Raw genomic sequence first — 130,448 nt, forward strand, 5'->3', positions numbered from 1 at the left:
TCTGGGGGAAGAGAACTCTGCCAGGGCCACTGAGCCCAGAGCGTGGAGTTTCTGCAGGGCTGTTAAGTGGTGGTACTGGGCGGGGATCTTGTAAACAGGGTGTCCTGCTGTCCCCACAAGTACAGGCCACTGGCACTCACACCATCCAACGTGGTCCCCCCATCTGCCTGCACCGCCTTCCAACAGGGACTCCCTGGGTGACTCTAGGAACCTTGCCAGCCTCCCTCTACTCCAGCCTCCTTTTCACAATCTCTATGCAGAGGAGGATGAACTGAACCCTCTGTAGAGGCCCTCCCAGTATGGACAACCTGAGATTCCACGAGTCTATCATCAGGCTGCTCTTCCATCCCCCAAAGAGTGGTGTGGTGAAGGCAGAAGGCAACCAGCAGGGTGGGGGGAATGATGAATGGAAAGACAGGAAGTATTTTGAGCTCCCAAGGAAAAACTGTAACAACACCCCCAGCCTTGAAGATTCCTCTGTGCCCCTAATTCTCCAGATTTCCCTCCTCGGGGCCGGCATGTGCCAAAAATCAGACACTTCATTCATTCATCCCACAAGGATTTATTGCTTCCCTGGAATGCTCTGTGCTTCTTCTACAAATCTTAAGATGTCTAAGAGCATCTAGCCAAAGTAGGTGGGTCTCCCTGCTGCAGCCAAGTGAGACAGGCTGCCAAACAACTACTAACCTCATTGACCACTTCAATAGAGATATTGTACACAAATCCAGGGAGGTGATTTTCTCAACCTACTCCATATTGACTAGATTCCTAGAGTGGTGGTGACGAGTGTGGGAGCATAACTTTGAGTGGAGCCAGAGAGGGTGACCAGGCTCCACTCAGAGTTATACTACACACACACACATGCACACACACACACACACACACACAAACACTATCTGTGCCTACTATGTTTTCTGACACATAGCAGGCACTCTGTCTGTCTAATTAATAATATGAATGCATCAAAACTTCCAGTCCTTAACTCAACTCTCACCCACTTGGGGGAGTCTTCCCTGCCTCCTGCCTACAGGGGCTGCTGCAGGTCCCCTCCCTGCTCTCACCGTCTTCACCACCACCTGTGTCCCTACCCCATACACACCCACCAGCTGACCCTTGGCGTCTCTCCTGACATGGCCTTGGGACAGAGGAGGGACCCAAGGTGATGGTCAGAACTTCGCGGACCTAGAAGATGGCTGAAGAGGTCCAAGGACACTTGGGTGAACCCCCAAATACTCTAGAATTTTGGAGAAGTCTTTTTTTTTCTCCTTTCTGTGCCTCAGTTTCCCTTCCTGCAAAATTTCCTGGCTTCTCCCTTTAGTGGCCACATGATCTCAGTGCAGCCTCCATGTTAACCTCTCCGGGGGCTGGATGTGGGATGCAATGTCATGTTAGACCCCTAATAAAATGTTAAGCTGACTGTATCTAATCCTCTATTGTTACAAAAGAGGAAAGTGAGACCTGGAGAAGAACAGGAATCCAAGCTCTAAATCCCCAGCCTATTAGATGTCCTGACCAAAAAAAGAGAAAGGCCAGTCAGATGAAGAGGAGGCCTGTGGGGACTTAGGGCCTGAGCTGGCCATGAGGCCCCCCTCAGGTCAGCCATTCCTGTCATGGAGTTTGCAAGGCCTGCCACTGGGGCCCTGGAGGGGTGAGCCTGGGGTCAGGGGGGAGTTACTCAGACTCCTGCCTTCCTACAGAGGCCTTTTATTTTCCAGGCCAAGGGCCGGCTCCTTGCACTGGCTGGAGGAAAGGCCCAGCGGTGCTGCGTGGAAGGCTGAGGTTCAAAGGCTGCCTGTAGCAGGCGCCGGCCCTCAGCTTCCACCATAAATTTACAACCCCAAACCGCCCTGCATCCTTCAGGGAGGGGAGAGGCGGGGAAGGTGGGTTTTTCCATGGCTGGCCCCACGGCTCTACAGAGTCAATGACTTCTGGAAAGTCTGAGTGAGACCAAGTGGTTCATCCGTGCTGAGGGAAGCAGTGCGCCTGACCTGGGTGGAAAGGGTCTGCCCGAGGGGCCTCACCTGGGGCCTTCTCAGGACAGGCCTATAGCCTCCCCCGATCTGATCAGGCCATTTCCTGCTTAGCGTGGGCTCCCACACCCCATAGGATCAAGTTCAAGTCCTGGATCCAGAGTCAAAAAACAGGGGTGGGTGGGGAGGAGGAGAGGGGTTAACTCCTTACCCCAGCCTCAGGGGGCCTCTCTGGGCCCAGAGCCATGTGAGCCTGGCAGAAGCCGCCAGCCCTACAGATGGCAGCCAGGATCCCAAAGTGGAGTGTCCTGGCAGCAGCGGAAGTGGGCAGTGCAATGAGCCTGATGAATTGTAGGGGGATGGGGCCCAGCCCTGCTGCAGTGCTCAGCCTGGGACCTCCCCTGATGCCCTCCTCTGTCTTCCTCGCCTTCATGGCTCTCAGAAGCCAGCATCCACACCGGCCTCTGCTTGGTCAGGCAAGACTTCCACACCAGAAGCTGCGGAATCCCTGAGCATCAGAGGCAGGAGGGGCCTGGGGGTCCCTGACACTGCGTCTCACCTTTTGCAGAATGGGCAACAGAAGTTGACAGAAAGGAAATAACTTGTCCCAAGCCAGTAGCTCAGCTGAGTCATGAGCAAGGCACCCAGTTCTTCATCTAAGGCGACCTGTGCAGGGGAGTGATGACCCTGCCCCAGCTAAGGACTGGAGCAGAGTCACAGCAGGAGAGCTGCCGGCAACAATCAAATTATCTCACCTCCCCTGATGCCTCCTCCATGCCAGGCCTGGCCCAGCCCTGGGGCCTGGTGCTGATGGTATCTGTCCCTGCCCTCCTGGTCATTTCCTGGCAAGACAGACCACCACATTCCAAGCACTAAGTGCAGGGGTGGGGAGAGGATGGAGTGCTCTCTAGGGAAAGTGCGGAAGAGGAGGTCCTGGGCAGGGAAACAACCCAGGCAAAGGCCATGGCCAGCTGGGGAGCTGCAGGTGGATTCCGTGTCTCTAGAAGGTAGGGTAGGAGTCAGGTGGAAGGAAGAGAACCAGGAGATGAAGCTGGAGAGGTAGGTGAGTGAGGGCTTTGCAAGCCACATTAAGCGGGTGGGCTTTATCCTGAGCCTGGGAAGGATATCCTCACCGCCAGCTGCAGTAGAGCCACCTGTGGCCCAGGTGCCCAGTTGTCCCCTGCACCTGCTCGCTCAGCACAAAGCGCCACAGGTCCCCTTGCCCGGGAGAGTGAGGCACCGAGGTCGGGCCACGAGCCAAGACCACCCCAAACCATCTTGTCAAGGTGCCTCCCTGGAACCTTGGGAAGCCTGTCCTTAGCTAGACCTGCCAGATCTCACCTCGAACCAGGAATCAGCTCTTCGAGTCTATTTAATTAAGGTAATTTTCTCCCAGCCTGCACATCAGACTGAAAACAAAAACAAAGCAACAGCCTTGGTCTTTCCCTCAGCTGCCGGGGACTGGCTTTCCCACCAAGAGGGTGCAGCCTCCACATTAACCTCCCCGGGGACTGAGCCTGGCCTGGGGACCAAGGTGGGTGGGTCAGGCCGGCCCCCCCATGGCTGAGGGAAGGGCTGGAGCATAGAGTCCATATAAATTAATTTAATTGGTCCCTATTATCACTTTGCTCCAAGCCTGCAAGTCTAATCTAGCGTTGAAGTAATTCATTGGGTGTGAAGTGTCCTGGAGCCAAGACTTCCCTCTGCTCATGGAACAAACCTCTCCACGCTTGGCCCAGGCCCTGGGCCACTGCAGCCTGGCTCAGCAGAGGGGCTGTGTGGGGAGCAGGGCGGGCAGGGGAGGCCTTAAAATAGCTCTTTGCCTTGGCTACATCCCCTGACTTTCCCAGAAGGAGGCCCTAGCCCATACCCCACCCCCCAACACACACACAGCCACATGTCAGGGTGATGGTCGGACCCTCACGGACCCAGAAGATGGCCGAAGAGGTCCAAGGAGACCTGGGTGAGCCCCCAAATACTCTACAATTTTGGACAAGTCTTTTTTTCTCCCTTCTGTGCCTCAGTTTCCCTTCCTGAAAAATTTCCTGGCTTCTCCCTTTAGTAGCTACGTGACCTTAGGCAAGTTATAAGACTCAGTTTCCTCATCTATAAAACACAGAATCCAGTAAGGACCATCTTATAATGCTACTGGAAGGACTGAATACATTAATATGAATAAGGTGATCTGAACAGTGCCTGGCATACAGTAAGCACTCCATAAATGTTCGCTCATTCCTATTGCAAGACGCAGGTGGGATGGGGGCAGAGAGCCCTCTGTGCAACTGATTGCTGAGGCCAAGGTACACACTGTCGTTATAATTTCAGAAAAGTAGGAGGGTGTGGGACGGTGCGGTTCCCACGGAAGTTCTGTCCCAGGACGAGGGCCCCTGAGAGCTGAGAGAATGCAAGTTGCCTGCACAGTGTTGTTATGATTAGATTTGCATAACTTATGGTGCAATTATTTGTACCCTGAGCCAAGCTCATTAAGCAATCAGGCACCATGAACCCACTGGTTGAGGCCCAATCTGAAGGGGAGACATGGCAGGGGGCCCTGGTCTAGAGGTAGAAGCAGGACACTCAAGCGTGAATGCAAGTGTGCACACCACATACCCGCAGGGGCCCAGGCACTGCCTGGGTCTCATCAGGAACAGGTAAGGGCCACAGGCCCTAAAGCTGTTAGGGAGGCTGAGGATTGACTGGTCTGCCTGCCCATTCCTTTACCCCTCCTGAAATACCAGCCGACTTTTGCAGGGCTTTTGTGCTCCAGAGCCTGGGCCTGGGCTAGCCCCTGCCATCTGAGCCACGCAGCGTCCTAAAAGACAGCATTGATTAGCACTACTCCTAGTATTATCACCCATTTAATGGCTTTAATGCCCAGGCCAGTCTCCTGGGCAACACAGTGAGACCCCCATCTCTCCAAAAACCTTTTTAAAAATTAGGCACGAGGCTGGGTGTGGTGGCTCATGCCTGTAATCCTAGCACTTTGGGAGGCTGGGGTGGGCAGATCACAACGTTAGAAGATTGAGACTATCCTGGCTAACACGGTGAAACCCCGTCTCTACTAAAAATACAAAAAATTAGCTGGGCATGGTGGCATGTGCCTGTAATCCCAGCTACTCAGGAGGCTGAGGCAGGAGAATTGCCTCAACCCAGGAGGCGGAGGTTGCGGTGAGCCGAGATCGCGCCATTGCACTCCAGCCTGGGTAACAAGAGCGAAACTCCATCTCAAAAAAAAAAAAAAAAAAAAAAAAAAAAAATAGCCAGGCAGGGTGGTATGCGCCTGTAGTCCTAGCTACTCTAGAGGCCGAGGCAGGAGAATCGCTTGAATCCGGGAGGTGGAGGTTGCAGGGAGCTGAGATTGCCACTGCACTGCAGCCTGGGTGACAGAGCAAGACTCCATCTAAAAAAAAAAAAAGAAAGAAAAGAAATAGGCACGAAGCTGCATGCCTATAGTCCCAGCTATTCAGGAGGCTGAAGCAAGAGGATCATTTGAGCCCAGGAGTTTGAGGCTGCAGTGAGTCACAATCATGTCACTACACTCCAGCCTGGGCAACAGAGAGAGGCCCTTTCTTTAAAAAATTAACAAATAAAAAATAAATATAAATATAAAATTAATACCCATTTAATGGATGGGGAAAGTGTGGGTTGGTTGGTCCAACCAAAATTTCTCCCTCATAAGCACAAAAGTGAAAGCAAAGGCTTCTTCCCACTGTTATCTGCTCCCCAGTTCCGAGATCGTAGGTTACGGGTCCTACCATTTGGGGAAATATCTGGGAAACATCGAAGGAAGCCTGGCTGGGAGTGGGAAATCTGAGTGAGCCCTTTCACCTCTCTGGCTTCAGTCTCCCATCAGAGCAATGGGAGTGATACTGTCTCTCCCACTGGGCCACAGTGCAAATCAGATGAACTCAGAGACTAACAACCCCGTATGCGGAGCTTGGCACACGCCAGGTACACACAAGACCAAACAGCTTCTGAATTCAGCCCCAGAAACACGAAACCAGGAGAACTCTCAGGTGGCTCCTGACACACCCCAACCTCTGGAAGAAGAGGCTTCTTGGTCAGAAACCATTGCCCTCTGCATGTTGCCTATCACCTGTAAGGAGACTCCCCACATGATGCCAGGCAGGGCAGACCGCAAGCTGCCCAGCACAGTGTGAAATGAGCATCCCAGCTTTGCTCCCCAAGGTGGAACCTTCCTTGTTCTGTAGCCAGTAGTGCAATTATTTGTGACCCAGTGGCTGGGAGGCAGAGAGTGGCCCTGCTCCTCCTTCCCCTACCCTCGCTAACACCCAGGGCTCAGCAGAATCCAGGCGGGGCAGGTCAGACAAGATTCACCCAGCACACCGTGGCAGAAGCGGCTGTAATCCGCCCCATTCCAAAACACCTCCGAGTGCAGACCAGAGATGGCCTGGCTGAAACAGGGCTGAAAGGCATCCTCTCCACCCTCCCCAAGGGCTGCCAGGGCCCTGGAAAAGTGGCAGCTCACACCTCAAGTCAGGGACTCTCCCCCGACCTCACTCCCACCCTCCACTTTGAATTCTCTCCCACCTACGTTCTTCCTGTCACCACTTATCAGCTAGGTATCACTGTGCAAGTCACTAGAGCTTTTCAAGCCTCCAAGTCCTCATCTTTAAAATGGGCTAAGAAATTGTCCCTCCTGCCAGGAACAGTGGCTGACACCTGTAATCCCAGCACTTTGGGAGGCCAAGGCAGGCAGATCACCTGAGGTCAGGAGTTCAAGACCAGCCTGGCCAACATGGCAAAACCCTGTTTCTACTAAGAATGCAAAACTTAGCCAGGCGTGGCGCCTGTGATCCCAGCTACTCGGGAGACTGGGCATGAGAATCACTTGAACCTGGGAGGCAGAGGTTGCAGCGAGCCAAGATCATGCCACTGCACACTCCAGCCTGGGCGCTAGAGTGAGATTCCATCTCAAAAAAAAAAAAGTGTCCCTCCTGAGAGTTGTGAGAACCACCTGCAGTGTTCGTAACATACTTGCGGAAGCTCTTGGTACACGGCGACAGTGGTCTGGGGAGCTGGGTGTGCACAGAGACAGCGGGCTGGGGAGCCGGGTGTGCACAGAGACAGCGGGCTGGGGAGCCGGGTGTGCACAGAGACAGCGGGCTGGGGAGCCGGGTGTTCACAGAGACAGCGGGCTGGGGAGCTGGTTGTTCATAGAGACAGCGGGCTGGGGAGCCGGGTGTTCACAGAGACAGCGGGCTGGGGAGCTGGGTGCGCGCAGAGACAGCGGGCTGGGGAGCTGGGTGCGCGCAGAGACAGCGGGCTGGGGAGCCGGGTGCGCGCAGAGACAGCGGGCTGGGGAGCTGGGTGTTGTGTTTTGTTTGTTGTTCAGCCTGTCTAACCTACAGTCCTGGGAACGGCAGGCCCAGCTCTGCTCACTTGTCTTCCCCCTCAATCACACCACTTACATCACCTGCTGGCTCTCGGCCAGTACCCAGACTGTGCCTCTGAAGGGCATGGGGGCCAGGGATGCCCCATGAGGGGCCGAGTTGTGAGGACAGCTCTGATTCAGTGAGGCCTGGGAGCCCCACACTCTATACCCAGTGGTGTGGTTCCCAGAGGCAGCATCTGCAGTGCCCTTCCAAGTACCAGGTCAGGGCAAGTACCAGACCTGGCAGAGGAACCAGCTCTTGCTGCTCCTCCAATCCACCCCCACGGTGCTGGATTATTGAGTTCTCTGGAGTCCCCCTCAGCCTCTCCAGTGCTCGGCTGCCTCCAGGGCTCCCCAGGGGGAAAGCAAGTGCCAAATGAGGAGAAGTTTGGAAGCAGAGAGGCTATTAAGGCTGATGGGTGAGCCACATGACCACAGAAAAGCCTGGAACTTCTGAGAGCCTCAGTTTCCCCACATGGCCACATATGGGTGATGACATATGCCTCCCACGTGCATTGCTAGGCCTTCCAGGTCCCTCTTCAGCAATGAAGTGCTCGGAGTGCAGGAAGACAGGCCACAGCTGTCAGCACTTTGGCGAGATCAGCTCTGCCGAAGAAAGCTGCCTTGGCCAAGATCACTCCCTCTTCTAGGGGCAGCCTCCACCGATGACTGACCAGCTTGCGGGGAGGGGAGGCCCAGACCCTCACCTCAAACTAGGGCAACTCTGAGTCTCATCCCAGGCCCAGAGCTCCCCCCGGGGCCAGCTGTGGCCGTCATAGGACTCTCACAGCCTCCTGTTTCCTCCCCTCCCTTTTGCAGGGATGATTCAGGGGCACCCCTCATCAGCAGCCAGGGGCTGCTTCTCAGGGAAGCCACCCTGTGACCAAAGCCATGTGAGAAGTGGCAAATGCTCATCCCAATTTGTCTCTACTTCCTTGGCATTTCTTTGCCAACATAAGCCTTCCTCATTAGGATCCAGGCTCCCTGAGGGCCAGGAGCCTGCTTATTTTTCTTCATCACTGTGTTTCCATGCCAGGTATACAGTAGGCACTTAACAAAAAGAAGACAGGCAGGAAATGGAGACATTAGGATGATCTTTTTCTTTTCTTTTCTTTTCTTTTTTTTTTTTTTGAGATGAGATCTTGCTCTGTCCCAGGCTGGAGTGCAGTGCTGCAATCTCAGCTCACTGCAACCTCTGCCTCCCAGGTTCAAGCGATTCTCCTGCCTCAACCTCCTAAGTAGCTGGGATCACAGGCACCCACCACAATGCCTGGCTAAGTTTTGTATTTTTAGTAGAGACGGGGTTTCACTACGTTGGCCAGGCTGGTCTCGAACTCCTGACCTCATGATCCGCCTACCTTGGCCTCCCAAAGTGCTGGGATTACAGGCGTGAGCCACCTTGCCCAGCCTAGAATGACCTTAAAGGAGGGAGAAAGGCAGTCAGAAGGGACATAGGAGAACCTACTAGACTCAGGGTCAGGTGAGAACAACCCCAGGAAGGTGCTGTTCAAACTGAGAGCTGATGGGAGGGAAGACACTGGCCAGTGATGGCCGCCATGAGGAGCAGATGGAGGGGCAGAAGGACATATTCTTCCAGACATAGACAAATGCTCTGAAGCAGGAATTTGAGGAGCTGAAAGAAGGCCAGCTGTAAAGCCCAATGGGGGCACGAGATGAGGCCAAAGAGGTGGGCACAGCTGGACACTGCCCCACAGAACGTGGCTTGAGCCTCGAGGCAATGGGAGTCTGAAAGAGTTTTAAGCAGAGAGAGACGGGGTTGGGTCTGCGTTTGGAAAGGTCTCGCTGCCACTGCGGAGGAGGGGTTAGAGGAGACAGTCACGGTCCAGTGTCACTGTGCTTCCATGACATGGCGATGGTGCAGACGGGAGAATTGGCAACAGCAGCTTATTTGCAGGCAGTATGCTAAGATTTTACTGCTCGCTTGTTTGGGTGTGAAGGGAGAGTGAGGGGAGAGAGGATCTGGGAAGATGTCTAGATTTTAAGTCCTGGATGGATCACGGGGTCATTTATTGACCTGGGGAAACCTGAGAGAGAAGCAAGTAGGGGTAGCGTGGGGGACAGATCAAGTGTTCTAGTTTGAGAAGCCTGTGGGACACCCAAAGGGCAAAGTCAGGGCATCTGTGAGATGGAAGATTTGGACCTGGGAAGAAGTACCCAAGTTGGAGACTGAGCTGTGAGGGCAGCTTGGAGACAGATTGTGTCTTTGAAGAAGGACCCTGTGGGAGTCTGCTCTGCAGTTCCTCATAACCTAGGCCTGGGACAGAGACCACGCTGGGTAAATGTTTGCTGGCTAGATAGGTGGTGTGGACAGATGAATGAATGGATAGTGGGGGATGGATGGAAGGATGACGGGAAGTAGGGGGATGTGGGGATGGACAGATGGATGATTGGATGGATGGATAGATGGATGGATGGATGGATGGTTAGATGGATGGATGGTTGGATAGATGACTGATGGGTGGATGGATGAACTGAAAAATAGATGTGTTCTCCCCTGTACATTCATGGGTTCCCTAAGGGTGGAGACTGTGCCCATAGCCCAACCCAGGCCTGAGAAATAGCCAGTACACAGAATGCTCCTCTCACCACCACCCTCACTGTGAGGCTGATGGAGCAAGAGTGAGGAGGAAGTGGGAAGGAACAAGGGACAGCCAGGCCCCTCACTCTACAAACAGAGAGCTGAGGCCAGAGAGAAGCACAGCCAGGGCCTGGTTCTCAGCGGGTGCTTTGTCCACAGTGCCCAGCAGCCCCTCCACCTCTCCAGGCACCTTCAGGAGTACTGGGCAACAGCTATCACCCTGCAACAGATAAGAAACTGAGGCCCAGAGGAAATCACCCACTTGCCCAAATTCACACCTCAAGGTAACACTAGGGATTAAAATAAACCAGTTTGGAGTTTAAGACTTGATTCCAGATTCCCAGCTGTGGCACCTGTCACTGGGCACTCAGGGTCATTCCAGCCCCTCCCTCTGGGGGTCTCACTTTCCTCAGTGATGGAATGACAATGGAGAAGCCGGTCCTCTGGGGTATGGGGTAGCTGGGCTGGGTGTGGCACACGCTTGGAAACCTGCAGAGCATTGTAGACGCGTTCTGATCCTGTGGGCGGATTGCAGGGCCTGCCCGCCAGCCACCCCGGCCCCCAGCAAGCCCTGGCTGATGTCAGTGGGTCTGCTGGCCAAGCTGGCTTGCTTGGGGCAGAGAGATGAGAGCTAAGATGGAGCGTTTCTGAGATGAGGCAATGTGACGCAGCATGAAGTGAACGCAATTTGACAGGCCCATCCTCCACCCTCGGTAGGCGGGGCTCAGGCTGAGGGGACAAGCACAGGGAGGCAGCTTCAAGCCAAGCATCTGCCAGTGAGCACTTAGCCCCACCCTCATTCCCTGTTTCTCATGACCACAGAGTACAGATGGGGCATTTGAAACCAGAGTGGAATGGGGCTTTGCCAATGTCACTCAGCCAGCTGGTGGCAGAACTGAAGCCCAAGGCTTGCAGGGTAAAGATATTTGCACTGCTTGTTTTATTCATTCACTCATTCACTCACTCACTCATTCATTCATTCATTCATTCATTCAATAACCTTTCCTTCTGACCCTGTCATGGGAGCTACAGACTCAGAGAGGAATCAGACAACCCCCTGCCTTCAAGAACTCCTGGTCTGTTGGGGAAACAACCACATAACTTGTCGATGACAACATGGAACTCGTGTCACAACAATTCACAAGGGCTGGGGAACCCAGAGCGAGGCCCAATCCAGGCCCTAGTGCAGGGAAGCTTCCTGGAGGAGGCTGAGTCTGTGGGAGAAGGGGGCTCCCAGGGCTACATCCCAGCAGGGCAGGGAGCACAGAGATATGACAGGAACCCGCAGAGGGGACAGCCTCTGCCAGCTAACTCGGCCCCACCCAAATCCCCGGTTATCTTCCTGCTCCTCAGCTTTGCCTTGCCCACAGCTCAGCGGTGGTGGGGACGAGCATGCTCTGCCCACAGGCCCCCAGCGGGGCCTCCCCTCGAGTCAGCAGCTCCCTCCACACCGTGTGGTTTCCAACAGGGCCGGTGCTGAGTGCCAAGAAGGGCAGGTCGTCTCAGCAGCTCCAGCCCTAGGAACTAGTCCATTTGCTCACTCAGTTATTAAGCTAGTATTTATTGAGCCCCTACTATGTGCTAATAAAGAATCACTTTAAGAAAAAAAAAAACAATGAACGAATATTTCTTCCTTACGCATGAATAAGGACAGCTTAGGAAAAGGTGTGAAACTGGATTCTGAAAGACATTCAAGGGATGACTCCACTTTTAGTGGCTTGGCAATTCGGGGTCTCAGCTGGTCAATGGGAACGGTGACACCTACACCTCACGGAGCAGCTACGAGGACTGGTGGAGGAGGCTTTCACACCGAGCAGGGGCTCAGTAAAAGTGTGTCTCCTCTGGTGAGCAGCACCCTCCGCACACCTCCCTGGGCAGGGAGTGGGAGTTTCAGGGATGAGGCAGGATGGGAGGCAGCAGGAGACGCTCTGGGGCATGTGAAGACTCGCCTGACTTCCCCCTTCGAGCTGGGTTGATGCTTTACCCCTTATGTCCCCTGGCATGACTTGGCGGCATCATCCCAGGGGCCAGTCTGACTTTTCCCACCAGGAAACCAGCAGGGACTCTCACTGTAGCCCACAGCTGGGGACGAGTGCCAGAGGCCCAGCTGTTAAGAACTGGGTGGTGTTTGGAAGAGGCACCCTGCCCTGAGACTGATGACCCAGGGAAAAGGTTTAATCTCCAGAAGTAAACCTTTGCTGGACCCCTTGGCTGAGCCAAGGAGAAGCCCTGACCAGTACCCCAAGGGACCCCCAAAAGGTAGCCTCCCAGCAAGAGGCTGACCTCCCCAAGTGGCGCGATGCTGGCAGGGGTGGTTGATAGGTGGGCATCAGGCTGCACTGGGCATCACCACCAAGCAGGCACTCCCCAGCAACTCCCAACAATGTCCTGCCGCCAAGCACACCCCCAAGAAGGATGGCTGCAGCTAGGGCACAGGGTAGACTCAAGGAAGTTCTTCAGCATGCTCACCAGGAAGGCATTCTGAGGGCTCCCTCCTGGGAATAAAATGAAGCTTCAGGCCAGGCCTGAAGGCTCACACCTGTAATTCCAGCACTTTGGGAGGCCACGGCAGGTGGATCACGTGAGGTGAGGAGTTTAAGACCAGTCTGGTCAACATGGTGAAACCCTCTCTCTACTGAAAATACAAAAATTAGCCAGGTGTGATGGTGGGTGCCTATAATCCCAGCTACTCGGGAGACTGAGGCAGGAGAATTGCTTGAACTCAGGAGGCAAAGGTTGCCGTGGGTCAAGATCACGCCACTGCACTCCAGCCTGGGTGACAGAGCAAGGCTCTGTCTCAAAAAAAAAAAAAAAAAAAGATGAAGCTGCAGCTATCCAGCCACAGAGGCTGCACCAAACGACCACCAAAGGGATCCTCAAAGGAAGTGAGCACTTCGCTTGGAAGAACAGGAGGGAGGGTGCTTTGTGCTGTAACCAAGTCACACTGAGAATCAGGATTCTTGGTTCTGGGCCTGTGTTTGTCGTGGGATGTGGGCAGGCCCAATCCCTCTCTGAGCCTCAGACACAAAGGGCCCTTCTACCTCTGACTTCTATGTAGCATCAAGACTGGGAATCTAGATGCAGAGGCCCCTTGGGGGACTTCAGGCTAAAATTTCCCTTATAGGTGCCTAGAGAGGAACAGGGATAAGACCAAGGTCGTGCAGCAAGTTGAGGACACTCCCATCGTTGGTGCAGTGACCCAGAAGCCTCAGCCCACTCTGCTGGCCCCTGCTTTTGCCCTTCCCTGCTTCTGGGCTTTGCTGTAACAAATATTTGCAGTTTGTTACCATGGTGTTTGTTTTGTTTTGCTTTTTCTGAGACAGAGTCTTACTCCGTCACCCAAGGTGGAATGTACTAGTGCAATCTTGGCTCACTGCAGCCTCGACCTGCCAGGCTCAAGCAATCCTCCCACCTCAGTCGCTGGGACTACAGGCGCGCACCACCACTCCCAGGTAAACTTTGTATTTTTAGTAGAGATGGGGTTTTGCCATGTTGGCCAGGCTGGTCTCCAACTCCTGGGCCCAAGCAACCCGCCCACCTCAGCCTCCCAAAGTGCTGGTATTACAGGTGTGAGCCAGCGCCCCCAGCTGGTTACCACATCCTGCCCACCAGTCTTCATGGGCAGCCCATCACTGCTTACTTCTTGCTTCCAGGTGCCCAGGCTGCTGACCACAGGGCTCCTTGGAAGGCCTTGGTATTAATATTTTGGCGGGGCTTGATCCCAGACCATGTGCTGCTTGCCCCACTGGGCCTCGCCGCTCCCTGGGTCACCAGGTCAGCCTCTTTGAGGGCCTCTGGCTGCTGGTCTCTGCCTCACAGCAGCCACAGAAGTGCTTCTGGTGAGTCTGCCCAGGTCCCTGCCTGACTTGGAACAACTGGAGGCTCCCCATGCTCTAAAACAGCGGGGGAACCTGACTTCTTGAGAGCCCAGGTACCTGAGTGGCCTCCCGATTGCTCCACATTAGCTTTCCTCAGACTCTCTGGGAGATTTGGTGCCTGCTGCCTTGTAGCTCCCGGGAGCGGCCCCACCATGCTAAGCACATCCTTCTAGCTGCCTGAGGCCTTACTGTGCCAGGCAGCCAGGTGAGCCTGGTTCTAGTCACTCACCTGCTGGGTGACCTTAAGTAAGTCACCTCTCGTTTCTGTGCTTCAGTCTCCTCTTCCGCAAAACAGAGATAATAATTCCAATGTGACCTCACCAAGCTGTTGTCAGGATTGTGAGACAGGGCCTGGCCCATGGTGGTGTACTGTGATCTGGTAAGGATCCTCCCAGAGTGCACCTGTTATTCATTCATTCATCCAACAGACAGCACGAAGCTCCAATGGGGGTCAAGCCCCGAGCCACAGGAGCAACGTGAATCAGGTGCCAGGGTCCCCACCCTGCAGACGCTCTGAGTGATTCAGCAGAGGAGATGGATACAAGGACCCTCAGTCACACAGTGTGGTCACAGCTATGGCAGCCCAGAAGGGGCACCTAAGCCCCCACACCTTGGAGGCCCCCACTAAATCATAGAGGATAAGAGTGCGGCAGGGCCAGGGTGAGCAGGGGCCTGGGAGCCCAGAGCAGATCCACATCTGCTAAGCAGGAGAAGCAGCCTTTGGGGGTGAAGAGGGGCAGGGAAGGGTTTCATTGGAGAGGGTGACCATTGGATCTGTGTGTGAGGGAAATCCCTGGGCTGGGTGGGGGATGGATGGGGTGGGGAGAGACTTGGAAGAGACAGCACAGCCATCTGTGAGGAGGCTGAGACAGTGGCCCAGGCCAGGTAGATGGTGGGAACTGAGATGGGAGGGGCCAATGGGAAGGGCAAGAGGAGGCAAATGGGAGGGACGCAGGACGGGGAAGGGACGGGATGACCTCCCACATCAGGCACTGGAACCATCCCAGACCACCCATTCAGTGACTCAGGCAAGCCCCTCCTCCTTGGGGGCCTCAGTTTACCCACACATGAAATAGAACATGGGCCAGAAGAGCCCTGGAGGCCCTCTCTGCTCACACATCCTGTGGCTATGTAAAGCAAGGCCTTCCCTGCTTCTGGAGTAGGAGCAACGACCATCCCCACACCACCCCTCCAAGCCTCATCACTGGAGATGGGGTCCAAGCCCCAGGGCCAAGCAGGACAAGTGTCTGACCCACCCAGGTAAGGGCAGGTAGCCCTGGAGGCTGTATACACAGAGCTGCAACGCCACCTACTGTTCATCTTGGAAGAGGCCACCAGTCCCAGGAGCCCGGCTCTGACCTAAATAAATCCCAGTGGACTGAAGCATAGCTAAGAGTTCCGCCACCCCCAGGTCTCCCCAGATGACTTGAAGAATGCAAGATGTTTCCTTCTCTAATGGATTCTGACCACATCATTCTCTTGCTCAGAAACCTTTCACGGTTCCTTACTGCCCTTGCAGTCCATGCTTGCTCCTTAGCTGGCATTCAAAGTCCTTCCCATCCAGGCCTCTGCTGACGTCTGATGCCCCATTTCCTATACAGCAAAATACTCACCAGCTCCTAAACGTTCCATACTTTCCCCAGTGCTGTGGCTTTGTATTAGGTTGATGCAAAATTGTGATTTTTGCCATTACATTCAATGGCAAAAACCGCAATTACTTTTGCACCAACCAATATATATTCTTGCCTCTGCTTGCAATAACATTCTCTGCCTCCTTGGCTTAAAAACCAGTGCAGGTTGGGCATGGTGGCTCACGCCTATAATCCCATCACTTTGAGAAGTCAAAGCGGGTGGATCACTTGAGGCCAGGAGTTCGGGACCAGCCTGGTCAACATGGTGAAACCCTGTCTCTACTAAAATCAAAAAAATTGCCAGGCGTGGTGGTACATGTCCGTAGTCCCAGCTACTCAGGAGGCTGAGGCAGGAGAATCACTCAAACCAGGAAGTGGAGATTGCAGTGAGCCAAGATGGTGCCACTGCACTCCAGACTGGAAAACAGAGCAAGACTTCATCTTAAACAAAACAAAAAAACAAAAAAACAGTGCCAGTGCAAAGTCACCTACTCCATGAAGGCTTCCTAATATACCCTTCTCCCCAAGTTCACTACTGAGCACAGAGCCTGTTCTCGATAAACGTTCAATCCCATCTTCCTCTGGGTCCCCATAGTCCCTGTGCTGTCCTTTATCTCTGCATAGGCCAGGAATGTTTCTGTACCCATCTCTTTCTCTCCCCAGGCTCTGAGCTCAAGGGAAGAGACTGTGTGTGACCCATTGCTTCTCAGCATAAGGTCTGATGCTCAATAAATTTTATTAAACATCTACTATATGCCATTGGACTAGATGTTTTCCCATGCTTTACCTCATTGCAGACTCAGGTCACCTGCGTTGAACATGGGAGTCTTGACCACTATGTTCCTGCCCTTCCTGTCAGCCAAAATGCCTTGCCATGAGCTTGCTGCATAAACACAGGTGGCTCACTGGACTTTCATCTGGGCAAAGAGAAGGGTGTGATGACACCACTCATGGCTCCTTCATCTGGGGCCTACTGGAATCCCACAGCTTTGCTCACATGCATCTGATCCTGTTGTCCCAAGATGCCTGCCTGCTCCCATGCCTGGATACCTGCTGCAGCTGCTCCGAGCCAGGACACTGCCAATCTGTCATCTTAGATCTTCAGCTCTGGGCTGGTCTTCCGGGTGCCTCTGCCTCCCAGGGAAACCCAAGCAACTCTGCCAGAAAGGCAATGCCTAAAGAGCAGCAGTGGGGCTATAGGGGTCCTCCTGCCTGCCCCCTTGTTATCCAGAGCACACAGAGGAGCCCTGACTTGCCTGAAGCCACACAGGGACTCAGGTATTCCAATCCTTGGCCTTAAAATCACTGCTATCCACTGTTACTTCTATCTAAAGGCCCTAGAGAAGAAGTTTCAGGAGACACTCAAAGGGCCCTTGTTTGTTTTCCAGGCTGACCAACTCTAGTGGAGAAAAAGCTCACTCACTGAGCCATACACTATATGCCAGGCATACAGGATCCTTCAACGGAGGGACCATTCTCCCCATTTTACAGAGGAGGAAAGTGAGGCTCCGAGCCAATGAAAGGCTTTCCCAGGTCATATGTCTGCAGTAGAACTGGGGCTCTCAAGTGGTCTTGATCACCATGCCCAGCTCCCTTGACGGCTGATGCCAGAAGACAAGGCAGCAAATAACCAAATACAGGCTTTGGCATTCTGAGACCCGTGAGAGAGCAAGGAAGGTTTCCTGGAGGTGGTGGGTGGGACACTGAGTGAGACCTTGGAAGAGGGTCCAAGCTGGACCGATGGGGAAGGAGGAGGGTTTGGCAGGAGGGAGACATGGTTGGAGCGGCGCCACCTGCCTATTGCTTCCTACTTGGGAAAGGCCCCTCCTCCTTCCATGGCCCTCCTTCTGAGCCAACACCCAGCCTATCACCAAGTCCCACCCACCCACCTCGGAAATTGCCTAGTTCATCCGCCTTTCTCCCTTCCCACTGCTGTCACCTGGGCCCAGGCACTGTGACCTCTACCTGCAGCCTCCTCAGCCATCCGCTGCCACTCCCCCAGGCCCCCTCCCACTCCAGCCAGAGTGGACTTCCCGGAAAGCAAATGACTGGCCGGTCAGGGTCCTGCTTACAAAATCCCTCAGTGTAGCCCATCCTCCAGGACGATTTTCCAAGGACCTGCTCGGGACTGGCTCTCCCCACTCTCTCAGTCCCATCTTGAGCCACTACACCTCGAACTCAGTGTTTCAACAACACACAATATTTGGAATTTCCCCAACTGCCACCTTGTTGGTCTTTGCATATTCTGTTCCCTCTGTCCATCATATCCGTTCATCTTTCAGAGCTTAGCTGAAATGCCTCCAGGACACCTTCCCTGAGCCCGGGATTGACTGGGGCACCCTCCCGTAGCCCCTACCCTGGGTCTGTGTCCGCCTTCCCTGCCGCGCCCACCCCCAGAAGCCCACGCTTGCGCCCTCGGGCTGCGCAGGGCGAGGGTTGGGGGTCGCGATGGTGACCGGTTTCCAGGCCTCTCCTCTCAGGATTCCACGCGGGGAAAGGTGGGCCGGGGCCAAAAGCCGCGCTGGAAAGGTGTTTTCCGCCCCCTCTGGCCCTCGGGAATATTTATGGACTGTCGGAGGGGCAGGCGGGGGCGAGGCTGCCAGGCGAGCGGGAAGCGCCGCGCACTCGGGTCCCCTGCGGTCCCCGGCGGGGGTCGGCGCGTGCGGAAAGCGACCCCGAGCCCCCAGCCCCTGCCAGTCCGCAGCCGAGGAGGAGGCGACCGCAGCCTGGAAGCGAAGAGCCCCCAGCTGTTTCCTTCCACCCCGGCGGGACGGAGGAGGGGAGGGGGCCTGGGAGAGAGGCAGGTGTGGCGCTCGGCTGTGCTGTCGGGGCAGCAGCCAGGGCGCGGCACCCTCGGAGTCTCGACTCTGCCCACTTCACAGGCAGGAATCAGGCGGTCCCACAGCCAGAGAGCCAAGAAAGGCGGTGCGGATTCCTGGGCCCCAGCTGCTCACGGCGCCCTTCGGCATCACCCAAGGCCGAGGGCAGCTCACCCTTAGGAGACCACAAGAATCAGCGGGACAGTTGTTAAAATGCAGATTCCAGGGCCCCGTCTCCCGGAGACGCAGTAGGTCTGAGATGAGACCCAGTAATCAGCTCTTTAAAACAAGTAGAGAGTTCACATGTTGGGAAGCACTGGTGAAGAGAGATTTTTGAATAGGAAGCTTCCCCTCGGCCTGGTTAAAGCAGAGAGCCGGGACTTGGAAGGGAGGGACTTGGACCCTGAAGCCCAGGCTTTCCTGCTGGGTGACTAACTCCTCTGTGCCTTGATTTTCTCTTGCCTACAGTGAAGATAACATTCAGCCCACTAGGCTCTGTAAAATCAAAGAGATCTGGGGCCGGGTTCGGTGGCTCAGCCTGTAATCCCAGCACTTTGGGAGGCCGAGGCGGGTGGATCACGAGGTCAGGAGATTGAGACCATCCTAGTCAACATGGTGAAACCCCATCTCTGCTAAAATACTACCTGGGTGTGGTAGCACCAGCCTGTAGTCATACATAGCAACATAGCAAGACTCTGTCTCAAAAAAATAGAAAAAGAAAAGAAAATCAAAGAGATCTGTGTAAAAGTGCTTTACTTACTTCACCTGATTCACATTGCTCCTGTGGGTTGGGGCTTGGCCCCCACTGGAGCTTTGTGCTGTCTGTTGGATGAATGACTGAATGACAGGTGCACTCTGGGAGGATCCTTACCAGATCACTTCACCACCACCATCATTATTATTCACTGCAAGGAATAATGTGAATAATATTATTTTGTGAATATAATATTATTATTTTCACATATAATAATATGTTCACATAATATTATTATGTGAATATATTATAATATGAATAATATTATTATATTATATAATAATGTGATTAATATTATTCACTGCAAGGAATAATGTGAATATTATTATTCACATTATTATTCACTGCATATCCTGAACCTGTGGGGTGATGAGCTCAGCTGTCACCACCTCTGGAAAGGCAGGCCTGGGTCCCTTATCTGGGAGGAAGCCCTCCTTCCTTTGAACAGCACAGCACTCCTTCACCCTCATCTGCTGCTCCTTTTGTGTGCCCAAGGCTGAATCTGCAGAATGGGTGCCATTCTTTCACCAAAATGTGAGCTCCGCCCTTGGGGCTCCTCAAAGTCAGCAGTTCCATCAGAGGAGCTGCATGGTAGAGACAGACCTGAGTTCAAGTCTCAGGTCTGTCATTTACTGAGAGATCTTGAAACCACTTTTTTAAAATTATGACAGACGGTGAAAGAGATCTAACTTAACTGACTCCATTTTGCTTCTAACCTACAAGCTGTCCTTGTTCATTCCTGAGCGTAGGCTGAATGAACTTTGGGAGAAATTTAGTTTATCGTTTAAACAAAGACGTAACTGACCTTTCCCAAAGCAACCCCCTTCTTGCCTGGGGACTAGATTGCTTTCATAAGACTAACATTAGCCACAACATTAGGAATTATGGTTTAGGAGTCATGCAGCTGAAGGCTACAAGATTCTGACCCTCCCTAACCTGCTCCTAACATCAGTGCTTGAGATATTTTGCAGACCCTGCACTTGATGGATCAGCTGACACCACCCAGATCAATAAACTGGCTCAACTGATCTTGTGGCCTGTACCCAGGAACTGACTCAGCTCAAGAAGACAGCTTCAACTGCCTATGATTTCATCTCTGACCAATCAGCACTCCTGGCTCACTGGCTTCCCCCCACCCACCAAGTTATCCTTCAAAACTCTGCTCCCCAGTGCTCAGGGAGACTGATTTGAGTAATAATAAAACTCTGGTCTCTCGCACAGCCGGCTCTGCGTGAATTACTCTTTCTCTATTGCAATTTCCCTGTCTTGATGAATTGGCTCTGTGTGGGCAGCAGTGAACCCTTTGGGCAGTTACAATCTCAGTAAATGTAAACTGTCAGTTTACTGAGAGAGGTCAATGCATCTACCTCTCCAAATGCTATCCTCCAAAACTCTATTACTTTAGAGCGAAAAGGTTTAAATGGAATACTGTCTATAAAGTACAGTGATGCCTACCACTCAGTTGGCCTAACTTGAATAAAACAAAATACAAGCTGGGGAGACTGAGGAAGGCATCACGAGGAGCAGCTTCTGACCTGGGCTTTAAAGTCCCTCCAGGTCCTTTTCCATCTTCTGGTTACAGTCTCTCTTAATGTCTATAACTTTAAACAGAGACTTCCTGCTCTGAAACGTGTTGTTGCTGCCCTTTTAAAAATTGAACTAGAATAAATATAGCAAGTTAAACTCACACTATGGTCTTCCTGAAACCAACTAAAACAACAGCGAAGGGATTTATCATAATATTGGAAACCAGACACAGCCAACACAGAATGGTAACTGATTAAATCCTAAAAAGCAATAAAGAAAGTTGAAAATCAGCCCAATTTACACGTTAAACCCCCAAATGGTTGAGGAATTGGTTGTACCAGGTACTTCTGGAAAGTGGGTGGGTTGGGGAGGCTAAAAACAGAAAGATTGCTTGGAAACAATCTGACTCCCAGTTACTCTCTCCTGGCAAAATACTAACACTCCAAGAGGCAGGATACATAGAACACTTCAGGCAGGAGACTGGAGGAGCTTTTCTTTGGACTAGCTCAAAAGAAAAGACATGGAATGGCCCAGCTAGATCCCTGTGCACAGCCCCAGTCATATTCAGAGGGTATCAAATCTGTTTTAGTGTCTCAGTCTTAAATACAAGCAGACAGCAAAGGATGAGTAAACATTTGAGAAAAGTCTCTAATTAAAAAAAGAAGTCAGGCCGGGCGCAGTGGTTCACGCCTGTAATCCCAGCACTTTGGGAGGCCGAGGTGGGTGGATCATGAGGTCTGGAGTTTGAGACCAGCCTGGCCAAGATGGTTAAACCCCGTCTCTGTTAAAAATACAAGAAGAAGAAGAAGAAGAAAAAGAAGAAGAAGAAGAAGGAGAAGGAGAAGGAGGAGAAGGAGAAGGAGAAGGTGAAGAGGAAGAAGAAGAAGGAAGAAGAAGAAGAAGAGGAAGAAGAAGAAGTCATTGTCAAAACAATGGAGGAAACAGTAAAGGAACTTAGAGATAGCAACTATGCAAAAAGCTGAAGACTTAAAACTATAATCAACGTCCTAAGAAATCAGATATTGTTGTAAAAAGCTGAAGACTTTAAAGAAAACTATAATTAATGTCCTAAGAGATAAGATACTGCATCCCATCCATAAACAAGAATGGGATGCTACAAAAAAATAATTCTTGGAAATTAAAAATACAATAGGCAAGATGAAAAACCTCAAAAGTATGGTTGGAAGATAAATTTAAGAAAATAGAAGAAAAAGGAAGAGACAGAAAACAGAAAAGGCCTGTCAAGATGATGAAACACCTAAATGACAAGAATTCTAGAAAGAGGGATTAGAGAAAATGTCTCAGACTGAAATACATGAGGTTCAGATTGAAATGACCCATTGAGGGCTCAGCACAATGTATAAGAACTGATTTACACCAAGACATAAAAATTTTAGAATCTTGATAACAAAGAGAAAATCACAAAAGTTTCCAGATAAAAGAATAAATAAGCAGGTGTCATACAAAGTGTTAAGAATCAGAATATCATTGGATTTCTCAACAGCAAGACGGGAATTAGGAGTCAATGGGAAAATGCCTCCAAAATTTTGAAGCAAGTTATATTTCAATCCCAGAAAGCTATATTTCCACCCAGCCAACTGATGATCAACGGTGAAGGTAGAATACATTTCTAGTCATGTAAATTATCTTTGCATGTTTCCTGAGGGAGCTTCTGCAGGATGTGCTTCAGCAGAAATGAGGGAGGTAACCAAGAAAGAGGAAAACATGGCAGCCAAGGAAGAGAAAATCTAACGAAGGAGAGGGGCAAAGGAATCCCCAGGCCATTCTAATCTATTGTGCAATAGAAGACAATTCATCCTAACTGGGACAGGGTGGAAGGCTCTGGGAAGGACCTCTTCAGGAAGATGAAATTGGTAGACTATCCAATGCATTTAAAGATATTGAAAGGAGATTTGCATAACCACAATTGTTACACAGGGAAGGAAAAGTAATTATAGAATACTACACGGCCCAGTTGTCAACAGCATTTACATAGCCTAATAATGCAAACATGATACTGTTCCAATCAAACTTGTGGAGGAGGTAGGTGTAAGGTCTGTTCTCGCCGAGGATAAAATGAAGAAACTGAGGCCAGCACGAAAATAATCCAATGCAGGGGAATTTATTCAGGGTCCCAGACGAGGTCCTGCGGTCCGACAGGAGGGGTAGGATAAGTCGCGGGGACTCCTCTCAGGCACGGGGTTTTATAGGGAGTGGAGGCGTTTGATTGGCTGTGCCCAAGGTGAGTGAGACAAAATGGTGGGGAGTGGGGCCTGGATGAAACAAAATGGCAGGGAGTGGGGCCCAGATAGGACAAAATGGCAGGCACGGAGTGGGGCCTGGATAGGACAAAATGGTAGGTAGGGAGTGGGGCCTGGATGGGACAAAATGCTATCAGGTAGGTCCTGATAGCATTTGCTAAGGGGGGGTGGGGAGCTTCCGAGCTCCCGGCAAGGGAAGGAGGTGTGTCCGAGGTCCCCGAGAGGGAGGGGGGCGTGTCCAAGCTCCCCGCGAGGGGAGGGGTTGTGTCCGAGGTCTTGGCGACACGACCAGCCTTACAGTAGGGAGACTCAAAATGTACATGTGAGTGTGGAGGAGAGAGAGGGAAAGAGAAAGAAACTGAAAAATCAAGAAGTGACAGCATAAGCAAATAATTTAGAGTCAAAAGCAGTAGCCTGTGTCAAGCAGAAAGAGTGTGTGTGTGTGTGTGTGTGTGTGTGTGTGTGTGTGTGTTGCAGGAGGGGGTACAGGGGGACTTCTGCTTTCCATTACAAGCCTTGTAGACTTTCTAAACTGTACACATGTACAACAAAAAAAATTTTTTTTGTATGCAGAGTTTCGCTTTTCTTGCCCAGGCTGGAGTGCAATGGTGTGATCTCAGCCTTCCGCAACCTCCACCTCCTGGGTTCAGCGAGTCTTCTGCCTCAGCCTCCCGAGTAGTTGGGATTATAGGCATGCACCACCATGGACAACTAATTTTGTATTTTTAGTAGAGATGGGGTTTCTCCATGTTGGTCAGGCTGGTCTCAAACTCCAGACCTCAGGTGATCCGCCCGCCTCAGCCTCCCAAAGTGCTGGGATTACAGGCATGAGCCACCGAGCCTAGCCAACTAAATTTTTTAAATTGCATAACAACAGGCCCCTACATCAGGGCTACTCTTGGCAGGAGGGCAGTTATTTTCAGCAGAAGGCCCAGCTGGACACTGGCCAACTCAGCAAGGTTAGCAGGAGAGGAACATTCTGGGGACGCTGGATGCTAAGTTAGTTGAGTAGGTGGACACGATTCATCCATGGAGGGCAAATTCAAATGCCACGCCTTTGAGGAGCCTTCCATGCTTCCTGCAGCCTCACATGATGCTCTCTTCCCCTTCTCCTGTATCCACTCTCATTCCTGTGATCACTGTCTAGCTTTGACTGTAGATATTTTGTTTGGTCTCATCTCTCCAACCAGGCCGTGAACTCCCCAAAGATAATGACTTCAGCCTAGTGACACAGAGAGTCTGCTCAATAAATATTTGCTGAATGCACGAATGGTCAACACCTAGTGAGGTCCAGGCACATATTTATTGAGCATAATAATACTTAAGACTTACTGAACAGAAAGGGTCTTCTTCCTTAGAATCACCTTAACCTATGTTTGGGTACAAAGCAAATCCTTGACAAAATGTGCATTGCCTTGTTTGAGTGGATGTGGCCTCCTGGAATTTCATAGTCTTTCAGAAAGGTGCCAGGATTTCTCCATATATCAACAGAGAAGAAAGGGTCAGAGAATGCTTCCTGGGTCTCGGAGCCGTGACCTGAGAACTGAAGAGGGGATGGCAACGGTGATACAAAACGTGCACCTGAGGATTCCTAGGTGTCCAGAAGACTTGCCTCTGGGGTAGGCAGGTGGAAGGGAAAAGTAATGGCTGATGAAATGAGGCTATAAGAGAGGCCTGGGTGGGAGGGATGATTCATCCCCCAGCACCTCCAGTCCAAAGCCACTCCTCCTCACGACCCCTTGGCCTTGGCTTCCAGCAGCCAACACTGCTGAATCTGGAGGGGATGTTTTGGCCAGATTCTCCCTATCTCCTGAGACGGGGTGGAGTGGGCCCCTGGCCCACATCTGCTTCTCTTTGGCTGGTGTGTCACAGAAGATAATAGCTCTGAGGGCTCCAGCAGTACTGCATTGGACGTTATTAGATCATCTAGCCCAGAACGTCTCCAAATTCTAGATTTTACCAACTGGTAACATTTAAATGAAGAGGAGGTGACCAGCATAAAGTTACCAGCTTTCTATGTTTGCTAAAAAAACAAAACAAAAATTAAAAAAAGAACTATCATAATGTTCTGTTTTTCGACCTGGGAGGTGGTTCCATGGTGTGTTCACTTAGTGGTAAGGCATCAAGCTGTACAGTTAGGTTTGTGATTATTCTGAATACGTTAGACTTTGTGAAAAGTTTACTCGAAAAACTATCATGTACTAGGCTGGGCGTGGTGGCTTATGCCTGTACTCCCAGCACTTTGGGAGGCCGAGGCAGGATCACCTGATGTCAGGAGTTTGAGACTAGCCTGGCCAATATATGGTGAAACCCCGTCTCTAAGAAAAATACAAAAATTAGCCAGGGGTGGTGGTGGTTGCCTGTAATCCCAGCTACCCGGGAGGCTGAGGCAGGAGAATTGCTTGAGCCCAGGAGGTGGAAGTTGCAGTGAGCTGAGATCGAGCCACCGTACTCCGGCCTGGGAGACAGAGCAAGACTCTGTCCTCTATCTCAAAAAAATTTAAAAAAAGAAAAACCGTCATGTACTATTGCACCATTATTTCATCTAAAAAAATGTTTTGATGCCCAAAATGGGAAAAGCATAATCTCAATAAAGTCTAGTCGATCCTTGTGAAAAGGCAGTGAATGGTAGGTGAAATTACAATAGTATGCTTTACACGTATAATAGTACAATTCTAGGGGAGAAAAAAGCTTCATTTCACCATATTACTCACACATTGGTTTTTGTCAATTGAGGGATTCAGATACAAAGTGGAATCCTGTATCTAGCTTGTTCTTAAGCTTTATTATCGTTGTTAGAAAAATCCAATTTCACTTGGCTATCTTTTTTTTTTTTTTTTTTTTTTAATAGAGACAGGGTTTTGCCATGTTGGCCAGGCTGGTCTCAAACTCCTGACCTCAGGTGATCCACCCGCCTCGGCCTCCCAAAGTGCTGGGATTACAGGCGTGAGCCACCGATCGGCTCCTTGGTTATCTTAAGGGAAGTGGAAGCCACACCCAATGTAGTTCCATTGAATTTCTAATGTTCTCTGACTCCTGAGAAAGGCTGAGAACCAAGACAGCAGCTGCCAGCCCCTGCTCTCCCTCCACTGGAAAGGCCAGAGGTCAGGTGAGGGGGACTTACAGCCATTGGGCACCTTGATCACCAGCCACAGAGTAGTCAGGTCTTTATTTGAAAAGGATGCTGCAGACCAAGAAGACCCTGGCCAGTCAGTCCATCTGTAAGTACTTGGGGACCTTCTGTCAGCCCCCATACATGAGAACTGCGGTCCAGAGTGAGGAGGTGATATATTCAAAGACACACAGCAAGTTAGTGAAGAGCTGGAGCTAGAACCTGGCCCGCCAGCCCTGTGTTCTCCCCATGCACCCTGGCTCTGGAGCTCCTGGTGGCCACCTTGCTTGACCTTGAAAACTGCTCACTGCCATGTTGGAGGTAAACTCTTCAGAGCTCCGGCTCTGATGGCCAGAGCTGGGCTGGTGCTAGGCTGCAGGGAATCGAGTTACCTGCTTGGAGAGGGTCCCTCCAGAGCCAGCCGCTCTCCATTTGGCAGGGGGACAACTTGGCGAGGCTGGGCTCGGAGAAGATGCCAGAGCTGCTACAATGGAGGGCTTCAGCCATCCAACACCTCCTTCAGGGCTGCTGTCACCAAACCCAAGCTGACACCCTGGCTCTGGGCAGAGGCTAACGGGTGTGGGTGGAGGTGGGAAGGTTGTTAGGAAGGCTCTGCCAGGTGGAGGGAGGGGCTTGGCCTCTGCAAAATGGGCCTCTTTCCCGCCTGGAGGGCTGTGCTCAGCCATGCCTCCTCCCTGCTTCTCACTCCTCATGGACATGCCCAGTCTCCACCGACTGCACAAAACCTCTTTGATTAATGATGCCATAAAGAGGCTGCTTCAGGAGACCCAGGGCTTGGCCCACTCTTAGGGCCTTCCCCACCCAATATGTGAAATTGCCAATTGTGAGTATATGAATATGCTCAGCTCTGACAGGGAACCTTTCAGCAGAGCACCACAGTGAAGGAGCTCCCAAATGAGGGCATGGGCCCATAGCAGCCCAGGTGGCCCATTCCTACCCTGAGTGGAGGGGTAGGGACCCTTAATTTCTGTAACACATGTCAGAGACACTCAAAGCAGGAAATAGATCTGGTCAGCCACATGTTTCAGGCACCTTGAAAGTCTTAATATTTGCTGAGTGGGTGAATGAATAAAGCTCAGCTTAAGACTTTTTTTTTTTTTTTCATTGAGACGGAGTCTCGCTCCATCTCCCAGGCTGGAGTGCAGTGGCGCAATCTCGGCTCACTGCAACCTCCGCCTCCCGGGTTCAAGTGATTCTCCTGCCTCAGCCTCCTGAGTAGCTGGAATTATAGGTGCACGCCACCACGCCTGGCTAATTTTTGTATTTTTAGTAGAGAAGGGGGTTTCACCATCTTGGCCAGGCTGGTCTCAAACTCCTGACCTCAGGTGATTCACCCACCTCAGCCTCCCAATGTGCTGGGATTACAGCTGTGAGCCACCACACCCAGCCAAGACTATTATATTATATTATTTATTTATTTTTGAGAACAGAGTCTCACCTTGTCACCCAGGCTGGAGTGCAATGGCGTGATCTCAGCTCACTGCAACCTCCACCTCCCAGGTTCAAGTGATTCTCCTGCCTAAGACTCTCAAGTAGCTGGGATTACAGGCCCCTGCCACTATGCTCAGCTAATTTTTGTATTTTTAGTAGAGATGGGGTTTCACCACATTGATCAGGCTGGTGTCGAACTTCTGACCTCAGGTGTTCCACCAGCCTCAGCTTCCCAAAGTGCTGGGATTACAGGCATGAGCCACTGTGCCCAGCCAAAACTATTTTAAAGAAAGATGCCACTGCTGAACAATAAAATCAAATACCTCATTAAAGCTGCCCTCATCTAACAAGAGAAACATGCCCGGTGAAGGGCCCTTCTTGCTGACGTTCCCAAGTATCACTGGGGACCAGGCAGGCATCCGGAGCCCAGGTGTCTGGCGGCTGCTCCTCTGCTGGGTGAGAGTCCCCCACACCCCGCCCCAGGGCCTGGGTCACTACCCCATGCTTGCCATCAGACCTGCAGCTTCCGAAGACTCTCCCAGCTTTCAGTTCCTTGAGCATTCCTGTCATTCACTGGGCAAGCCCACTCTACCCCACCTTTCTTTGAACTTCCCCGACTTCCCTGACCCTCTGCGACTAGCTGTGTGACCTTGGGCAAGCTGCTCAACTTTTTTAAGCTTGAGCCTCCACATCATGAAAGTGAGAGAAGCATTACTGATCCTGAAGGGTTGCTGTGAGGACCACAGCTCCAACTGAGAAAGTGCATGATAAAGTCAACATGATGGGACCTTCACTCTGTGCCAGACACATGCAAGACAGGGTTATGTCCTGCACAAAGCAGGGTAGGGGTTAAGCACAGATTAGATTAACACGTGGGGCCAGCATGAGTTACAATTCTAGCCCTACCACTGACTCACTGTGTAACCCCGAGTGATTCCCTTAGCCTTTCTAGGACCCTCTTTTCTTGTCTGTAAAATGAAGACAATAAAACCTACCATTGCTTAAAGCATGCGAAGGGAACCCCATAAATGAAGTGCTCTGCCCAATGTTCAGCATACAGCAGGTGCTCAGTGAAGGGCTGCCTCCACACACCTCCTTCTCCATGAAGTGCCCACCAGGCTGGTCCTGCAGGTCCCCCAGTGACCTAGGGCCCCAAGTGTGAGCACTGGCTCCTGCTGCTTCCTAAGTCCTCCACCCAAAGCTGTGGAGTCCTATTTGGATCTAACTGGGAACACCAAAGTAAAGAGAAATGAGGAGGCCCCAGGATGGAGAGCTTGGAGTGGGGCTGCTGTGTGGGATGGCAGCCAGCAGGCCTGGCCCTGAGCCCCAGGGCCACCACCTTTTAAAATCAGATCCTTTCCTCCAAGCAAGCAAGCAAGCTGGCTCTGGTGGAGGCCCTGACCAAGCACAGCAGAACCTTTGTGAGCTCTTGGCTCTCCCCCTGGCTCCCCCCTCATCCTTGTCATCGCCTGCAGGGAGCCCTAGGGGTGGGGATCCAAGCAGGAGAGCAGTCCCCAGGTCCCCAGGCTGCTGGTGTTCCAGGCCTGAGGGGCTGGTCTCACTCTCCAGCTGCATCTCCCTCCAGCCCCCTCCTCCCCTCCCAAGCAGCCAACCGCTTGGTCTTTGCAGGTGTAATTGTCTCTCCCTTTGATTCTCTGGAGAGGTGGAACTGAAGTGAAGGTTAGGGCTGTGGAAGGGCAGAGAGAGGTCTTCGTTCCAGGAGAGGCCAGCCTTGTCCTTACCACTTTGTCACTCCTGGAGCAGAGCAGTGTTTCACCTCTGCCCCAGGCCAATTCTAACCCCTGAGACCTGAGTCTAAGTCTCTGCTGGCAGGGTAGCTTCAGCTCTGAGAGGTACAGCCTTCCTCCATACAAACAGGTGAAACTCTCTAGCCCCTCACAGGGCAGCTTTCTGTGCCCCTCAGAGAGACGAGACTCCTGGGACTCCTGTCCTTGCCTTTCATGTGTGGCCATACCAGGTGCTTCATCACCACTCAGGACAGCTTAGGCTCCAAGAACCTGCACTCAGAAACCTCTGTCTCTCCGAGGTCTAGCCATGTGCTCAGAACCCTCCCCCGGCAGCCTGGACCCCTGGGTAGTCCCTCTTCATTCCTCAGGTCCAGCTGGGGAGGTGTCCCTATAACACCTGCGCTGAGTACTGCCCCGCTCACTCATCACTGCCAAGATGGTGGAGCCTCCACCCGCCTCACTCACTACTGGACCCAGTGCCTGGGCCAGGGCTGGGAACAAGGTAGGGGATCCAGAAACAAGTATTGCCTGCCTGGCCCAGGTCCCCATCCCCTTCACTGTCAGCACCTGAACCTGTCTTCCCCTCACTGATAAGGTGAGGATTACCACATTAAAAAAAAGTCATTCAAATAACAAATGGAGAAAACATTTGGACACAAGATGGACAAAATGCTAATTCCCCCTTGTTTTTGTAAAGCAACAAGAAAAATACTTTTGTTTGTATTCTTTTTTGTTTTTTTGGAGACAGGGCCTCACTCTGTCGGTCAGACAGGAGAGCAGTGGAATAATCACAGTTCACTGCAGCCTCAACCTCCCAGGCTCAGGTGATCCTCCTACCTCAGCCTCCCAAGCAGCTGAGACTACAGGCACGCACCATCACACCTGGCTAATTTTTAAACTTTTTGTAGAGACAGGATCTCACTATGTTGCCCAGGCTTGTCTTGCACTTCTGGGCTCAAGTGATTCACCCACCTTGGCCTCCCAAAGTGCTGGGTTTACAGGCATGAGCCACCACACCTGGCCCATATTCTTTATCAAATTGAAAAAATATATACAAAGTAAAAACACACACATTATATATATACACACACGCGTATACATATATATATATATATATATATATATAATTTTTTTTGGAGACAAGGTTTCACTTTGTCACCCAGGCTGGAGTGCAGTGTCACAATCACATCTAACTGAAGCTTTGACTTTCCAGACTCAAGTGCTCCTCCTGCCTCAGCCTCCCTAATAGCTGGGACTATAGGCATGTGCTACCACACCAGGTAGTAGTTTTCTTTTACTTATTTTATTTATTTTTGAGACGGAGTTTCGCTCTTGTTGCCCAGGCTGGAGTGCTATGGCGCAATCTCGGCTCACTGCAACCTCCGCCTCCCAGGTTCAAGTGATTCTCCTGCTTTAGCCTCCTGAGTAGCTGGGATTATAGGTATGCATCACCAGACCCAGCTAATTTTGTATTTTTAGTAGAGATGGGGTTTCTCCATGTTGTTCAGGCTGGTCTCGAACTCCCAACCTCAGGTGATCCACCTGCCTCAGCCTCCCAAAGTGCTGGGATTACAGGTATGAGCCACTGCACCCAGCCTTTTTATTTTTTGAGACAGGTCTCATTGTCACCCAGGCTGGAGAGTGGTGGCACAATCATGGCTCACTGCAACCTGGACCTCCTGGGCTGAGGTGATCCTCCCACCTCAGCTTTCTGGTAGCTGAGACCACACGAGTGCACCACCATGTCCAGGTAATTTTTTCAAAAATTTTGATGGAGACGAGGTCTCACTATGTTGCCCAGGCTGGTCTCAAACTGCTGGGCTCAAGTGATCAGCCTACCTCAGCCTCCCAAAGTTCTGGGGTCACAGGCATGAGCCACCACACCTGGCCTGACCCCCAGGCTGGAGTACAGTGGCACAATCTTGGCTCACTGCAGCCTTCGCCTCCCAGGTTCCAGCAATTCTCCTGCCTTCTGAGTAGCTGGGACTACAGGGGTGCCCCACCACACCCAGCTAATTTTTGTATTTTTAGTAGAGACAGGGTTTCACCATGTTGCCAGGCTGGTCTTGATTTCCTGACCTCGTGATCCTCCTGCCTCAGCCTCCTAAAGTGCTGGGATTACAGGCGTAAGCCACTGTGCCTGGCCCCTACTTATCCTTATAAGCAATTTCCTCTGGAACCATCATCAAATTGCCTAAACTCTTTGAACCTCATTTCCTCTAACTCTACAATAGGTATATCTATCTCACCGGCTACCTATAAGTTAAAGCAGATTAAAATGCCTGTCATATAGTAGGTCCCTAGCAGCTGTTACTTTCCTCCTTTTCCCCAGTTCTGATTCTGAGCTGCTAGACAGATATTGTTTCTTAGTTTCCATCATGTGGTGTCAGGACACTGAATGTAGGGTAAGTTGGGATGATGGGGGGTGGGGGGCAGCTGTGGCCCAGTCCATGTCTACTACAGGTGTGCAAATTTTAAAAGAATCCTTACTGTCCCACCTCTGCCCCCGCCCCACTGCCATCCACCCCAGGGAAGACTTTCTTGAGCCTTTCCCCCTTCAACGATTGCTTTTATCATGCTATCTTGTAACTAGCCGGTTTTCTCATCAGTCTCCCACTCTCTGCCTCCCACCTCCCACAGATGTGAACTTCCCTCAGATCAAGTGTGTGGGATGACTCAGGTCTGTGTCCTCAACCCCAAGAGTCTGCACAGACGTCTTGTCATTTCAGTCCTCATAACAGCCTGTAAGATGGCAGTGTCATCCCCAAGTGGCTTGCCAAAATGCAGCACTGCTGGGATGGACTTTATGTCTCTTTTCCTCTAGCTCTGTGGCTTTTTTGTTTTGTTTTGTTTGTTTGTTTCTTGTTTTTGAGACAGAGTCTCGCTCTGTTACCCAGGCTGGAGTGCAGTGGTATGATCACGGCTTACTACAGCTTCCACCACCTGGGCTCAAACGACCATCCCATCTCAGCCTCTCTAGTAGCTGGGACAAAAGATGTACACAATTATGCCCTGCTAATTTTTGCATTTTTTGTAGAGATGAGGTTTTGCCATGTTGCCCAGGCTGGTCTTGAACTCCTGAGCTCAAGGTATCCACCTGCCTTGGCCTCCCTAAGTGCTGGGATTACAGACATGAGATACCGTGCCTGGCCAGCTCTGTGGCTTTCTGATTCAGAGTCTGGAGCACAGGGTCCTGTGCATGTCACTGTGCTGGATAGAGGGATTTGAATCTGGTTCTTGAAGAGTTAGAGCATTGATGGGAGATGCTGGAGGAGCCACAGCCCCTGTGATGTCAATAAGAGCAGAGATGTGGGCCTAGAAGAGGCTGCTGTCCCTTTCCTGCTGGAGGAAGTGGAGACAAGTGTGGCTGGGACCTGGAAGCATCAGAGTGAGAAAAGGGTCAGAGTTGGACAAAACAGCAGCAAGGAACTGGAGAAAGTAGGAGTTGGGTGTGGGGAGACCCCATCTAAATGCCGTCACTTTGAAGTGATGGGGCCTTGGGTAGACCACTTCACCTCTCTGAGCTCATATATTACAGTTCTTATTGCAGAGTCTATTGGCAAACCTTACCACATCCTGGAATGCTACTTTCTCCAAGGAAAGGTCTGGGTAACCTGACTGCTCACCAGCTGATTGTGGTTAACTATCCCACAACAAGCATGAATTATTGGTGTGAAGAACCCAGAGAGTCACTTATCTTCCCCACCCTTCCACTGACCTTGAGAGAGATGTTGGGCAAGTTGCTACCCTTCTCTAAGCCTGTCTCCTCATCTGTAAAGCAAGGATGCTAAAATATCCCATGATGAAGGAGAAAGCATTTAATCAGCTGTTTACAATATTGTTACTAGAATGCTCTGGCAGAAAAAAGCTTCTAGATGAAATTAGAAAAGGGTGAGGTACGTGCCGAGGGACCTGGAAAGGCCTCTTGGAGGAGTGTGATGTGAACTAGGTCACAAAGGCTGGATAGGTCAGCAGGTAAGGTTGCAGAACTGGTGTGGATGGCTAGGGCGGAGGCCAGGTGTCCTATCAGAACAGGGGCCACTGCTCTCTTTCCTTCCATCTGACCCCATCTATCTGCATCTTCCACTCACAGCTCAAGTCCATGAGTCTCAATTCTAAGAGGCTACTGGTGGAGACACATTTTTAATTACATAATAGCTTTCAGAATGAAAAAATATTTCTACTATAAACATACACTAGTTTTATGTTGCATCTCAATTTCAAAATCACTAAACTGCGGAAATAAAATGTATCTTAGAACTGAAAAAAAAAACCAGTTACGTCACTTCATGTGAAGCAACGCAACTACCGAAAAAAGTCATGTAGACTTTGGAACCAATGTTCAAGTTTCTGTTCTGCCACATACTAGCTTTGTTATTCTGGGCAAGTCACTTGATTTCTCTAGGCATCAATGCATTTTTAAAATGGTCTGTAAGTTGCCTGGGCATAGGAGGTGAGCAGTTAAGGTTGTTTGAGTTTTAATGTTGATTCATTTTGGGAAGAGGTCTCCAGGAACATATTTTGTCAAATTATGGGTTGCCATTGAATAACTATATGTTGTCATTTTTTTGTGTTGCTCAGGTTGGCCTCAAACGCGTATCCTCGCCTACTCATGCGCCAGGACACTGGCCTGAGCCACAGCGGCTCCCTATGTTGTCATTTTTAGAATAGCGTAACACAGAGCAACAGTTCTCAACTGGGGGCTATTTTGCCCCACCCTCACCCCCACCCTCAGTGATATTTGGCAGTATCTGGAGGCATTTTTGATTGTCACAACCATGGCGCAAGGAATTGGTACTGGCCTCTCATAAGTGAGTGGAGGCCAGGGATGCTGCCGAACGTTTCACAGACAGCTCCACAACAAAGGATCATCTGGCCCAAAATTCCCATTAAGGTCAGGAAACCCTGACATCGAGGTGTAGAACATAGATTGTGGAGCCTAACTGCCATGATTTGAAGCCTAGTTCTGCCATCTCTAGCTGTGTGTCCTTGGGTCGGTTGCTTCACTTCTATCCTTTAGTGTCTTCATCTGAGAAAGAAATAATAACCATGCCTGCCACATACAATGGCTGGGTGGATTACTAGGACCTACTGCAGGTGGAGCATTTCAAGCAGAGATGGGCATCAAGGAGGCAGTCAGTGTCAACTCTTATTTCAAGTACTCGATGAGCACTAGACTTGGAGAAACTACCAAGACTTTAGATAAGCTACTTAACTCCGTGAGCCAAAGTTTCTCTAGCTGTAAAAAAACAACAACAATAAAAAACACGTTTTGGGATCAAATGAAATCAAGAATATGATAGCACTATGGAAACAGTGGAAAACCTTACAGATACACTTGTATTATTATTATTGTCTCAAACTCTGTCCAGTAAGAGAATGTTCTGGGGTGAAGCAATAAACTCTCCCGGGCCAGGCTGTAACTCAGCAGAAGGGACAGCCGGAGAGAGGAGGTGCTCAGAGCAGCACGTTGCAGGCCCAGTCCTTAAGTACATCCTCAGCTGTGAGTCCAGGAAGTCGCCTTTATTGCTCTGTTATGTTCAAACTGCGCCCCAGCTTCACATACCACTTTCCCCAAAGGAGCGCTTGGCAAACCAGCGTACACGCCTCCTCTGCAGACTCTAAACTCTGAGAAAAACAACAGCATAGATGGAAAGAGAGTGCCCTATAAGCCTTTGGCCAGGGATCTCTTTCTGCTCGACCTCTATCTTTTCTGGCCCCAATTTTCTGAGCTCTCAGATGTTCCAAGGAACAGTCTGAACTCCAAGGCCTGCTGGAGCCCTCACTCTAACCACACAGAACTGATTAAGATTATTATTATCTTTAACCAAACAATTATCTAGCAGGGATTGTGTCCATCAATTTACATAAATAAAATTGTGTTGGCGGGGTGTGGTGGCTCATGCCTGTAATCCCAGCACTTAGGGAGGCTGAGGTGAGAGGATTGTTTGAGGCCAGGAGTTCGAGACCAGCCTGGCTAACAAAGTGGGACCTTGTCTCTTAAAAAAAAAATGTTTCAAGTTGTGTCTCGGAAGCACCTCATGAAACACTAGGTATTATGGCCATGTTGGTGATGAGATCACTGAGGCTTAGAGATGCTGAGCAACTTGCCCAGAATGCATATAGCCAGATCCACATCACTCTTAACCAACACACTGCAGTACCCCAAGCCAGAATGTGCTAAGATTTTGGCAAACACTAGGCACTTAATACTTGTTAATTGAGTTTAATGAATGAGTGCCAAGGGGAAATCATAAAGTAGTTTGTTCCTCATAGAGCTCTGTCCATTGCGTCTCTCACCATGTCATCTCCTCTCCTTGCCTTGGCTCCCAGCACCCACTCACTCTTGCCAAGAGCTCTGCACCCTCTCAGCAGCAAGTAAAACTTTTTTAAGGGACCTTCAGTGACAACTGTAGAGAACAGTCCTCACTATTCTAGTTGCTGAGCCTGCTCTGTGCCCAATGTGTAAAACAGGACCTGTGTAAAATATAACCTTCGAGTGCTGTGGGATTGAGACTGGCTGTGTGGTGCAGTGCAAAGAGCACCACCTCTGGCTTTGGGCAGACCTGGACCTCAGGCAAATGATCCTGAAATTCAGTTATCTCGTGGGAATAATACATCAGCCTCATCAAATTGTGGGTCCACAGTGCCTGGCATACAGAAGGCACACAATAAATATTATATTCCTTCCTAAGTGTAAGCATCATTATATCAAGCACAGCAGAATCAATCCTTTAATTCTATTATTTAAGCACATGGATAAATCTCATGCTGTGGGTAAGGAATTTAACCTCAAATGAGCACTAAGATTGCTAATGATTTTAAGGTACAAGCAGCCACCTTTGCATTTAGTCATCTATCTTTCAAGGAGACTGTAAGCTGGAAAAGGAATTGCAGTCCAGAGGAAGATGCCACTAAGTATCGAGGGTGATTTAAAAATGCACATCTCTTCATCCATACTGTTTCAGGTCAGCTCCCCTTCTCTATAAAAAGGCGGGAGCTGAGATACAAGCAGGTTCTAAAGAGGGCAATGAAAATTATATGGGTTGTGGTTTGAGAAGGGAAGGAAGAGAAGAAAAAAATAAGGCAGAAATTATTTCATTTGGAAAGGAAGGGGTAAGACAGGTGATAAATAGGAGGGTATTATACGGCAGCAGAGGGTAGTGAGTCGCATGCCAAGGTTGTTACTGCGGCAGGGGGTCTGGGGGACCAAAGGGATCATGTCTCAAGACTTGGAACACATTGGAAGAAAGGCTATACAAATCACAGACGTTATTAATTATGATTAACAGTGGCCAATGTGAGGTTTGCTTTTTGATTGTGTTCTCTCACTTTTTTTTTTTTTGAGAGAGAGTTTTGCTCGTCTCCCAGGCTAGAGTGCAGTGGCACGATCTTAGCTCACCGCAACCTCCACCTTTTGGGTTCAAGCAATTCCCCTGCCTCAGCCTCTTGAGTAGCTGGGATTACAGGCACACGCCACAATGCCCAGCTAATTTTTCTATTTTTAGTAGAGACGAGGTTTTACCATGTTGGCCAGGCTGAACTCAAACTCCTGACCTCAGGTATCCACCCACCTCAGCCTCCCAAAGTGCTGGGATTACAGGTATGAGCCACCACACCAGGCCTCTTCTTTCTAAACATGCCCAGAAACTGCAGGCTATACTCTGCCACATGCATCTCATCTGTGAAGGACTGTTTCTATAACCAGGTCAGATGAGCAGAGCCGACTCCTAAGCAGGGCTTCCTAGGTTTTCATGGATTGGCCCCTAAATCACTTCCTATCCTCACTTTGGTTGCTTTCCTCTCCTCCAATCCTCTAGCCACTCTGAATTTCCCATTGGCTCTAGAACACATTATTTGTTCAACAAGTATAAAGCAATTACTACATGCCAGGTCCTGTTTTACACATTGGGGATGCAAGGACAAGGACAAGGTCCCAGTCCTTGTAGAACTTATATACTAGTGTGAGAAGACCAATCATTTCCAGGAAGGGTAGGCTAGGTTTGAAAAGGTAGTCTGAGAAGGCTGCTCTGTGGAGATAATATTTAAGCAAAGACCTGAATGGTACAAAAAGTGAGCTATGAGTTAAGTGGTCAACGGCTTTTAAGGCATATCAAATGTAAAGGCCTTGGACGGGCTTCTTTCAATGAGCTTTGTGAACAGATGAAACCAAAAGGCCACCATAAATAGCTGGGCAGAATAAAGAAGGTCCAAAAGTTGGTATAGACCAGCTCACATAGGCCCTTAAGAAGTCATGGTCAGGCTGGGTGCACTGGCTCATGCCTGTAATTCCAGCACTTTGGGAGGCTGAGGCGGGCGGATTACCTGAGGTCAGGAGTTTGAGACCAGCCTAACGTGGTGAAACCCCGTTTCTACTAAAAATATAAAAAATTAGCCTGGCGCCTGTAATGCCAGCTACTCGGGAGGCTGAGACAGGACAATCACCTGAACCCGGGAGGCAGAGGTTGTAGTGAGCTGAGATAGTGCCATTGCACTCCAACTTGGGCAACAAGGGTGAAACTCCATCTCAAAAAAAAAAAAAGTATCACGGTCAGGAGCCTGGATTCTGGTCTAAGTGTGGGGGTCTGAGAAAAAAAGGTCCACGTGATCACTCTGCCTTTTGGGTGGAAAATAACCTTGTAGGGAACGATAAAGTGAGAGATTATGAGGTTTGGACTAGGAGGGTAACAGGAGAGGGAGTGAGCTAACTGGGGGCAAGACATAGGGGTGCACTGGTGATAGGACACTTGAGCTGGGCCTTGAAGAATTAGCAGCCTAAGTTTGCCAACAGGGTCAATGTCTCATCTTTGCAGCCAAAACACCTAGCACAGTACCTGGCATGACATGTGTTAAATGGAACTGGAAAAGTAGTAACAAATATTCGGCAAGAAAAATGTTTTCATCTAAGTATCCTTAACCTTTCTATTTCAGAATGCTACTTAATCTTTTCCAAGATGGCTATGGCTATGTATATGTATATGTATATGTATATGTATATGTATATGTATATGTGTGTGTGTGTGTGTGTGTATATATATGTGTATATATAAAGAGAGAATTTTAAAAACTGAAATGTCAAATAAGGAAAATTATAATTCCTCATAGTCCCACCATCTGGAGACAAACTGGTATTTTGGTGTACTTTCCCTCTAGTTTTTCCAAGCTCATGTGTAAAAAGGTGGGTATTTCCTCTTTGAGGAAGCCTAGTCTACCAGAATCAGTTGGTTAGGGTCTGAATACCACTCCACCACTGAGTAGTCTTGGACAAGTCATTTGCTGTCTGGTCCATAAAATGGGGATAGCAACATCCAATTATTGTGAACCTATATGAAATGACTGATACAAAGTACCTAAAATGATGCTTGGTACATAGTAAGTGCTCAATATATAGCAGCTGCTATTAACAAAAGGAAGTCCAAATTCCACAAGACCCAATTATAAATAAAGTTTTCAATATCTAATTTTTTAGGAAATAAAGGCTTTGCAAATCTACAATCTAATCACATGTACTCTTGTAAAGAAAAATAATCAAACCAAGAATAGGAATTTGCCAAAAAAGATGTAAGCAATACCAAATATTTTTAAAACCAAATTTTATGTTAACACAAAATGGAAATACGCCAAGAACCCCAGACCCTGGGTCTGTTTAATAACTCTCTCTCCTATAAAGCTGACATACTTATGGGATTACCATTTACACTAATAACAGTTTAAAGGGCAGACACTGCTTACCTGCCAAAAAATAATTCTTTCAGGTTTTCCATCTTGAGTTACGTCTGTGTGGTGTGACAGAGCACAGCACTGAATGAGGACACTTCTGCTCACCCCCAGCCTCTACCATCACCAAGCAGTGATCCTGAGCAAGCCATCCTCTCTGGTCCTCTGTCAAATGCGTTGTCTACAAAGTTTCCATGATTCCTTCCAGCTCTAAAACTCTACCACCATGAAGAATATACAGTTCCATGTGTGTAATACTGGTGTGAGGAAGAAGTATTACTTACGTATCAGGTACCTTAAAAACCTGAAATGGCATGCTAAATATCAGTTTTTTTTTTTTTTTTCAGTGGAGGGAGAATGAATCACACATTATATGGTATACTTCTAATACTAAAAACCACATTTTCACTGAGAAGGAAGTGAGAGACTAATTTAACATTTGGGGTCATGAAGTTGCACAGTACACACCATTTTCAAAGGTCCAACTACTGTTAGCAAATGCCAATTTCTCAGTGGCTTCAAGTGTATTTCAACTGGACCTATACTGGCAATGATGGTGGTGAATTTGGCTTAGTTTTATATACCATCATCACTCATTAATTTAATGAGGTAATATATGGGGAAACAAATATAGCTGTTTTTATAGGTTTCTGCAAAGGCTGTTGCCTAGCTCTTTGATCTCCTATATTCAATGCTGTCTACTACTCTGAACTGCAAACTGGGAGACATCTCAGAGCCAGAGCCACACAGATTCTCACACAGCTTACATCCAGTGGCAGATATAAAGTACCTAAAACAGGAAAACTGGAAATACATGTAAGGGACCCCGACCCAGATTTCAGGGATGAGGAAGCCCCAGGGGAACTGACATCTAGAGAGTACAGTGAGGGTGACAACACACTGCACGGCCTGCAATCTGTTGATCCAGGGCATTGCTTCTGGTCAGTCAGGGCACTATCCTCTGTACTCCCCTCACACTGAGTTTACCTCTAGCTATGGTGAACAAAAGTCCTGGTGCGCTCTAGACAGTCTATTTTATCTGTTGTCTGGAATAACTATTAATAGTGCCCCCTTACATGCTCAAAAGTGCTTTGGTTAGGACTATCAATTACAGGGTTATCCCACCTTTAGCCCTGATCCTGGCAGACTCCAGCTTGCATGTTTGGCTCTCCCATGTGACTCAGCTCACTGGGGGCCTGGGCTCAATCTTATTCTCCTATGTATCCATGGCATGGGCTCTATGTCAATTACGTCTGTATCCATGACAGCTTTGTGCCTGATGCCAAACAGACTGAACAACATGTATTCAATATGATATTCAAAATTAGAATGAGAAGCAAATACAACTGACAACAAATTAAATTTGCAAATCTTTATATCATGTTGGGATTCTGGATTTACCTCTCACTAGCTGTGAGACCTTCTGATTCTTAGGTTTTCACCTGAAAAAATGGGGGTAATAGTACCTTCTTTGTAAGGTAGAAAAGTTTAAATGAGACAGTATAGGTAAAGTGCTTTTGCACATAGCTGGCATATACTGAGTACCGTTAGCAGCAGCTGCTGCTGTAGACCATGATGACTACTGCTGCCACAACCCTGTTTTGGCGTGAGAAAACTGACACCTAAGAAGCATCCAGTAGAAACTCAGTAAGTGTGCACTAAAGGAATGCTTGGTCTCATGCTAGGTGCTGGCTTCACACCAGAATCTTGGATTACAAGATGCATTAATCAAAATTACAATTTAGAAGTCAAAAGTTTTGACGACTCTAAGCAGTTTTATAATTCAGAAAAAACCTCATATCCCTAAGAAGCATAGAACACAACCTATCTGGCTGCATCCTTAGATGTGCTAATTACCAACATTTAAACCTCACCCTTGTATAACTCTTTTAAAATTTTTCAAATATGCATGCCAAGCTGGATATTTGGGTCCATCTCTTCTCTTTTTGAACTGTCAGCTTCTTGAGTTGTATGCGATTAATGCATATAGAGAAAAGTAGAAAGGCCTCAGATTGAGTCAACAGTAGTTTTCTTGATCCCTCAATTACAATATCCTCTTTACAGTACATCCTTCTTGGAACATTTGGAATGAATTAAGACTTTAAACTTCCAGATGTTGAAACTACTACTGTAAATTCAAACTCATTAAAAAGGGGCAGATTTACTACCTCTACATAGTTTTGAAGTCTGTTGTTCACCCTGTCCAAATAATTTATGAAACTAGATACAGTGGCAGGTAGTGTATTCTATTTATATAGCATTCATGGTGAGAAATAAGGGCATTTAAAAAAGGTCAGGAAATTAATTGCCATTTAGTCAACCTATAGATCACACTTATTTTTGTTTCTAAGCTAGTAATTGTTTCCTGAAACTGATCTTGTAGATATTTTTATGCTAATCTGTACTAAAAATTACTTTACTTCTTCTGGCCACAAAAAGCTGGCTACAGAAAGCATTTGACTACGGCAAGACAGCTGCATCCACTCTCATTAAAAAAATGGAGCTGGATCTAGTCCTTTGTGGTAGTGTCTTGGCAGCCAAACAAAGGTGGCAACATTTCTACAGAGTTTGTAAAGTCTCAGAAGTTTCAGGCTCCGTTTTCTTTTTTCTTTGCAAGAAACCCATGTCGACTATAATGAGTGCATTTTAGAGATGCTGTGCTGAAAGTTGGCAAGGGATAAAGCAAGAACATAAAAGGAACCTATTCCTAAAGCAAATATTTCTTTTACAAACCTTAAGAATGAAGTGGTTTTCACAATCAATTTCAATATCGAAATACTGGACTGAAGTACCTGCCTCTGGCACTTACTTGCCATGTAATCTGAGGCAATTAATCTAACTCTGTGAGCATGCTTTCTCAACTGAAAAAGGGGGGCTAATACCTGCCTGAGTTTTTCTGAGAACTTGAATGAGATCATTCAAAGTGCTTTGTAGGTTCTAAAGTAATATATAAGTATTAATAAACACTGCAAGTACAATTTTCCTGTTTTATGACTTACTTGCTTAAAATAGCACTCAGAAGTGGCTGCTTCTAATATCAAACAGAAATAAACCTGATCCAACTACGTTACTGCAGAGGAACTGGTCCGGCTCTTTCAACCCAACCAACTATTACTTACCTCAAAGCAATTATTCTAAGAATTAACTGAAAATTACATAGAATTATTAATAAAGCATTGGTCCTGCTTATTTCACAGGTCACACATCCTACGTCAGGCTTCAACTGTGTAACCTTTTTTTTCCAAAAATGGGAGTAGACATGTCAAAAGCAAACATTGCTCTAATTAGATATGCTAAATCTTGAATGTCTTTTGTAGTACTGCAAACTATTTAGATATGATACAGACCTTATTTTTAAAAAATTGTACAAGGCTTTTGTGGATACTCTATTTTCCTTTCCTTTAATTTCAATAAATCTATGAAGTTTGTGTATGTGTAGTTATAAGTACTTACGATTGTAGTCCTGTGGGCCAACTCTAGGATGTAAGCTTGGTGAGTCAGAAAGTCACTGGGTATTGTCAGCACTTAGCTGAGAAGCCTGGCACACAGTAAGCATTCAACTTACATTTGTGGATTAAATGGTCATGACACCTACCACTTTCTAATTATCTAATCCTGCAAAAGACAATCTGTTTCATCAGTGAAATTACTACCGATATAACCTACCATCCAAGATCAGTTTGTTGAAAACACCTTTTAATAAATTAGGGTTTTTAAGCTTTCAATAGACTCCCAAATTAGAGAATATACATACATTATAAAAACAAATCATGGGCTTCTCAAAAGCTTAACTAATGCTTGTTGCATGAATGTTTTTGGATACATTATTGTGGCAGCCTGAAAAGGGGGCCATTATTTTACAACTCCTCCCAATAAAAAGAGTCTATTTCCTCATTCTTCGAATCTAGACTGGCCAAGTGACTTACTTTGACCAAAAGAATGTGGTGAAAGTGATGCTCTGAATTACTGAGTCCAAGCTTTGAAGCCACTGCCTTTGCTTTCCTGGTACTCTGAGACCATCATTACTTAGCCTGAGATAAAAGACCACATGAAGAGGCCCAGTCACATATCCCCAGCCACCCTGCCAGCTGAATGCAGAGTCCAGATGAGACTAGAAGAACCACTCAACAAACCCACAGAACTGTGAGAAATGGTAAATTGTTTCTTTAAGCCATTAAATTTGGGGGTAATGTTAAGCAGCAATAGGTCCCTGATGATAAATTACCTAATCCTCATAGCACAACCCTAAGGTAGATTTTATAGTTTAGGAAACAGACCCAGGTTAAGTAATCCGCCAAGGTCACACCACTTTTCCCCCTCAACCCCACCACTGCTCTAAGAACAGGATGAAGGTATTGAAACACCAGCTTTGTGTCGCCTTCACTGTCATCCTGCCATCATGAATTTGATTAGTTCCTTCTATCAAAAACAGAGGCATCTCTTAGAGCCCTGGCTACAAGATAAACTCTTGTTATCTTCTTGATAAGCTGCATGCATAATGTGTCCTGATTTGACACATGCTAGGCTTTCCTAGGACAGAGAAATGGACTGTGGGCTATCATGAAGACTCAGCAGTCCAGCAAATACGTACCACTCTGGTTTCTGAAGCTCAAGGGACACTTAATCCCAACATAAAACAACTCATTAACACCTCTGCATTCATTTACATTTTAGCCAGCAACAATAACACAAACTGACAATTTATATCAGGACCCATACAGTACATAATTAAAAAAAAAAAAAAAAAAAACTAGTTGGGTGAACCTTACATTTAGTACTTTGTTTTTTTCTATAACCCAAGTAGTAAACCACATGCAAAGGACTCACCTTGAATTATGAAGCTGTTTATAAAATGTTTTTTAAGAGATTTTACACAACAATGTTTTGACCCCACCAAAAACAATGTGCCCGAACTTTAAACAAAATTCACATTTTATTTAGATTGAAATAAACTATACAAAATTGATTTTCTTCACCAAAAATAACAGCAATATATTCCATATTTTTCTAGATAAACCACAACACTTACTTTTGTAGATTTTCCAGGTTTTGCTTATAAATCAAGATGAGGCAGTAGATAAGAGTCATGGAAAAAGACAGGAAAAAAAAAAAACAGATAAATCGGTTGTCAGTATCCATGGCCTCTGATTCTGTCTTAACAGAAGTGTTCAACATATACCTGCTAAAAAGCTTAGGAAGATGTAGGCTCCACAAAGGAATGTAAACAGCCAACAACAAAATGTGGAACAATGGCAGCCTCCTCCATTCAAACTTTTACTGTCATTTATTCCTTAAGTTCATTTCAGAAAGACAGAATCTACACTGAAATCCTTTTTTGGCGAGCTCACAAGCTTTTCTCTGGTAATTTCTTGTAACTGCCCAGTACAGATTTTTAACATACTTAAAACTCCTATTCGTCACCCAAAGGTCAACTGCAGGCTTCACTACAACATTTTATAAAATGTATTTCTTCCTCCCACACCTCTTCAAAATATATTTCTTCAAAGAATTCATAACACCCAATGAGTAGACATCCACAGTGATAATAAATGCTATGTCTAAAATGACTTAACTAAAACAATTCCAGAGTGCCACCAGCAGAGATCACACAGAAGGAAACATGGCACTTTCAATGTTCTCTTCTGGAAGAACAGAGAAGCCTTCAAAGCAGGAGAGTTGAAATAGGGGCCATTTAAACAGGTAGATTAACAATGGCTAATGTGTTCAATGAAGTCCTATAGGCAAAGGTATTTAGTGATTAAGTGGCCTACATACACCTTACAGCTTTTCTTCCAAATATAAAATATAAGAAAATCTATTTTTAAAAGTCTCTTAGGTATTTTCCATGGTTTCTGAATTCTCTGTGGGAAGCTCTGACTTACTTGTATAAAGTTTAATATATGTGTCCACCATTAAATCCAGGTCATGTTTTATATCAAAATTTATGTTAAGCAAAGCCAAGTTACTCGACCTTTGGTCTGTCAAAGTGTTCCTCAAATATGCTTTAAGACGTTTTCGTCCATTTTCATACCGCTCATTTTCAACCTTCATCACAGGAAGAATACACAGGACCTTTAGCAATGCATACACATTAGGAAAAAACTTGATGTCAGGCAGGTGGAGGGCTTCATAGATAGTGGATGGAAGCTCTATATCTTTCCCCCTGTGTTTCCATTTGATTCTCCAACAATGAAGCTCTGCTGAGAGCGTGTCAGGATTGGGTAAGTCACTTCTATACATATCAGCATGGTGTTCCTCTGATGTATTGAATTTGAGTTGTCCCATGACTGAAGGTACCAGAGATAAGCATTTTAGAGCTTTCAGGTGCTGTTCTGAGAATATATCTTTAAGTTCCTGAATAATGTGCTCCACTGTTGGGACACTTAGGGTTTCCTTATAGTAACTCTCAGAGGTTAACTGAGATTCCAAGTTACCCTGGTGAGCTCTGCGGAATTTCCCAGGGAGTTTCATTTGAATATCAAGCTTGGTTGCCAAATTTGTGGCTTCCTCAAACCAAAATTCGTGATAAACTTCAATATTTTCCATCACTTCATTAAGTGAATGCAGTACTGCAGTCAAGCTACCGGCTGCAAAGAAGACATCCGAGGTTTGCCCCTGGAGATTTTTCCCAAAGGCTCTTGTAAAAGATAGGACGTTTTTAAGAACAACAATAGTAACAATGAAATCAAAATCTGTTACTGCACTGCAGAGTACAAATGCTCGGCCAGCTATACAGTTATTCCATCTAATATTTGTGTCACTATTTATACCATCTAAACATAAAACAAGCGCTTGCAGGAGTTCTACTAAAATTTCAAAAGCATCATGCCTGCCTGTCCACTGAGAGTGGCAGATTTCCTTCAGTTCTTTACCCCTTTCTTTACTGTTCTGAAAAAGAACAGAAATTACATTGTCAAGTTCTAAAAGCAGTTGTGGTGATCGATGGAAAAAAGAGCAAACTTCCTCAATTGTTCCTAATGCAACAGATACTCCCATAACAGGTACTGATTTTGCCAACCACATATTTAAGGCACAGGAAGAGCAAAGTGTGTAGATAGCCTGGGGATATTTCTCTAAAAGTCTAGAAGCAACAACTTTCATTTTGGAAGAAAATCCACTAGACACAATGTAAGCCTGGCCACGACAATACTCCATATTTAATCCCCATTTCTCAGTTATCATAGTGTGAAATTTCACAGCCAAAATTTCTGCATCAGCTTCATAAGGCAGGAAGCCTACAAATTCCTCTCTTAGGTTATGAGATTCATCAACAAACCTCACCAGCACAGGTAGGTGCTCTTCCCCTGCTATGTCCACTACATCGTCAGTGATAATGGAAAAGAAGTGTGAGTCTCTCACTTCCCTGAGAGTTTCTTCTCGAATACAGCTCTCACAGATCTCTAGCATCTGCCTCTGCTGTGTTTTTGAACAAAACAATGTGTTAACTGCTGTTGTCTCAAAGCGTTTTCTCAGGACCTCTTCACCAGAATTTATCCGGCACTCCAGCAGTGCTTGAAAGTTATCTGGAGTAAAGAGACCTTCTGGGATTTCATCAGCCTCATGTCCATCCAGAGGTATATTTTGCTTTCCCATAAGAATCAAGATTTCAAATAGAGATTTTAGATATTCTTTGTTTTCCTTCTCTTCAAGGGTTAGAGGTAAAATGTCCTCATCTTGCCCTTCACCTCCTTCTTCACTGGGATTCTGAGCATTGCTATTGTTGGTTTCTTTATGTTTTTGTTCCTGTTCAGAAATTTCATCAACTGGAAAACAAAGAATTAATTTTACAAACAGGCTCATGAAAAACCAAACCAAACAAAAAATATTACATCTTCAGTTAAATATTTAAAATACACAAACTCATTCATTCAATATTCATAGGGCATTTACTAGACCACAAACTAGGATAGAGACTAAAATAAGAGACATTCTAGTGGGAGAGACAAACACTGTAAATAGATATATTTTATTCCTAGATGTAAATGCTGTTATAAGATAGGAATGATTTTTCTTTTTTTTCTTTTCAAGAAATGGGGAGTCTCACTACGTTGCCCAGGCTGGTCTTGAACTCTTGGCCTCAAGTGATCTTCCCACCTCAGCTCCAAAGTACTAGGATTAAAGGTGTGAGATACCACATCCAGCCTAATTTTAAAAATAAACTTAAGACATTCCACATATGTAATGAATGACAGACAGTCCATGCCCTCAGAAAAACAAAGTGGGACAGAACTAATTACTAAGGTACTGTGCTTAGCATTTTTTATATGCATCACATTACTCTCTCTTCAGGCAGGTGGTATCAGCCCCACTTGACAAATGAGAACACTAAGAAACTTGCCCAAGATCACAGATACAGTTAGAAGAATGGAAGTAAAGTTGAAATCCAAGTGTCTGGCTCCAAGGTCCATGCTGATGCTGTTTTTATCAAACCATTATGCCACACATTTATATGTGAGATGGGACAACTGTACAAATCAGTGTAACATAAAGGAGATTAATGTAATTCTTAGGGCTAGTATTAGAATATCACAAATTTTAGCCTAATCTCTTCATAGGGGATAGGAAAACTGAGGCCCTATAAGGTAAATGTCCTGCCCATAGTCATACAGGTCAGTGGTGTCTACAGGAAAAGAATCCAAATCTAAAGAGTCACAGTTAAAACCTAGTTCTTAGAATATAAAACTATGGAGAGCAGCAGGGAGAAACAAAAACTCAGAAGTTGCATTTGATGACAAGGATAAATAAGGGGGACATGAACAAGGAGGGCATTTCAGTTGATGAGAATTATTCTAGCAAAAGCACTAAGGTAGAAGAGGGAAGCAGGCTGTCCAAGTACAAAGGGAAATCTAGTCTGACTGGAGCCTGTGTGAGCCATGCTTCAGAGCTTCATCAGGGTTCAGCAAAATGCAGAAAGCATCCTTCCTTAACCCCTCCTCAAATCAGATGGCACTGCTAATCATCATACGTGACACAGCAGTGGTTCTATACTAGGTAGGTTTCCCGAGCCAGAAAGAGGTTATCCTGGACTCCTGTCTGCCTGGCTCCCGCCTCCCCTCCTCCATTACTTTTCCACTTCCAATTACAAGTACTAATTCTCTTGCTTTTATTTTTTTCAAAAAGCAGTTCATTAAAGAGCAAAGAGTACAAAGTAAAAAGTCAAGTCCCTCTTCTTTTAGGTATCTTTTCATATGCAAGTCATAGGTATACAAAGTTCTTAAGTTCCTTGAACCTATTCCCTTTACTCTCTCTACTACTGCCTAATTCAAGGCCTTTCAACTTTTATTTGGTCAGCTGACAGCCCAACTGGCCTCCCTGCCTCCAGTGTTACCTTTTCTAATCCAACAGAGTGCTCTATGTAACATGAAAATCAAGTCACTGTTATCACCTACTTACAAACCCCTCAATGGTTCCCCATTGCTAACAGCCCACAAGTCTGCAAGTTCTGGCCTCCTGGGTCCCTTCTAGGTTCATTTTCTAACCATAATAGGTGGTCACAAACTTTAACAACACTAAAATGAGTGTAGTTCCCCAAATCTAGCACCCTGTACCTTTCCCTCTCTTTGCCCAAGTCCATATCTCCTCATCTATAAAGAGGGAAATAACAGTACTTATCTCAGGGCTGTTGTGAGAATTAAATGAATTAATACAAGTAAAGCACTTAGAACAAAGATTTGGCATTAGTGAGTACTCAATAAAATGCTATGTTAATAATAACAGCTATAGAAGGAAGAAATAGAGGAGGAGTGACTAATAACTGACAAGAAGAAAAACAGCTTCTAGCCCTCACTTTGGTGAAACAATTAGGGCATCAACACCTACAGAAAGGCTGTTGTGACCACTACCCTCAATGGCACTATGTGCCCCCCCACCATTGATTCCTTAAAAATTTACCAAGAACTTACTACCCACCACAACTGGGTGGACAGAAAAGAAATTCAGTGCATGCCTCTACCGTTGCCCTTCCTTCCCTACAATGGAGCACTGTGTGCCTGCCACCCCTGCCACAGTAAGAAGTGGCATCACCTCTGCGAGGCCTGCATATAGCATAGTGTGTGGCATACCAGCACTCAATAAAGACAAACTAAACCAAGACTTTAGCCTCATAAATAATTCCAGAACACAGGACAAAGCTAAGCACACTCTTACATCCATTCTCAAGGTAGGTTTTCAACACAAAACATATTTATTTGTCCTTACCAGGTCAAGGCCTTTTTAAAAGGCATTCAGAAGTTGAGTCATTAACACTATCACTTACTTTTTTTCTGTTTCAATGTCCTGATTTCGTCTTCACTCTAAATGGCAAGAAACAAAGAAAAAAAGAATCATCTTTTAAAAACTGACCTCTAGTGTATCATCTTAGACTCACAAATACAAATGCCTATTCTGAAGTCAAATTTAATTTTTCGAGAGCATAAATTATTTATATAACATACATTCTTCAAACAGACAGACAATGAAAAAACCAGAATAAGTTGTTAATAACTCCAAGGTTAAACTGGTTATTCTAGTTAGAAAAAGAAAGAAAAAATAATAATATAAATAACTCCAAGGTTACAACAAAGTCCTAGAGGGGAAAAAACACATCATTTTACTTATTTTCTACCTAAATCATCCTAACTTTGGGTTACAAGTATTTATTGGCTAACGAAGGGCATGAAAGTACACCATGGCACTTGGGGTCAAATTCAAGAGGACACAAATCATCTTACTTCCCAATTTAACCCTGGAGATGCCCCATAAGAAGGAGGTTGCTGAATCTCAGAATCCAACACAAAAGTGATGAGAAATCCCTGAGCAGCAGAAGATGAAAGAGTACTAGCATGGAAGAGATACACAGAGCACAGTAGGCCAAGTGGCATCAATAGGGTTAGACAAAGGAAGAACTTTCCAGCTGCATCCTTTACTCTCCTTCCAACCCTCTACAATGCTAAAATCATGAGCCACTCTGTTACTTTCTGTGGCAGAAAAGCAGCTATGCCAGTGACAGCTGAAGACAGCAGGATGCCTGTTGGGCACCACTGGACATGGCGCTCATAGCGAGAAACATCAGCAGGCTGGTCAACCTGGGACATCCCCTCCTTATCCTATGGACCGCACGTTTATAAGGATGGTGGCTCAGGAAGAGTATAGTGGCTGTGAAGTATGTGAGGCTCTCTGAGGGACAGACTACAGGGAAATGATAGCAATAGGACAGCAAGTGGTTGAGCTCCTCATCCTGATACATATTACACTTCGTATCTATGGATTCAACCAATCATGCATTGAAAATACTGGGGAAAAAAATGGAGAGTTGTACCTATCTTGAATATATATAGACTTTTTTCTCATTATTCCCCTAAATAACGTAGCATAACTATTTACACAGCATTTACACTGTATTCAGTGTTACAAACACATAAATATATTAAGTATCATAAATAATCTTGGTATTGTTTAGAAATGGATGGTTGTGTCTATACTGAATACAGACTTTTGTTCTTGTCATTATTCCCTAAACAATGTAATGTAACAACTATTTATATAGAACTACATTGTATTAGGCATTATACATGATTGAAAGAACACAGGAAGATGTGTCTAAGTTATATACAAATACTACACCATTTTATAAGGGAATCGAGCATCTGTGGATTTTGCTATCCGAGGGAGGGTCCTGGAACCAGTCCTCCATGGACACCAAGAAAAAAGGCGATATGGAGGACTATCACGTAAGTGTCAATATTCATCTAAGAGAAGTCCCAGGAAAACAGAAATAAACAAATAGAGGGGAAAATGCATAAAGAAAAATAAAAACTAAGGATTTAATTTAAGATGTAAGTCCTCAGTTGTAAGATGACAAATTAAGGTACATAAGAAAAAACCTCACATCTAGATATAGTTTAGCAAAATTTAAAACGTCAAATATGAGGAAAACTAAAAAGCTTTGAGGGAGAAAAAGAAGATTACCTAAAAAGGAACCAGGCTGGCACAGACTTTCATAGCAATAATGGATGCAAAAAAATCAGAAACAATCAACATCACATAGACTATGTGTATCCTTTATGTATCTCTTAATAACATTTAAAATAAAAAAAATCAAATCATTTTAAAAAATAATTCCACATCTGGAAACTAAGAAAAACAATCCTATGTTAACAAAATAGAGAAATTACAAAATACCTACACCAGACATGACAGCACTATATGTCTAAAGTTGTAAGGTATAGCTAAAAAGGACTTAAGGAGACATTTTTAGCTTTGAATACACACATATATGAGCTAAACATTAAGAATCTAGAAAAAGAGTCAAAAAGTAAATCACCCCAATCAAGGAAAAACCAATCAAATAGTTCACAAGTACAGCAATCACTGACAAAACTATTGGCTCTTTGAAAAGATTATTAAAGTTTCATAAACTTTTGGAACATAACAAAACACAAGAAGAAAGAGAAACCAATAAACATATTAGAATGGCAATCAAAACTTTCTCTCACCTACCCCTAGTCCTCTAATGGTTTTACCAAGTTCTACGTGACTTTCAAGAGCAGATATCTACCTATACAAGTTTTTCTACAAAAAAAAAAAAGGATACCGAATTTATTTTATGAGGTTACTAGAACCTTGATATTCTAACTGGATAATGAGAGTACATGAAAAGAAAATTACAGGCCAAGATTCACAAATACAAAATCCTAAATAAAATATTGACCAATTGAATCCAATGGTATATAAAAGCAAACAGACATACTGCAATTAACTAGGGTTCATTACAGAAATGCAGATGGTTCAAAGAAAATCCATTAGTATTACTCATTGAATTAAAGAATGAAAAAAAAATAAACTTTTCTATTAAATAGATTCAATGAAAGCATGTGATAAGCTAAATATAAAAACTGAATATAGGTCAGGTGTGGTGGCTCACTACTATAATCCCAGCACTTTGGGAGGCTGAGGTGGAAGGACTGCTTTAGCCCAGGAGTTTGAGACCAAACTGGGCAACATGGCATGACCCATCTATACAAAAAATATAAACAAATAAGCCAGGTGTGGTGGCACACACCTGTGGTCCCAGCTACTTGGGAAACTGAGGTAAGAGGATTGCTTCAATCCAGGAGGTGGAGGCTGCAGTGAGCCGTGTCGTCTGCACTGTACTCTGGTCTGGGTGACAGAGTGAGACCATTTTGGAAAAAAAAAAACAAAACCAAACAAAAAACTCTGAATATAAGACTAGAAGGGAGTTTCCTTAACTTGATGTAAACTATTTAACAATACCAACAGCAAACATTATACTTAATGGGGCAAGGCAAGTATGCCAGCTATGACATTACCACAATTATTCAACATAGTGCTAGGGATCTTGACTAAACAAGAAAGGCAACAGAAAAAATTAAAATCATACAAACTGAAAGAGACAAATTTCTCCTTATTTACAGGTGATACAAAGGAAAAACTCAGAAGACTTATTAAGATTAACTTAAAAAGTTGTTCTTTAAAAGCACTGGAAACAATTTCAACCAGAATACATAATCTATACCAGTAAGAACCATAATGTGAAGATAAGAAGTGACCTAAGGAAGAATGTATACATTCTTTTTTAAAGAACTACAACAAAAGCTCTTAACATTTTTCATTTTCTGTACTCCTAAAAGTATTCTAATATTCTTTTCAAAAAACTAGTATTTAGTTTTGTCAGTGATGGCTGTTACCTGATAGGTATTTTATGGAACTTTTTTTTCCTATTCATGGATGGGTCTAGTTAATATTTTACAATAGTTCATACTGTAATAGCAAACTAGTAATATTCGTTTACTAACATCAATAATACTAAACTAGTAACAAACTAGTAATACATTTATAATAGCTAATATAGTAAAGATGTCAATTCAAAACAATTATAATGAAAATCCCAAAAGAATTTCTAGGAGAACTTGACAAAAGGACTTTCAAATTCATATGGAGGAGGCTGGGCACGGTGGCTCACGTCTATAATCCCAGCACTTTGGGAGGCCGAGGTGGGCAGATCACTTTAGGTCAGGAGTTCGGACCAGCCTGGCCAACATAATCAAACCCCATCTCTACTAAAATTACCAAGTTAGTCAGACATGGTGGCAAGCGCCTGTAGTCTCAGCTGCTCGGGAGGCTAAGGCAGGAGAACTGCTGGAAACTGGGAGGCAGAGGTTGAAGCAAGCTGAGATTGTGCCACTGCACTCCAGCCTGGGCAACAGAGTGAGACTCTCTCAAAAAAAAAAAAAAATCATATGGAGGAATAAAGGTCCACAAATAGCTAAGAAAAAGAAGAGTTAAACAATCACACTATTTGAAAGTAAGATATATTGCAAATTCATGGTAGTAAAAGTGTGATATAGTTGCAAACAAATAATACAGTGAAATGAAATAGAACTCCCCAAAACAGCCTTATGTAAATTTGTTATATGACAGAAGTGGCATTTTATACCAGTGGAGGAAAGGAAGAATTAACAGACCATGTTGGGAAAACAGGCTCTCTATAAGGAGTAAAAGTTATTATAGATCCCTACTGTACATCATTCATACTAACTCCAAATGGATAAAATTTCTAAATATGAAAGGTAAGCACAGAATAAGGAAAATTAGATAAAACACTAGTACAGATACCAACTGGTAGGGAAGAAATGGTAATGGTAATAGTGGATGAAGAAGGAAAAATAATAAAGCAAAATAAGGGCCTTCTTAGTGGCAATGATGACAGAAAGCCACGGACTGAGGAGTTACTGTAATTCTGTTCACCTAAAGTCAACAAAATACAGATAGGTGTCAATCCTCAGAACTGAAGGATATCCAAGGAATATAAGAATATGTGTAAATTATGCCATATACAGAGATTTCAACATTTTTTTCTAAACCCTGCTCATATTTAGTAGTGACAGAAGCCTTATCTTTAAAACATTCCATGTCTCCACTTTTAGACTTTCCCTTTCTTTATCCCTTTGTGCTGACTTCTGGTAACACCTCAATTCTATTTTCCTTACTACAAAAGAAAAGGTAGCTTTTTCCTTCTCCCGAAGGGTATGAGATAGTGGCCTATAATTAACAGCACACTCTGGACCAAGTCAATGAGTATCAACTGGCTAAATTTAAGGGAGAATTTCCAATTTAAATACTAAAACTCACCATCTCACATCTAGGCTATTATTTAATAATCATAACATTTATTTCCTGTTACATTACATCTGAAATAGTGAGTAACTTGGATTGATTTTAACATAAATGCATCTGTATTTGATTTCATAGTACTATGAGGGAAGGTGGAAAAGCTAAAAGTACATAGACTTACCAGTTCTTTTATTCGTTTTCTGTGTCTACTATGTGGGTTGTTCAAATGACTGGTAAGATCAAATATTGTTGGTATTGCATTGTCTCGAAGAACTGTCCTATAAGGACTCTGAAAAAGAAAAATGTGTTAATTCAGAGATGGTCCTTATAAATATATTAGACATAAATAAAATTAGATGTTAATGACTTCCACAATATTCCTTCAACTCCAGCTCTAAATTATAGACTTACAGAATTTGATGTCAGTTCAAGTCAGTCTACTATTTCCAATTGTACCTGCATTTGCCCTTCTGGCAATCTATTATAAATTAAGAAACTGAATTGAAGGTAGGCATAAAACATAATATTTACTTGCATTTTGCATATCTGTTTCTAATTCAGTATTCTAGCTACTTTATCTGTTCTTTCTTTGAGTCCACCAAATCTATATGAGGTACAAGTCTCCCAAAATAATTTACACTCTTGCATGTTCTATAATAACGCATCCCTCTTTTACCTGCTGTTTACTCCACTTTTGCTAATATTACCAGGAAGCATCAAGGCACAGTGAAAATATTGGACTGAGACCCAAGAGACCTAGGAACTAGTCCAAACTCTACCAGTGAGGGGACTCACTAAGACACCCTGGCTAAATTACTTTCCCTTTTTGGGCCCCAGTTTCTTCTTCTGAATAAAATTCTGGTATTGAACTAGATCAACATTTCCCAAAATGAAAGTATTCACATACTAATGATTAAAATGCTTGCCATTTCAGTTATTTATATTACTATCTAATATACTCAATTTTTTAATTAACACTGTCTTAAGTAATAAAAACCATAGGAAGAATGATCTGATGTTTTATCTTATGTTTTTTTAAAAATTTTGTTTTTAACACATACTACAAAACTTCTAAAATAAAAATTGATTCATGTGGCACATGAAACCATCTCTCATACCACAAGTGATACTGACATACATAATCACATTTTTGCAAATGCTAAACTAGGTATTTCTATATTTCTTTCAAGTTCTAATCATTCTCTACCCTACTTCCTGCTTATTTCATCTAACCTGGCTAGAAGCCGGATGCATACTTAAATAGTAACAGTTCTCCTGCCAGTCCTGAGGCGGCTGGGTAAGAGATAAGAAGTTTATTAAGAGGGAGAGTAATAAATAACTGCTATTACACTCCCCTCAGACAGTCCAAAGAAACAGTGCCTTTAATTTCTTCCTGAATTTGCGATGATAAAGATAAAACATACTTCATTTAAACAAGCTTTCTTGGAAGCAGTGATTAGTTCAAAATATCAAAGCATGTTCAAAGAATATGCCAAACAAAAAGAACAACTTCTAAATTTGTTCACCCAAGGAGGGGTGGTTGGGAAGATATGAAGGGAAAACATATATCTAAATGAAACACACTATCTTGGGTTGTACCCAAAGAGTTACTAAACACCTTTGGGATGAATTTCTATTCAGAGTCAATATTTTCTAGTTCAATTTCATGTCGTAATAGAAAACACAAAGATGATTCTCTGACTTCCTAGTAACACTCAACTTCTAGTGCTGGGTTCATGATCTTGAGTCTACTAGAAAGGCTAAATGAGAAATTGGTTAGGGACACAATCACTGAAGGGAGTACAAGTTATCATACTCAAAGCTCCCCCATCTGTCACACTGAGCAAATGTCCCTAAAATAAGCAAATATACAGTCAACTCTCGATATCTTACCAATTACTAAATAAAGAGGGGAGGAATAAAACATTTTAATAAATTTTTAAAAGTCAAATCAAATTGATTTTCTATTGGCAAATAAAGCAAAGATATTATAAATCAGAAAGCAGGATATATGAATGAAAAAAATGACATTTTATAAATATTTATTTTGGCCAGGCATGTTGGCTCACACCTGTAATTCCAACACTTTGGGAGGCCATAGCTGGGTAGACAGCTTGACCCCAGGAGTTCAAGACCAACTTAGGAAACATGGCAAAACTCCATCTCTACAAAAAATACAAAAATTAGCCAGGTATGGTGGCACATGCCTGTAGTCCCAGCTACGTGGGAGGCTGAGGGGAGAAGACTGCTTGAGCATGGGAGGTCGAGGCTGCAGTGAGCCATGATCACGCCACTGCACTCCAGCTTAGGCAACAGAGTGGACCTTGTCTCAAAAAATAGTAACAGAAATAAGAAAAATATAAATATTTATAAGGACACATGCCAAAAAGACAATATTCAATTCCTACGCATGATATCAAGTATCTCAGTATTAGGATTTACTCTTTAACTGCTGAATTAACGTTTGAGCATGAAACAATAATCTTACTCTAACATCAAAATAATAAAATATTTGCCTCTGGCCAAATTCAGTAGTCATGAATGTTTACTGATGAGATCTGTTTTTGTTGTTGTTGTTGTTGTTTTTAAAAGACAGGGTCTCACCACCATGCTGGCTTTGAACTCCTGGGCTCAAGCAATCCTTCAACCTCAGACTCCTGAGTAGCTTGGGACTATAGATACATGCCACTCTGCCCGGCTACTGATGAGATCTTCAATGCTAAACTAATAAAGCCAAAACTCTTAAACATTTAGATACAGGTATCAGAAAATCCAGGTTTTGTTTTTCCGAGACAGAGTCTCACTCAGTCACCCAGGCTGGAGTGCAGTGGTGCAATCTCAGCTCACTGCAACCTCCACCTCCCGGGTTCAAGCGATTCTCCTGTTTCAGGGTCCCCCACCCCACGGCACAGCAGCTGGAATTACAGGCATGCACCATCACACTCAGCAAATTTTTTGTTGTTGTTGTTGTTATTTTTAGTAGAGAAGGGGTTTCCCCATGTTGGCCAGGCTGGTCTCGAACTCCTAACTGCAAATGATCCACCCAGCTCAACCTACCAAAGTGCTGGGATTACAGGTGTGAGCTACTGCGCCCAGCCCAGAAATCCAGTTTTTAATAAAATCCCCTACACATATAGAAAGAACATTTTCTCACATTTGGATTCATTTATTCAAGATTTAAGAATCATTTGGAAATTTAAAAAGCAAACCTGGCTCATCTTTCTGTTCTATTCTCTAACTAAAGAATGTGAGAATTGAACTTTATTTTAAATTTCTCACAATCTGGTTGGAATTATCTAATTAAGAAACCATATTTATTACTAAAATAAAAATGCAAAAATGCATATGGCTTATATATTTAAAATAATTTGGGTATTTTTACTTAATGTCAAGAACATAAAAGTAGTTTGCCTTTTAAACATATGAAACCTTTTATTCTGGTTGATCATTATTACCCTCTTAACAAATCAAGGCAAAAATATTCCTCAAATATTTGTGATTAAACTGTTGAACCGGAATTGGCTCACCTCCCAATGACTTCACAAGTATCTGCTTCAATTAATTTTGAGAAATAAAATAACCCAATCATTCTTTAGTTTTCTGATGACTCTGCAAAATGTATCTGAAAAAAATATCAAAATAAATCGCTGTATAACAACATATAGTGTAAGTGTACCTTCTAATCAAGTTTATGTCTATCCTAATATCTGAGGTGTTACATTGAAACAAGTCTGCTTCATTTCAATCAAATTTGCCTTATTTGTGCCTTTTATAAATCACAGCAAGAGAAGCACAGAGAGTTAAAAATCTTAGAACTCAGGAATTACCTGGTCTAATCTCCTTATTAGGAACTGGGGCCCAGAGAGGGGAAGTGATTTGGCCAAGCTCATAAAGTTAACAGCAGGTCTTGACATGAAATGACAGGTAACTAATGGAAACATTTTTCCACAATATCTGTATAATTTGTTTACTATTATGTCTAGCACAAAAAAATTAAGAGTTGGTTCTAACAGTACATACAAAAACATGAAAACAAGAGCTCCATTCCAAGATGAAAATTTTACTCATAAAAAAGCTCTAGATAAACAGCTCCAAATAAAAACACGAACTTTACCTTAAATAAATGTATACTTTTATAATCATCTAAAATTTTTCTGAAGACTAAATAAGTTTAAAAGTGGTTACCTTGGCTGGGCATGGTGGCTCATACCTGTGATCCCAGCACCTTGGGAGGCTGAGGTGGGCGGATAACTTGAGGTCAGGAGTTTGAGACCAGCCTGGCCAACATGCTGAAATCACATCTCTACTAAAAATACAAAAATTAGCTGGGTGTAGTGGTACATGCTTGTAATCCCAGCTACTAGGGAGGCTGAGGAGACAAAATCGCTTGAGCCTGGGGGATGGCGGAAGTTGTAGTGAGCTGAGATAGTGCCACTGCACTCCAGCTTGGGTGACAGAGCAAGGCTGTCTCAAATAAATAAATAAATAAACAATTAAAATAAGCGGTTACCTCAGGTGAGGAGAAATGGGGCATCAGGAACAGAGGAGCTAAAAAAAATCAATCAGTTTTGTTATTTTTCCAGACAAGCTCTTGCTCTGTGGTCGACGCTGGAGTGTAGTGGCATGAACACAACTCACTGTAACCCTGACTGCCTGGGCTCCTCCGATCTCAGCTTCCCAAGTAGCTGGGACTACAGGTATAGGCCACCACAGCTGGCTAGGTTTTTTTAGTATTTTCTACAGAGACAGGGTCGGGCCAAGTTGCCCAGGCTGGTCTCAAACTCCTGAGCTCCAGTGGTCCTCCTGCCTCAGTCTCCCGAAGTGCTAGGATTATAGGCACCTAGCAAAATCAGGATTTTAAGACAAAACAGATACTATTCAGCTCCAACTTTGTCTTCATCTTAAAGTAGCGGATATTAGAGACTCAGAGAGTCTTTAAGTATTAGAGAATTAAAGGACTCAGTCCTCTCACAGAGGGAAGGACTGTCATTAGAATTTTCCAAAATTCTAATTTTCAACTTGAATGCTCAAATTATCAGCTGTTTTCTCTGAAGTGGCAGCCTTGTTTATTTCTGACAAAATGTCTACCGAACACCCAGATGTGAATATTTAGAAAATTCTAGAAGACACAATACACAATTTAACAAAGCAATAATCCATCATGTTATGTAGCACCCCCAAAATTCCACTGTCCACTCCTGAGAGACTGAATATGAAAAGTGCAAATAATATCAGTGTTATTATGAAAAGTTTTGACATTGTGGACTCCCTGAAAGGTGTCGGGGAATGCTATGTCCTGAATGTCTGTGTCCCCTCAAAATTCACGTTGAAACAATCCCAGCACAGTGCTGTTGGGAGGTGGGCATCTGGGAGGTGACTTAGGTCATGTGGGGGAAGCCTTGTTTGCCCCTTCCATCACGTGAGAACACAGTAAGGCACCATCTAAGAAGCTGAGAGTGAGCCCTCATCAGATGCCAAATTTGCTGGTGACTTTATCTTGGACTTCCCAGCTTCCAGAACTATGAGAAATAAATTTCTGTTGTTTAAAAATCACCCAGTCTAAGGTATTTTGTTATAGCAGCCCAAAGGCACTAATACAGGCACCCTCATGAGTCCCACCCCCGTTTTACATTTCACAAAGTAGAGTACATCAACTCTCAATCAGCCTTGATTAAATTGCCAGAAGAACCTTGGAAGTAAGTCCTCACCCATCTTGGGTGAGCGAGTACTAGCTAGCTGCCTGAGGAGGAGGGAGAGAGCAACTATCTCTAATCAGAGCAATTCATTACCTCTACCTGTACCTTCTGGTTTAGGGAAGAGCTCCACTGCGAGCTGCCTCACGTGGCAAGCCTTGGCCTGGGGGCAATCAAGATTTAGGCAGTATAGGCAGTGTTTCTTTTTTCTTGAGATGGAGTCCCACTCTCTCGGAGTGCAGTGGTTTGATCTCGGCTCACTGCAACCTCAGGCAGTGTTTTGTTTTGTTTTGTTTTGTTTTTTTTATTTGAACCCTGTCACTGACCTAAGCTGGGTTGATAATTTCACCTTTTTAAAAAAGAAGCATATTAATGCCACTTTTTCTAAAACAATAAAAACTATTATGCTATGTAAACACCACACCATACACTTCATTAACTACACTCTAGAACATTAGTAGATAAATACTTACATTTCCAACCAGACAGAGTGAGAGAGAGAATAAAAAGACAAACAGAGACACCAAGTTCTTCTATTACTCACAGTTCTACAGATCATAGAGGTCTCAAAATGTTTGGCACATAATCGATAATGTTTATTTAGCTGATCAGGTGTTTTATCTTCCAAGTCTGCTCTCCTACAATTCTCCACCCACTTCTGGCATCTATAAATAAAACCAAAATACAATTATGAACATGAGCTCAACATTTAAATTTCAGCCTTCAGTTTTTAGGCAAACACACATAAATAACAACAGTTCCCTGCTCCCCTCCCTGAAAACATAATTTGGAGAATTTGACTAATAACAAAATAATAGTTGGAAAAAATCTTAGAAATCATTTAGTACCAACACTTCAATTAGACAAGGTTAAGAAGTAACTTGCTTGGAGTTATGTACAAAATCAGCAGCAGAACTAGAACTGAAACCTGCATCTTCCAACTCCCAAGACATCAGAGAGGATTCAATCATCAGTAGTACAAGCAGAAAAGCTGCACAACCACAAGGCTAACAGCCTAACACTCCCTTCAGGATTTCAACTTCAACAAGCAAACAAAACAACACTGTCATTGTAGAAAATTAGCAGTTAGATGTTCTTTAAATAACTAGTTTCTAAGGGAAGCATAAAAGCTTTATTCATTTACCTTATTATGAACACAATTTATTATCTACAATTATATATGTTGACTAGATTGCAAGCTCCATGAATGCAGGGACTATGTCTACACAATCTGGTACACAGAAAGTGTTGAAGACAGGGAACAAGACAAAGTCCGTGCCCTCTTGGTGCTTAAATACTTTCAGAAAAACTAATAATAATGCTTACTAAGCAGTTATTATGAGCCAGACACTGTTCTAAGTCCTTTCCAAAGATGGGTACTATTATTATCCCCTTTATGCAGATGAAGAAACCAAGGCACAGAAGTATTAAGCAACTTGCTAAAGTTACATCTAGATCTTTCCCTCATCCCTCAAGTTTCTAAGAATAAAAGTTCTGCTGTGGATGAACCGTGTCACAAACTTTTTTTTTTTTTTTGAGACTGAGTCTTGCTCTGTTGCCCAGGGTAGAGTGCAGCCTGATCTCCACTCGCTGTAACTTCTGCCTCCCAGGTTCAAGCAATTCTCCTGCCTAAGCCCCCAGAAGAGCTGGGATTACAGGTGCGCACCACCACGCCAGGCTAATTTTGGTATTTTTAGTAGAGACAGGGTTTTACCACATTGGCCAGGCTGGTCTTGAACAGTGGATCTCAGGTGATCCGCCCACCCTGGCATCCCAAAGTGCTGGAATTACAGGTGTGAGCCACCAGGCCCTGCCCAACATATTCCTTTGTAATTACATCACAGTATTTTCTTTTTATGTTTTAACACTATTGTCCACCACCCCGCAACATACATGCCCCTGACACTTCTCTCTACTCTAAAAATGTAAAATCATGGTAAAATGTTATGATTTTTTTAAAAACTACACCTAAATTATACAGCATTTCATTTGACCAACAAGTGTTACTGCTCACAGTAATGATGCCTAAGATGTTCACATTTTAATCACACTTTTACAGTTATACATTATGATTATAAACGTCATGTTTCAAAATCCAAATATTAAGTATAAAAACTATCTCACTATAAAATAATTTGCCAAACTGATACAGGTTGTTAAATTCTTAAATCTCTGGAGACCTTCCACATAGAGCAATACTGTACATATTACCTCTGAACTAAGTTGAAGCAGCTTTCTGATATCAACAGCAACTCTACTTCATCAAGAACAGAATAGGCATCAGGCAGTGAGCCTAATTAAATACACCTGTGTTTCCATAAAAACTATTTAAGAATAAATCTAGTGAAAGATGTGCAAGACCTCTAATAATCTTTTTTTTTTTTTTTTTGAGATGTAGTCTTGCTCTGTCACCAGGCTGGAGTGCAGTGGCGCAATCTCAGCTCACTGCAGCCTCCACCTCCTGGATTCAAGCGATTCTTCCGCCTCAGCCTCCCGAGTAGCTAGGACCACAGGTGCGTGCCACAATGCCCAGCTAATTTTTTTGTATTTTTAGTAGAGACGGGGTTTCAACGTGTTGGCCAGGATGGTCTCGATCTCTTGACCTCATGATCTGCACGCCTTGGCCTCCCAAAGTGCTGGGATTATAGGCGTTAGCCACCGTGCCTGGCCTCTAATAATCTTTTTAAAGCAAACTTAAATGGAGGAATACACAAGTTTATGAATTGGCACACTGAATTATAGATATCAATTATCCCCAAACCCATTTACTAATTCAATAAAATCGCAAGCCCACTAAGTTTGTGAGAGCAAGAGAAAGAAATGACAAATTATTCTAAAACTTTTTATACATAAAGAACCAGGAACAGCCAAGATAATCTTGAGAGAGAGGAAGAAAAAAAAGGAGGTTAAAAGAATTACACTACCAGATATTAAGACTTATTGTAAAGCTTACCATGACAGTGAAGTATTGGCACAAGGACAGAACAATGAAACAAAATAAAGCATTATGGATACTTAAAGGTAGCTCTAAACAGCAGCAAATACGGATTTTTCTTTTTCAATAAATAGGGCTGAGTCAGTTGAATATCCACATTAAAAAAATAAATCTTAACTCCTACTTGTACACCATAAACAAAAATAAATTCCAAGTGACTGTAAATCTAAATATAAAAGGTAAAACAATAAAGCTTCTAAAAGATAACACAGGAGATTATCTTCATGACCTTGGAGTAGATAAACAACTCTTAAGGCAACAGACAGCACAAACTCAGAGGAAAAATTTATAAATTAGGCTACTTTAAAGTTAATAACTTTTCTTCATTAAAAGAATCAATTTAAGAGTGAAATGGCAGACCACAAAATGTAAGATATTTGCAACACATATATCTAATAATGGACTCACATTCAAAATATATATGAAGAACTCCTACAAATAAATAACCCAACATAAAAACAGGCAAGGGGCCTTGAACAGGCACTTTATAATAAAAATGTTATACAAATAGCCAATTATATAGACAAAGTGATGCTCAATCTTATTTGCCATCAGGGAAGAACCAAAACAAAATATTACTACATACCCACAAGAATCATTGCAATGTAAAAGAGGTAATACCAAATATTGAGGAGAAGATGAAATAATTTTGCTCATCAACAGCAAGATGGATAAATTGTGGTCTATTCATTCAATGGAATACTACTTGGCTATGGAATAAGCAAACTACCTACAATCTCACAAACATAATGTTAAGCAGAAGTCAGGAGTATATACTACATGATTCCTTTGATATGAAATCAAAAACAGGCAAAACTCATTTATAGTGATTGTTCAGAAAGAGTTAACACAGCAGATCTGAGGCTGTTGTCCTTAGAAAGGCCTGTTTGTTAAAGACCTTGGGCTGGTATTTGGGAATTTGGTTGGTAAACAGTTCCGTACACACAAATAAAACTTTTCCTAACTGATAAGGCAGCACACTGTGCCTAGACTGTCTGTGCAAACAATATGATTTATGCTGAACACCTGCCATCCCTTCTGGGAATCTGGAATTTTATTATATGCCAGGTACGGACTGCCTATATGATCAGGCCCCAGTAAAAGCCTTGGACACTAGGTCTCTAATGCTCTTCCCACCACAGAAACATGGCACATGTGGTGCTGCATTTCCACCGCTGGGGAAAAATGGACTCTGGGTGACCCCTCATGGGAAGGAAAGAGCATAGAGAAGTCTATACATGGATTCCTTCAGACCGTGCCTGTGTCTTTTTCCCCCATGATCCAGATGTGTATCCTTACTACAATGCTGCAATAAAATCTTCCCTGTGAGTACAACCATACACTGAATCCTGTAAGCCCTTTTAGTGAATCCTTGAATATGGGGTGGTCTGGTTCTGCCTCAATGCAGTGATGGAACAGTAGATACATTTGGGGAGGGGTAACAACTGGGAATGGGCACAAAAGAGGCTTCTGAGGTGCTCCTGATATTCTATATCTCAAACAATAATAAAGCTACATTCATTCTCCCTGTTCCCCCCAAAACTCAACTAATCCAAGGTATGTGAAGTCACAGTGGCTACCACTGGAGAGAATGGGATAATGGCTGGGAGGGCCATGGAGCAGAGGGAGTTTGGGATGCTATTAATACTCTGTTTTTTTAAAACTCCCGGTGAAATTATCATGGGCATGTTACTCTGAAAATCCAACATGATGTACAGTTATTTGTGATCTGTGCATATATTTTTTGGGTTTTTTTGAGACAGGATCTCACTCTGTTGCCCAGGCTGGAGTGTAGTGGTGCAATCTTGGCTCACTGCAGCCTCGACCTCCTGGATTCATGCAATTCTCCCACCTCAGTCTCCCAAGTAGCTGGGACTACAGGTGTGCACCACTACGCCCAGCTAATTTTTTGTACTTTTTGTAGAGATGGGGTTTCATAATGCTGCCCAGGCCAGTCTCAAACTCCTGGGTCAAGTGATTGTCCTGCCTCAGCCTGCTAAGGTGCTAGGATTACAGGCATGAGCCACCACATGTAGCCCTTCTATGTATATGTTTTTACATGAATAAAATTATAAAAATTATATAGGACCACAATGTCTTTTCACATACGTATGTGTATCATGAACATGTATATATACTTATATACATATATACCCACTTACACCATTGTCTAAAATTTTTACCAATGCCTACCCTTTCTCAGCTCTGCCTGTCATTGTTCTGTTCCCTATACTCTAGATTCTGTGGACTTTTCCCTCAGCACAGTGCAGTGACTCCCCAAATCCATCTGCTTCTCTCCATCAGTAACACTCTGGTCCAAGCTACCATAATTTACCTGGTCTACTAGTAATCTCTTCCAAACTGTTCATCTGCCCTTCTCTAACCCCTTCTCCATGCGGCAGAGTATTTTTTAAAGCCAATTTGAGAATGTCTCTCCCGTGCTTAAGCTTCTAGTGGCTTCTCATTACTCTCAGGATAAACAATTGTGTTCACTTCTATACTAAGGCCTTCCCCATGCTGTTTATTCAGCCTAGTATACTCTTCTTACTGCTTTTTATATACTTCCTATGCACAGTTAACTATGACTCAGCCTTGAGATCTTAGCTCAAATGTCATTTCTTGAGGGAAACTTTTCCAGATTCACGTGTACATATATGTGGGTGTATGTGTATGAACATGTATCCACACAGAAAACTCCAGGTATTTAAGACTTTCCACCTTTCCATATATAATATCTGAACTTTCTACATTTAGTCTACTGTATCATTCCCACGGTGTAAACATGCCCTAATGTCTCCCATCTTAAAAACTCTCTTAACCCTGATCCTCTTTATAGCAAAACTTGTTAAAGCATCCATTTGTACTGTATCCACTTATCTTGTTGTGCTGTCTCCTTAATCAATGCCAAGGAGGCTTCTGCTCTATCCCTTTTCCACTAAAACTGCTCAAGAAAATTAATACTGACCCATCCTGCCAAATCCAATGGTCCCTTTCTGTACACATCTTATTTCATTTTTTAACTTTTCTTTCATTCTTTTTTTCCCCCCGAAATAGAGTCTCGTTCTTGTTTCCCAGGCTGGAGTCTAGTGGTGCGATCTCAGCTCACTGCATCCTCCGCCACCCAGGTTCACAAGCAATTCTCCTGCCTCAGCTTCCTTAGTAGCTGAGATTACAGGTGCTCGCCACCATGCCCAGCTAATTTCTGTACTTTTAGTAGAGACAAGGTTTTGCCATCTTGGCCAGGCTGGTCTTGAACTCCTGGCCTCAGGTGATCCACCCACCTCAGCCTCCCAAAGTCTTGGGATTACAGGTGTGAGCCACCTCAGCCTATCTTTTATTTCATTTTTAAAGTAAGGAGAAGAGGTGCCATTATGTTGCCCAGGCGGGTCTCAAACTCCCAGGCTCAAGCGATCCACTCGTCTCAACTCTTAAAATGCTTGGGATTATAGACATGAGCCACTGCGCCCAGCCACCTTCTGTAAACACCTGAACACCTTCAGCACTAGTCAACCATCACTGATGGTTGTTTTCTTCTTTGTTTTGTTTTTAACGTTTTTCTTCTGTTTTGTTATGTTTTTCCCTCAATGGTTTCCTACTAATGCAGCATTTCTAAAAGTGTATTCCAAGGAATCCTAGTCAAAAAATTGTTCCTTAAAAAAAAAGAGAGAGACAGGGTCTCAATCTGTTGCTCAGGCTGTAGCACACTAGTGCAATCATAGCTCATTCTAAGTTCAAACTCCTGGGTTTAAGCCATCCTCCTGCCTTGGCCTCTGAAAGTGCTAAAATTACAGGCACAAGTGACCATGCCCAATCAGAATTGTTCCATAAAAGAAAGTTGGTAGGGGGGAGTGGGTGTGGTGGCTTACATCTGTAATCCAGCACTCTGGGAGGCCGAGGCGGGTGGATCACCTGAGGTCAGGAGTTCGAGACCAGCCTGACCAACATGGAAAAACCCCATCTCTACTAAAAATACAAAATTAGCCAGGGGTGGTGCACATGCCTGTAATCCCAGCTACTCAGGAGGCTGAAACAGGAAAATTGCTTGACGGGAGGCGGAGGTTGGAGTGAATGGAGGCTGCAATGAGCCAAGATTGTGCCACTGCACTCCAGCTTGGACAACAAGAGTGAAACTCTGTCTCAAAAACAAAAAAAAGTTTGAAATTTGCTGCTCACATTTTAGAGCAGCAATTCTCAAACTTCATGACCCAGGATTCATTTGCACTATTACATTACTGAGGACCCGAAAGAGAGCTTTTGTTTATGTGAATTTTATCTAACAACATTTATCATTATAGAAATTAAAACTGAGAAATTAAAAAAATATTAATTCATTAAAATACCATCCTTATAATATGCTAACATAAATAACATTTTTTTGTTTTGTTTTGTTTGAGATAGTCTTGGTCTGTTGCCAGGCTGGAGTGCAGTGGCACGATCTCAGCTCATTGTAACCTCTGCTTCATGGGTTGAAGCAATTCTCCCGCCTCAGCCTACCGAGTAGCTGACTACAGATGTGCACCACCACGTCCACTTAATTTTTGTATTTTTAGTAGAGACAGGATTTCACCATATTGGTGAGGATGGTCTTGATCTCTTGACCTTGGGATTCTCCCGCCTCGGTCTCCCAAAGTGCTGGGATTACAGGCATGAGTCACGGCGCCCAGCCTTGAATAACGTCTTAATAAAAAATTACATTTTCCAAAACAAAAACATTTAGTGAGAAAAATGACACTTCTTCATCTTCACAAATCTCTTTAATGTCCAACTTAACAGAGGACAGCTAATTTAATTTATTGCTATATGTTGCTTTGGCTGAAATATATAAGAAAATCTAGCCTCACAATGATATACAGTTAAAAAGGTTATTACAATACTCCTCCCTTTTCCATGCAGTTATGAATTCTCCACAAGTGGTAGTTTCTTCAAGATTGGTTGCAACGTGAAATATGAAACCAGACCAATGAGCTTTTTCATGCCCTAGTACACAAAAAAAATCCCATAGTCTATCTTGCACTTTGAATAGATCTTTTATCCATGCATGTTCCTGTAAAACCATAAATTGGTCATTCGGAAAATATTAGTTCAGTGAGTTATACATACCGTATAAATATTAATGCAATTCATTATACAATATAAAAAAAGATCACATCAGTATCATTGGTGATCTCACCAGAAAAGTCTTTAAATATTAGAGACTGAGAGAGTCTTTAAGTATTAGAGACTTAGAGGACTCAGGTGTCCTCTCACAGAAGGAAGGACTGTCATCAGCTGTTTATTTCTGACAAAATGTCTACCGAACACCCAGAAGTGAATAATCATATTTAGAAAATTCTAGAAGACACAATACACAATTTAACAAAGCAATAATCCATGTTATGTAGCACCCCCAAAATTCCACTGTCCACTCCTGAGAGACTGAATATGAAAAGTGCAAATAATATCAGTGTTATTATGAAAAGTTTTGACATTGTGGACTCCCTGAAAGGTGTCGGGGAATGCTATGTCCTGAATGTCTGTGTCCCCTCAAATTTCACGTTGAAACAATCCCAGCACAGTGCTGTTGGGAGGTGGGCATCTGGGAGGTGACTTAGGTCATGTGGGGGAAGCCTTGTTTGCCCCTTCCATCACGTGAGAACACAGCAAGGCACCATCTAAGAAGCTGAGAGTGAGCCCTCATCAGATGCCAAATTTGCTGGTGACTTCATCTTGGACTTCCCAGCTTCCAGAACTATGAGAAATAAATTTCTGTTGTTTAAAAATCACCCAGTCTAAGGTATTTTGTTATAGCAGCCCAAAGGCACTAATACAGGCACCCTCATGAGTCCCACCCCCGTTTTACATTTCACAAAGTAGAGTACATCAACTCTCAATCAGCCTTGATTAAATTGCCAGAAGAACCTTGGAAGTAAGTCCTCACCCATCTTGGGTAAGCGAGTACTAGCTAGCTGCCTGAGGAGGAGGGAGAGAGCAACTATCTCTAATCAGAGCAATTCATTACCTCTACCTGTACCTTCTGGTTTAGGGAAGAGCTCCACTGCGAGCTGCCTCACGTGGCAAGCCTTGGCCTGGGGGCAATCAAGATTTAGGCAGTATAGGCAGTGTTTCTTTTTTCTTGAGATGGAGTCCCACTCTCTCGGAGTGCAGTGGTTTGATCTCGGCTCACTGCAACCTCAGGCAGTGTTTTGTTTTGTTTTGTTTTGTTTTTTTATTTGAACCCTGTCACTGACCTAAGCTGGGTTGATAATTTCACCTTTTTAAAAAAGAAGCATATTAATGCCACTTTTTCTAAAACAATAAAAACTATTATGCTATGTAAACACCACACCATACACTTCATTAACTACACTCTAGAAGTTTAAACTATTTCTAAATAGCTGTTTCTAAAAGGGTGCATGGAATTTATAACTGATGACTGGGAAATGTACTGTTTTTTATTTATTTATTTATTTATTTTTTCTTTTTATTTTTAATGTACTGTTTTAATAGCATTAAATATATTCATCTTTATTGTTAGTTAACAATGCTAGCTAGTATTTGAAGACTAGACTGGCAATATCCCCTTTTATCAACCTTCCCTACAACCTGTTTACAGAAGAAATGGGAGGGGTTAAAACTAATAACCCTAAAAATACTGTTATTAATTCAGTAACACCTCTGGAAACTACTTCTTTGTTATAACTAACTCTGGGAACAGTGAAAAGGAAACTATCAAATACAGTAGAACTTGAAATCATGTGGTACGAGCAGATTTGAGTTGGATAAAAAGACCTTGAACATATTATGTAAACAAGCCAGAAATAAAAGGAAAAATATTATATGATTCAACTTACATGAACCTAGAACAGGCAAATTTATAAAGACTAAAAGTGGATTTGAGGTTATCAAAGGCTGGGAGGGCAGGGGAATGGGAGGTTATTGTCTAATGGTTACAGTTTTTGTTTGGGATAATGAAAAGGTTTTGGAAATAGTGGAGATGGTTGTACAACACTGTGACCGTAACGAATGCCACTGAATTGTACACTTAATAGTTAATAAAGCAAATTTTGTTGTATGTATTGAACCAAAATTTTAAATTAATGTACATATCCCAAATCATATATTTTAAATGGGTGAATTATATGGTATGTGAATTGCATCTCAATAAATATCCTTTTAAAAAAGAAATTCATGGCCAGGCGAGGTGGCTCACTCCTGTAATCCCAGCACTTTGGGAGGCCGAGGCAGGCGGATTCCAAGGTCAAGAGATCAAGACCATCCTGGCCAAAATGGTGAAAGCACGTCTCCACTAAAAAATACAAAATTAGCTGGGCATGGTGGCGCGAACCTATAGTCCCAGCTACTCGAGAGGCTGAGGCAAGAGAATTGCTTCATCTTTCATGTGCTTGTTAGCCATCTGTATCTTTCCTTTAAGGAAAGAAGTCCTTTGCCTATTTTTAAGTTGGGTTGTCTTTTTGTTGCTGAATTGTAAGAGTTCTTTTTTTTTTTTTTAATTTTATTTTAAAGACAACCAAGGCAGCCAGTAAGAGTTCTTTATATACTCTGGATACTAGGCCCTCATCAGTTGAATTACTTGCAAGTACTTTCTTCCATTCTTTTCACTTTCTTGGTAATGTCCTTTGATACACAAAAGTTTAATTTTGATGAAGTCCAAATAGTCTTTCTTTTTATTTCATGTAATTTGATCATATCTAAGAATGTGCTGCCAGATGGGCATGATGGCTCACACCTGTAATCCCAGCACTTCTGGAGGCCAAGGCGGGCAGATCACCTGAGGACAGGAGTTAGAGACTAGCCTGGCCAACATGGTGAAACCCCATCTCTACTAAAGCAATACAAAAATTAGCAAGGCGTGGTGGTGGGCGTCTGTAATCCCAGCTACTTGGGAGGCTGAGTCAGTAAAATCTCTTGAATCCAGGCGGCAGAGGTTGCAGTAAGCCGACATTGTGCCACTGCACACCAGCCTGAGCAACAGTGAGACTCTCTCAAAAAACAAAACACAAACTAGAACGTGCTATCTAAAGTCATGAAGATTTATCTGTATTTTTTTTTCTAAAAGTTTAATGGTATAGTTCTTATAGTTAGGCCTTGATCTAAATAAAAGTATAGGTCATTTGGAGTTCATTTCTGTATATGGTATGTTGAAAGGCTTCCTTTTTTTCTTTTTTAAGACAGAATCTCACTGTGTCCCCCAGGCCGGAGTACAGTGGCACAATCCCAGCTCACTGCAACCTCCGCCTCCTGGGTTAAAGCAATTCTCATGTCTCAGCCTCCTGAGCAGCTGGGACTACAGGCGTGCACCACCATGTCTGGCTTTTTTTTTTTTTTGGAGACAGTTTCGCTCTTGTTGCCCAGGCTGGAGTGCAGTGGCATGATCCCGGCTCACCACAACCTCCGCCTTCCGGGTTCAAGCGATTCTCCTGCCTCAGCCTCCCAAGTTGCATGTGCCATGCATATGCTACCACATCCGGCGAATTTTGTATTTTTAGTAGAAACGGGGTTTCTCCATGTTGGTTAGTCTGGTCTCGAACTCCTGACCTCAAGTGATCTGGCCGCCTGGGCCTCCCAAAGTGCTAGGATTGCAGGCATGAGCCACTGCACCCGGCTAATTTTTGGTCGAGACAGGGTTTCACTACGTTGGCCAGGCTGATCTTGAACTCCTGACCTCAAGTGATCTACCTGCTTCAGCCTTCCAAAGTACTGGGATTACAGGCGTGAACCACCATGTGCCGGCCTAGACATCTATTCTGGAATATCTATCAGGCCTCTCAAACCCAAACCTGCTCTTTCCAGTCTTCCCTATCTCAGCAAATGCTCACGTTAAAATTCTTGAAATCGGCTGGGTGCGGTGGCTCAAACCTGTTGTAGCACTTTGGGAGACAGAGGCAGGAGGTTTGCTTGAAGCCAGGAAAAGAGTTCAAACCAACCCTGCCAGCATAGATTTTTAAAATCTTGAAGTCGTCCTTGACTTCTCTTTTTCTTGTACAAGCCACCTCCAAACCATTGGCAAAACCTGTTGACCTCTTCAAACCGTATCTCAAATTTGCCATCTCCTCCTCTACTAATCTGAATTACTGCAACAGCCTTTTAACTAGTCTTCCGGCTTCACCTTTGCCTCCCTACAATCTATTTAACGAGCAGCAACTGAGCCTGCTAAAATTTAAGTCTCTTCTCTAAACCCTTCAATGACTTGCTATTTCACTCACAATAAAAACCATAGTACCTTCCAAGACCTACAATGTCCTACCTTACAGAATTTGCCCCTACCATACACACACCTTTCTGGTTTCATCTTACCTCTCTCCCAGTCCCTCCCCCTGGACTCCTGGCTGCCCCGTCTTTGCACTTACTGTTTCCACAGTCTGGAATGCTGCTGCCCAAGGTTATCTCCATAGCTGGCCCCTTCACCTGGTGTTTGCTCAAATTCACCTTCTTAGTGAGGCCTTCTCTAATCACTCTATTTAAAATAGCAATTGTGCGTCCCTTGGTACTATTTATTCCCCTACCCTCTAACCTTTGCTTATTTTTCTCCACAGTATTTATCATCATCCGACACACTTTGTATTTTACTTATTTATTCTCCGACCCCCACCCCCAACGCCAATAGAATGTAATCTTCATGAGAATGGACTTCGATGTGTTCATCTATAACCCTCATTGCTCACAATAATGCCAAGCATAGAGTAGACCTTCAATAATTATTGAAATAATTAATAAATAACATACTACATTATAATCCCCTGTTGCTGTACCTGTTCCCTTAATGGACTGAGAGCTTTCTGCAAGCAGTGACACGCTTATTTGTCCATGAATTCCGAGCACCTAACATCTGAGCTCGGCACATAGCAGGCATTGATTTTTGAAGAATGAACCAACAAGACAGGCCTATGAAACATCTCGGCCTTTCAAACATGGTCCCTACGCTACCACTCCCTAAATATAAGTCAGTGTGTGTGGGTTATCTCAAGGAAGAACTTTCAATACCAATTCCACGCCCTCACACGTACACCCTGTTATACCTACAATAACCAAGTGAGAAAATGAGTAACGGTAACAGCCAGAAAATGAACCTTGAACCGTGCAATGACAAGTCCGAAGGAGAGAGTAGTTGTGACAAAAAAAGGCAGTGGGAATCAAAACAGAAACACCGTCCCGGGGGTGGTGGCAAGGAGAGGGAAGGGCCCTAGTGGCCACAACCATAGAGTCCTCCTCTCTTTTGACAGCTAAGGAAACTAAAGCCCAGAAAGGAAAACGACTCGCCCGAGGTCATACAGCAAGTGAGCCACGGCAAGAACCCACGGCATCCCGCGTCCGCGGGCAGCCCCAGCTCCCTCACGTTTGGGATGGTGCCCTCTGCGCCGAGCCCCCGCCAGAGCACGTGCTCCGAGGTCCCCGGACGCCCGCCCGCCCACGGCTGGCGGACACCTCCCCATCTCGGTCCAAAGCTGGGGTCGACGGCAGTGCGCTGCGCCCCCCTCCCACGCCCGTCTCAGCCCGGGATCCCGCCTGGGGCCGGCGGCTGGCAGCGCTCACCGTCAAGGTGGGCCCGGGCCGCCCGCTCCGCGCCCGCCGCTTACCTGGCCGGGTCCCGCGGGAACCTGAAGAAGGCCAGGTCGGACTGCGTGCTCTTCCGCGTGCAGTTGGGGGCAGCGCAGAAGTTCGGCATCGTCGCCCGCCTGCCGGCCGGCCCAGCCCTCCCCTCCCCGCCTCCTCAGGGCAGTCCGCCCGCCCGTCGGGGCCGGGGAGGGGAGCCAGGCCGGCCGGCCGACTCTGTAGGGCCGGCGCGCGGGGGAGGGGCTGGCGGGCGGAAAGCCGCGAGGGCCAGGAGGGGTGCCGCGGTCCGAGGCCGGGCTGGGGACGCGGCTCCACAGTGCTGTGAGCGGCCGGGAGGATTTACCGCCGCCGCCGCCGCTGGTGCACCTCCCGCCCGCCCGAGACGCTGCCGCCTCCTTCCCACAATGCACTCTGACGCCCGGGGGTGCCCTCTCTTCCCTCAGCCTTCCTCCCCCGCCCTTCCTTTCCGCCTTCTCCGCAGGCGGGCACGCGCAAGGAAGCGCGCCTGCCGGGGTGTGACGAGGCAGAGGCGGGACTTGGCGCGCGCTGCCTCAGTGCGACTGCGCACAGTCTAATCCGCGGGGGAAGGGAATTGCGCATGCGCACCTGTCTCCCGGGACCCTAGAGTAGGCGAGCCCCGGGCTGTTCCGGTAGGTTTGCTGTGCGCGGGTTTCTGCAGATCTGGGGCGAGCTTGCACGTTATATGACCTATGCACCTCTCCTTGCTTGCTTAAGTTGCCACCGCTTAGGCCTTTCTTGCAGAAATCGCCGTATACCCTTTAAGGGCCGCGGAATCGGGGCGACCTTGGTGACTGATTGGCAAACTCTCGGCAGATGTGCTGCACTGGTTGGATGCAGACGTGGTTGTAGGAGATTTAATTTTTCCAGCTTTGCAGCGACTGTTGGTCCTGTTAGCTTCCCAGAACGGATCTCCCTAGTCTCGACTGGAAGCTGAGGGACAAAATCTCAGAAAAGCAATTACTCTTTCCTCGCCAGGCTTCTAGAAAAGCAAGAATAGCGATATGATTACACCTACAGCCCTATAGAGATTGAAGTGTTTTTCCCTCACAGTCGTAGCCTGTTAACGCTCCTGTGTTGTTCAGTGCCAGAATGAGTGACCGCTATTTAGAACAAAGGATTAGTATCAAATTTTGCGTGAAATTGAATAAGTCTGCAAGTGAGACCCACCATCTTTTAAAAGAAGCTTATGGGGATGAAGTCATGTCAAGGGCCAGAGTTTTTGACTGGCACAAAAGGTTTAAAGAAGGACGGGAAGATGTTCGAGATGATGCCCGAAGTGGGCGTCCAGTCACCCACAGGACAGATGAAAATATCCAGAAGGTCAAGGACTTGGTTTGTTCAAACAGGCAGTTAACTGTGAGGATGATGGCTGAAGAGTTAAATTTAGACAAAGAAACTGTTAGGCTCATTTTGAAAGAAAACTTGAACATGAGGAAGATTTCTGCAAAAGTTATTTCAGGTGTTTTGAAGGGTGAGCCTACACCACGAAAACTTGACTTTCAGACCGATCTTTCAAAGGAAACTAGGAAAAATAGCTCATGTTTGAGGAAAAAGGTAACAGGTTCTGAAACATGGAGTCATCTCCAGGGTGAAGCTGGTGGGGAAATGCCCCTACCCGTATCCCATCCCAGAGTCCACTACCCTGCCAGCCAGCTTCTTCAGGCCTCATCTTCAACAAGCCTTCCCCCCAGGGTAGCTGAGAATTGGTTCACCCCATGGTGAGAGGAACGTGAGTTAGCCGAACCAGAACTAGGAAGCTGCCTCACTGTTAGGCACCTTCTTTGGCTGCTCACCTATTTTCAGTTTTTGCCACTCCTCCCTATATGTCATGGCCCTCCTCATTACTCTTTGCTCGACTGTTTTACCATCTTCCTTGCTGTTCTCCACGACTTTGAAGAACTTCTGGCCGTTGCCTTCTGGTACTTGCTTGTTCTTGATTTTTTTTTTTTTTTTTTTTTGCTCAACAAGTTTGGATTTCTTCTCTGCCCAGACCTTAGCTTGTTGTGGCAGTCCTGTTCCTTTGTTCTCAACATTCTGCCTCAGAGGATCATGCCACTGAGAAGTGAGGAACAGGATCTCCTGGAATCTGTATCTTTGTGCCCAGGGAGACATGCTGTTTTGGGAGGACCCCAAAAGAAGGCTTACAGTTTCATCCTGCTTCGCAGTCAGGGCCTGAGGTATGGTACAGAAGGCAGTGGGTTGCTGGTACTACTGAGCAGTGCTGGCCCAAGGGGCTGATCTGTCCCAGATGACTCAGTGGGAGCGCCTTAGGAATCAGGGGTTGACCACCAATACTGATCTTCTCACAGGCCTACACCTCACAGAAGAGCTGGGTTTGCTTCATTCTAGTCCTGTGCTTTGGACCCCCATTCATTTGGGTATCTCCTCTGCTGGAAGAGGAGGATCTGATCCTAGAAAATATAAACCTGGGGACCCAGGCCTAAGCTGTGATGTGTGGGGAGGAAGACCAGGTGGTTCTGTAGACCCTGAATTAAGGGAGCCTGCTGCCTATGTGTGGATTCCCATACAGCAGCCTGTTTTTAGTAACTAATGCCTATAGTTTTGAGAACTTGCTGTTTTTAGAACACTGCCGGACATTGACAATGTGGAAGTTATAAACAAGATCTCCAAGGGCTGATGGGCTTCGTGGATGAGATGGTTCTTGAACTGGATCCATGAGGATGGATATGACAGGGGACTGTGAAATTAGGGAAAGCAGGTCAAACCTGCATCAGTAGAAAATGATGATGCAGTGGCTAAAATAGCAAAGTTTAAAGAGGAAGATAATAGTATTGCAGTGGATGAACAATTTGGGATAATTTGCTTCCTCTCCTGTGCCTCCAACTCTATGCCAGTTGTTGATAAATTGCTTCTCCTGAGTCTGTGAATTGGTTTGTAACAACCAATTTGATATCTGATTTTCCAGTGGGAATCCTCAACAAGCAGATTCTGCAAGTTCAAACTTGTTCGTTTCTTCTCTTCCTGCCTCTGCCAGGATTTATGGAATGGAACTTTTCTCAAGTGGGTTCCAAGTGATACCGCATAGACTAGAAACATTCAGCAGGCAGGGGTTTGGTAACAGCATTTCACAGAATTGGCCAGTGTCTTTGTTTTACTCAAGGATTTTTACGTACAGCAGCTCCTATTAAACAATTTTGCTTGAGAGTAGAGGCGCAACACTTATTTATTCATCACAGTTACTTTTAGTTCTGTTCTATCACTTTCTTTACTCACCTGCAAAAATTACAAGTTCCTCATTAACACCTGTTCTTGTTGTGGTTGTTGTTGTTTTGTTTTTTGAGATGGAATCTGCTCTACTGCCCAGGCTGGAGTGCAGTGGTACAATCTCAGCTCACTGCAACCTCCACCTCCTGGGTTCAAGTGATTCTCCTGCCTCAGCTTCCCGAGCAGCTGGGATTACAGGCATGCACCACTGCACCCGGTTAATTTTTGTATTTTTAGTAGAGATGAGGTTTCACCATGTTGGCCAGGCTGATCTTGAACTCCTGACCTCAGGTGATCCACCCACCTCAGCCTCCCAAAGTACTGGGATTACAGGTGTGAGCCACCACCCCCGGCCAACACCTGTTAATTCTGAGGCACCTTGAAAGCTAGACCTTGTCCCACAAAGAGAAGATACTATATAAGAACTCAAACCAAGCAACAGCTTGTAGACCTTCAGCTCCTTAACAGTTTTCTAGACATTCCATTTCAGGACCGTTAAGTCTTCCTACATCAGATGTGGCTCTGGGTTGCCCACAAGCACTTGGCACCACGGACACTGCACTTTAGGAACAAAGTCCCCGCCACTAGTTCTTGCAGATTTGTTGCTGAACGTTATATTAATCCTTGCTGAGGCCCACCCAGTGGTAATTGTTGCAGATTTATATGCTTCTGGACCGAGGCCAGGATCCCACAACCCTGCCTGCAGGCATTGCTTCTAACCTGTTACAACCCAGAGGTCCTGAGATAGCTTACTTCTGGGTTTGATTCCAGTCCTATGAACAGTGCTGGTGTGTCCCTGCCAATGATGCTGGACCAAGACCCTTGCTGGAGTATAGAGTACCAGAGCTATGCTGGTTCAGACATGGTTTAGACACAGCAACCAGAAGCAGGTAATCAGGAGTGTGAATTCAAATGCTTCCAGGTGGCTGTAATGAAAAGGACTTATCCAGAGCAAGCCATTCACATTTGGCTGCTCAGAATCTGTAAACCCAAAGGTAGAGCATGATCTAGGCATCCCCAAACAGGAAAGTTCTTATATGAGTACTCCTAATGTGCTCACCTACCAAATCCATTTCATTGCTGATCCACGTTTTGCCCTGGCCTGCACCTTGCTACCTAGGCCTCTTGAGCTCCTGGTCCCATAGTCTCACACATCCAGCTGTGTGTCTGTCACACTCCAGGCTCTTCCCCTTGGCTGTTTTAAGACACCTCTCAATTTATTATCCACCAGTTTGCTCTTACTCCTCTATTTCCTTGTTGCTTTGTTTTCTGGTCCCGGGTCACACCTTCATTAGCTGCTTTTGGTCACTTTGGTGTGCTGATACTTCAATAGACCTTTGGGTCATGGTTTGCCACTTAACTTACAACTCTTCTCTCTGATTTTTTGGATCCTTCTTCCAGCTCCCCACTTCAGCTGCTGAGTAAAGAAATTGTCTGCTCTAGCCCTGGCCCCAGGCTGCCTTCTTATCCTCAAGAAGCATGGTGGGGCAACATGGGGGGATGATATGTTGATTTGTTTTTTGTAAGGGGCATGGGCAGGGAAAGCTCCCTCTCACCTGTAGCCACCATCAGTTGCACTCCCCAGAGGCATCCAGTGTCAGCAGTTTCTCAAGGAGGCAATTTGGTTACCTCTGATACCAAGAGTTATGAAACTTTTTCAGAGCGATAACATCCAAAGCCCATTATCCTAGCAACTGTATTTTCCCTGGCAAGAGAAGCTCCACCTAACCACAGGAGATCAAGCCTGGCTTTCTGTGGGATGTCAGGAAGAGAGCTGGCCATCTGCAAACTTTCTCAAGCTTAACACAATTGGTCAATGACTCTGTTTGACTTTTAGGTTGATCTTTGTCCCCACACCCACACCCATCCTAATTCAGAGTTCACATGGAATGTTTTATGCCACTGCTGAGAAAGAAATACATGCCATCTGGGGCAGGTCATCCTATCACTGATTTTATGCAATTCTCCCCTTCCATCACCCCAGCCTACCTTGCTCCATTTGCCCCACTAGTATTGATCAAAAAGAGAAAGAATAAAATGTTCACCGAATCTGTAACTTAGAAAAACATGTGGATGGTTCTGCTGTCTTCTGAATTCTGACCCTGACTGAGTCTTCAATGAAATGTTATCATTTGGGAAAAATGTTTACCTGGGGCCTCCTTCCCAGAACCTTTCTCTCAGATCCATGTTTTAGTCAAAGTCTATACTTGCCTTTGGAAATGCCTGGATAAATCTGGGTGCTAAATGACTTGAGGACACCTAATAAAGGAATGGGGTACTATTGGGGAATTGTCTGTCATTACATTACAAACGCTGTTCAGCTTGCCTGCTATTTGCAGACATCATCACCAGAAAGTTTTACTAGGCTCTTTGGGATTGGGTCTCAGCAGGGTCCCACGTGACTCAATAAGAGCCTACCTTTGCTGCTAAACTATATGATATCCTGCCTTCTCCAATTGCTTCTTCTTCAATCAGCCCACCCAGATTTTACCAGACGTTTATATCTTTTCTGAGACAGCCATCATGTATTTATGTTCTTCAGTGTCTCTCTTATCAGATCCTTGCAAACGCCATCCTAGTTGTATCACCCCTCTCCCTGTATTAATATCCAGAAACAAAAAAATCTGTATTGGGGAGCTGTAGTACCTCCAGGGACTCACTTGGGTATAGCCCAAGGGTCAACAGACTTCTGTAAAGGAGTCTTTATGGGCCGTATGGTCTCTTTTGCCAGTACTCAGTATTTTAATGTAAAAGCAGACATAGCTGATACAGAAACGGATGAGCATGGCTGTTTCCAATAAAACTTGGATTTGGCCCATAGGCCATAGTTTGATACAAACCCTGGTCTAGTGTATACATAAAAATGACAGATGATTGATTATTTTCCATCAATAACATTATTAATGCCACATTGATCTGGCAGTGTCTAACAATTTATTATGTAGAAATTGTGGCCTAGGCACAAGAGTTCACGTCTATAATCCTAGCACTCTGGGAGGCTGAGGCAGGCAGATTACTTGAGGCCTGAAGTTCAAGACCAACCTGGGCAGCATGGTGAAACCCCCGTCTCTACAAAAAAAAATACAATAATTAGCCTGGCATGGTGGCACTTACCTATAGTCCCAGCTACTTGTGGGGCTGAGGCAGGAGGATCGCTTGAGCCCTGGAGGTCCAGGCTGCAGTGAGCCATAATCATGCTACTGCACTACAGCCTGGGCGACAGAGTGAGACCCTGTCTCAAACAAACAAAAAAAGGAAATTATGGAATATTGGAGGGAATCTATAGAGCCAGGAGAGTAAACTAGAGCTGAATGATTGGCTATGTTACCTTGAACATAATCTGGTTCACAAAATAAATTTTGTGCTTGTTTTTGACTGAAAATGATATTATAAAATCACCTATATTATTCCCACATAAAATACCAAAACCAGTGTTGGCAACACTGAAACTGATGCCAAATTGCAACCAACAATAATAGAATGAACTGAAGGTAGTCCCAAAAATGCTTTGCCCATGGGCAGCATGTGAACAACCTTATGTTACTGCCTATTAAAGGGTGTACTATGGAGATGACAAAACTCACTGAAGTGTATTTTTTGCATGCTTGCAAATATACATATGTATTACAGATACATATGTGTATTTGCACCTTGCAACTGGTGCTGAGATGCGTCCTTTTAGGTAAGTATATTTGTTTTTCTCCTAGAGAGCTGTTTATTGTGTCACCTTTATTTAAACTGATTTTCCAAAGTTGTAATACGATCTCAGCATTGAACAGACCTTTACAAGAGTGTCTGATCCAGCCAGTCATGCTTCCTATAAATTCAGGAGTAACTAAACCCTACAGCTGGTGAAAGATTACATCTGAAAGAAGATTCTGTGTTAATTCACTCAACAAATTTTTATTGAGTGGCTGTATGTGCCAGACGCTATCTTGTGTGCCGGGATACAGCAGTGAACAAAATAGACACAGGCCTTGGATTAGACGGTCTGAAATCTAATTATATTACTCTTCACTCTTGCAAAATTTCTGTTCTGTGTGCACACAGTAACCCATTGTTAACTGCATACCTGGAAATAGGTAGGACCGTTGCCACATGCCTTTGTGCTCTGGTCTTGATGCCTCTCCATGCATTAATAATTTGAGGACTGCATGTTTCATTTAAATTTTATTATCCTTTAGACAGATCTCTATTGGTAGAAAAACGCATTGGCAATGTTGGAAGTGTAGACTGGCAACGGTTTTCTGAAAAGCAATTTGGCAGTATCTATCGGGAGCTTTAAAAATGTTTATATCCTCTGATCCTCTAATTCCACTTCTGGGAATCTGTCCTAAAGAAATAGTCTAAAATATGGGCAAAATCGATGCTTAACAATCTTAAAGTCCAACAGTAGAAAACTGGTTGAGTAAATTACAGTATGACTATCCAGTAGAGTGTTGTGCCATCATTATAATTTATGTTTCTGAAGAGTATTTAACAGCATGGAAAAATGTTTATAGTGTTAAGTGAAAAGAGTGATATATAAAATTGTATGTGTAAATTTAAAAAAATGTCTTTTAAAAAGACAGAAAGGCTATGCAAACTCTGGATAGTTGTATTATGGGTTTTCCTGGTTTTATGCTTTAAAAAAAATTATCCAGAATATTGTTACTTGTATTATCAGTAAAAAAAAAAAAACAATAGCACCTAGAGCTGGCAGTGGAGAGATTGAGGCCAGATCACTAGGTTGGTCCATGAACAATTAACTGGCTGGGTGGACACAGAGGCTGTATGATCTTGTGTTGGCAGCAAGGCTGAGACAGAAGGGAAAAGGACCTGCCCAGGAGGAGAAGGGCATGTAACCATAATCACTACAAAAAAACACAAAGTGTTTAGGGAAGACACCAAGGGTGGTGTGCTCTTGTGATGTATTCCTAGGTAGGTAAAAGAGCACTTACGAATCAAGTCCATTCTGACAAGTGGAAAAGGATATGAATGCTCTCCTGGGTAAAATTAACCTCCTTTGCATTTCATTCTCACATTCTCACACAAAATGAATTCTCAAGACAGATTTTGTAATAGCTGATTCTCTGAAGAATCCTTGAGCTTCATATGATTTCGATGTGGCTTTCGATGTGCCAAGTACCTCCTCCCATACTGGGACATTCAAGCCACACAGATGTACGCTGGAATACTGGGTATTCTATACTGAGAATACCGCACACATATCATTAGTCATCTTAATGTTGTAACTTACCAAACACTTAAGGTTTGCAAATGTGATTTTGTTGGCATCCAGAACCACTGTATTTTTTATTTATGTCTGAAAAATAATCACATTGTGGAGTTTTAAAATGAAAAATCATGTAGCTAATGCCTATCCATATATGAAATTGTTATGCTGGGAAAATGTGTACTTAATCGTTGCTTTAGTAAAATGATTATTATAAAAATGTTAATGTCTCCTCAGTGAAATTTGAAACCTCCAAATGAGTACACAAGGTAAATACGTATTTTATAGGCCTATAGATCATATAATTGCCAAGCTGAAAGAGTTCTTTAAGATCTAAGTGTAAGTCCCTTGGTCTATAGAATGAATGAGTGAGGCTCGGGTTTCAGTTCTGCCTTTTTATTAGCTATGTGACTTTGGGCAGTTCATTTGTACCCTCTAAAGTCTTCAGTTAATTCATCTGTGAAAGGGAAATAATACCACCTATGTCATGGAGTTGTTCATTTTGTTAATTTCGACAATGTTTATTGAGTCCTTATCTGTGTATGATGCTGTTCTAGACATAATAAACAAGACCCCAAAAAATGTTCCTCCTCATGAGCACACATTTCAATGAGGGAGACAGACAAGAAATAAGATAAATGAGTAAAAATATCTCCGTTAGATAGTGATTATTAGATGTGAGGCTTACATTAAACAGTGTATATGAGGCACACAGCACAACACTTGGCATGGAGTAAGCACTCAATAGAGAATAATTTCCTCTGTTTCCTGAGGCTTCCCTAACAGCTCTGGAATTACTCTACAAACGTGGTGGTAGTCAGCAAGAAGCCTGACTCATTGCTATCTCTTGCCAGTTAAGGCCTAAACCTGTTTTTGCTTAAGAAGACAAAAGAATTCTTACATTGGTGTTTTGTACTTCCTGCATGGCAGAAGTATCAAGGTGGTGCCTAAACACTGTTGATAAATGACCCTTTCTGAAGTCAGTTGGCAGGAGTCCTTGCCTGGGGCAGGATGGCAGGGTTAACTCCACAAAGACAAATGCATGGTGTCATTGCTATTTAAGCAAAACAGACTAGAAGACCAAAATGGCTGTTTCTCTTAAAGAAAAGATGTGTGTCCTATGTCCTGGGCCAAACATGAGAGCACTGAGCAAAGTTTGCAGTATTAGAAGGAAACTGGCTACTGCATTATTTATGGGAGACCAGAGCATTGACAGAAAGCCAGGAAAAGGAGAGTTTAATGCTTTGTGGTTTTGATATTTTTGCCCATTGTAGAAAATTTGGAAAGTTTGGAAATGTTTAAAGAAGCAGCCAGGAGTCCACTCCTAGGGTTTGGGTCATTCATCAGACCCATATCCTTGCCTCAGCTTCCTCCTTCAAAAACATCCATCCAGGCGGGGCGCTATGGCTCACACCTGTAATCTCAGCACTTTGGGAGGCTGAGGCGGGTGGATCACCTGAGGTCAGGGATTTGAAACCAGCCCGGCCAACATGACAAAACCCCTTCTCTACTGAAAATACAAAATTAGCTGGGTGTGGTGGTTCATGCCTGTAATCCCAGTTACTTGGGAGGCAGAGGTTACAGTGAGCTGAGATTTTGCCAGTGTACTCCAGCCTGGGCAACAAGAGCAAAACTCCGCCTCAAAAAAAAAAAAAAAAAAAATCCAGCAGCCAGGCCAGGCACAGTGGCTCACGCCTATAATCCCAGCACTTTGGGAGGCTGAGGCAGGCGGATGACTTGAGGTTAGGAGTTTAGGACCAGCCTGGCCAACATAGTAAAACCCCGTCTCTACTAGAAATATGATAATTAGTCGAGCATGGTGGTGCATGCCTATAATCCCAGCTACTCAGGAGGCTGAGGCGGGAGAATCGCTTGAGCCCAGGAGGTGGAGGCTGCAGTAAGCCGAGATCGCACCACTGCATTCCAGCCTAGGTGACAGAGTGAGACTCTGTCTAAAAAAAAAAAAAAAAGAACAAATCCAGTAAACGTCATTTACTGAATTCCTTCTTCAAGCCTGGGCCTGCACTAGGCACAGAGAGTACAGCCCTTGTCCTTGGGCAGTGACCAGCTTTGTGGGTTAGGGAAAGAGCTGGAGGTGGAGAGGAGCACCAAGAAGGGGTTCCTACCTTAGACTGTCAGTTTTTCCCAGAGAACAGAGCTAAGGAACACACTTTTGTAAAGAATTTGGAACAAAAAGTTGGAATCATCACCCTGAGGGTGATTGTGAAAATAAGACAGTGGACCGTAAAGAAGCAAAACACAGAACGATGGTAACTGCAGCTCCTCTTCTGTAAGAGAGCCTGGAGCTCTGTCCACAAGGATTCAGTTTGTAATGTTACCTCTCAGGAGAAACTGGACTTGAGTTTGTGGGCCAGTACCCCTGTACCTTGCATTAAGAACCTAATAAGTGAAAATTCAGAATTACAACCCAAACTCAAAGAGGGAATTGGCCCAGCAAGGTTGAGTGGTTTTCTTGAATCACGCATTTAGTTGGTGGCAGAACCAGGATAATAATGAAGGACCTTGAACTTCACTTAATCCGTGAGTTTTTTCTATTACTCCATCGATAATTATTTCCTTTACTAAAATGTACATTCTTATGATATCTTTAAAATCATGCTCACCTTTGCATTAAATGATTTACCAACAGTTGGTTTACATACAATTTTTAAGGAACATATTTATAGCCTGAAAAGTGGTGCAGAGGGTTTTACCAAATTTCTCTGGGGTGTCCAGGTCCCCTGTCCTTCCAGAGGTGTGTATTCATAAGTAAATTGGCATTCTGTCATCCATTTTTTCCAGATGTTCTTCCCAAGTCATGTGTTATGTTTTGTGTTTTTAATATTTCTCATACTCGTTTTTAAAAATCTGGGCACATAAATCCTAATAAAGCTCTCAACTATCTCCTCTGTGCTGTCTCAGATTTCTGAGTATGCTTATATTCATGACACGGTGTCTGAAGTCATGAATGCTATCACATAATTAGGACTTAGATCCCTAAACCCCAGTCTTGTGTTTCTAGATGTTCTGAAAATTCTTTGCACTTCACTTATAAATGCCATCATACTGTGCCATGACATTTCCATAGTAACATATATTTCAAACATGAAAACAGGAAGCCCAAGGAAAAGAGAAGTTGGTTTCCAATGCATAAATAAAAAAAATTAAGAATTGTAGAATACGTAAAATGGGATGATGGGTGTAGTACAAGAGCATACAATTAGGGGATTGTATATTCTATTCTACTTTGACCTCTCCTGAACATAATGTTCCTGCAGGGTCACCTTAGGGATGAGCAGTATCTATCACCCACCCAGTGGCCCAGTCTTGGAATCCTGCTTTCTTTGACCCTCACATCCTGGCAGGTCCATGTGATTTCCCTGACATCTCTTTTTTTTTTTTCTTTTGAGACGGAGTCTTGCTGTGTCGCCCAGGCTGGAGTGCAATGGCTCAATCTCGGCTCACTGTAACCTCTGCCTCCTAGGTTCAAGTGATTCTCCTGCCTCAGCCTCCCAAGTAGCTGGGACTACAGGTGTGTGCCATCATGCCCAGCTAATTTTTGTATTTTAGTAGAGCTGGGATTTCACCATGTTGGCCAGGATGGTCTTGATCTCTCGACCTCATGATCTGCCTGCCTCAGCCTCCCAAAGTGCTGGGATTACAGGCGTGAGTCACCACAGCCGGCCTCCCTAACATCTTTTACTGTCACCTACAGCAGCTGGACAGGGGTAGTCACCCACCCCTCACCTCACCGTCTGAAAGATCATCCCCTATACTGCTCATGTGCTATTTGGTTGGAGTTTGCTGAAAACTGGAGCCTTTTGGATACCAACTTTTTGAGCTTGCTCAATCATGCCCCACCCTGTGCCTGGAATTCCTCTCTGCTGCCATCTACTTGGCAAACTCCCCTTTTGGACTGAAGCCTCAGCCTCACCATTGCTGTTCTCCCCCAACACCCACCACCCCACTCAGTGAAGCAGCCACCCTCCCCCACCACAATGTGTAAGGCACATTCTTTAATTTTTTTTTTTTAGCTTTTGCTTTTGTGGGTACATGGTAGGTGTATGAGTATATGGGATATTTTGATACAGGCATACAATGCATAATCATCACATCAGGGTAAATGGGGTATCCATCACCTCAAGCATTCATCCTTTGTATTACAAAGAATCCAATTATACTCTTTTAGTTATTACTATTTTGAAAGGAGTCTTGCTCTGTCACCCTGGCTGGAGTGCAGTGGTGCAATCGCAGCTCACTGCAGTCTCCCCCTCCCAGATTCAAGTGATTTTCGTGCTTCAGCCTCCCAAGTAGCTGGGATTACAGGTGCCTGCCACCATGCCCAGCTGATTTTTGTATTTTTAGTAGAGACAGGGTTTCACCATGTTGACCAGGTTGGTCTTGAACTCCTGACCTCAGATGATCCGCTTGCCTCAGCTTCCCAAAGTGCTGGGATTACACATATGAACCACCATGCCCGGCCTTCCTGTAGTCATTTTTAAATACACAATTACATTATTATGACTGTAGTCACCCTGCTGGGCTATCAACTGTTAGATCTTATTCATTCTTTCTAACTATTTTTTGGCACCCATTAACTATGTCCTCTTCCCCCAACCGGAACCTCCACTATCCTTCCCAGCCTCTGGTAACTATCTTTCTATTCTCTATCTCCATAAGTTCATTTATTTTAATTTTAACTCCCACAAATAAGTGAGAACATGTGAAGTTTGTCTTTCTGTACTTGGCTTATTTCACTTAACATAATGACCTCCAGTTCTATTCATGTTGTTGCAAATGACAGGATCTCATTCTTTTTTTATGGTTGAATAGCACTCCATTGTGTATACATACCACATTTTCTTTTTCTTTCTTTCTTTTTTTTTTTTTTTGAGACAGAGTTTTGCTGTTGTTACCCAGACTGGAGTGCAATGGCGTGATCTCGGCTCACTGCAACCTCCGCCTCCTGGGTTCAAGCAATTCTCCTGCCTCAGCCTCCCGAGTAGCTGGGACTACAGGCGCGTGCCACCATGCCCAGCTAATTTTTGTATTTTTAGTAGAGATGGGGTTTCACCATGTTGACCAGGATGATCTCGATCTCCTGACCTCGTGATCCACCCGCCTCGGCCTCCCAAAGTGCTGGGATTATAGGCGTGAGCCACTGCGCCCGGCCCACATTTTCTTTATTTGTCTGTTGACAGACACTTGGGTGGCTTCCAAATCTTGTCTATTGTGAACAGTGCTGCAATAAACATGGGAGTGCAGCTATCTCTTTGATAAACTGATTTGCTTGCTTTTGGGTATATATCAATGGGATTGCCAGATTATCTGGTAGCTCTATTTTTAGTTTTTTGCAGAACCTTCAAACTGTTCTTCATAATGGATGTGCTAATTTACATTCCCATCAAAAGTGTATGAGGGTTCCCTTTTCTCCACATCCTTGCCAGCATTCATTATTGCCTGTCTTTTGGATAAAAGCAATTTTACCTGAGGTAAGATGGTATCTCATTGTAGCAATGCACATTCTGACGTCAAGAAAACTGTAATACTTAACTGAACTTAGTTGTTTGCAGGATGTTTTTCTTGTCTTTCTTTCTTTTTTTTTTTTTTTTTTGAGACAGAGTCTTGCTCCGTCGCCAGGCGCCAGGGTGGAGTGCAGTGGCGCTATCTCAGCTCACTGCAACCTCCGCCTCCGGGGTTCAAGCAATTCTCCTGCCTCAGCCTCCTGAGTAGCTGGGACTACAGGCGCGCACCACCACACCCAGCTAATTTTTTTTTTTTGTATTTTTAGTAGAGACGGGGTTTCACCATGTTGGCCAGGATGGTCTTGATCTCTTGACCTCGTGATCTGCCCACCTCGGCCTCCCAAAGTGCTGGGATTACAGGCGTGAGCCACCGCCCCCGGCACTGCAGGATGTTTTTCTTCCCTACCAGCCCGTGACCTAAAAGCCAAGCCCACATCTGATTCTTCCTTGTGTTCCCTGCATCTAGAATAAACCTTGCCTGTAACAGTTCCCTGAATCCAGAATAGACCTTGCCTGGAACTGTTTGATAGATGAATGAAAGAAGGGATTTTTATAATTTTTTTTGCTGTGTTAAAATTCACATGACAAAATTCACCATTTTAACCAATTTAAAGTGTACATTTCAGTTGCATTTAGTATCACAATGCTGTGCAACCATCACCACTATCTAGTTCAGAACATTTTCATCACACTAAAAGGAATCCCTATACTCATTAAGCAGTCACTCTCCATTCTCTCTTATCCCTGGCCCCGGCAACCTGCAATCAACTTTCTATCTCTAGGGATATGTTCGGACTCATGTATGTTTGTTTTATATTTTGAGTAATAATCCAATGCTGTGATATTTATTTTGATGCTCAAATTGTTCCATCTTTGGCCATTGGATGCTCTTTCAGGTTGGCTTCTGTGTCTCTGTTTATTTATTTATTGAGACAGAGTTTTGCTCTTGTTGCCCAGGCTAGAGTGCAATGACACAATCTTGGCTCACCGAAATCTCCACCTCCCGGGTTCAAGTGATTCTCCTGCCTCAGCCTCCCAAGTAGCTGGGATTACAGGCATGCACCACCACACCCAGCTAATTTTGTATTTTTAGTAGAGACAGAAGTTTCGCTATGTTGGTCAGGCTTGTCTCGAATCCTGACCTCAGGTGATCTGCCCCCGCAATCGGCCTCCCAAAGTGCTGGGATTATAGGCGTGAGCCACTGAGCCCGGCCTGCTCCTGTGTCTCTTTGATGTGCTCCTAACCTTTTTTTTTCTTAGCAGGTCCTTACCTTCTGGTACTACAATATACCCCAAGATTATCTTGTTTGCCTCTCCACACTTGTGACCAATCATTTCTCTATTCTCGATTTCTCCCTGGCCTTGGTTCCTTTTATTGGAGAATGGTGTTTAGAAACCAAGATACGGGCAATGAGTGTATTGCTACTGGAAATTGGGTCTTTTTGATATCTTCCATGTCTACTTAACAAGCTCAGTTTTTTCTCTAGGTTATTGATCACATGGAATACAGTTATAATTGTTTTAATGACCTTATCTACCAATTTTACCTATCTCCTTCAGTTTCAGTTGACTGATTTTTTGGAAATAGCTTTTGGCTATTACTTTTAAGTTTTGTTAGATGAGGACAGAGTAATATTAGTCTAGGGCTAATTTTCCCCCAGTGTTGAGGACACCTGAAACCTTATGAAATATGTCTTGCTACTCTAGATGTTAGAATATGAAGTGAGCCTGTGTGATCTCCAAAAATGGTTCCTTCTAATCCTTTTGGGTATTTCTTTCTCTGACCTCTGGTAGTTTCCTTCCATGCATGCTGAAGACTTGAGGGGGCTTCATATATTTGGAAGCAATGTTGCCAGGTGGTACACAGAGGTTCTGGGCCATATCTTCCTGGTGAACTTTTCCTTTTATCATTATCATTATCATGTGATTCTTTAGTAATTATTTTTGGCTTAAAATCTGTCGATATTGCATTATTTTGCTTAGCATTTGCCTATTATATGTTCCCATCCTTTTAACATTTCTGTGCTATTATTATTATTATTATTATTATTTTTGAGACAGAGTCTCACTCCTATTGCCCAGGCTGGAGTACAGTGGCACAGTCTCAGCTCACTGCAACTTATGCTTCCGTGGCTCAAGAGGTCCTCCCACCACAGCTCCCAGGTAGCAGGGACTGCAGGCACATGCCACCACAGCAAGCTAATTTTGTATTTTTTTGTAGGGTTGGAGTTTCATCACATTGCCCAGGCTGGTCTCGAACCTCTGGGTCAAGCAGTCATCCCACCTTGGCCTCTCAAAGTGCTGGGATTACAGGCATGAGCCACCATGCCAGGCCATGAGTTAACCTTTGAATCAGTAGACTGAGTAAAGCAGACTGCCCTTTCTAATGCCAGTGAGCCTCATTCAATTGTTGAAGGCCTGAATGGAACAAAAAGGCTGACTCTCCTGAAAGTAAGAGGAAACTCCTCCTGCCTGGCTGCTCGAGCTGGGACATCAGGCTTTTCCTGCCTCTAGACTCAAAGTGAAACATCAGCTCTTTTTTTGGGTCTCAAGACTGCAGGGTTTTGAACTGAAACTTACACCACTGCCTCTCCTTTTCCTCAGGCCTCTGGACTCAGGCTGGAAAGTCACTGTTGGCTCTCCTGGGTCTACAGCTTGCCGGGTACAGATCTTGGAACTTCTCAGTCTCCATAATTACATCCTTATAATAAATCTCTTGCTCTCTGTCCATACACACACACAACACACACACACACACACACACATCTTGTTGGTTCTGTTTCATGTTTTGCTGAAGAACTCCGATGAATATACCCTTAATAGTTTAAATAATGATTTTCCACCATTCCCTCTGTTAAGTCTTTCTTTTTTTGTTTTTGAAATGGAGTCTCGCTCTTGTCGCCCAGGCTGGAGTGCAATGGCTCCACTCACTGCAACCTCCACCTTCTGGGTTCAAGCGATTCTCTTGCCTCAGCCTCCCGAGTAGCTGGGACTACAGGTGCGCACCACCACACCTGGCTAATTTTTGTATTTTTAGTAGAGACGATGTTTCACCATTTGGCCAGACTGGTCTCAAACTCCTGACCTCAGGTGATCTGCCCACCTCGGCCTTACAAAGTGCTGAGATTAACAGGCATGAGCCACTGTGCCGAGCCCCTCTGTTAAATCTTTCTGGAACTCCTATGAGACATCTGTTTGACTCTCTCTTTTTATTCTTCATTTCTCTTAAATTCTTGTTCGGGTTTTCTCTCTTTATCTCCATTTTGGGTCATGTCCTTAAAATGTCTCTTCAAATTCCCTTTTCAGCTAGCTTGAATATGTAGGTTAACTCATCTTTGAGTCTTTAATTTTAGTAGCTATGTTCTTATTTCTGGAAGTTTTATATGGTTCTTTTTCAAATTTTCCAACTCTTTCTCCTCCATACTATTCTGTTCCTTTATAATGGCTTCTATTTTTTTTTTTTTTTTTTTTAATATTTTTTCTTGCTGGGTACAGTGGCTCACACCTGTAGTCCCAGCACTTTGGGAAGCCAAGACGGATAGATCAAAAGGTCAGGAGTTCGAGACCAAACTGGCCAACATAGTGAGACCAACATAGTCTCTACTAAAAATACACAAAATTAGCTGGTTATGGTAGTGGATACCTGTAATCCCAGCTACTTGGGAAGCTGAGGCAGGAGAATCATTTGAACCCAGGCAGTGGAGGTTGCAGTGAGTTGAGATCACATCATTGCACTCCAGCCTGGGCGACAGTGCAAGACTTTGCCTTTAAAAAAAAAAAAAGAAAGAAAGAAAAAAAAAATTTTTTTTTGGAGACCGAATTTCACTATGTTGCCCAGGCTGCTCTTGAACTCCTAGGATCAAGCAATCTGCCCGCCTCAGCCTCCCAAAGTACTAGGATTACAGGAGTGAGTCACCGCGCCCAGCCAGGATTCTACACTTTCTTTTCTCTCTATTTTAATCATCCTTACTTCATAGTCTCTTTCAGGTGGTTCCATTTTTACCCTTCATATCTCTAGTTTGTTTTGTTTGTTAACTCTCTATTTTGATCATTTCTTTCCTCATGTGATTTGTTACTTTTTGAGAATATTTTTTCTGCATATTTGTCAAGCATCCCTATTGAGCTATTTTGATTTGCTTCAGCCCCAACTTAAGAGTTTTAATGGATCTTGCCTCAGCCTAACCTATGAATTGTAATGATCTGGACCAATTTTTCTGTTAATTTATCTTGCTGGGTGCGGTGGCTCATGCCTGTAATCCCAGCACTTTGGGAGGCCTAAGTGGGAGGATCACCTGAGGTCACAAGTTCGAGAACAGCCTGGCCAAATGGTGAAACTCTGTCTCTACTAAAAACACAACAATTAGCCAGGTGTGGTGGTGCACTCTTGTAATTCCAGCTACTCGGGAGGCTGAGACAGGACAATCACTTGAACCCAGGAGGCGGAGTTTGCAGTGAGCTGAGATCACGCCATTGCACTCCAGCCGGGGCGACAAGATGAAACTACATCAAAAAAAAAAAGAAAGAAAGAAAGGAAAGGAAAAGAAGAGAAAGGAAAGGAAAGGAAGAAAGGAAGAAAGAGAAAGGGAGGGAGGAAGGAAGGGAGGGAGGGAGGGAGGGAGGAAGGAAGGAAGGAAGGAAGGAAGGAAGGAAAGAAAGAAAGAATTTATCTCAGTGGGTGCCTGCATATAAAGGTAGAGTAAATTCAAACTCCCTATCTTGCATGTGGCAGAGACTGGCATTTCTGTTTCTTGTAAATGCTATTTATTACCCCACTCACAGCCTCTTCAAAGGTCAATCTTTCTTGCAACTTCTTTAAAGCCAGGGTACAACTTTTCCAGTCTCCTTTTCATGGAAGAAGCCCAGCTTCTAATCTCAGGGTTTTATCTCAGTTCCAACTTGCTCAGCTGGCAGAAACTTAAGCCCCATCTCCTATTCCTTAGTGTGCAGTGAAACCCTAGCCCACAGCCCTCAGGATCTGCGTCTAAGTCTGAGGTCCCTATGTATTCCTTGGCACTGGCTGTACCCTATCCTGCCTTTGAGCTCCTTTTTCATTTCTGATGTCTAGAAATTTCTCTTTATATTTTTCAAATTCAGCAATAAAAAATAACGTGTAGGCTGGGCGTGGTGGCTCATACCTGTAATCCCAGCACTTTGGGAGACTGAAGTGGTGGATCACTTGTGGTCAGGAGTTCAAGACCAGCCTGAGCAACATCCAGGCATCTGAAAGCCCCGTCTCTACTAAAAATACAAAAATCAGCCAGACGTGGTGGTATGTACCTGTAATCCCAGCTTCTCGGCAGGCTGAGGCAGTAGAATCACTTGAACCCAGGAGACAGAGGTTGCAGTGAGTCGGGATTGTGCTCCTGCACTCCAGCCTGGGCAACAGAGTGAGTCTCTGTCTCAAAAAAAGAAAGAAAGAAAGAAAGAAAGAAATTTGTGTTATAATTCATCCAGCACCTCCATGTGTCTATAGTAAGGAGTGGGATATGACACTCATTTTCATTAGTGTAGCTGATTATGTTTCTGGAAGTTGCCAGATGAAAAACAACAATTCTGTCAAGTAGACACTTATTTTTCTTAATATAATTTATTTATTTATTTTGGGAAATGTATCATTCTGTCACCCCAGCTGGCGTGCAGTGGTGTGATCACCCAGGCTCAACTGATCCTCCAGCCTCAACCTCCCCAGTAATTGGGACTACAGGCACGCACCACCACACCTAATATCTGCATTTTTTGTAGAGATAGGGTTTTGCCATGTTGCCCAGGCTGGAAGTAGACATTTATTATCTCCTGTATTGTCAAGGTTTTCCAGAGAAACAGGACCAATAGGAGATATATGTCAATAGATTTATTCTTTCATATGATTTGTTGTGATTATGGAGGCTGAGAAGTCCTAGGAACTGCCGTTTGCAAGCTGGAGCCCAGGAAAGCCAATGGTGTTGTTCTATAACAAGCCCTAAGATGAAGACCTGAGAACTAGAGTTTGGTGGGTTTTGTTGTTTGTTTAGAAACAAGATATTGTTCTGGCACCCAGGCTGGAGTATGGTGGCGCAATTTTAGCTCATTGTAGCCTTGCACTCCTGGACTCAAGCAATCCTCCTGCCTTAGCCTCCTGAGTAACTGGGACTACAGTCATGTGCCACCATGCCCAAGTAAATTTATTTTCGTTTTTTGTAGAGATGTAACCTCACTATGTTGCCCAGGCTGGTCTCGAACTTCTTGTCTCAAGGGATCCTCCCGCCTTGGCCTCCCAAAGCTCTGGAATTATGAGCATGAGCCACCATGTCCAGCCAAAAACAGGAGTTTGATGGCATAAATTCCAGTCCGAGCCCAAAGGCTGAAGAGCAAGGAGTTGCTGATGTATGAGGGCAGGAGAAGATGGGTTTCACAGCTCAAGAAGTGAGAACAAATCTGCTCTTCCTCTACCTTTTTGTTTTATTCAGGTCCTCAATGAATTGGATGATGTCCACGTACATCAGGGAGGGGTGGGTCTTCATTACTCAGTCTATCAATTCCAATACCAATCTGTTCCAGAAACATCCCCACAGACACACCCAGAAATAATGTTTTACCATCTATCTGAGTACCCCATGACCCAGTCAAGTGAACACATAAAATTGGCTGTCACATCTCCCTTTTATTTATTTACTTATTTATTTTAGACCAGTTAAGTTCAGTAGTGAAAAAGAGGGAAGGAATAGAACAAGAAGTTCAATCTGTGACTGACTATGAACAATCAATTGAGATAACTCGCTACCTTTGGGCCAGCCGTCTCCATTTTATAAATAAGAAAACTGAAGCTCAGAAAGGTTGTCTAAACTGCCAAAGCCATGAAACTTTAAGTGGGAAATAGGTTTTGCATTCAGTCTGTTTGTCTATAAAATCCCATACAGGACATCCAGGCATCTAAAAGACAGCTCGGTACCTCTGCCTTCTCTCCATTGTTAGCCTTAATGGACAATTTTGCTGGCATTTTGCTGGAGCAAATATTCTGAAAAAGATTCCTCCTGTTTCCTATGAGGGGAGATAGCAAGCAGGCGAAGCCGGGCTCTCTTGAGCCTGGGAGCCCTTGGTAGGAGCATTTAGCTGGAAAGATGTGGAAGCCAATAAGCATTTCCTCCACCACCCAGAAGCATCTCCAAGCTCATGCATGAGGTGGGCAGTGAAGGGGACATACCAAGGGTCTTGCACATCATCTTCTACCTGCCTCAAGTACAAGGAGAAAGTCCAGGCTGCAGCAGGACTTACCTGTTGAGTCCTGCTGGGTTTGGGCAATGTCTCAGCAGAGACTGGCATACTCTGAGGCTTTTCACTTCCCTCCTTAGATTGGGGGCACCTCTTGCCTATGCCTCTTGCACAAAGCCTGGCCCTGAGTAGGTGCCCTGCAAAGCTGCAGGGGCTCAATAGGGATGACTGAGGTCCCGCTGAGGAAAAAGAAGGCATTTCAAGTCTTCACAGTACGGGGACTTTAATGAGTGTAAATAGTTACCCTTATTGCACATTGATTATGTGTGGACACATTTTATGCATGTATATTGGAATATTTTTAGCTGCAAGTAGTGATAACTAACAGTGACTTAAATAGGTAGTTATTTTCTGGCATAACAAGAATTCCAAAGGTGCTCCTTAGTCTTTCTGTCTCGGTTACAAGATGTCTGTGACACTCAGCCATCACCTCCAAGTTCAAGGCAGGCAAAGGTTGGGAGGTGCAGACAGTTCAGACTTAGCAGTCGTGTTTCATCAGGAAAGCAAAAGCCCTCCCAGTAACTTCTGAACAGTTCTTGGAAGTAGCATTCTCCTTTACTAATGGGACCTAACCCAGAGCTGGCAAAAGGCAAAGGCAGAGCCAGGCATCAGACTCATTTCTTTCTGACTGAAGTCTGAGGGCTCTTTCCATTGCTGTGCCATGTTTCACCCTCCACTTAAACTGCCCTTCTAAAGTCTTGGTCTTGAAGTCACATCAGGTCCGAGTGGACTTGATGAAGAAAGAAGAGGGAAGGTGATCCAATCAGTACTGTTGTCCAGCCTGGTGTAAGCTCACTACAGCTTCCAACTCCGTGGCTCAAGTGATTCCCCTGCCTCAGCCTTCTGAGTAGCTAGGACAACAGGTGCATGCTACCATGCCTGGCTAATTTATTTAAAAAAAATTTTTTTTTTTGTAAAGACAGGGTCTCACTATGTTGTCCAGGCTGGTTTTGAACTCCTGGGCTCCAGTTATCCTCCCCGCCTTGGCCTCCCAAAGTGCCAGAATTACAGGTGTTAGCCACCTTGCTTGGCCTGGAGATCAGTTCTTTTTTACTTTTTTTGAGACAGGCTCTCCCCCTGTCACTGAGCTACAGTGTGGTGGTTCAATCACAGCTCACTATAGCCTCAACCTCTTGGGCTCAAGTGATCCTCCCACCTCAGCCTCCAGAATAGCTGGGACTACAGGCATGTATCACCATGCCCAGCCAATTTTTGCATTTTTTGTAGAGTCAGGGTTTCATTATGTTGCCCAGTCTGGTCTCGAACTCTTGGGCTCAAGCAATCCACCCATCTAGGCCTCCCAAAATGTGGGGACTACAGGTGTGAGCCACCACACCTGACCTGGAGTTCAGTTCTGAAATAAGTTGACACCTGTCCCTGAGGCTATCCACAGAGTAACGATGAAGTCGCGAGAGGAGGTTCCATAACTGTGTGCTAGAGTCATGCCTCCACCTGAGTGTAGCCACTTTGGAATGGTCATGCTGGAAGGCTCAGCCCTTATTCTGATGATGCCACTCCTGCCCAGAACTCCTATGGGACTCTCTTTACAAGTTGCAAAAAGACCTCAGTCTCACTACTGTAACATTACACCTCATTTCTGACCCCAAACCCAGCTGCAGCTTCTCATCTCACGAGTGACTTTTGAACTATTGCCAAAAATCAAAAATCATTCCCTGAAGACAAAGATGTATTGTAATTTAGATGCAAAAGAATGTGTTGTCTGCAAGGGCTGATATCCAGAATTTACAAAGAACTAAAACAGACTTACAAGAAAAAAATAAACAAGCCCATTCAAAAGTGGACAAAGGATATGAACAGACACTTTACAAAAGAAGACATACATGAGGCCAACAAACATATGAAAAAATGCTCATCATCACTGGTCATTAGAGAAATGCAAATCAAAACTACATTGAGATACCATCTCACACCAGTTAGAATGGTGATCATTAAAAAATCTGGAGACAACAGATGCTGGAGAGGATGTGGAGAAATAGGAACACTTTTACACTGTTGGTGGGAGTGTCAATTAGTTCAACCATTGTGGAAGACAGTGTGGCGATTCCTCAAGGACCTAGAAATAGAAATTCTATTTGACCCAGCAATCCCATTACTGGGTATATATCCAAACAATTATAAATCGTTCTACTATAAGGACACATGCACATGAATGTTCATTGCAGCACAGTTTACAATAGCAAAGACCTGGAACCAACCCAAATGCCCATCAATGATAGATTGAACAGGGAAAATGTGGCATATATACACCATGGAATACTATGCAGCCATCAAAAACGATGAGTTCGTGTCCTTTGTAGGGACATGGATGAACCTGGAAACCATCATTCTCAGCAAACTGACACAAGAACACAAAATCAAACACCGCATGTTCTCACTCATAGGCGGGTGTTGAACAATGAGAACACATGGACACAGGGAGGGAAGCACTACACACTGGGGTCTGTTGGGGGGAAATAGGGGAGGGACAGCAGGGGGTGGGGAGTTGGGGAGAGATAGCATGGGGAGAAATGCCAGATATAGGTGAAGGGGAGGAAGGCAGCAAATCACACTGCCACGTGTGTACCTATGCAACAATCTTGCATGTTCTTCACATGTACCCCAAAACCTAAAATGCAATAATAAAAAAAAGAATGTGTTGTCTGCTTTGCAGCCAATTTTTAAATAAAAATTAAAGAAATATTTAAAACAGTGGAAGCACTTTTTAAGTAAATATGCCCTCCCAGGTTGACATCTTGGAAGAGGATAACTCTAAGTTTGGTTGTATGATTTCTGCTGTGTTTAAGAAAAATTACTTAACTCGAGAGACACTGTGAAAAGGACACTGACTTGGTAAAGATATAAATGGGATTATAATGTTGGTCAGGTGAGATGGACATGTTCTTGCATTCGTGAAATTATAAATTGGTATTGTTTTCTCAGAGCAATTTGGCAATGAGCATCACAAAGCTTTAAAGAGTTTAAACCAGGCTAGACGCAGTGGCTCATGCCTATAATCTCAGCCCTTTGGGAGGCTGAGGTGGGCGAATCACAAGGTCAGGAGTTCAAGACCAGCCTGGCCAACATGGTGAAACACCGTCTCCACTAAAAATACAAAAATTAGCCAGGTGTGGTGGTGGGTGCCTGTAATCCCAGCTACTCAGGAGGCTGAGGCAGGAGAATTGCTTGAACCCAGGAGGCAGAGGTTGCAGTGAGCCAAGATCGCGCCACTGCACTCCGGCCTGGGTGATGAAGCAAGGCTCTCTCTCAAGAAAAAAAAAAAAAAAAGAGTTTAAACCAGTTAGCCTAGACATTCCACTCCTAGGAATCATTCTTAGGAAAACTGTCAGAGATACAGACAAAGATTTATGTAACAGCTATTCATTGCAGACTAATTTGTAAAAAATAGTAAAAAAAAAAAAAAGGAATAACCCAAATGTCCCACAATGGAGAAATTGTTAGGAAAATTATGGCATATTCATTAAGTGAAATAATGCAGCTATTTAAAATGATGTTTTTGAAGAACTGTCAATAATGTTTGAAGATGTTCATGATAAGATAGGTGATAAAATCAGACTATAAAACCACATGCGTTCTATCGTCCCATTTTTACTTTCTGTATGCTAAAAAAAACCCCAAGATATATCCAAAACGTTAACAGTAGTTTTATCTGGGTGATGAAATTATAGGTGATTTTAAATTTGTTTCATTATGCTTTTATATAAAAAATTTTTATTATTATAAATATAAATATTACCTTTGTGGTTACAAAATATGTATAATGAACATTACTTTGTAAGAAAGGAAGAAGTGTGTTTTACTGGGAGAAAAGAGATCTGCCCCCAGGGTTCTGATGGTTTAGTGGAGGAAATGAGACACGGACACAGATACGTTTATTACAAGGCAATAAGGGCTATCATGGAGGGTTTATCAAGTGTGGAGGAAAGGATTAGCTCTGCCTGAAGAGTTGACGGTTGGTGAAAAGAGGTAACATTTGTTCAGGGCCTTGAAGGATGAATAGGGATCCTCTTGGGCTTTGTAAACTGTGAAGCACTATCTAAGTTTAAGTTAGTCTTTGACTTTTATGATTACTGTCAAGGCTTACCTCATATAAAGCTCTCTTTCTTGTCTCTTTCTCATGCTCCCTGAAGCCCAGGATCCCTGGGACAGGAAGCAGCAGCAGTTAAACAGTCACACATCAGTGCTCCAGCAAGTGAACTGAGGTGCATCCAACTAAGGAGCAGATCCAGGACCAGAGGACATAAAATTATCTGGGAGCAGGGCCAGGAAGGTGCTGGTGGGTAAACAGTTCCCCCTTATTTGCCACCCTGTGGTAAGGCTGGTTTTGCCTGGGGCCTCCACCCTGAGATTTGGGGCCATCTCCACCTGGGGGATGGGAAAACCTGCAAACGTGCATCACACATCAGTCTGTGATTTACATTGGCAGGAAATGGTGCGTCAGATGTCCTTACAGCCTCCAGACAGGGTGGAGTGGAATGCAGGGGTGTAAGTGAGGGGATCAGGAAGGGTGACAAGAGATGATTTGTTCGGGAGAAATTCTTAGAAGCTCCAGATTGGAAGGGACTTAAAAGTTCTGTGATTTAATACTCCTGATCTCCTTCCCGACATCCCTATCACATTGTCATTCTTCCCGGGTGCAGCTCTGAGGCCACCTCTTCTATTATCTCCCACCTCAGTTCCTCTGGCCTATGCTTCAGGCATTTCCCATTATTTAATTTTATGAAAAAAAAATTCAGTGTCCGCTGTGTGCCAGGCACTGTGCTTAGAATAGTTCCTCAATTGCAGTATACCCTCCTGTGCCTCCTGTTGGTTATTTATTGATTTATTTATGCAATGAACGTATATTGAATGCCTACTATATGCCAGGCAATGTTCCAGATGTTGTAACAGAGTGGAGGAAAATACAGTCAGTCAGGTTCTCACGGACCTGTCATTCTAGTAGGGGAGATATACAATAAACAAATGAAAAAATAAAATATCAGGTTATAAATGTCAAGAAGGAGCCAGCTTCAGGAAAATTTAGGGGAAGAACTTTCTATTACAAAGAGAACAGCTGATTCCAAGATCCTATGGGGATAACCTCTGTTTGCTCTAGGAACAAAAGGAAGGAAACTGTGGCCTTGTGCATAGAAAATGCTTCCTTCTTTATCTGTAAATGAAAATCTTCTTATGTGTCGGGATGGGGTTCAAGCATTGCCTCTTTAGGCGAATCTATCCTGATTTTTTGGTATAAGTGACCACTATCTCCTTTCCTCCTCACTGCCTCTGAGTAGATTTCTGTGAGCATACCTGTGACGTTTTGCCATTCTTACCATATTAAATCATTGTGACTCCCTAGCAGACCTCAGTCTCATCAAGGGCAGGACTGAGCTTCCTATTGAAATCCCTAATGTCCAGTTTAGACCCTGGCACAGAATCTGTGATCAGTAATGGTTTATTCCTGGAATACTGAACTATCACACAGCACCCTATCCGAGCCTCACTAGTGATGCTTATTTGGAATTGGCAACAATTTATTGCTCAGTGCCAGACCCTGTGCTGGGTACTTTCCACTCTGCTCATTCTTACAAGTCTCACAGTCAACATGTGCAGTAAGTATCTTTATTCTATAATTAAAACTCAGGTCAGACTCAGTGGCTTATGCCTATAATCCCAGCACTTTGGGAGGCTGAGGCAGGAGGATCGCTTCCAGGAGTTCAAGACCAGCCTGCGCAACAGAGTAAGACCCCATCTCTATGAAAAAATAAGAAAAAGCTGGGTGTGGTAGTGCACACCTGTAGCCCTAGCTACTTAGGAGGCTGAGATGGGAGTATCACTTGAGCCCAGGAATTGGAGGCTACAGTGAGCTGTGATTACACCACTGCACTCCAGCCTCTCAAAGAGGGAGAACTTAGAGAATTAAAGTGATTATCTGAGGTGGCTCAGTAAGAAGAAACAGAACTGAGATTTGAACCCAAGTCTTCTTGATGTAAAATCCCGATGGTTCCTCTTCTATGTGATGTCACTCATCATGCATTAATTCTTCTATGGCCCTGTCCTCTCTTTTCTCCTATATAATCATTTTCCGGGAAAAGGGTCTTTTTTTTTTTTAACTTCATTCTATATTCATTATGACACTACAACAGTGCTTTGTATTTAGGACACAGTCAATACATATGTCTTAAATCTCCAAGAGGTAGAAAAGAATGAATGTGCGAATGAATGTTTCACCCAAAGTGAATTAGCCTCTGATAACAGTTCATAGTATGGTGATGGGCTGGAGAGAGGCATTTCTGAGGGGAGGCACCTTCCCAAATACCTCCAGGCGTCGATTCCAGGAGGGCCTGGGGAGAGCTGAGGATGCTGTCTCTGTGCTAAAGCACTTGCTTCTTAGAAATCACACCTTTTTCTCAGCTGCACATCTCGGCAGGCAGGCAGGGCAGAGGGGAACATGCATGGCTTCCAGTGAGTTGGGAAAATGAGGTTAGGTTTCAATTCAGATACTTATTTGTGTTTTCTAGGTCTGCATGGTCGATAAATTTTCAACGAGCAGTGATTCTGTTCCTCATCTTTCATTGCTTTATGGGACTTCAGGGAATGAAAGCATAACATCCTGCTTTCCCATAAGTTCTCTGGCTGCTACACTGGCACCAATTAAAGACATTTCTATGCAATTAATCAAAACCAATTTGGAAGCACTCTGGCGCTGCTCCTCTGATGTACTGCCTGCTCCACATACAGTAGTTCCTCAGCTGTGGTGATGGAGCCAGGCACATAGGAGCTTTTGATGAACTGGCTGTGCCGGCCCCAAGTGTTAACTATGTCATCTGACATGACTAATGAGGCTCCGGACTTGATCTGCGTGAGCGGAGCAGCCCTGCTGTCTGGAGGAGGCTCAGTTTCCACAGCCTGCCTGGGAAGAGGCTGCAACGTGCAGGGTACACACTCCATCATGTCAGCTGGAGTCCCAGAGACCTCCAGTGTTGGAGCTGGGAGTCATCCGTGGAGAGGGTGATGGAAACTGTGGGCCAGGCTCTGTACTGGGCACCGGTGTGAATGTGACCCAATTTAAACTTCTAGCTCAACCTCCTCATTTTAGACCTGAAAATCAAGACCCAACAAAAGTGTGAGGCTTCCCAAAGACCAGAACTTTGGAGAGGGAAATGATGGAGAAAGCATGGTCTCTGCTCTAGATGAGAGGTAAACATGTGTTGAGGGTAACAGCTGGGGCCTGGTGCAAGTACACTTCATCAGGGTTTAATCATGGGCTTCCTTCCTTCTGCAAACCTTTATCAAGGGGAAGGGTTGCTTGTGCCCTTGTCACCTCAGCAATTCCAAGAGCACAGAATTTGGAGTCAGCAGATCTGGGTTTGAGTCCCAGCCCTACTTTGAGTTGACGTAATCTTGCAAATCACTTCATTTTTCTGAGCCTTGGTTTTCTCAGCTATAACACTGGAACAGGCCAAATAATGCCCACCCAGCCTACTTCCGTGAGTTCTTGTGAGACTTATCCAAGTTAATGGGTGTGGAAGTGTAAGGAAGAGCCTCTGCACGTGTTAGTTATTATTCCAGTTATCATCCCCCTAAGGACCACTGGCTGAAATCTCTGGAATATGGATCCACAGATAGCTTTAACTCTCTTCCTCTTCCTGCCTCTTTCAAATGGACATAAAAACCAATTGGTCATCTGCCTATAATCTCAACAGCTTTCCCAGAGAGTCCAAGCACAGAAAGAGGAAGAATTCAACTATTGTATATTAATGTCATTTCATACATTGATTGAGAATCTACCATATGGCAGACATTGTGTGGGGATCAGAGTTGGATAAGACATGTTTCTTGGCCACCTTGAGAAACTCACCATTTAGTAGGAGAAACAGACTGGGCATAAATAACTATAATATACTGCAGAAAAAAATGCAATTGCCATAGGAAAGATACAAATCAAGTGTTTTGGGAGCCAGAGAATGGAATGATTCATTCCCCAAAAGGAGATTTGAAAAAGGTTCATCAACGAAGTGGTATTGAAGGATGGGCAGGGCTTAGCTCTGTCAGGAAGAATGAGACAGGGCACTCCAGACAGAGAGACTAGCACAGGCAAATGTATGAAATCTGGAAAGGAATGGCAATCTAAAGGATAAAATAAGATCAAGTGAGCATGAGCCAAAGAAAAATCACTGCGCCCCAGCTCTGAAACCCCGGCATAAATGCTACTGTTTCACTGTTCTCTTTGCTGGCTGAGGTCACCTTGTCCTCTGTCCCTCAGTCAGAGAGAATCCCACACTGGCCCTTCCTTCGGCAAAGCCAAACCCAAGCCCCAGCCGGCAGAGGTGACAACAAATGAACAGGGATCCACAATACCATTAGATGCACAAATTCTTGAGCTGGGAAATGTCAGGTCACAGTCATACCTCCTCAGCTAGGGTAAGAGCTTCATCAGATGTGGCAATGACACAACCCTGGAGCATGATGGCAAGGAACTTAAGCCTCTTGGCATGGGTCACTCACTACATTTTTCTCCTTCTCGCTTCATCCAAAAGAAGCTAGCTTCTTCTTTACCAGTGCTGCTGTCAGAATGGCTTTGGAAAGCCTAGAGCTGCAGCTGGACTCAAGGCATGGCCATGGGCCACCCCAGGGACTTGTATTTTCTCAGCCTTTCTATCTTTCATTGTGAATTGTTTTTTATTGTGCAAATAATACAGTGTTAAGAACGGAAACCCCAGGAAGAGAAAGAGGGAAGTGAGCGCCCACTCACACATTATCTGTTTCCATTTCTCCTTGCCCCTTCCTGCTGTTGTCCATGAGCATACTTTTTTTAATGGTCGTTTTTATTATGGATACAACTGTATATTCCATTTTTATTGCTTAGCCTCGTATCATCTAGCTGTTTCTATTTTGCCACTTATTGCCAGCCCCTGGTGTTTACACAGACTTGGCATTGTTCTCCCAAGACTGAAGAAAGATGCCAGTGGTCATGTAAAGGGACTTTCGACAGATAACACGATCGTCATTGACAACTGGCATCATGTGACAGAGGAAAAGCACCAACTGCTCTGCCATCATGTTGACTTGGGCTGGAATCTCAGCTTCTCTATTGCAAAGCTAGATGGCCCTGGGCATATCACTCCAACTCTTCGAGCCCGAGGTCCTCATCTATGAGATGGGATGGTAGTAGTACCACCCTTATGGGATCACAGTGAGAGTTAAGTGAGGTACCAAAAGGGGAATGTTCAACAAAGAGCAGCTTTCCTACCAACCCTTGTGGGGGCCGACCTAGAATCCACTCTGCTTTTTCCTCTCTTGCCCACATTTGATCACCTCCCCTCCCTGGACCCAGCAGGCCTCCTGGGTGAGCCCACCTAAATTCTGACAGGCATACTAGTCTGCATATTTATTATTCATTGAGTGAATTTGCTATCTTTTGCTAAGTATTTTCTTCTGATGAAAATTTTGTTTTTGTCCAGTTTTTCACTATTTCCAATAATGATGCAAAAACCAACCAACCAACCAGTGTATGCTGCTCACAGTGTGCTTTAAAAACTATATTTTCTCGGGAACAATCCCCAGGAGTAGGATCACTGAGACAGAGGATAGAAACATTTTCAAGGTTTCTGATGTGTATTTCCAAATTGCTTTTCAGATCTGTATCTCTTAACGCTGGCACCAGTTTGAGGGAGGGGCCCACCTGGGCTACATTGGAGGCTGCTGGGCTCTGGTCACAAACTCCTGTCTCTGCTTTATTTCTGCCATTGTCTTCTCCCAACATGGCTCCTGAACTTTCTCACTCCATGGGACAACTAGCTCACTGTTTGTCCACAAAACGATGCTCCATGCTTTTGTGCCTTTGTACTTCCTACTATTCTTCACCACCGTTGCCCAAGAATGTTCTTCCCTTAAGATTCCCTCTCACCTTAGAACTCAACCTTTGTGGAACTGGAAACTTCTCTACTCTCTTCAAGACCCAGCTCAAATACCCCCTTTCTCTGTGAACCAGTTCCAATCCTCCCAAGCAGAGTTAGTCACTTTTGTTATAAGTGGCACCTGGAGGAACCCTTGACATCCAAATGCTCACCAAGAGTCAGCCATCACCTAGCCCCAGCTACAGGCCCCAGTTTTTGTGACTCTCTCTCCTCTTCTCTCTCTCTGCACCAGGCAATCTCACTAGGTTATCCCAACTCATGTCCTAACTATTCTTAGATTCACTTATCTTTTTTTTTTTTTTTTGAGATGGAGTTTTGCTCTTGCTGCCCAGGCTGGAGTAGTGCAATGGCACAGTCTTGGCTCCTGGGTTCACAACCTCTGCCTCCCGGGTTCAAGCAATTCTCCTGCCTCAGCCTCCTGAGTAGCTGGGATTATAGGCGTGTACCACCATGCCCAGCTAATTTTGTATTTTTACTAGAGACAGGGTTTCACCGTGTTGGTCAGGCTGGTCTCAAACTCCCAACCTCAGGTGATCCACCCGCCTGGGCCTCCCAAAATGCTGGGATTACAGGTATGAGAGACTGCACTTGGCCAGATCCACCTGTCTTTGCCTCATGGTCATTGCCATGGCCATCACCTCTCATCAGGATTCCTGCAATGGTCTCCATTTAAAAAATAAATAAAATAAAATAGAGTAATATGCACATGATTCAAAAGCCAAAGTTGTCTCCAAGGCTTATAATAAGAAACAGTAGATTCCTGCCCTAAGCCCCGCTACCTCAAGCGTTTCTCCTCAGAGACAGCTAGCCACTTTCAGCTATTTCTTTGGAATTTACTTCCATTTGCCAAATAAAATACTTATACTGCAGTTTCTTGATTTTTAAGTTTTCAGGCATTATCTTTTTAAACTTTTAAAAAATTTTATTAGTTTTATTACAAACCTAGTCCTTTTTTTTTTCTTTTAAGGGTATTCCTGAAACACCAAGGTTCAGACATTGTCTACTGACTGAACAATGGAAGACATCTCTAATAGCACTTCCTTTCCCCATTCTCTAATATAATTGTATCTAAAATTATTTCAATTTTTGGTTGTTTTTCAGTATTTACACATTATGACCAGGGAAGCCATTAAAAATATTTGTCCTCTGAGATGCTAACATCTCTTTCAGGGCTGCTGTTTGTCCTGGTGAGGTTTGAGCCTACTGGGGGCAGGTGGAGCACTCAGAGACAGGAGTTGCTATGTGGGAGGTGAGACTGGCTGGCTACTGGCAGCCAGGTGGCACCAGAACAGTCTCAGGACAGTTCCCATGCAGGGCTCCCTGGGCCACGTAGGTGTAGCAAGCAAGCCTCAGGTCAGCCTTCTGGGGGAGCCAAAGGCAGTGTCCAGGAGGGAATGGAGGCTGCTGACTGGCACAGGAACTGGCTGATCTGAACAACTGCTGGCATCTTGAACAGGGTTCTGGGGCCCCTGGCTATGCCAGGTACTGTCTTTTTAGTAGCTGGATCCTGGGAAGTTCCAGGGAGTTCTGAGATGAGGGTAGTGGGATGGCTGGGGCAGTGGCAACAGGGTACCCAGGGAAATTGCGGGTGGCTACTATTTACTAGCCAGTATAGAAAAATATTTCAACACTTTAATAACAAATATGGTCGAATGTAACTAATGCAGTTCTGTTGGGCCTGGTTATGAATATGTAAATGTTATTCATAGTCAAACCATGTAGGTCTCTGTGATTATATTTCCATTCTTGTTAAGATTTCAGTTTCTCCTCTGTTAATAATTGCCTTGCTGTTTCCTTTTGCTTAATTTCTGTATCTCCATCACAAAGTCTTCTCTCAAACTCTTTGAAGGAACAGTATGATGACCAAATCTGTCAGGTAAATTACCACTTCCCGCTATATCCCAGGCACTGTGATAGGCACCGGGGACTCAGCTGGGAAAAGACAGATGTGGTCCCTGCTTTCACCACTGAGTTTATAGTCTAGCATGGGATCAGATATAAGTAATTATAGTTGTTTTCAGTGTTACAATGAGAGAAGTGTGGGGTCTCTGGGAACACATAGCAGAAATCCCTCACCCAGCTAGGGAGACAGGAAAGATTTCAGAGCTGAAGAATGGATGGAAACTACTCAAACAATATGTAGTTACTGAGTGCTACTTACATGCCAGGCACTGTTCTGAATGCTGAGAACACAGCACTGAACAACACAGACAGGGGCCCTGCCTTCCTGGAGCTTACACCCTAGTGAAGGGAGACAGAACATAAACGCAGAAGATAATTTTCAATAGAAACAAGGACTATAAGCTGGACATGGTGGCTCACACCTATAATCCCAGCACTTTGGGAGGCCGAGGCAGGTAGATCACCTGAGGTCAGAGGTTTGAGACCAGCTTGGCCAACATGGTGAAACCCTGTCTCTACTAAAATACAAAAATTAGCAAGGCATGGTGGCACACGCCTGTAATCCCAGCTACTTGGGAGGCTGAGGCAGGAGAATCATTTGAACCTGGGAGGCAGAGGTTGCAGTGAGCTGAAACCATGCCACTGCACTCCAGCCTGAGTGACAGAGTAAGACTCCATCCAAAGAAAAGGAAGGAAGGAAGGAAGGAAGGAAAGAAGGAAGGAAGACTATAAAATAAACACAATGGCAAGATGGGGAGTGACTAGAGTGGGAGTAGGGGGATGAGAATATTTTAGGCAGGTTGACAAGTCACAGAAGGTCTCTGAGGAGGTGATATCTGACCAGCTACCTACCTGAATGATGAGATTAGTCAGCCATGTGAAGAGAGGGAACAGGATATGCAAGATCTGAGGAGGAATGAGGTCATGAGATCCTAGAGCAGAATTAAAAGCAAGTCAACATGGCTGGAACGTGAAGGGCAGGGGCAGTTGCTTGAGTTCCCTCAGCTAGAGCTGAGGGATATAGATTGGAGGCCCTGGCACCTGCAGTGCCAATAATATTATTATTGATAAAAATCCTTATTCTCTGCCAGGCATGGTGGCTCATGCCTGTAATGCCAGCACTTTGGGAGGCTGAGGCAGGCAGATCAATTAAGGCCAGGAGTGTGAGACCAGCCTGGTCAACATGGTGAAAACCTGTCTCTACTAAAAATACAAAAATTAGTCAGGTGTGGTTGCAGGCGCCTGTAATCCCAGCTATTTGGGAGGCTGAAGCAGGAGAATCGCTCAAGCCGGGGAGATGGAGATCACATCACTGCACTCCAGCCTGGGTGACAGTAAGACTCCATCTCAAACAAACAAACAAACTTACTCTGCAGTTATTTGTCTATTTGTTATAAGATACATTCTTACCCTCTTTTGCCCTTCTCAGTATTACAAGAAGCGTAGAAACTTGAAAATTACATTATTTAGACTCCTTTGCCACGTGGAAGGTGTTGGCAGGAGACTGACAGGTGTGGAGGGAAAAAGCCCTTATCCTGCCTTTTGGTGGCACCTCCAGCAGCAACAGCAAGTACAGCTCCTGGGTTCCTCCTCAGCCTTGGTCCTCCTCAGCAGTGGCGCCTCTATGAGCCCAGTCCCTACCATGGGCCAGCATCACCCAGGCAGGCAGCACCTTCCTGGTCTCCCTTTTTCTCTTCTAACCTTTCTCAGCCCTTTCTTCCTTGGGCTACTCCCATGTGCCCAACATCTTTATAAATAACTTCTTGTATTAAATGTCTTCCTGCTTGAAATAATCTAGTGTACCACTGTCCAATAAGATGTTCTGTGATGACAGAAAAGTCCTAACTGCTGACCAACACAGTGTCACCTAGCCCTGTGTGGGTCTTAAGCTCTTGAGGTGCAGCTAGTGTGACTAAGGAACTGAATTTTTAATTTCATTTAATTTTAATACTTAAATGGTAACAGCCACATGTGGTTAATGGCTACCATGTTGGACAGCACAGATCTAGAATGATGTGTTTTCCTGATAGGACGCTGCTAATACAATACTTGATATGAAAGCAGTCATGCGAAACTGACCCTCCATGATAGGAATCTGGGATTGTAGTATGACCTGAGTGGACTTGAATTCAATGATGACTTCATTGCCAGTGGAAAATGGGATACTGTGTCAGGGGAGAGCTCCAATCTCACGGGAGATGGCAAGGAGTAACAGGACTGTAAATTGGCTCGCCACAACTCTATAGGTGCTGAAAGTAGGCAAGACCCAGTGGATGAGAAAAAGATAGCACAGCAAACAAAAGGGCCAAGACTATGGTAGAGCGAGTTTCCTTGCCCTGAAGTCCTAACGGTCAATACAGTGGCCCAGATGGCAGCTATGCATGCATTGGGGCTGTGATGTCACTGAGGACCCCTGAGCTAAGGGCAGAACCTTTTATAGCAAGCAGTTAACAAGCCAGCCTCCTTCCCCTGGAGAGTGAATTGCTGGATGTTGTGGTCACCTTCACCTACCTACCTAACTGCTTTTGTGACTAATTATATAAATGATCCAGGGTCAGAAAATGGTTAGTCCTTGCAGTTTGGCACAAACAAGAATATACAAGGACATTTGGAGGTCGGCGGACTGCACCTCCCAACAACTGTCCATGGTAGTCCATGGTAATCCATGGCATGCAATAGCAAAAGTTACTTAAACTATCACCTTGTGAATAACTGGATGAAGTGTGTTCAAAGGCAAGTCTTTGGAAGACCGAATGGCCACTGAAATGCACTACTAAGGTGAGAATTGTGACTAATGATTTTAAGATAGATTAGTTGCTTTCTGATGACAAAAAGAGAAAAAAATTCAAGCTCAGGATTCTAAACTCTCAGTTCTAGGCATGTTCAGAGAATCAGAAAGCTTCCATTATAGCTTTAAAATATATATGTATTTATAATTAATATATATAATTATATTAATATATATTAATGTTATTAATATTAACATTAATTGTATTTATATATAACCTGTTATAGCTACAGGGCTAAGATAATTGAAAGTCAGACCCAAATTTTAATCCTGTGGGTGCAGAATTACAGTGTTCATAGAAATCACAGGTGCCCCAGGTTTCTTACAGGAAAGTTAGAGCATTAAATGGGAAGAAAAGGGACCCTGAAATATGAAATGGAAACATTTGGTTCACTTTGGAGAAATATAAGAATCTGGAATGCCTAAATCCTCCTGAGCTCCAGAAAAAAAAAGAAAAGAAGCTTAAGGGCCTCTTTTTTATCTAATTTCTTGGAGAAGCATGAGAATGTGATCTTTTTTAAAAAAATCAATCTCTGCCTATCAAAGTGTGTGTGCATATGTGTGTGTGTTGTGAGAGAGAAACAAAAATCTAGGGTACACATGTGCATAAGTGCACACACATCCCCCTAAGACCATTGGAAAACTCTATGTTTGAAGACAGAATGTAAAATTTCAAAGCTCTTTCCAAGTCAAATGAATTTAGGTGTCCTACTTCCTCCAAATCACTCTGGCTTTATGTCCCACCCTGTGTGCTATTATACTGGAGGCAGTCAAAGTCCATGAGGAAAAACAAACTTCTCAATCATAAATCTATCAGCTTTGGATGTATTCACAGCCTCTTGCCAAGTCTCATTCCAATCTTCCTCTTGGGGTCCCACATTTCCCTTTTCCATTTGTTCCATACTTATTATTTGTTTATTGAAATGCTCCACTTGCTGGGATAGGCTCCCAAGAAAGGAAATCATCTTGCTATTTGTTGTAGCTTGGATTCCAGGAGTAAGAAGAAGGGAGGGTGAATGATTCCATGATGCTATTGGGGCTCCAGGCAACACCTATAGAACTTCATTGGAAACTGTGGAGCTCCCCTTCACTGACAATGCTTCAGTGCAGTGATGACTCCTCAACACTTTTTACTTTTCTAAGGGTAAAGCAATGAGTAAGTCTGGGGACCTTCCTCTTAATATGCGGTCTCACAACCTAGTAGTAAAGAAAGACAAGTGAAAGTTCCCATCCTGGGAGAGCAATGCAATGATAGCAATATGTGCAAGGTATCCCCGTTAAATGGCTTTTGTAGGCTGGGGATGGTGGCTCCCACCTATAATCCCAGAACTTTGGGAAGCCAAGGCAGGTGGATCACTTGAGCCCAGAAGTTTGAGACCAGCATGGGCAACATGGTGAAACTCCATCTCTACAAAATACACAAAAAAATTTAGCTGGGCATAGTGGTGGATGCCTGTAGTTGCAGCTACTTAATACGCTGAGGTAGGAGGATTGCTTGAGCCTGGAAAGTTGAGACTTCAGTGAGCCATGATTGTGCCACTGAATTCCAGCATGGGTGACAGAGTAAGACTCTGTCTAAACAAACAAATAAAAAAAGGCCTATATCAAAAAGACAGGGATAGCAATAATGGATGCTGGAAATAATGTGGACAAAGGGAAACCCTTATGCACCGTTGGTGAAAATGTAAATTAGTACAGCCACTAGGGAAAACTTTATGGAGGTTCCTCAAAAAACTAAATATAGAACCGCCATATGATCCAGCAATTCCAGGAGTAGGCATTTACCCAAAAGAAAGGAAATCAATATATCAAAGAGATACCTACATTCCCATGTTTATTGCAACACTATTCACAGTGGTCAAAATACAGAATCAATTTAAGTGCCCATCAGCAGATGAATGGATAAAGAATATGTGGTACATATACACAGCGGAATATTATTCAGCCATTAAAAAAAATCAAATCCTGTCATTTGCCGCAAAATGGATGGAACTGGAGGTCACTATGTTAAGTGAAATAAGTCAAGTACAGAAAGACAAATGTCATATGTGGGAGCTTAAAAACCGGATCTCATAAAGATAGAGAGCAGATTGGTGGTTACCAGAGGACAGGAAGAGTAGGAGGGCAGGGAGATGTAGAGAGGTTAATTAATGGGTACAAATACAGTTTGATGGAAGAAATAAAACCATGTGTGTCAGCTAGGATGTCTTTAGCTCCAAGTAACAAACCAAAATTCAAAATGGCTGAAACACGGCAAAGTATATGAGGAAAATGTATCATCTCATATAACAGGAAGTCTAGAAGTAAGGAAGTTTCAGGATTGGTTAATTCAACTGTCACCCAGGCTGGAGTGCAGTGGCACAATCTCGGCTCACTGCAACCTCTGCCTCCCAGGTTCAGGTGATTCTCCTGCCACAGCCTCCTGAGTAGCTGGGATTACAGGCCCATGCCACCACACCCAGCTAATTTTTGTTTTTTTAGTAGAGACAGATTTCGCCATGTTGCCCAGGCTGGTCTCAAACTCCTGACCTCAGGTGATCCACCCGTCTCGGCCTCCCAAAATGCTGGGATTACAGGCATGAGCTACCATGCCTGGCAGCATTTGTTATTTATAGTGGGAGATAAGCCTAGAAAATAGCATTTTGGGGTCAGCCTGGGACACGTCCAACCAGCCAGGGCAGATAATTTGGTTTGAATTTGGTAGGAAATGAGGAGCTGCTCAAGACTTTTGATGAGAAACATGACATATTTAGCATTATGTTTTAATATATAGTAATTCCACAGGTACAAGCAGAATTGAGGTGGGAAAAGATGGAGGAGGAGAGAGATCACTATGAAGGCTTAGGGGATCCCTTCTCTCTGACCATATAGTGAAAGCACTTTTTCTAAGACCAGCAGAGATTACTGCAGAAAGGCAACTTCAATGGCTTGGGAGGAAACTCACACCTCACTAGGGTTCCCACCCAGCTGGGAGCTCACACATGTCATAGTGTATACAGCAGAGGCGCTGACAGAACCAGAGGACTGGGATCAGTTACATGGGGAGAGGAGGTAAGACTGCCAGAGCTAAGCTGCAGAGAATCATCACTGAAGACAGGAGGCCCCCAAGGAGGCCAAGGCAGCCTCCTTTCACCAGCTACACGGAGCTCAGAAGCAGCAGTTCAAGACTCTGGGAGGCCAGGAGGGTTCAGATTAGTGGAAGTGCAGTGCAGTCCCAGGATGTGAGGGTGGGGCGGGGGGAAGCAGGAACGAGTCTGAAGGACCCAGCAACTCTCTTACTGAGAAGCTGGGCGAGTTCTGCATGAGTACAGGGAGTGGCTCTGGTCTTTAGGCCCCAGAACCTGGACTTGGGGGTTGTGCTGCATTTCCTCTATGCTGTCACTGGTTGCAGAGAACTCCTACCATTAACTGCCTGTGGCCCCTGACAAGCTCTTTTGTGTGTCCTCCCAATTTCTTTCTACTTGATTCATCACTTACTTGAGGCTCTGAGAGTCAGTGTTGGCCTCTCTTTGACAATCTCTGGCCAGACACATACATGTCTCCTACACCTTCTTTAAGACTAGCACACCCAGCACATTCCTGCTTGACGGTCTGTGAGCATCACAAGGTTTTACGAAAGTCAGGTGGCCCAGTGAAGTCATCATTCTTTATACAGCAAATCCTGTAGGTAACATAAACAAGTGAAGAGAACTGGGTTTAAGAGAAAGTTGCGGTGTTTTAATGGATATACTTTGTTTCTTTATTTCCACAAAGAAACATGCTGTTTCTCATTTTCTGAAATGCCTGGCTCTAACCTTCATCTCCTTACTTTTCACAGAGATACTGGTAGTAAGAAATATTTCTCCCTCTAAACAAAGTCAAGAGTGCAAGTATGAGGACAAAAAGGTGTGGTGGAGACTAGTGAGTTACAAAACACATATGGCACCTACGAAGGACAAGCAATAAATGACACCCTGATGTGGCCAGATCACCTGATTTTTCCACAGAGGCTGGAAACCCAGAATTTTATGTGAAATCTCCCAGTTCTGGCTGGGCGCAGTGGCTCACGCCTGTAATCCCAACACTTTGGGAGGCCGGGGTGGGTGGATCACCTGAGGTCAGGAGTTCAAGACCAGCCTGGCCAACATGGTGAAACTCCGTCTCTACTAAAAATACACACACACACACAAATTGGCTGGGCATGGTGGTGGGCGCCTGCAATCCCAGCTACTTGAGAGGCTGGGACAGGAGAATTGCTTGAACCTGGGAGGCAGAGGTTGCAGTGAGCCGAGATAGCACATTGCACTTCAGCATGGGCGACAGAGTAAGACTCCGTCTCCAAAAAAAAAAAAGAAAAGAAAAGAAATCACCCAGTTTTAAAACACTGGCAAAGCAAATGTAAAAGAATTATGTGGGATGAACAAAGCACATCTGTGGGCCAAATCCTGGTAATTTACAACCTCTGTCCTACAGGGTCAGGTCTAAGCTCCTTAGCTTGGAACTCAAGCCATCCATCCCCTGATATTTGTTCATTTCCCTCCACTTCTCAACTGCACTTTCACCCTCTTCTTACCACACCAACCCACCTGTGGTGCCCATACCCCAGTCTCTCCTGTCTTCATTGCTCTGCATTGCTGGTCTCTGTCTATAATGCACATTCTCCCTTTCTCTGCCTAGGACTCTCCTATGCAATTTCTCATTACTGAGATCAATCCACACTTCTTTTGAAAACTATCCTTCTCTTTCTAAATTTAGGTGATCTTCATTCCTTTTATTTTTGACAGAGTTTCACTCTGTCGCCAGGCTGGAGGGCAATGGCATGATCTCAGCTCACTGCAACCTCTGCCTCCTGGGTTAAAGCTATTTTCCTGCCTCAGCCTCCTGAGTAGCCGGGACTACAAGCACACGCCATCATGCCCAGCTAATTTTTTGTATTTCAGTAAAGACAGGGTTTCACCAGGATAGTCTCGATCTCCTGACCCTGTGATCTGCCACCTCGACCTCCCAAAGTTCTGGGATTACAGGTGTGAGCCACTGCGCCTGGCCCACTCTTCATTCTTTCTATGCTTCTGTGGTACCCTAAACTTATTTCAACCAGATGTCTCATTACACCATCCTGGAATTGCTGGTTGTCTTGTCTGTTGTTCACTAGCTTGAGAACACCCTGAGGACAGGGACTTTCATAGTCTCTGACCTGAGAACCTAGGGTATGGGGTGAGAAATATGCCAAGAAAGTGAAAGTTGTTTAATCAGAAGGTAAAATGAAAATTCAAGTAAGATAGCCAGAAGCCTGAACATTTGAGGGTCTAAGAGGTGATAGCAGGTCATAAGCAGAGGTCAAGGCCAGGAGTCAATAATGAGGATAATCAAAACAGGTTTGAAAGTGAAATGTGGTGAATGGTTTACGATATAAGCTGTGGATGAGGTGAGGGTGTCTGGGGCCTGATTTTACAGGGTGCTGAGAGTGTGACAGGCAAAGAGATGGGTCTCACTGCCTTAATATGTTATTACTGAGTTCTACTACCAGCTTGATAGTCTGATGAGTTTCTCTGTTTCAAGGACTTATTTTCTCAGCAAACATCTACTGGGTATCTACTCTGTGCCAGGCATTGTTAGGCATCATAAATATAGAGAGGAATCAGATATGACCCCTGTCCTGGAGCTGAAGGCCTAATGGAGGAAATGGACATGTAAATAGATAATGAGAATAAAATGCAATCTATACACAACAGAAAGAAGCACATGGGGACTATGATAGCACAGAGGAAGGGCTCCAGATTCACTAAGGCACAGAAATGGTAATTTCCCTGAGGTCAGACAGCTACAGAGGTGCAGACTCAGAATTAGAGCCCAGTATTGTCAGACTTACAAGTCCAATTTTTTTCCACTGTAGGAAACTGGGAGAAGACAGAAATTACTTTATGGAGGAAATTTATGTGTGTCAGCTTGGTTAAGCTGCAACTGTATGGTTCTAGGTTAAAGTCAGTTAAGCGTGACAGTTGCTTGAGATCTGGGAGGCAGAAGTGAATCGGCAGCCATTGCTCTCCGAAGGTCATGGGGGTTCGTTACAGCAACAGTTGAGGAGGCACCAGCAGGTTCACTCTCCTCCACTCCATATCCAGCTCTTGACCTTGCTGACTAATAGTAGTCCAAACCCAGCACCAGACATTTGCAGTGGATCCACAGCCTTCTGTAGATGTCTCCATCAGCTCCTCCTCTGCAGCCGCTTTACAGCCTCTGAGTGTGCTTGGCTGCTAGGATTGGCTTCAGTGGGAAGAAAGAAAAGGAAGACAGAAAAAAAAAAAAAAAGAAAGAAAGAAAACCAAAAGAAAAGTAATGGAATAGACAGAACAATGGACTAAGGTTAGAAGTTTAGCTTCACCAACATATCCATAACTCCAGTACCCTGCATTTACTAGTTCAGAAAATATTTGTTCAGGTGGATTGAATGTTTAGCTTGCTTTAGGTTCTTTACTGGTACAGGTATCAGTGCAAACAACAGCTTCTAGGAAACTTTTGTTTTTGCTTCTGTTTTTTTTTTTTTTCCTACGGTCAGTTCAAGAATGTAGAGTCATTTATGGCTCACATTTTGAAGTTTCAACCCAGGACAATATCTGTTGTGTTGGCTTTATGTGCTTTTCATCTCCTGGGGTATGACAGATCTTCCTCTGGCTTCAATTTTTCTCTCACTCCCTCATCTTCTGTCCCTTGCAAAAACCGAGAAAAACCTCACGCTTGTGCATTTACTCCAAAGAAAGTATTTCACACTCTAATCAGATAATCACAAAAGACATATTGGGTAACCCTTATGGGAATGCTCCTCTGGCTTGGCTAGGCTGAAGTGGGAGAAACAAAAACATCTGGAAATTGAGGCTCTGCTTACTTGGGTTGGATGGACAGCAATCAACTCTGAAACACTTAATTGCATGGAAATTTCCTCTTTGCTGCTTAGACCATTCAGCTTTTGTTGGGAGAAGACATGGTACATGCTCACTTATCTTCTGGAAAGCTGGATTAAATGTTATATTTCAATTAGAAAGCCATTCACGGAATGTCTGTCCTAAACTAGTTCCTCTACGAGTTGCTGGAGATAGCGCCTTGAGGTGTTTTCAGCTTATGGGGGAGGGTAACACAATGAGTTATAGCACAAGTCAGCATATAAGTGCTAGAAAAGAGGCGGAAACAAGGCATTCTGGAACAGAGAATGGGGCAATAGCTGATAAAGGGGTGGCGGAGTAGGGGGAAGAAACCTAAGAGAGAGATATTAAAGAATGTATAAGCAGAGGAAACTAACACTTATTAAGCACTGAGGTTTTACAGAGGAAGGTGAACAAGACTAACAATCCTGCATTGATAATCTATCCTCTGCCATTCATTGAGCTAGGTGGTTTACATATTTTATCACATGAAATCTTCCCTAAAACTGGTCGGGTGCAATGACTCACACCTGTCATCCCAGCACTTTGGGAGGCCAAGGTGGGCGGATTACTTGAGCTCAGTGTTTGAGACCAGGCTGGGCAATACATCAAAACCCCATCTTTTAAATAAATAAATAAATCTTCCCCATAACCCACCTGGAAGAAACTGAGGCACAAAGAGGTACTGTAATTTGTTTAAGAACTTGAAAGAGGTAGAATTGGGATTCAAATCTAGATTTCCCTGACTTCCAAGAACATTCTCTGCTCCCCCTTGTGCTTGGATAATTATTTTCAAAAGACAGTGAGGGCCGGGTGTGGTGGCTCATTCCTGTAGTCCCAGCACTTTGGAAGGCCAAGGTGGGCAGAATACCTGAGGTCAGGAGTTCAAGACCAGCCTGACCAATATGGAGAAACCCTGTCTCTACTAAAAATACAAAATTAGCCAGACATGGTGGCACATGAGTGTAATTCCAGCTACCCGGGAGGCTGAGGCAGGAGAATCATTTGAACCTGGGAGGTGGAGGTTGTGGTGAGCCGAGATCGTGTCATTGCACTCCATCCTGGACAACAAGAGTGAAACTGTCTTGAAATAAAAAAAAAAAAAGGACAAAAAGTGAGATAGATTATGAAGAACAAGAAGGATTTTGACAGACTGAAACGCTAGAAGGTGCAAGGGATGAGGTAACAGATTTCTAGGCAAAGGAATAATCAGAGGGGTAGAGCCACAGGGCAGGGTGTGAAGGTGCAAGGCCTGTTTGAGGCACTGTAGGCAGTCTAGTGTGACTGCGGGAAGACACTGCCACATGCCCATACTACTTACTGTCTTCTCAAATTCAACAGGCCAGTCAATTCAACACTGCTGGAGATTCAGAGCTCAAAAGCCTCAGTCCTTGCTCCCAGGGAGTCTCCAATCAATTAATGATCTGATGAGATAACTGCCATTATCAATGATTGGTTTGTATGTTTCAGCACAGGATATGTGTGTGCATGTGTGTGTGTGTGTGTGTGTGTGTGTATGCACATACTCATACAAGCATTATTTGGACCATTTCCTTTCCATAATTATTTCTTGACACATATACTCCCTGGGCTCTCTGTAAGCGTCTGTTCCTTTATTACCTCTGCCTTCAGCAAGGCTTGAATTTGAACTACTGGCCTTACAGCGGTAAATTTAAAGCCCATAGCATCTCAACAAGTGCCCTTTCAACCCGAGAAAGACCTGACTTGATCTTCCATTAGCTCACTTAGAAAATAATGATCAACTCTGGGGTTACAAAGAAAAGCTCTTGATTGGAACTGACAAGAAAGTGGACACCTTCTACCATTTCTCTGCAGACTTCACAAGTGTTCAACACTTCTTGAAAGAGAGTATGGCTCCAAGCCTCTCATTTAGCTGGCTGGAGCAGAGTTTTAAAAATGCACTTCATCTCTGGCAAATCACAGCAGAACGTCATCAACAGCTGGAAACTCTCTGAGGTGAAGACAAGTTGGATATTATGTTTGGATTTATAGCCCCCTACCCTATGATAGCTGATTTCCATTTCTGACAGGGTTATTATTTCCATCTTTATAAAACATCTTGGATTTCACCTTGGATAATTACTGATTATCATCAGCTCCAAACCTGAGGCATCTTAGCACTTGAGTGAACCTTTAAAAAAAGGGCTTTCTCCCCTCCCCCAAAAATGAACTGGGGAAAAGTCAGTGTGTGAGACTATGTCTTTATTTCTATTTTCATTTGCAATCCCCTTTGGTTTTCTAATGATCAAGCCATTCATCAGTGTCAATTCACCATCCAGAGTACAGGCAGTGTTTTTGCCAGTTGGGTTCTAACATGGATTAAATGGTAATAACTTGTGTTACTAAGTCTGGTGGTACTATGGTAAACATAGATCCAGAAACTTTTAGGGCATAGACAAGATCTCAGTGGCCATCTAAGGTTTTTATTCAAGGAGGTACATCACAATCTTCTATAATTTGATAGAGCTCTGCAAGTTATTCTGACAAGTACTCCCAGCTGAGGACCACTAAGAGTCTAACATCCCTCATCTTGCTTTTCGAGGTTGCCATTCTATGTGTACATGTTTCATGTCTTCACATCTTTGCTTTTCCTATTTCCTCTGCCTTGCTATCTTTGATACTCTCTCCTCACTACTCTGCCTGGTAAAATGCTATGTACTTTATGAGGTCTAGCCCAAAGGCCACCTCTTCTATGAAGCCTTCTGTGATGGAAAGAATCCTTTTTTCCCTACTCTCATAGCACAGCACCTTTATGAATATCCTCTGTTATTACCTTCTTCTATAATGTATACAGCTATCTGCATGTCTATCTTCATCCTGTGTTATTACCTTCTTCTGTAATATACACAGCTATCTGCATGTCTATCTTTCCATCCCATCTTCCCCACTCAACCATGAGCTCCAGGAGGATAAAGGTTGTAACTTTTTTTTTTTTTTGAGACCGAGTTTCGCACTTGTTACCCAGGCTGGAGTGCAATGGACGCGATCTCAGCTCACCACAACCTCCGCCTCCTGAGTTCAGGCAATTCTCCTGCCTCAGCCTCTTGAGTAGCTGGGATTACAGGCATGCGCCACCATGCACAGCTAATTTTTTGTATTTTTAGTAGAGACGGGGTTTCACCATGTTGACCAGGATGGTCTCGATCTCTTGACCTCGTGGTCTACCCGCCTCAGCCCCTCAAAGTGCTGGGATTACAGGTGTGAGCCACCGCACCTGGCCAAGGTTGTAACTTTTTAGTCTTTTTTTAGTGACAGGATCTTGCTCTGGCACCCAGGCTGGAATGCAGTGGTACAATCACAGCTCACTGCAGCCTTGATCTTCCAGACTCAAGTGATCCTCCTGCCTCAGCCTCCTGGGTAGCTAGGAATGCAGGTGTGTGCCACCATGCCCAGATAATTTTTGATTTTTTTATTTTTTAGATGGAATCTCACTTTGTTGCCCAGGCTGGAGTGCAGTGGTGCTATCTTGGCTCACTGCAACCTCCGCCTCCCAAGTTCCAGAGACTCTCTTGCCTCATCCTCCCGAGTAGCTGGGAGCACAGGCATGTGCCCCTATTCCTGGCTAGTTTTTTTTTTAATTAGTAGAGATGGGGTTTCATCATGTTGGCCAGGCTGGTCTCGAACTCCTGCCCTCAGGTGATCCACCCGCCTCGGCCTCCCAAAGTGCTGGGATTACAAGCATGAGCCACCGTGCCTGGCCTCGATTTTTGATTTTTTTGTAGAGACAGGGTCTTACTATGTTGCCCAGGCTGGTCTTGGAACTTCTGAGCTCAAGCAATCCTCCTGTCTCAGCCAGCCAAAGTGTTGGGATTACAGGTGTGAACCACCATGCCTGGCGTAAAGGTTGTTCCTTACTCATCTTCATATCTCCAGGGCCTGGCTTGGGATGGGGCCTGGTGCTCATTCTTTGAATAAATGAGGAAGCTGATACTCCAAAAAGTGAAGAGACTTTACATCCACTTAATTTAGTCAGATGTAGGCTTTCTCTGCATTTATTCAGTAAATTGCTTATAAAGAAAGATGTACAAGCATGCTAAGAAGAAGGACCTAAAAGGTCATGCTATTAGTTTTAAATATTATTTCTAAAACATCACTTTCCCAACAAAAGCAATAATAGCTGGTTTAATCTGAATTAGTAATGAAAGAATGGATATCAGCCAGTCGTGATGGCTCACACCTGTAATCCCAGCACTTTGGGAGGCTGAGGCAGGCAGATCACAAGGTCAAGAGATCAAGACCATCCTGGCCAACATGGTGAAAACCCATCACAACTAAAAATACAAAAATTAGCTGGGCGTGGTGGCGCAAGCCTGTAGTCCCAGCTACTCAAGAGGCTGAGGCAGGAGAATCGCTTGAATCTGGGAGTTGGAGGTTACAGTGAGCTGAGATCGAATCACTGCACTCCAGCCTGATGACAGAGTGAGACTCTGTCTCAAAAAAAACAAAAAAAAAAGGAAGAATGAAAGCAATCTCACAAGATTCCAAGTCTTAATTGGCTGGCTCAATCAGTGGAAGAAATATTAGCCTGAAAATCAGGAGACCTGCTTCTTAGTTCCTGTATGACTTTGAACAAATGACTTCATCTTTCTAGGTCTCAGATGTCTCTTAGGTAAGATGAGGCCATTAACGTGGAGTATCTCTGAGGTTTCTTCTAGCTCTGAGGTTATATAACCTTAGCCAGTATCACAGTTTCTTTAGTTTGGCTCTACTCCACATTTAAGAGAATGAAATATTCTTAATAAAATAGTTTTACAAAATACATTATGGCATTATAACGACAATATAAATACCTAAAAGGAAACCTGCAAATAGAGAAAAAAATAATCCATAGCTCCACCACCGAAATATGTTCATGTTTGGACATGTTTTTTTCCATTTTGTTTATATTCACATTCATATGCTTTTCCACTTATCATAAGCATTTTCCTTATGTCAATTATTTGTAACGTTCATTTAAAATGACTACATACTGAGTAGATGCTTGATATAGGTAAACACTCTTCTGTTGCAAGGTAATTAGGTTGTCTTCAAGTTTTTGATAGCATTGAAATTAAAATACCTGTAAATATAACTCTTTCCATCTTTGAGATTATTCCCATAAACAGGAATACCTATAATAACAGTACAGCAGAGGAAAAATATCTTTTCCTTATACCCTTCTCAGTTCCAAAGTCCTGATAACAAAAGACAGATTAACAAAAGAAAAGCATCCAAATCTATTTAAAGTAAGTTTTACATGATATAGTAACCATCATAAGGAATAAAGACCCAAATAAATTGTTAAACCTAAGGATTTTCCTGCTAGGTTTGATGAAGAGTGGAAAGTTATGGAAAAATATGATAGGACAAGTGGGACACAAGCTAAGGGTAATAAACTGGGGGAAACTTAGCAAGGCCTGTTTGTTCAGATTCTTCTTGGTGTCCCTCCATCTTGGAGAAAAGGATGTTAGGGATAGCACCTCTCACAAGTGCTAAGACGGTCTTAGGACCTACTTCAGGGGGAAGGGTGGGAGGTCAGAGAGATCTTCCTGCATCAGTCATTTTCTCAAATTCCTTCAGCTTAAATATTCAATATGCCAAGATGCCATATTTTGGGGTAGTGTGTTCTGAGCCCCATAGAAGAGTATGAACATTTGAGTGACTCTTATTACACATTGCCATGGTGTATTTCAGTGAGTGACTGTGATTCTGCTCTGCAGCATTTTCACCTTCCTCTGATAGCAGTACCCCAGTTTTCCTAAGGGAAACCAAGCCCACCTTCACACACACTCCATGTCCTTTGGGAATAACTGACTTTACCCACATCGCTTCCCCTTTCCCCAAAGTAATATGTGGTTCAGACCTGGCAAATCAGGGCATTACAGGCCCCTGTCTACAGTTCAAGGGTGGGCATACGACCCAGATAGAGCCCACAGCAACAGAGAAAGGAGATTTTGGTAAGAGTGTTCATGAGATGGCAGGTGCTGCAGGTGCTCTTTTCTGCTGAGGCTGTCAGCAGGGTGAATGATGTAAACCTGGGGCCGCTGGAAGCCAATGGACGGAACCCGAGTATGAAGCAAAACGCAGAAGACAGAGCTCAGAGATGAGGAGGTAATAAGACTGGCTCTGTTTGAATCCCTAGATTCAGTAATGCCTGAAGACTAAACTACCTCAGAACTTTTCAGTAAAGTGAAGAATAAACCGACATTTTCCTTTTTTTTTTTTTAAGAGACAGGGTCTCACTCTGTCATCCAAACACAACACAGCTCACTGTAAGCTCAAACTCCTGGGCTCAGGCGATCCTCCTGCTGTAGTCTCCTGAGTAGCTAGAAGTAGAGGTGAGTATCACCACGTCCAGCTAATCCATTGTTTCTTAAGCCATTTCATTCATTCATTCAACATCTGTTACGTAAAGAAAAGCAAAGCCTAATTGGTACAGGTGGGCTTTTTGTTTTCTTTTTCTTTCTTTCTTTTTTTTTTTTTTTTTGAGGCTGGAGTGCAGTGGCACAAACACGGATGTCTCATTTTAGCCTCCACCTCCTGGGCTCAAGTGATCCTTCTGTCTCAGCTTCCTAAGTAGCTGGGACCATGGGTGTATGCCACCAAACTTGGGTAATTTTTAAGATTTTTTTTTTTTTTTTTTGGTAGAGACAGGGCTTTGTCATGTTGCCCAGGCTGGTTTCTAATTCCTGGGCTCAGGTGATCCTACTGCCTCAGCCTCCCAAAGTGCTGGGATTACAGGCATGAGCAACCATGCCTCACTTGTTTTAATTTTTACTTTTTAAAAAATTAATCAATCTTATATTTTAGAGAAATTTTAAGCTCACAGCAAAATTGAGGAGGTCATGTATATGCCATCCCCATATATGTACAACCTCTCTCACTATCAATATCCTGCACCAAAGTGGTATGTTTGCTACAATCAATAAAAGTTTATTGACATATCATCAGTCACTGAAAGTCCATCACTTACATTAGGGTTCACTCTTGGTGTTGTCCATTCTATGGGTTATGATAAATGTATAATGCTATGAATCCACCATTATAGCACTTTTTACTTTTATTGAGGTATAATCTATATAAAGCACATACATCTTTTAGGTACAACCTGATAAACTTATACATATGCAGCATATCTATATATATAACCCCTACCCAAATCAAAACACAGAACATTTATAGCATCCTTGTAGGCTACCATATGCTCTAGTGGTCACTCCCCAAAGATATTTACTATTCAGACCTCTATCTCTATAGATTATTTTCAACTGCTTTTGAATTTTATATAATATAAATAAAATCTCACCCTTTGATATGAAATTATTGTTTTATTTTTGTTTTTTAAGCCATATGCATGAATATGTTCTATAGTCATTAGGGCATATTTATTAGTAGCTAAATCTTCTACATTGTATCTCCAGGATTGGACCATGGTAACTGACATTCAGAATAAACACTTTTTTTTTGTTTTCGAGACAAGATCTGACTTTGTTGCCTAGGCTGGTGTGCAGTGGCATGATCATGGCTCAATGTAACCTCAAATTCCTGGGCTCAAGCAATCCTCCTACCTCAGTCCCAAGTAGCTGGGACTATGGGTGCATGCCACCATACCCAGCTCATTTTTAAAAAATTTTTTTGTAGAGATGGAGTCTCACTATGTTGCCCAGGCCGTGGACGGTGAATAAATGCTCCTAAAATGCTGCAAGTTTCAATTTATTATACATATTCAATACACTTTTCAAGCATCTACTATTTGCCAAGCACTATATTAAAGGCTGGAGATAATAAAAAGGCAGCGTAGTTCCTTCCTTCAAGGAGCTTTGGCATTGGCAACTACCATGGAAACAGCAAAGATATTTTATATTATTAAAGAAACAATAAATTTTGTTCATTATCTGATACTGGGAAAGTGGGGGCACAGATCTGAGGAAGAACATTTGTTTACTGAAATATTTATTATGTCCATCTAGGTCCTAGGCATGGAGAATACAAAGACTCTTGGCCTCTGCTTTCTAGAACCTCACTACCTGGTAGAAGGAATGATTATCTCAATACAGTCAGATAGTTACCTAAAGCGTGGCATGAAACATGTGCCTTGGGAACCTACAGGAGGGAAACAGACTGTGGCTAGTGTGGGAGGAGGGAAGGCTTCTAAAAAAGAGGGAAATTTGGGCAAAGTCACTTGGTTAAAGGGCAGAGTGCAGTAAGAGCATCCCAAAGATTGGTCTCCATGCTTCCACTTGATACTCTTATTCTCATTTTCACATTGTCAAACACTATGCCTAATATGTGAAAATGGCCTGGCATTTTCTCCTAAAGTTGAACACATGACTATTTAACTTTAGGAGAAAAGTTGACCCAACAATTTCACTCTTGGGTTCATATGACTTAGAGAAATTCACAATTTCAATAGGAGGCTTGAACAAGAGTATTCAGAGCAAACTGTTCACATGAACAAAAACAACAAAATGTTCATCAATGGGAGAATGGGTGAAAAAAATGGATAAATTCATGCAATGAAAAAACAACACTTAAAATAAATGAACCACAGCAACATGCGACAATATGGATGACTCCTGGCAATATAAATGAAAACAGTAAATACGTTCTAAAATATTACATATAGCATCACATGCTTCTTTTTATGGTATGGAATTTCTAAATTAATATGTTAAAATTTAATTAAAATGCAGTAAGGAAAACACTGTTTTTGGGGGAACACAGTTCTATAAATTTTAACACCAAGTTTTTGTAACTACCATTACAATAAAAATACAGAACAGTTCCATCATCCTCCCCCAACTCCAATCCCTTGGCAGCCATTGATCTGTATGCTGTTGCGATATTTGTACCTTTTGGAGAATGTCATATAAATGGAATCATATAGTATGTAACCTTTGGATATTGGCTTTTTAAATTCAGAATAATGCCTTTGAGATTCATCCAACTTCTTGTGTGTATCTTAGCTCTTTTTTAAATTGCTCGGTAGTATTCCACTGTATAAATATACCACAGTTTGCTTATTCACCCACTGAAAGACATCTGGTTATTTCCAGTTTTTGCTGAATACGAACAGAGCTGTTCTAAACACGCATGTATGTTTTTATGTGAACTTTTTCATTTCTCTAGGCAAAATGTGTATGAATGTTATTTCTGAGCCATACAGTAACTGTAAGTTTATAAGAAAATGCCAAATTGTTTTCTAGAGTAACCATACTATTTTGCATTCCTATCAGTCATGTATCAGAGTTCCAGTTGCTCTGCATCCTCACCAGGAATTGGTGTTGTCAGTGTATTTTATTTCAGCCATCCTATTAGGTGTGTGGTAGTATTGTATCACGATTTCATTTGATTTAAGAGACAGGGTCTCACCATATTGCCCAGGCTGGAGTGCAGTGGCTATTCACAGGCACACGCATGACACACTACAGCCTTGAAATCCTGGGCTCAAGTGATTCTCCTGTCTCAGAATCCGGAGACAGCCTCTGCACCCAGCTATGACATCATGATTTTACTTTGCATTTTTCTAATGGCTAATCGTGTTCAGTATATTTTCTTGTGCTTATTGGCCATCTGTATATTCTCTTTGGTGAAGTGTCTTTTGCCCTGCCCATTTTTAAATTGGGTTGTTTTCTGAGTTGGATACAAGCCTTATGTCTGATAAGTGTTCTGCAAATATTTTTCTTCCAGTCCGTAGCCCACTGTTTCTTTCTTTTGATGGTGTCTTTTGCAGAGCATTGCTTTGGCAGCTTTGTAACAAATCAACTGACCTTAGACTACCACTTATAGAAAGATAGAGTATATTTACTTTTCCCTATTCCTTCTGTTAGGTACAGTTAAGAACCCTGGACACTATATATAAAACATTAGATATAAAACATACATAAAACAAACAAAAGAAGACTCTGAAAGGTGACAAGAAGGCAAACCACCTAAGGACCTGGGACCCAAGGAATACATGGTGGTGAGTTCCCTGGGTTTTCTTTTATATATCCCAGATTGGGTACTGGAGAAGCTGGCAACCCAGCCAATGGGCATAGATTTTTTTTTTAAGCCCTAGGAAAAGCCTGCTCTGTTTGGTCAAAGGACTGGGAAAGGAGCAGCTTTCCAAGACGGAACATTTTTAGATAATAACATCTCTACTCCAAATAAATACCACAGAAAAAAACTACAACCCAACCCCTACCCCCACCAACAAAGGCCAGGTTCTAATGAGAACACCCAACTTCCTTTCTCCATTTCTGGGTTCATGTCAGAGAAGATAAGAGGGGAAGTTTGGACTTTCACCCTCAATGAACAGTAACAAGGCCTTCTCCTAATACTTTCCCCTCACCTTTGTCAGCCTACCACATGTAAAACATGCAATTTCACCTGTACCTGGTGGCAAAGAGGTGCTCTTCCCTTCTCAGGTGGGATGATGTCAGACAAGGCCAAGTGGAGAGTTGGGACTTTTACCTCCAACCAGTGGTAATGAGGCTACCCCAAACCCACACCTAGCTAAACTGAAATGCATGCATTTCCCAAAACTCTTATGTTTATGCCTGTGAGTTGGTCATTGCTATTTCTTTCTCTGCTTTGAATAGCCTTTCCTCTTTTGTCTACTAAACACCTATCTTTTAAGGTCCTAGTAGAATGTTGTCTTCATGGTGACTTTTCCTTACTAGGTCCTAAGAATAATTAACGGTTCCTTAACTCTTTTCTTACAACTTGCTAACACTGGCTGGGTGTGGTGGCTCACGACTGTAATCCCAGCACTTTGGGAGGCCGAGGCTAGTGGATCACCTGAGGTCAGCAGTTCAAGACCAGCCTGGCCAATATAGTGAAACCCCATCTCTACTAAAAATACAAAAATCTGCTCGGTGTGGTGGCATGTGCCTATAATCCCAGCTACTTGGGAGGCTGACGAAGGAGAATCGCTTGAACCCATGAGGCAGAGGTTGCGATGAGCCAAGACTGTACCATTGCACTCCAACCTGGGCGACAAGAGCAAAACTCAAAATAATAATAATAATAATAATAATAATAAATAAAAACAACTTGCTAATACCATGATCACCATATTGCATGGCAGTAATATGTTTATCTGTCTGTCTCCCCCACTAGATTATGAGTATGTGAAGGGCAGTTGATCATGTTTAGTCATTTGTTTCTCCAGAGCCTGGCAGAGCTTCACCCACAGTGGGTACTCAATGATGATGAACTTTTTACGTAAGTTCTTTAACTGAACTCATTTTTTAGAAGAAAAGATATGGCTAGCCTTTAGAATTATTCTCATGCTTAATTAAACAGCATACTTTTTTATTTTATACCGTAGTTACCCAAAGCCCCTGCATTTACCATGTTAGTATGAAGTGGGTATGCTGTTCTATATAGTTTGTTTTCGGATTGATTTTTCCCCCTTTAATTCCTTTTTGTACATGGATCATTTTGTTTTTTTAATTTAATATTCATCCATCTAAAAAAGATATCATGACACAGCCGGGCACAGTGACTCACGCCTGTAACCCCAGGACTTTGGGAGGCTGAGGCAGATGGATCATTTGAGGTCAGGAGTTCAAGACCAGCCTGGCCAACATGGCTAAACCCCATCTCTAGAAAAAAGACAAAAATTAGCCAGGTGTGGGGGGCATGTGCCTGTAATCCCAGCTACTTGGGAGGCTGAGGCAGGAAAATTGATTGAACCTGAGAGGTGGAGGTTGCAGTGAGCCAAGACTATGCCATTGCACTCCAGTCTGGGCAACAAGAGCAAGACTCCATCTCAATAAATAAATAAGTAAATTTAATATTCATCTATTTAAAAAAGATATAACATGGCTGGGCATGGTGGCTCACGCCTGTAATCCCAGTACTTTGGGAGGCCCAGGCGGGAGGATCACCTGAGGTCAGGTGTTCGAGACCAGCCTGGCCAATGTGGTGAAACCCTATCTCACTGAAAGTATAAAAATTAGCCAGGTGTGGTGGTGCATGCCTGTAATCCCAGCTACTCAGGAGGCTGAGGCAGGAGAATCACTTGAACCCAGGAGACGGAGGTTGCAGTGAGCAGAGATCATGCAATTGTACTCCGGCCTGGGTGACAAGAGCAAGACTCCATCTCAAAAAATAAATTAATAAGGCCGGGCATGGTGGCTCATGCCTGTAATCCCAGCATTTTGGGAGGCCGAGGTGGGTGGGTCACCTGAGGTTGGGAGTCCGAGACCAGCCTGACCAACATGCAGAAACCCTGTCTCTACTAAAAATACAAAAAAATTCGCTGGGTGTGGTGGTGCATGCCTGTAATCCCAGCTACTCAGGAGGCTGAGGCAGGAGAATGGCTAGAACCCGGGAGGAGGAGGTTGTGGTGAGCTGAGATCACGCCATTGCACTCCAGCTTAGGCAACAAGAGCAAGACACTGTCTCAAAAAAAAAAAGTAAATAAATAAATAAATTTAATAGTCATCCATCTAAAAAGGATATCATGGGCTGAGCGTGGTGGCTCACCCCTGTAATCCCAGCAGTTTGGGAGGACATATCATGAAGTTAGGAGTTCCAGACCAGCCTGACTAACATGGTGAAACCCTGTCTTCTAAAGATACAAAAAGTTAGCTAGGTGTGGTGGCGCACACCTGTAATCCTAGCTACTTGAGGCCGAGGCAGGAGAATCGCTTGAACCCAGAGATGGTGGTTTCAGTGAGCTGAGATTGTGCCACTGCATTCCAGCCTGGGCAACAGGGCGAGACTCTGTCCCCCCCCAAAAAAAAAAGAAAGAAAAAGATATCATGACACGGCCAGGTGTAGTGGCTCATGCCTGTAATACCAGCACTGTGGGAGTCTGAGGTGGGAGGATCACCTGAGGTCAGGTGTTCAAGACCAGCCTGGCTAATGTGGTGAAACGCTGTCTCTACTAAAAATACAAAACTTATCAGCTGGCTATGGTGGCACATGCCTGTAATCCCAGCTCTGTGGGAGGCTAAGGCAGGAGAATTGCTTGAACCCGGGAGGTGGCGGTTGCAGTGAGCCAAAATTGTGCCACTGCACTACACTGGGTGACAGAGCAAGACCCTGTCTCAAAAAAAAAAAAAAAAAAAAAGCTCTGTTACAGTGGGAAAAGCATGTGCTTTGGAGTCACATTTAAGTTTTTGTTTGACTCTGTTGCAATATGCATTCTCCAAAATGGCCAGTGTCTCTGCCAAGCCCTGCTCAAACTGCAGGTTTATGAGCAAAAATAAATCCTGCTATTTTTAGCCAGAAAGTTTTGTAGTGATTTGTTATACAGTCACTGATAAGCAGATCTAATTCTGGTACCAAGAGTGGGATGCTATAACAAAACTTAAGAGTGTAATTTTGGGACTGGGTGAACCTTGAAGAGAGTGTTAGTGAAAACCTAAAGGGCTTCAAAGAGACTATCAGCTGAAGCCTGATATCCCTTGAGGAGGCTGTATGTGAGCATTTAAAGGTAAGTGAGGAAAATCTTATTTGAAGATGGAGAAATGCAGATCTTTATTATGTAGTGGACGAAATTTCAGTAACATTGTCACTTACGATAACATGGAAGCAGAAAAGGTACCTAATGAACTAGATGTTTTTATTAAAGAAATTCCCAGGCAGAGGGTTAAAAGTGCCACTTGGCTTTTTCTAATTGTCTATTATAAAATGACAGAGGAGATAGGGTAAAGAGCAAACTACTAAGGATAAACAAGCCAGGACTCACTAATTTTCAATATAAGTATTTCTCATTCCCACCTTTTCCAGATGCCAATTGATGTTAAAAGTAAGAAATAGCTTCTGGGCAGAGATTAAATTTAGGGTGCTATCAGGACAATGTGGTTTAAAGATGAAGACAAGGGCATGACTGACTATAAAGCTCTCTATAAAGACCTCACATTTATGGTGGTACTTCAAACAGACAAAAGTCCTTCTAAAGATCTTAGAATATGCCTTGAAGATGCTTTTTGAAAAAGAATAAAATTTCTATGAATATTAAGCTTATTGCTCCACAGCAGCCTCACAGGGAGACCAAGATAGATAAAGACAGACCTTGACAAAGTTTGTTGGTGAGGCTTTTGTCTAATGGAGCACATAAACCCCAATAAGGTTTATTAAAAATCTACACAAAAGAAAATGATATTAATGGAAACACTACAACTTTAGATTAAAAGGAACAGAACATTAAAAAAAAAAAGATAGGCTTTTGGACTTCTGAACTTCTATGAGCAGGATATTTGAATCTGGACAAATGACTTTTCTCCAGGGCTTGGATTCCTCAAATGTAAAATGGAACAATAATTACTAAGTCATAGGAACGTTGTAAGGTTTAAATAAGCAAGGTGTTTTCATAATGGGTCTTCAATAAATGCTACCTAGTATTACTTCAACTTATTCCCAGCAGTTGTTCTAGCTTTACTGCTTTGTACAAATTCACCTGCAGAGTGTGTTTTATATACATTTATACAAACATACATAAAATCTGATTTTATATAGGAGATCGGTCAGAGTAGTGGGAGAAATTACAGGCAAAGGAC

At 44.3% G+C, this 130,448-nt stretch overlaps 2 protein-coding genes across 3 annotated transcripts; one reads left to right on the plus strand and one right to left on the minus strand.

The window, feature by feature from the left end:
- Positions 1-43,777: 43,777 nt before the first annotated feature.
- THAP12 (THAP domain containing 12) lies at positions 43,778-73,621 on the minus strand. 2 transcript variants are annotated; one of them, XM_012469639.3, is made up of 5 exons: positions 73,237-73,621; positions 60,212-60,332; positions 54,156-54,263; positions 49,119-49,155; positions 43,778-46,626 (listed from the first exon to the last, which is right to left on the minus strand). In XM_012469639.3, the coding sequence occupies exons 1-5, from the start codon at positions 73,323-73,325 to the stop codon at positions 44,696-44,698; spliced, it is 2,286 nt and encodes a 761-aa protein (XP_012325062.1). In that variant the 5' UTR covers positions 73,326-73,621; the 3' UTR covers positions 43,778-44,695. The 2 variants fall into 2 exon arrangements, with proteins under 2 accessions (XP_012325062.1, XP_064221376.1); XM_064365306.1 differs by having other exon boundaries at positions 46,541-46,626; positions 49,061-49,155; positions 73,237-73,355.
- A 191-nt stretch (positions 73,622-73,812) lies between these two features.
- On the plus strand, positions 73,813-102,606 carry GVQW3 (GVQW motif containing 3). Its single transcript, XM_012469637.3, has 2 exons — positions 73,813-74,788; positions 100,966-102,606. The coding sequence occupies exons 1-2, from the start codon at positions 74,324-74,326 to the stop codon at positions 101,203-101,205; spliced, it is 705 nt and encodes a 234-aa protein (XP_012325060.3). The 5' UTR covers positions 73,813-74,323; the 3' UTR covers positions 101,206-102,606.
- The last annotated feature ends 27,842 nt before the right edge of the window (positions 102,607-130,448 follow it).

Source organism: Aotus nancymaae, unplaced genomic scaffold, assembly GCF_030222135.1.
Source record: "Aotus nancymaae isolate 86718 unplaced genomic scaffold, 86718_ANA_hifiasm-v0.15.2.pri h1tg000059l, whole genome shotgun sequence".
NCBI classification, from domain to species: Eukaryota; Metazoa; Chordata; class Mammalia; order Primates; family Aotidae; genus Aotus; species Aotus nancymaae.

Bases quoted from the DNA above. Each gene is read 5' to 3' on its own strand.
- THAP12 (XM_012469639.3), bottom strand. From the start codon at position 73,325: ATGCCGAACTTCTGCGCTGCCCCCAACTGCACGCGGAAGAGCACGCAG. The intron at 60,333-73,236 runs GTAAGCGGCGGG...TTTTATTTATAG, and splicing joins TTCCCGCGGGACCCGGCCAG to ATGCCAGAAGTGGGTGGAGA. The intron at 46,627-49,118 runs GTAAGTGATAGT...TTTGTTTTCCAG, and splicing joins GACATTGAAACAGAAAAAAA to TTGATGAAATTTCTGAACAG.
- GVQW3 (XM_012469637.3), top strand. From the start codon at position 74,324: ATGAGTGACCGCTATTTAGAACAAAGGATTAGTATCAAATTTTGCGTG. The intron at 74,789-100,965 runs GTAACAGGTTCT...TGTGTTTTCTAG, and splicing joins GCTCATGTTTGAGGAAAAAG to GTCTGCATGGTCGATAAATT.